Here is a 144,179-nt window from a genome sequence, read left to right as displayed (position 1 = left end):
TGAAATAGGTGGTGGAGATTAAGGAGGGCACCTGTTGTGGTGAGCACCTGGTGTTCTATGGAAATGTTGAATCACTAAGTTATACACCTGAAGCTATTACACTGTATGTTAGCTAACTGGAATTTAAATAAAAACTTAAAAAAAAAAAACATTATAAACTGTATTGAATTACACAGCTCTCACAGATGGCATAATTTTTTTTTTCTTGGTAAGAACTTTTTTAAGACTTTTTATATTTTTCAAATATGTTAACAGTTTCAAGACTATTCAACTACATAAAATAAAGTTAATATATTAGAATGTACATTCGTATTTAGCAAAAAAAAGACTCCCTAAAATAAATATTTTAAGTTGTTTAAAGAAAAACAGGTTCTAGAGTATTTTTTGTGAATTTTCAAAATTCAAAAATAAACACACCTCATAAGCATTGATAAGAAAGCATTGATATGAAAATACATATCAAAGTGTTTTCCCATTGGTGAGATATGTTTTAAAAGTTTGCAGATCTCAATTAGATCTATTTCAAGGCATAAAATTGCAAAACCATTTCCTTTTATTGGTCGTAAAACAGAATTAAAAAAACATTATTCCCTTAAGACTCAAAGCTCATTTAAAGTTGTGTTCCTGAATAACTACCATCTTTTGATTTAGATTAAAGCTCTGGGAAGTCCCAGGCAGGAAATATCAAGTGATCAAGCACATAACTCAGAGTGAGAGAGAAAAGTGATTAAAGAGAAAGAAGGAGAAAAAAGAGTTTTGCTTAATAATTAAAAAAAAAATAACAAAAGGTATTGTCAGAAAACATTAAAATTCTTTTAGAGGCAAACCAAAATCCATCAACAGAAAGAAGTAAAAAGTAATACCCAGAGGAATACTGACTAGTTTGAATCAGTAGGATTTTTCTCTTTAATATGAAAACAGTTTACCCCTTAAATTCCCTGGCTGAGTAAAGAAGCACTATTAAAGAACGGAGACAAAGAGAAGCTAATGCATAGTCTTTGACACCACATTTTTATTCCACATGCTTCGCATTTCCCAAAATGTCTCCTATTGCTAGGAAAGTGTTAGGGCAGTTCTCATAATGGCTTCTGCTTGCATTTTTCATTTTTCTCATTTTGAGCCTCACTTACAGAGGCCTCCCAGGGTCCCACAGAGCACAATCTAGTTTTGTGTTTCTAGATGGATGTTATATTTATAGACGTTTTTATGTCTGCACCTTTCTAAAATATACAGAAAAGTCTGCAAGAGAGACTGAATTTTGCAAACAAAAGACAGGGAGGACTGTGTTTAAAAACTCTGTGTGACAATTGTATGCAAAATGTGCTTGGCTCCATAATAAATATTTTCATGTGTCTCAGTCCTTTTATGATTATGGTGGCTTTTTATTAGTTATTTTCATCTGCTGTGCAAGGAGCTATGGTTTAGTTCTTGAACAACACAAATTATAACTGCTAAGAAAGCAGTATTTTTATTTTACATTTCTCTAGAATTTTTTTTGCCTCCTTTAGGACACAAAACTTATTCGACATTGCTCCTGAACCCAGAAGGTTTTTAGTCTAACTTGGAAGACAATACACAGTAATGATGAGCCATGGCAGTGATAAGAAGGGTACACAAGAGAGTCGTTAGAATACAAGGAGATTAGGAGAGGATTCAGTGATCCCTTGTTTGTTTTTAAAACACATATTAAATATTTCAGGTCTAAATACATGCCGAGAGAATAATAGAACAAAAACCTATGTTTCTTCCTTTCAATTTTGTTAATCCTTAACTTTTTATCTCTTAAATTTAGATCATTCAGAATAAGAATACAATATTACAGATACACATTAAGTCCATTCTTCTGGTGCCAACAATCACTTTTCCTTACTCAGAAGTGACAACTAGGGGCGCGGGATGGCTTAGTCAGTTAAGTGTCAGGCTCAGGTCCTGATCTCAAGGTCCTAAGATCAAGCCCAGCATCCTGCTCAGTTTTGGGAGGGGACTCTGTTTGTCCCTCTCCCTCTCCCCACTTGGGTGCACCCACTCTCTCTCTCAAATAAATAAGTAAAATATTTTTAAAAAAGAGAGAGAAGTGACAACTATCCTAAATTTTGTGTGCACTATCCCAAAGCATGTTTTTGTAGTTTTGCTGTATGGGTATGTATGCACAAAGGCATGCATGCACGTGCACACACACAATGTATGATAGATGGGACACATATATTCACGTGGCTATTCTATGCATAATTGTGTATATATATTTATAAACTGCATAACATGCTATCACACTATATATCTTTCTATAACTTTGTTTTTTCACTTAATCTTTTGTTTAATCCTTATCCATGTCTATTACTATACATAAAGGTCTCAATACTTTCTACTGCTATGTGGTATTCTAAGAGATTATTATACACAATATATTTAGTGATTTTCCATTGGATGTGCATTTGAGTTTTTTTTTCATTTTTCTCTATTAAAAATAAAATTGTAATAAAAATCCTGTGTACATGTCTGAGCTTCTCTTAATTCTAAGGATTAAGCTGAAGTTCTGAGTTCTGTTACATGTGCAGCTAAAATGTTATTCAGTATTGCAAATTGTTTTCCAAAGTGGTTATATCAGTTTATAATTCTATCATTGGTGTGTAAGTTCTAGTTTTTAACAAAAAATATCATCGAAAATAATTAAGGAAACATCCAATTCAAGAATTTAGAGGATAGTAATTAAAAAAAAAGAATTTAGAGAATATATATCATCATAAACTTGAGAAAATAGCAAAGGGAGATAATGAAGAAAAGAGTAGAAGTTGGTAAAATAGAAAGCATGAAAATAATATGCACTGCCTTAATCTTTTGGTGTCAAGTTTTGTATGTCTGTTAGCTAAATATTAATATGCATTATTCAATCAATGTTAATCAACATTATTAGTTAATGGCATTGCATAAGTATTCTATAGCCTTATTTCTCTTTGTCTGATTTGTCTATTAAATATTGAAAGAGTAATTATTAAAATATTTTATTGTTGTGTCATTTTTGCATTCCTCTGTTTTCCTTTAACCAAGATAACAGAAGAAAAACTGGGGGTTAGAAAATAGTACATCCTGTATATGTAGATATATTAACTATAGATATATTAGCTTTATGGGATTCTTTGAAAACATGGGTTATGTAGGTAAAAATTATTCTATGTATAAATATCTGAAAGTGTTATTGTATGTGGGTGTGTGTAATCAAGTAATTGTTTACACCGACATGCATCTACTGCAGTTTTTCTTCACATTGATATAATTTATTTAACCAATTATTTATTTTGGGTTCTTAAACTGCCCTTGACATCTCACAGTGTTAACTAATACCAAAATAAGCAGTCTCTACGGCCAAATATTTGTATAAGAAGTGTTTCTCTAAATTCTAAAAACTTAAAGTACATAATCATGAAAAATTTTAAGATGCTTGATACACATTGCCAAGTTGTCCCTATAAAATGTTGCACCATTTTGTACTTTCACCTAAAAATGTTAAAAATATATGTTTTTCCTACATACCCTCATTAGTACTAAGAAAGTAATTTTGAATCTTTGGCTATATAAGAAGTAAAGATTTGTTTCTCATAGTCATACCATTAAAAATCAATAATATGTAAGTACCTCTTTTTAATTGTTTATTCACCATAACTTGTGTTTTTAATGATTTTTTCATAGTCTATCTTTTTTTGTAATGTGATGATAATTATTTTTCAGTGATTTTTATTTAGTATATTAATCATCATGTAAAATAATCTTCTCATTTTCTCATTTGACTTTTAGTTTATTCTGTTACATAGTGTAGCTTTTAATTGTAATGTTCAACTTCTCAATCTTTTGTGAATTCTTCAATATTTTCCAACCTTCAAAAAACATATACTGTCTCTACTTCCTGCCAGACCGTTCTAGATGTGAAGAAGACAATAAAAAACAAATACAAAAAAGGACTGTCTTCTTGAATCTAACATTCTATTTAATAGTATTTCACCAATATTATACACCATGTCATGACTCATGAATTATAAATAATTCATTATTTTTCTAGCTATTTCCTGGGTTTTGCTTTACTTTTAATTGATTAGAAATTTATTTTCTTACATAGTGTAAAGATATTGTTTAATTTGTTTTTGCAAATCTAAACAATTATTCCCTAATTCTCCATTTGCACAGGATTAAAAATGCCATATGTACCATAAACTAACTCTTAATTGTCCTAGAATCTTTTTTTTTAACTTTCTTTTTTTTTTTTTAATTTTCAGTTAGGTTTTATGGGTCTCCCTTATCTCTCATTTGTTTACATTTGTTCTTTTACAAGATTTGCAGTTACAGTATGTTTCAATGTTCATTTAATTTTATAGCAATTTTCCACGTATTATACTGCAGTCTGTTTATTGAATAATTGAATAAAAGAAGCAGTACACATTTTTAAATGTGGAAAGAGTCGGATTATGAGTAGTAGCCTGGACTATTAGTTGTACGCCCCCAAAAAGGTGAGAGATGAAAAGTTCTTTCAAGCTGTTTTGTATTAAGCTATTTTGAGAACTTCAGCATTTTGCCTAACACCACACTTTGCAATAGGCTTCAGGGAAAACTCTCATTTTAACGTTCTGTTACACTTGCTAATATATTTGCGTCTTAATTTTCTCATGCACAAATGCTCAAGTAGATATTACCGTATCATATGAGTAAAATTTTTTCAACATTTTCACATTAAAAATACAATTCTTCTCAATGAAAATACTTCCAGAATACTTACTATTAAAGCAGCAATAGTCATACCAATATAACTTTTTAAAGACTTTATTCGAGAAAGATAAAAATTAATGATTGACTCACACCATATATTATCATCTTCTATTGCTTTTTCTCAAATATTTTGAAAATAAATTTTTATTTCTTACATTTATAAATCTGTTTTAAGCTACTATGAGGGAAGAGTTCTAATATTAGTATTATAAGTCTCTGATTGCATCAATCAAAGTTCCTAGATAACTGAATGAATCAATGAGCCCAAGCACCTGGGATCTGTTTTTTCTTATGAGGAAAAAAAAATAAAAAATTAATATCTATATCTGGGGCGCCTGGGTGGCACAGCGGTTAAGCGTCTGCCTTCGGCTCAGGGCGTGATCCCGGCATTATGGGATCGAGCCCCACATCAGGCTCCTCCACTATGAGCCTGCTTCTTCCTCTCCCACTCCCCCTGCTTGTGTTCCCTCTCTCGCTGGCTGTCTCTATCTCTGTCAAATAAATAAATAAAATCTTAAAAAAAAAAGAAAAAAATTAATATCTATATCTATATCTATCTGTATCTATATATAGCTTGCTGTTTAGACTCTTCCTAATATTTTCTTTTATCTCTGAAGGCTAAAATGAAATTGCAAGTTCAAAAAAAATGAAAAAAAACTTACCCGTAAGTTCCATTTTGTTTGTCAAGTGGATAAAAAGGGTCTGCTTCTATCTAAATTACCTGAGAAATTTAAAATCAGTAGACCTGACCTCCTGTGGGCTTTTTCCTTATAATTTTTAGTTTCTTTTCTGGTCAAAAATGTTTATGGCAACATTTTTACAAATTCAGTAGTTATAAAAGTGAGCTGGATTCTTGTCCATTTGTTTTACATTTATTTGCTGATTTTGTTTTCTTTCAGGAAAATCACCTGTACTTTTTAATTCAATGATCTTAAATAGGGAAGTTTATGTTTGCTTAAAAGTGTACAGTGATATTTAGAAAAACAATCATAAAGTTGCCATCTACACTTTGTAAAATATCACAATGTATTGATAACGCATAGATGGTATTATATAATTTCTATACCTATGAGAATACTACCATGTGGAAGAAATTTCTACTTTTAATATTCCTACAGATTTTTTATTATATATATTATATATTCCATTTGGAAGTGGGAAGAATGCAGGTCATTCTTTTTCTCAATGATATTATAAAATTATTCCAAATTACTGGAATTATTACTACTAATGTAATCAACAAATTGAGATTAAAGCTATGTGCTATAAACATAGGCCGGTGATGGGTAGTAAGGAGGGCATGTATTGCATGGTGCACTGGATGTTACACGCAAATAATGAATCATGGAACTTTACATCAAAAACTAAGGATATACTGTATGGTGACTAACATAACATAATACAAAATTATTATTAAAAAAATAAACATTGATTTAAGAAAACCAAATATTCTTTACTTTTAGCTGAGGAATAGAAAAAATATCTAAAATTGTTCTAGAGTATATTTATATAAACAGTTTGTTCAAACACATGTTTTAAGATTCTGATTTTGCTTCCTCTCTTCCACATTTTCTTTTAATCTTCTGTCAGTTTAGAGCACTCAAATACCTCTGCTGAGGGATAGAGAGCTCTTAACGTTCCCAAAATAATTAAATAGATTTAGTTAACATACTGTAATTGTGTATCTGGCATTTAAAAAGTAATTTATCTAGCTGGGTGTTCTGGATGGCCATAGCTTCAGTAAGGGCAAAAAGCTGAATACAGGAAGTTGCATTCAGTTAGCAAGTATATTAATATAACTACGAATCCACATGTGGCAATTAGGAAATGAAGGACTGTGTAAGGAGAGCACAAGGTTGGCCTGAGGACAAATCCAGGTTAAATCTGGGACAACCAGAGAGATGAGAAGATGAAAGAAATTCATTTTTTGAACAAGCTGTTTACTTCTTGAGCTGGGACATTTGCCATCATGTTTTTTCCTCCCCTTAATTATACCCTTGCATTGAATTACATCTTCAATCATTTCCTATTCATTTTCGTTCTGAAACGCTTGTACAAGGAAATCTTCTATCAACTACATTCTCCTTCAATGCAATCTAATTTTGTAAAATTACTTTTTGTTATTACAAAGTAATATTTTTATCATGGAATGTCTGGAAACAGTACAACAATAGAAAGAGGAAGACAAATTACTCATACATAATTACTTAATATTTTTTCATATTTTCTTTATGTCTCTTGCTAAATATATTTTTATGGAATTGTGATCATATATACATTTTTGTCTCGTCTTCTCATTTAAAAAACATTAGCTCTTTCTCTGTTTTACAAACTCTTTCTAACAACATTGCAATAATGGATGATATCCAATTGTAGATGACTTATAACTTAGGTAGTCCAATTTGGAGAATATAGAGCATTCTAATTTTCATCCATCCTCTGTTATCGAGATTTTAAATTTCTTATTATCCTTCTCACATTACTACCGTCTCAATTCTTTCTCTTCACTAAAATATCAAATACATTTACTCTTATAATAAATTCCTTGACATCGATTAGAAGATATATATAGATATACATTCTTAACTCTTCTGTTTCTTTCAATCCTTATCTGATCTACCAACAAATTCTTTTGGCTTGATCTGTCTAGAGTCAGACTTTTAGCTTCTGATTAGAATGTAGAAAATTGGAAAGAGCATTACTTTCACCATAAAATAAGAAGAAAAGATCATTAAAAAACCATACTTTTGCTGAGTCTATCAGATAGCTGAGGTCACAGAGTAATCAACTAGCCTGAAATCTAAGGGAAGTTGACTGTCTCCAAGGAATGACCAGACTCTATATACCACTCTCTATTTGGGATAGAGAACAGAAAAAAAAAAAGACTGCCAAACTAAGCGCTCCAGCCAAGTGTAGGCTAGCATGAGAGTATAAAACCTCTGAGTGCCTCAGACATAAAGAAAGATTGCTCCTATTGTCACGTTCTACTTCATGGATCTCATAGTGTGCCCCCCAAAAAAGTGGTTTTGGAGGGAAGAAGGCAGAAAACTAAAGAAAACCTCCTTTTCTGCTGAGGAAAAGGCAGGGAGTTTTGACTGTATTTCTCTTTTATATGGAACAAAATTAATCCTCTGGAGGTGAGGCAGCAAAACCTGTCACCCTTAGGACACAGATAAAGAGCCATTGTATTTAGAGTAAGGGAACAGAAAACAAAAACTCTCTCTTGGGGAAAGGCAAGGAAAGGTCCTGGGTCTGGTAACTATTTCCTATCACTGGGGAGGGAAAAAGAAACAGAAACAGCCACTGTCAACACAGAGAGCCTGCCTAAGATTGAGAATGAACAAGGGCAAAGAGAATGGCCCACATCCCTTACCACAAAGCCAGCGGGAAGAGAGTAGCAAGTACTAGCAGTTTATCTCCAGAGGAGGAGGAAACATGGGATCCACAGGGAAAGATGAACACGAAAGTGGAATACAAATCATGAGAAAAATCCTCCAGGAATCCATGTCACACCCTAAGCACAAAGTAAACTGACAAGAATTTAAAGATATGGTACAACAAAAACCAAACTAAAATTAATTTTACTAGATTGATTTAATTCCTATAATAATGGTTTTGTAGAAGTGGCATGCCTATTTCTAAGCATAAGTATAACTTCTATTTCAATTTTCACTGTCTTACACACAATGACAAACCTCCCATCGCAAACTACAAGACATACCAAAAAGGAAGGGGATGTGTGTGTGTGGGGGGGGGTCAATTGTCAAGAGAAAGAAAGCAACAGAACCCAACTCAAATATGATAGTCTTTTGAAAACACCAGACAGGGAAATTAAAATAGTTACTTAATAGATGGAAAACATGGGCAATATGCATGAATTTCAGCAGTGAGGTGAAAGTTATAAAAAGGGGTCAAATGGAAATGGTAGAAATATGAATAGTTAATATAATTGAAGAATGTCTTTGGCAGACTTGTCAGATTTATCATTGACTACAAAGGTGCATGAGGAAATTTTGAGGTGGGAGAGTGATAGAAGTTTCATTGAGCAGATGGCTACATGTCTGTGCATTTATCAAAACTGAAATTTATACTAAAAAGAGTGAGTTCTATTGAATTTTTAAAAAGTGTGTGTGTGTGTGTATCTTTAAATTCTGACTATTTATTATCTCTGCAGCTACCATCCTTGTCCAAGTCACATACCATCTCTGTCTGGAATATATAAATAACTGGACATTGATGGTCCTGCTGACAAAAAATGAAATGCCAGTTCTAAATTGGGAGTCAACAAGGTATAAGGTGCCTCTTAAATTTGAAAGCATTGTGAGGCACAAATCACAAGATGTCTAGCTTTTCCTCATCAAGTTCAAGAAGAGCTTGCTCTTCTTAAATGTCTCTCAGCAGGAAAAACTTTTACCTCCTTCTCCTTGCTATAATTTTGGGTCATTTTTTGCTACTTCAACCCCCCCCCCATCTCTACTATCTAAATTCTGGATTTTAATTTTTCCTCATTTTTCTCCAAGAGCTGCTTTTACTATTTTCCTTTTCTCATGTAGTCAATGAGTAGGGTAGTGAGAAATAACTTCCATGAAAAATTTAGATTTAACCAAATAAATTATTATTTTTTAATTTGGTATGCCAGAAGCTATCACCGTTAAGTTTATTTCTCTTATGACACAGGCTTGTCTTAAAATATAGGCCCTACTTTTCCTTACAACAATATTACAGAAGACCCTATTTCTATAGAAGGCATTACAGTGTTATTTTCCTGTACTTAAAACACTTTCTTCTTCACTCATTCGGATAAAGTGGTTTATAAATTCAACTTTTCCTTATCACTGTCTTATTTCGTGTTTATTTGGAGTACAAAAACAATCTGAATGCAACTTTTTCTAGAATTAGAAAATCACGGTCAAAATACCTCTTTAAATATAACATTTAATTTGTAAAAAAAAAAAAAAAGAAAAGAAAGACAAGAAAGAAAAAGAAAAGAAAAAAAATAATTCTGGAGACTTTTCTTGCTAAATGACAATGCCATTAAAATTTCCCAGGCGTCCTATTCCTCTTTCATGGATGAAATTTTTCCAAAATAAATACTATTTCCCATGTCAAATCTCTTGCTTTTAGTCATCTGAATTGATGTATACATGTCTCTTGAATTTATTGTTTTTGAATTTATACTTAGGGTCTATCTTTTCTTCTAAAGTACATCTTAACCCCAAATTATCCCACACTAAAGTACCTATCCCAATTGCAATTCTAGAAAGAGTTAGAATATTTTCCTATTCTTTTCATTGTGATTTTCCTCTATCTTTCTCCCTTTTACTTTCTACCATTTTGGATTTTTACTCTCTTTTTGTTTTTATTCTCTTTGAAAGTTTCCATTGAAAACTAATCCTTACCATTTAAAAGGGCTGAAGAGGGGCACCTGTGTGGCTCAACTGGTTAAGCGTCTGCCTTTGACTAAGGTCAGGACGCTGGATTTGCTGATCTAGCAGAGCATTGGGCCCCCTGATCAGTGGGGAGTCTGCTTCTCCCTCTCTCTGCCCCTCCCCCTGCTCCTGCTTTCTCTCTCCCTCACTCTCTGTCTCTCAAATAAATAAAATCTTTAAAAGAGAAATAAATAAACAAACAAACAAATAAATAAAATACATGCATACATACATACATGAATACATAAATGAATAAAAGGGCTGGAGCCAGAAACCTATAAATATATTGTTGAAATAAACTATTTTTCTAAGAATGTTCAACAGTAAAGTAAATCAAACATCTCAGATTTTATTTCTATCAAAATTATAGCTCCACCAATCCACCTTGCTCATTATTATAAATTAGCCTTCCCATTAACAGAGACTTTATATTCAAAGGACTACTCATTTATTATGTATTAAGTTTTGAAAAATATGTATGTAGAACTATAAATTTGGCTATATTATGTCCTTTCTAGAATCTGAGAAGTATTAAGTACTTCATGTTTAATCCATTTAATGTATTATTTTATTATTTATTTAATAATATGTAATATACTAGTTAATTTTAATAAATTGAGTAATGATATAACAATACATTTTATGTATTGTATGTATTTATGTATTGTATGACAATACATTATGTCCTTTCTAGAATCTGAGAAGTATTACGTACTTCATTTTTAATCCATTTACTATATTATTTTATTATTATTTATTTAATGTATGTAATATACTAGTTAATTTTAATAAATTGAGTAATGATATAACAATACATATTAAGTCAACAGAAGAGGTAGAATTTCAAAATTGGACACTTGCTCAATTGAAAATACTTCAATACTTTTCTATTTTCTTTGTTCAAATCTATTTTACCCTATCATCACTTTTGTTAGGGGCACATTTTGTCCTGTCTGTCTAAACAAAAGAAAATCTTTTATTTTAAAAATGAATATCTAAAAGATAGATAAATATCTATCCTGAGTATCTCCTTTATATATACTACAAGATTCTTATAATGAAGCGTTTATTGAAGCATCAATATTATGAAACTTGAACAAGGTTATCTTTGCAACTTCCTTCATTTGCATTGAAGTACAGAAAGTTCCCAAGTATATAAGCAGGTCTGTTGCTAATGTGCTTTTAGTTGGTTGGTAGTACTTATCACATTTTATAGAAAAATAATTTTATGTCATAGTTAGATTTTCATATTAGGTTTCTGTGTGTAACCAGTAATACTTTTGCTCTGCAATTTAGTAGAAAAGAAAGAAGAATTACTATAATATTAGCGAATAAAAACATTTCACTAAAATACTTTGATAAGATGTGGATATTTTCTTTTCCTTGAGTTATGGTGCTTGAAATATGGATATATTTATATGTATATATAATATATTAATGTAATGTATTATATGATTTTTACTTAATTAATGTATTAAATTCAATGTAAAGTGTTTCGAATGCTTGATGGTAGTATTTGACTACTCTGTACTACCTCTGGTATGTTGCAATATAATAAAACAAGCACATTTAGGAAATTCTAAATTAATCTCAAATATAATTAATTGATTAACTTCTAACATAAAATAATTTTAAAATAGCTACTTAATCAAAATAAAATTCAAATTATGGCATTTATAATGAACTTGCAGTTGATGTTACCAATTTCTGGCATTAATTCAGATAAATTTAGTGTTTGATAAATAAATCTGCCACTGAAATAACTATGAGATTTCAGAACGGGCTGGAAACGTAAATGGAGTTTCCAGATTATTAAAAGTGTGCTTTCTTTTTATCAGTTATCTATATATAGTATTTAGCTTTATTCACAGAAATTGTTACTTTTTAGTTAGACGATTATTTTGACAAGTTTTACTATGTACTCAAAGGAATGAAGTAAAAAGAAAAAGAAAAATTTTAAGACTAAATTTGAAGATTTCAGAGGAATATTTGTAAAATATTGGTCTAATGTTTAGTAGTCTCAATTTTTTGTGTTAACTGGAAATCTTGGTCAATTCTTGGTTCAACAAAGTCAGGTATTAAGCAAAAGAGAGAATAATTTTTCCTTAAACACTTTGCAAGAGAAGTGAAATTTAGAATCATTATGCATATGTATTAAATGAATATGTATTAAATACAATGCTGTCTTTAAATAGGAGTTAAGAAGTTAAAATTGTGATAATGTGATATAATCAAGAGAATTTATGTTGCCCTTCCTGGGTTACAGCCCTTCCTAGTAGAGCATTCGCCTCTAAGAATTTAGAATAGGCCGGGTATGGCAGAGGCCATGCTACTAGGAATAGCTACATATAAGAAAAACCTGGTGTCTCATGTGGTGGTTTAGATTAGTTACTAATGCTCACCCAGGGAGCTATGTGAAAGAGTCTTAGTCTATGTCATGTTTCCATGGGAAAGAACATTATGGTAAATTAGAGATATCAGCTCTGAGTGACAGAGAGGAATTTGTGGCACACATACTATGTGTTGCTTTTTCTAGGGTCTACTTTTTTAAAGATTCCAGTATCTTTCTTTATGAGGTTTAGTGAGAGATACACAAGGTTGGAGATATAATGAATTTTCAAGGATTATCTTCAGAAGCAAGGCAAAACAATAATGTCTATATGTGGGTATAGAGACATTGTTCGGGGGGAAAGGAGCTACTGAAGATTTTTGCAGGCAGGGCTGAGGACTAGAACAGAGGAACCCTGAACACATCCTGATCGGTGGAGGTAGTGTAGACTGATGAATCCGCTTACAAGTATGTGTGCCAGTTTCAGCCATTCAGTGCTAAAGATCAAGCTCCCTGAGGGGTTGGTAGATTAAAACAACCATTTAAGCTAGAGATCCTATGGAATACAACTTGATCTGGCCTCAAATGCTAGTTGTTGTAATCTCAGCTAAGATTACCAAAGATCTAAGATCTCAGATGTGGCTTTAGTTATCTGGTTGTTTCCACTTTGGATTGAATGGGGCAAGATAGCCTCGCTTACGCATCTGGCAGTGTGTGCTAGAAGCTTGGGCACTTCAGTTTTCCTCTATGTGCCTTCTTAACCCCTTGTAAGTCAAATTGGATTTCTAACATGCCACTCGTAGAAAATTGTTCCAAAAGGGCTAATGCAGAAACTGCAGAGTGTTCTTAGAGCCTAAACTGCAGAATTCATACTACTGTCACTTCCACCTTATTCTATAGGTCAAATCGATTTCCTAAGTCCAACTGCAATTCAGCGGGTAGAATAGATTCCACCTCTTGATGAGACAAATTACAAAATATTGTGACCACGTTGTAGACCACAAGGACCATCATATTGCTGGCAACAGATGCACAAAAACTTTTTCAAAAATAGTTTTCATGAGACTAAAGTGGAAAATCATTAGTCAAAATCATTTAGTCAAAAACTAAGAAAAACCTAGGAATCCATTTCTTTCTTCTATATGCAAATTTAATTTTAGGATTCATGTCTTATCTTTTCAACCAATACAAGAGTATCTGTCATATAGTGGGTGGGAAATAAATATTTGTTGGGTTAATAATAAATGAATTTGAAATGTGTAACTTTGGTTATGCATTTTTTTTAAGCAGTTTTCTATTATTTTCTATGCCTCAGTCTAAAAAACAACTTTACTATCAAATGCTAGGGAATACATTTGAACTGAGCAGTTTGGGACCTAGATATGGTGATGTTTTAATCAGATGAGCAAGGGAGCCTTATGTGCATTCAATGCATTACCAGTGTTAAAGGCAGTGAACTGCAAATTGGATAACAATTGTTATAGTATACTTGCCATTTTTATAGCAGCACCAACATTAGCATGGAGAAAGTGAAGGCATTTATAGGCCACCTGCATTTCTATGTAGAACTTCGCATAATGATCATGTATTTATGGCCAAGTACATTTTAAACTTAAAGAATTTTTAAATGTGATGCAAGTACTACAAGTATTTCTAATGGGAGTGTTGCCACTTGGAATTCAAATTTCAGGTTCCACTACTACAAACTAAGTAGCTCATTATGCACGGGAAGAATTGTAGGGTTGTATTTACCACCTGGACGGAATAATTACGGATGACAAGAAAAAAAATCAAGTGCACAAATTAATGACCATTTTAAAACTTTTTGAGGAAAATCTAATTAAGTTTCAGGTAACTTTTAAAATATCATTATCAGATAAAATTGTAGCTTCTCAGTCATGATGAAGATTTCGTTGAATGTACCCTCAGTATTTTAAATGTGTTTATCATGTTATCAAGGAAATATATGGGTCTATAAGCTAATTAGAAATATGGTTAATATGAAGTTATGAAAGCATGCATCAATGATTTAAAGAAGTTTAGAAATCAACAAAGCTTAGATAATTGAAAGCACTATACTGTGTAACTCAGCTAATTTGCAGAAAACTTTTTTTTCCAAGTACTCCAATAGAGTGTAATGAAGCGTCCTCAAAATTAAGGCATCATTCACAATATCATGAATTAGTTATAAAATTCATAAGTCTATGATCTTATCTAAACAATATCATTTACCATAGATACTTGTTACTTTATGCAGATTTTCTGTAGTAGATTAGAGTTAATTATTTTTGTACATTTCCTCTGAACAACCACTAGTAACCAACCAAATGAGTTAAGTGACCACATATGCCCCTAGGATTCTGAAGCATTCAGTACAATATTTCTTTGAAGTCTTCTTTCTTATCATCTCAAGGACCACAATTCCTATAATGTACCAAATAAATTCTCTTGCATTCCTCTCAGCAGTAAAAATTGTCATCCTTACCTTCATTTAATTGCAAGCCACTTTCTACCTTTGAAGGACTTCCTTCCACGTCTCTTTTAACTTAAGTCCTGGCCAGACACATGCTCTAATGCTGGTCTCAAAATCGGTTTTCTCTGGAGTCATTTACGATTTAAACTGTATTACTTTGTGGATATTCCAAATATTTTTTGAAACTCATTGTGGTAGAAAGTTTAAAAAATCACCTCATATATGTTCTTAATTTTATTTGCACTTATGTAAGGCATTTATTTCAGAGTAGAGCGCAGACATTATATCTTACAGTCTTTTGTAAATGTTTAACAAATGTAGACTTACTAAATAATGAAACATAAAATGTAGTGTAAATGTAAATATAAAAGTGATGTTTCCTTTAAATGACATTGACAATGAATTAATATGAATTTGTATTCTTATACAAAGTTATACAAAGGAAAGATAGATGATATATAACCGGAGTATTGGTGCTATACATATGAAAGCATTGAATTGAAAAAATAAAGCATGAAAGTAATGACAGTTATTTGATTCTCCACTTGATCCAATCCAGTATGTAGTGCAATATTCTATGGCGTAATTGTATTAAACTACACCAGGAAGGTCATACAGCTCTCTTCTACCCTCCCAAACTGTCCTTTCATTCATACTTTTGCCCTTCATGTACTTTGGCGTATCTGTCCTCACCATAAATTTTAATAGCAAGTAATGGTAAATAGAGCTTACAAAAGCAAATTCATCAAAATGATAAAGTATAAAAGGAATGGGAGAGGTGGTATGGAAAAGATGTAGAGAAGAAAACATAATATTGAAAGAAACTAACAAATGGAAAAAAAAATTTTAATTAATCTTCAGCCATAATGAGGCCCCTTTGAGTTCCTAAAACCGTTGCTTTCTTTTCCTTTTGCTCACATTTCATTGTTCCTTCTTGGTCTGGAGACAAGGTTGTTTCTAAGTTTTCTTGTGGAAGCTAATTCTGTTTACACGATCATTCAGTGAATTTCTTTCGGTTGTCCCCATGGTTTCAGCTTTCTTCTGTGTGGTTAATAGCTGAGCGGATAAGACTAAGTTCCCTTGAGACCAAACACTGGTGTCCTGTGGGAGATGAGAGTATGCACTGCTTCAGCTGTGTTTCAAATGTGTTAAAGATAGACACTGCTGACCGTCTCTGCGATATCTACTTTATCCTTCTGCCACATTTGAATTCCTTTTTCCATTGCAGTTCAATCTCTACCCCATGTGATAATGGGAAGGTGATACCCATTCCTAACCTCTGGGAGACATTCTGATAAGTTGAAGTTAATCCTAGAATCTCATTCCCTTAAGCATTATACTCTTACAGTTGGGTGTTTTACCAAATGTGTACATGCAATGGAAAGTCCATGAGGGACTCTGGGAGTAGTTCCCCCTATTTTTCTCCCTAGACACATACCTGAATATGGCACTGCAATGGCTGCAAATTTCCTCCTACCAGCCTGGCTTAGCCACCCTGTGGAGAAAAGCAGCCCCAGGAGGACGGCAGAAGCGTGAACCTTCATGCTTGCATACTACACTTCCTCTGCATTACTGTTCTGCAAAAGACCACCCTTCTCACTGCTAGATCATTTTGAAAAGGTGATTTTGTTTGAGCAGAGGACATTTTAACAGATATAAATTAATAACCCAATAATTCCAAATCTATACAGTAAATTTGCACATATTTTTCTTTTTCAAATCAGAATGGCAAGAGTCCTCAGGAAACCAATTTTTGAAAATTAGAACACCTTAAACTGTCCTTATTTTTTTGTGATTGCTCCCAAGTAGGTTTTTCACATAATAAATCAACACCCCAGTCTCTCAACTACAGCCACCGCACAGGCTCTTACTCAGGTTTTGTTTCTGCTTGTCCAATTCCTCTTCCCACTAAACTACACTGAGAAGTATCAACATTGGTGATGTCCTCCAGGAAATCAACAATTGCAAACGTTGCCATATTGGAACATTGCCACGTTTTCAATCCTCCAGCTGCATTGCTGTATTTTGTACAGAAGCAAAACTTATTCTCTTCAATTCTGTACCATATTTGGTTTCCTCATTGCCTACTGCAGTTCTGATTCTGCCCAAACTTTTTTCTGTGTGTTCCTGCCTTTAACCCCTCCCTTAATTAGGATTCAAAAGCAAGCCATATAGGGGAACAAAATGCATCACATCACTGTTGTCATGCTCTAACCTTTCTCCTTTCCCTATTAAAAAGGACATGTTTCAGTGTTTCAGGCAGACACCATATGGGGGATAAGGGTGCTGATGCTGGAGATGTTAGAGTAGGCATGAATAGACCCCAGCCAAACGTGCCTTGTTACAGTTAAAAGTTAGAAAAATAATCTTCATGGCTGGGTGTTTTTCTCATTAAAATAGCTATTTACTTTTTCTTGTTTTTGCAAACTGCTTGCATAAGTACCTTAAGGCAATTTCCAAATCTTTCTTGAATTTAATTAAATTTTTAGAACACTCAAAATAGCAACACTTGGGAAGATCATTTCAATTTAGAACACTTTCCCAATTAAAACCTACCCATAGACTCCATGTTTGTAGAGCTAAGATGGTCATGACAACTGAAATATAGTCATTTCACTCAGCCTACTAAATTCCTCTCTCTGAGTCAATTATTGGCATCTCAACCCCATAACAGCTGAGCACCAGAATATTTATGGACTAAATCCAGATGAGAGCATATATTGTCTAATACAACTTGATGGCAAGGACTATGAACTTACTATTTTTAGGGGATATGCAAATAACATAAACGAATGGGCCATGGGGGGTGGCCTGAAACAAAGGCCTACCTAGTGTAGGAAGGCACCTATTCTATCTAAAGGGGGTCGCCACTACTTGTCTCCAGATCATGGCTGCCAGGTAGAACTGTATATTATCACACCTACTGGTTTTTCAAAAGTAGCTGCAATTCTAAGTTTCTATGTAAAATCTTTAGACTTTTCAATATTGGCTACTTTTTAAAAATTATTTCAAAACATTACATGGCAATGCAAATCAACACCACAATTAGATCCTACTTCACACTTACTAGGATAGCTATTATAAAAAAAAATAATAGTGTTGACAAGGATGTGGAGAAATTGGAGCCATTGCACATTGTTAATAGTAACATAAAATGGTACAGCTGCTGTGGAAGACAGTTTGGCAGTTCCCAAAAAAAGTTAACATAGAACTACCATATGATCCAGCAATTCCACTTCTAGGTATATACCCATAAGAATTGAAAACAGGGACTCAAATAGATATTTGTGCACCACTGTTCATAGTGGCATTATTTACAATACACAAAAGGAGGAAAAATTCAAATCTTCAACAGATGAATGGATAAACAGAATGTGGCATATACATACAATGAAGTATTATTCAATCTTAAAAAGGAAAGAAATTTAATACATGATATGTGCAAGAACCATGAAAACTTTATGCTAAATGAAATAATCCAAATACAAAGAGACACATGTTGTATAATTCCACTTATATGAGATATGTAGAATAGTCAAATTCTAGAGACAGAAAGTACTATGGTAGTCTTTAGGAGCTGGGATGGAAGTTTGGGGAAATTATTATTTAATGGGTGGATTCAGTTTGGGATGATAAAGTTTTGAAGATAGTGTTGATGGTTTTACAACAATGTGAGTGTACTTAGTAGCACTGAATAGTACATTTTAAAATTATTAAAATGGTAAACTTTATGTTGTTATGTATATTTTACCATTAAAAACAAACAAACAAGAAACCCTATATGTGCCTAATAAAACACATGTGCAGGTTGGATTTGGTTTAGGGTATGTCCTTTTAGAAACATTTAGAAAATTGCAGTACAAGATTTAACATACAACTAATTTTCTGTGGAAGATTAAACAGTGAAAGAATGAATAAAGGCATAAAGAATCAAACTGTCATATATCAAATATATGGAATGTTTATCAAAGATTTGCTTCTTTTTAAGATATTCAATAAGCATTTATAAAAATTGACTCCCTAATATTATCAGATCTCTAATGAAGCTAGTTAAACTAGTTCAAATCAGACCCGAACTGATTTGGCTCCAACTAAAGACTCCAACTTCTGGTGATGGGCTCAGAGTGTGAAAGGAAGGGGGGGGGGAGCAAAAAACAAAATTAAAAACAAAACAAAAAAACAAGAGGATGGGACTCTAACCACAAAGTAGGGCTGCTGTAGTTGGCACATCACTTCTTTCTGCTTTTTCTGATGACCTGAGACCTGATCCATTAACTTCTAAGGCTAGGGGTTTTCATGGGAAACCCAACAAGTTATGGTCAGAAAGATGTCACTAATACTCTATCTATTGTCAGCTACATCTTTCCAAAGCTGGACTAATCAGTTTATCTCTTCCGCAAATCTGAAATTTGGAATCAGTCACAAGTATTAAATGGTTGAGGCAAAGTCTTATTAAAACTTTGACTTACTTTCAGAATGGCCTGTCTGAATGTAGTGAGAGGGGGAGAGGACAAACAGACTCCTCACTGAATGTGGAGCCCGATGCAGGACTTGATTCCATGACCCTGAGATCATGACCCAAGCCAAAGTCAGACACTTAACCAACTGAGCCACCCAGGTGCCCCATCTGATAGTTTATTTTTGCTTTTATTTCTCTTGCCTCAGGAAACATATCTAGAAAGATATTGTTACAGCCAATGTCAGAGAGATTATTTCCTCTGCTTTCTTCTAGGATTTTTATGGTTTCAGGTTTCACATTTAAGTCCTTAACCCATTTTGAGTTTATTTTTGTGTATGATGCAAGAAAGTGGTCCAGTTTCATTCTTTTCATGTAACTGTCCCAAAACCATTTGTTGAAGAGACTGTTAATTTCCCATTGCACGTTCTTACGTCCTTTGTTAAAGATTAATTGACCATATAACTGCTTTTGTTTCTGGGCTTTTTAACCTGATCCATTGATCTATGTGTCTATTTTTGTCAGTACCATACTATTTCAATTACTACAGATTTGTAGTATTACTTGGAATCTGAAATTGTGATATCTCCAGCTTTATTCTTCTTTTTCAAGATTGTTTGTTTTGGGGGTCTTTTGTGGTTCCATGCAAATTTTAGAATTGTTCTAGTTCTGTGAATAATGTTGTTGGTATTTTGATAGGGATTGCATTAATCTGTAGATTGCTTTGACTGGTATGGTCATTTTAACAATATTTGTTCTTCCAATTCATGAACATGGAATGTCTTTCCATTTCTTTGTGTCATCTTCAATTTCTTTCATCAGTGTTTTATATTTTGCTGAGTACAGTTCTTTCACCTTTTTGGTTAAGTATATTCTTAGGTATTTTATTATTTTTGGCGTAACTGTAAATAGGATTGTTTTCTGAATTTCTGTTTATGTCACTTCATTATTAGTGTCTAGAAATGCAACAGATTTCTTTACATTGATTTTGTATGCTGTGACCTTACTGAATTCATTTATCAGGTCTAGTCATTTTTTGGTGGAGTCTTTAGGGTTTTCTGTATGTAGTATCATGTCATCTGCAGAAAATGAAAGTTTTACTTCTTCCTTAGCAATTTGGATGCTCTTATTCCCTTTTCTTGTCTGATTGCTGTGGCTAGGACTTCCAGTACTATGTTGAATAAAAGTGGTGAGAGTGGACATCCTTGCCTTGTTCCTGATCTTAAGGAGAAAGCTTTCAGTTTTTCTCATTGAATACGATGTTAGCTGTGGATTTTCATGTAATACCTATATCATGTTAAGATTTGTTCTCGCTAAACCTACCTTGTTGAGGGTTTTTATCATGAATGGATGTTGTACTTTGTCAAATGCTTCTTTCTACATCTATTGAAATGATAACATAGTTTTTATTTTTTCTCTTGATGTGATGTATCATGTTTATTGATTTGCAAATATTGAACCACACTTGTATCCTGGAAATAAATTCCACTTGATCATCATGAATGATTTTTTTAACATATTAATGAATTCAGTTTGCTAATACTTTTGTTGAGGATTTTTGCATCTATGTTCATCAGAGATTTGGCCTGTACTTCTCTTTTTTGTAGTGTCTTTATCTGGCTTTGTTATCAGGGTAATTCAGGCCTCATAGAATGAATTTGGAAGTTTCCTTCCTTTTCTATTTTTTGGAATCGTTTAAGGAGAATTGGCATCAACTCTTTAAATGTTTAGAAAAATTCACCTGTGAAGCCCTCTGGGCCTGGACTTTTGTTTTTGGGGGAGTTTTTTGAGTATTGACTCAATTTCATTACTGGTAATCAATCTGTTCAAATTTTCTATTTCTTCCTGATAAAACTTGGCAGGTTATATGTTTCTAGAAATTTATCCATCTCTTCTAGGTTGTCCAATTTGTTGGTGTATAATTTTTCATAATATTCTCTTATATTCCTTTGTATTTCTGTGGTGTTGGTTGTTATTTCTCCTCTTTCGTTTCTGATTTTGTTTATTTGAGTCCTCTCCCTTTATTTGATGAGTCTGGCTAATGTTTTATCATTTTATTGATCTTTTCAAAGAACTGACTCCTGGTTTCATTGATCTGATCTATTGTTGTTGTTGTTTTTAGTTTCTATTTTGTTTATTTCTGCTTTAATCTTTATTATTTCCTTCCTTCTACTGGTTTGGGTTTTTTTGTTGTTTTCTTCTTTTTTTCTATTTCCTATTAGGTATAAGTTTAGGTTGTTTATTTGAGTTTTGATATAACAAAACTGTCTTGTGTTCTTTTTTATCCATCCTATGTCTTTTGATTGGAGCATTTAGTCCATTTATATTCAAAGTTATTATTGATAGGTATATATTTATTGCTATTTTGTTACTTATTTTATGGTTGTTTTTGTAGTTTTTCTCCGATCCTTTCTTCTGTTACTCTGTTCTCTCACAATCAGTTGCCTTTCCTTAGTGATATATTTGAATTCCTTTCTCTTTATTTTTTGCATATCTGTTAGTGTTTTTTGATTTGTGTTTACCATTAGGTTTGTATATAACATCTTCTGTATATAGTGGTCTATAGTAAGTTGATGGTCACTTAAGTTTGAACCCATTCTTTACTTCTCTCCCCCCACACGTTTTACATATATTGTGTCACACTTTTTATTTTGTGAGTCCTTTGGCTGATTTTTCACCGATATACTGATTTTTACTGCTTTTGTGCTTCCTTGCACTTCCTTATGGTCTTTCTTTTCCACTCAGTGAGTTCCCTTTAACCTTACCTGTAGGGCTGGTTTAGTGGTCATGAACTCCTTTAACTCTTGTTTGTCTGGGAAACACTATATCTCCTTCTATTCTGAATGATAGCCTTTCTGGATAGAGTATTCTTGTATGCAGATTTTTTCTTTCAGTACTTTGAATATATTGTGTATATCAATATATAATATATATTGAATATTAGTGGCCTACAGTTTCTGCTGAAAATCTGTGCATAGCCTCATGGGGTTTCCCTTGTATGTAATGACTTTCTTTTCTCTTGCTGTCTTTTTTTTTTTTAGATTATTTATTTGTTTAATTCAAAGAGAGATAGAACACGAGTCAGGAGAGAGGCAGAGGAAGAGGGAGAGGGACAATCAGACTCCCTGCTGAGTGGGGATTCCCAACACAGGGCTTGATTTGATGACCCTTAGATTACGACCTGAGCTGAACTCAGACATTTAACCAACAGAGCCACCCAGCCACCCCTCTTTTGCTGCTTTTAAAATTCTGTCTTTATCATGACTTTTTGCTATTTAATTACTGTATGTCTTGCTGTGGACCTCTTTGGTTTGGTTTTCTTTAGAGATCTCTGTGCCTTCTGGATCTAGATGTCTGTTTCTTTCCCCCAGATTCGGGAAGCTTTTTTTTTTTTTTTTAAAGATTTTATTTATTTATTCAACAGAGATGGAGACAGCCAGCGAGAGAGGGAACACAAGCAGGGGGAGCGGGAGAGAAAGAAGCAGGCTCATAGCGGAAGAGCCTGATGTGGGGCTCGATCCCGTAACGCCGGGATCATGCCCTGAGCCGAAGGCAGACGCTTTAACCGCTGTGCCACCCAGGCGCCCCTCGGGAAGCTTTCATCTATTATTTCTTCAAATGAATTTTCTTTTTCTTTTTCTTCTCTTTCTGGGATTCCTAAATGCAAATGTTATGCTTGATGGTGTCACTGAGTTCCCTAAATCTATTCTTGTTTTGTATAATTTTATTCTCTTACCTGCTCAGCTTGATTACTTTCCATTACTCTGTCCTCCAGGTTGCTGATTCGTTCATCTGTTTCATTCATCTATTTATTCCACAAAGTGTATTTTTAATTTCATTTATGTTGTTCTTGATCTCTGACTAGTTCTTTTTCATCTCATAGTTAAGTGTCTCACTGATGTCCTCCACTCTTTTCTCATATGCAGTAAGTATCTTTATGATCATTACTTTAAATTCTGTCTACATTTCTTGTAGGCACGAACTTATCTACATTACTTATCTACATTTCACTTAAGTCTCTTGCTGTGACTTTGTCCTGTTCTTTCATTTGAAATATATCCCTCTGTCTCCTCATTTTGTCTAATCTCTGAGTCTGTTTCTGTGTGTTAAGAAAGTCAGCGATGTCTCCTGCACTTGAAGGTAATGGTCTTACGAAGAACAGGTCCTGTAGTGCCCTGCAGTGCAGCGCCCCTGTTCACCAGAACTCAGCACTTCAGGGTGTCTCCTACGTGTGTTGTGTGTGCCTACTGTTGTGGCTGAGCTGCTTTTTCTTCAGTCCAGTCATCTGCCATGGCTCTGTTTCCCTGTTGTTGGCAGTGTTTGGTCCCTGTGGTATTAGTGGGCCAGGCTGGGGATACCTTGGGCTTGAGCTGAGTCAAACCAGGTGTTTGCCAGAGATGTAGTAGCACAAACTTCAGGGTGCTTTCCCTGTGTTGTTTCCTGAAAAGCTTTCATTGGCGGGTGGGGCCTGCAGTTAGATCAGTTGTCTGCCTCTAGCCCACTGCTGGGGTCTCTGTCTGACGGGTGTGTATATTTATCTTTCCCTTTATCTGTGGCAGGAGTTACTTTGGGGTGGTGGTGGCCACTGCAGGGGCTACTTCCACACTGCCAGGCCTGTGGCACTGTCCTGTGTAGGCTCTGGCCAAGAGACTATTGGAGAAGGCAGATCCACTGAAGCATAGTGCAGGGGTGCAGTGCAGCCAGGGAGGGATGCTAGCAAGCTTTGTGTGCCCTTGGTTTTTTGCAGAAGGGGCCCTCCCCAGAGTGGTGGATTAGCAGAAGTACAGCACAGGGGAGTGGGGTAAAAGTGCTAGCAAGTTATATAGGGAGTCCTGTAAGTGGCCAGGGTATTTGGGGTAGGGGAGGGAAATGGCACCTGCCAATTCTTTCATTCCTGAATGAGTTCCCCAGGGATTCTTCTCCCTCTGGGACCAGCTCTCAGATTAGTAAATAACTCTCCCTCCTATACGCCCCAGGCACTTTTCAAACTGTTGTTCTGTGCTATATCTCCATGGGCTCTTTGTTGTTCTGTCTCTTTAAGGGCAAGGACTCAGTCTCCTCTAGCCCACCAGCTCTCCTAAAACCAAGCCCACTGATTTGTTAAAATTCCAGGTTTTAAGTCCTACTGGTTATAAAAACTCATAAAATTTGGGCCCTCTGCTTTTCAAAATCAAATGTTAATAGGATTTGTCTTCCCCATGTGGAATCCCTAGTGTGAGGGTTTGTTTCTCTCCCCTCTCCATGCCCATGGCATCCCTCCCTCCTGCAGACAGTCTGCAAGTTCATTTGGTTCCAGACTGCAACTCCATCCTTTCTACCCTCTTTGATGTGGCCTCTTCTCTACATTTAGTCGTAGAATTTATTCTGCTAGTCTTCAGGTTGTTTTCTGTGTTCTTTACACTGATGTGAGGTGTTATTAGTTGTATCCTTGGGAGGAGGTGAGCTTAGGGTTCTCCTACTCCACTATCTTCCCTTTATAGGGGGAAGAGTCCTAACGGCTTATTTTGTGCAGGAATCTTCACGCTAAGCTTCTCCAACATTTAATTCTGATGTGCACTATCAGCTCCCGAGAGAGGTATTTCCTCAAAAATCTTATCCTTGGGGCATTTAGAAGATGATATATTTGAAGAGTAACTACTTCTGTGGAAATTGTAACAGTTTTATATTAGAAAAAGGGATGTTAAGTTGTAAAGAGATGAATGTTAAAAGAACAGGAATATTGGTTAGATGGCAAAGCAATTTTTTATCATTTTTAAATTTTCTGTAGTATGTTTACAAAACTTTATCCAAAAGAAAACAATAAATAAAAATGAATTGCAAGATCCTTTATTACTTATTTTAATATAAAAGTAGGTCAATTACTTAAAATAATCTCTGGATATAACCTTACTTCTGGAAATGGCTGAAAAAAAAATACTAAATAAAACAGTGTTAACTTGTGGTATTTTTTTGTATGTGTGTGTACATGTGTGTGTGAAGGGAAGGAAGGTGATACAGATTTATCCATACATCAGCTAGGAAATGGAAGACATGTGTTTCCCTAATCCTGGCATATTAATTATTTTTATTCCTTCTCTGAAGTAGAACATCTTTGACTTTCACTAAGGACTTCAGTAAACTATAATGAAAATAACTTGGTATTTTTTTAGCATCAAGATAAATAAAATTCAACACGATTTAGTTCTCTCCAGGAGAGAAGACATAGACATTTCATATGTAAGTAGATGCAAAGAGCCATGTGTTCTGAAAGTGAGTGTAAATAGACTGATTCTCAAACTGCTCATGAATTCAAACTCATTATTTGGCAGTCATGCTTTCATATTGTAATAATGACCTAGAATTAGTTTTACCTTTTTGTTTGTGTGTCAATTATAAACCCACTTTGTCTCCGATTGGGGAGGAGGCAAGTCGCTGGAATATGGGACTTATCAAACCAAAAGATACCCCCTTTATAGTCCTTTAGGATAGTTGCAGAAAGGCTGAGGTATCATTCAAACATTGAGATTATTTAATTCATCATTACATTAATGAATCATTACTTAAGTTATTAATCACTTATTTGATTAATTATTAATTAAATAAAATTAACCATTAAAACACATATTAAAATCAAATGGGTTTCTTTTTGAAGTGATGAAAATGTTCCAAAATTGACTACAGTGACAATTGCACATATTTGAGAATATTCTAAAATCCGTTGAATCATATGATGTAAATGAGTGACACTTATCTCAAAATGTGTAGAATATGTGAACTTTATCTCAAAAAAGCTATTTGAAAAAACAACGTGATGACAGGACTGAATCTCAAGAATCATTCCTGGCATTTTGTAAACAGAATAATCTCAACCTTGAGGATAAAGGCACTGCAGCATTAAAACCACTCAGTTTACTCACTACCTTGTTTTCTGAGAAGCTAACTAAAATCACCCACCAAGGGAACATCTGCTCTGATCCTAAACAGTTTTGTCCAAGTTTTTTGGTCTTTATTTGAAACCAAAGAACACTTTTGTGGGTACGTGTAGGCAAAATTTACATAAAACTTTTGTCTTCCAATCATACTAACTTTATTATACTAAGATATAATATTCTTTAAAAATGGCTTCTAATAGAGGTCTTGTTTTATTTTTTTTTTCTAGTGTTTAATTGGCCTATAGCACCATACTTCTCAGATAATTTTTCTCTGGTATCCTATATCTAAAATTCTCCAAACTGTTTCTTATTCTCAGGTATCTCATTTCATGTAAAATCTGCCCATCCAATCATCAGCATACTCAGAAGCACTTGCCCTAAGAGGTTCTTATGTTGTTATCCTTTCTCTGTTGTACTGAATATATCCTATTCTTTTTACCCGTGTTTTGATCATTTTATCAGCCAGCAATTATATTCTTCTATCAGGAGGAATAGAGCCTTTTAGCTCCAGGAAAATGACATTCTAAAATCAAGAAAAATATTTCATGTTTTAAAAATATGAATCATGGGGCGCCTGGGTGGCACAGCAGTTAAGCGTCTGCCTTTGGCTTTGGGCGTGATCCCGGCATTGTGGGATCAAGCCCCACATCAGGCTCCTCCGCTATGAGCCTGCTTCTTCCTCTCCCACTCCCCCTGCTTGTGTTCCCTCTCTCTCTGGCTGTCTCTATCTCTGTTGAATAAATAAATAAAATCTTTAAAAATAAATAAATAAATAAATAAAAATATGAATCATAGTCTTCAGTATTTTGAGAGTCTGAATTTTCAAATACACTTAATAGAAACAGCAGAAAATATGCTGAACTAAGATAAGTATTTCGGTGAGGAGACAGTTTGACTGCTGTAAATCTGCCATTCCATACCCTAAATTTTATGAAATTACTACATAAAATCCTGAATTTTATAGTAATTAAATCAATCAATCTTAAACTCCTTGTCAAAAGTAAATCAGTCTTTAATTATTAATAATTAGGCTTCCAAATTTAGCTGTTTTACAACCTTTAGAAATTAAATCAATCATAGAACAAAATCAATGTATGAATGTACATTTTCAAAAATTATATGATATAACTGTTTTTTCTTAAACAGGCATATTTTGAATATTTGCTAAAATAAGAAAATATAATTTTTTATAGTCTGACCTAGAGTTTTAAATTCACAGAGATGTGTTCTTTGCTGAAAGTAAAATGATTATCTGTCTTGATAATGGCAGTTCTCACCAAAGAAAACTTTGGGTCTCCTAAATCCTAAGGAGTCATGATAAGTCTCGTTCATGGTTCTTCAAAAGATTGAATAAGTTAAGCTTGTTCACCACTAGACTTGATTCGAGTGTTCTAGATCCAGTCTATCTAAGACTCACCCTTTCTTTCTTTGTCTACATTCTTAGGTGGTCTTAGCCTTACATAGGATTCCATGCACACCTAGAAGAGATCCATTCTTTCATTAAAAATGTATTAAGCACTGTGATGGTTTGATTTATGTGTCAACTCGCTAAGAGATGCCCAGGTAGCTGGTAAAACATTATGTCTGCATGTATCTATGAAGAGATTAACATTTGAATGCATAGACTAATAAAAAGATCAAGCTTACCAATGTGATTGGGCATCACCCACTCCACTAAGGGCCTGAATAAAACAAAAATGTGGGGGAAGGGCAAATTGGCTCTCTTTGCTTGAACTGGAAGGTGCTGTGCAGAAAACTTGAGAAAGTATGTGTAATAAAAGAGTTTGTGTTCAAATGAGGAGGATTCCTTCAGCTAGGATGTCAGGGAAGGCATCTCTGAATGAATTAAAAGTGTAAAAAGTAAGTCTAAAAGAAGTATATTCTAGGGAAGAAACAGGAAAAGCCTTGAGGTTTAACTCTTCAGGATAAGGAACTACAGTCAGCCAGAAAATAGTGAGCCAGGCAGAGTTTAGGGAATGAGGGGTGTTATGGGCTGAATGTATCCATCCCTCAAAAATCATATGTTGAAGTCCTGACATCTAGTACTTCAAAATGTAACTGTTTTTGGCAGTAGGGTCATAAAAAGGTAATTAAGTTAAAATGAGGAAGGAAGAAAAGAAAGAAAGACGGAAAGAAAGGGCAAAGCATTAAAAGCAATACCTTCACACATATTTTGTGTGTATGTTTTTGAGACATATCAATTTAATTTTAACTGACCCTAAACTAGGTAATCATCTTTTACTCAGCAGATATTAAGCATTTTAAATTACCATTAGAAAATTATGAACAATTTTTCTTAAATATTATTTCATCTAAACCTTTTTAATACCATTTCTATGGAAATAGATTGTTTACAAACTTGTTTAATAGGCATAAAAAATGCAAAATACAAACTGATGTTTTTTAATATCAGCTTTCATCAATAGGCAAATTTCTCAAAAATTGCATGGAATTGAAATTAATCTATTAAAGAAAATAAAATCACAGTGAACAAGGTGGGCAGACAAAAATTGATTTTATTTCAATACATTGACAACAATAGGAGAGAGTGCACGGATCAAATGTGGGTAACTCACTTTGACCTGAAACAAGGGGCTGGAGGGTTTTTAAGCACTGGGGTGAACCAGGAGAAAAGCACTGGTGGACAGAGGAAGTTAAATGGTGGTAGATCAGTAGGATATTGTTAAGGAGTACATTGAGTTATTCTTGAGTTTGCAAATGTTCTTCTTCGGGATTAGTTCATCTGTGTTTGCTAATTGGAGCTAATGGAAGTTAGGCTACCTTCCCTCTCACAAAGACTAGGAGATAGGGACTTTTCTCCTTGATGAGTACATTTCAAAGGGATGGCTCCTAGGTCCCTGAGGAAGATATTCTTGGGTAATAACACTGGCAACAGGCTGCCAGAAGATTTATATACATTTCAAAAGGGCAGAGAAAGAGTTTACAGTTGGAAGAGTTATAAAGTCAATGCTTTAAGGAAAGGGAGGTTGAGGACCTATAGTCAGTGAGAAACCTGTCTAAAGTTTAGACAAGCTGAGGGGAATATTAAGGCTGTCTGTCAACTAACATGAGTCAGATTAAGCACTTTAATTAAATTTATGATTTGAAAATACTTTTATATTTAATATATCATAGCTGTATAATTTTAGGTTTTGGCATATACTTTACTTAAAATTAGATATATTTCATAATTCTATATACTTCTCAGTTCTTATATAGTTATATTCAGAAGGAAGTATCTTCACATAAGGGATGAATAACCTTCAGAGCTCAGCCTGTTTGCGACCCAAATCTGACATTTAATAGCTGTGTGATTTTAAGTGAATGACTTAGCTCTTTCTTATAAAATAGAGATAAAAATAGCCTCTTTGCACAATCTTTAGCTAGATCTGACAAGATAGTATTGTAAAATATCCAACACAGTGATGAGCATATAGAAGACTGCCATTAAATACTGGTCCCCTCCTCTTAGTACCCATAAAACTGTTGTAAATAAAGCTTAGATTAGAAAATGTAATGGTTTTCTGATAGGGAAAACAGCAGTATTCTCCCCTGTCTCTTTTTCCCTTCAAGCACATCTAATTATATCCTTACAACTGAATGTTGAGAGCAAGGGCCTTGAAGTCATCAGTTTGGGAAATTCCATGCCTTAGTGCACCAGTGACTTTTGTGACCTTAATCGAACCTCTGGGCCAGAGCTTTTCCATTTGTCAAATAGATACAATAATGAAAAACATCTCTCCCCCACAAGGGTGCTTTTAGCATTACTGAAAAAAAAAGAATCATTTTAAAGTACACAAGATGAAAGTACTGCTGTTATTGAATATGTGATGAATTGCTGGTAATACATAGTCTGTGATGTTGTAAGAGTCAGTAGCTTTTAGAAGCAAAGACTCTCTTGAGAGTGTTGGCCAGAAGAAACTGTGTAATGGCAGTTGAATTACCTGTTAAATTGAAAAGAATCATTGAGAAAACTCAGTATCCCTATGGAGAAAGAAGAAACTATTATACTACACCTCAGTGGAATACGTGTAACACTGGAAAGGAAGTTAGATATGATCTCATTTCTTGGCCATATCTATAAAAGGCAAGTGCTCCTAGGGACATGACCAAGATATTTTCTTTTATACAGCAACACATCAGCAAAGTATCTATATTTTAAAAAACAATTTAGTGTTTAGAAAGTCAAGAGCTTTACCCACATTAAGAAATTAACACATACTAATTAATTCATCACATGCATATTTTATGTATTGATAACTTAGGCAATCAATATATTTTAAAATATAGGGGGTGCCTGGGTGGCTCAATCGGTTAAGTGTCTGACTCTTGGTTTTGGCTCTGGTCATGATCCCATGGGTCATGGGATCAAGCCCCGAGCTGGGGCTCTGCACTCAGCTGGGAGTCTGCTTGGGAATCTCTCTCTCCCACAGCCATCCTTCCTGCTTGACCACACACACACGCTATTTCTCTCTCAAATAAATAAATGAATCTTTTAAAAAATGTTTTAAAATATATGCAGCTAATGAATCGTTGAACACTACAACAAAAACTTATGATGTACTATATGTTGGCTAACTGAACATAATTAAAATTAAAAAATAAAAATAAATATATAGATGGTCAAATTAATATTGAATAAAAGCTTCTTAACATTTACAAGATTCCCTTTTTTGTCTAAGATGAAACAAGTTTTGATTAGAAAATTAATGTTTTACTTACTAGAAAAAGAATACAAACTTTATTTGTAACAGGTTATGGTGAAAATACTGAATGCATTAATTATAAGTGCTCTTTAAAAATTTATCATGGTGTCAAAAATTTTAGAAAACTTGAATATTAGTTAAAAATGGTAAGGACAGATTTTAATAAGTAGTAACTCTTTCAACAGGCAAAAGGGTCTAACATGAACTGAACTCAACTTCTATTTGTGTAGAAATAATTTGATGTTCTAACAGGAGAATGAGGGAGTAAAGAGGGGATTGAACAGAAACTCAGCAGAATTAAGTAAGTGAAAAATCACCAAAAATGGGAAGGGGGTTTGGCCCATGTGAAACCTATCTGGGTTTGCAAACTGACATATATCGAAGTTAGGCTCCTACTCTCCACAGAAATTGGGAGACAGGGGCTCTATCTTCAGATGTTGGCTGGAACAAATAGTTAAATTCTTTTGGTAGCCTTGAGTTTTCCCAGGCAGGCACTTTAAGGGGGACTAGGGTCATCTTAGGGATATGATCTTGAGCTTTTAGAAACTATGTTAGTGTTTGTTCAAGTCTTTATAGGCCAAGTTTGAGGCCTAGATGAGAAGAGGGCTTATAGGAGTCTGGCTAAAGTTTGGTCAAGGAGAGAATCTTTGTCAATGGAAACCCTAAAATTGGAATTATAGCCATATACTGTCTGTCTCTAAACTCTGCTAACAGATGATGATTTGGCACTGAATGGCAAAAATTCCTTCATTCTTTCATCAAGTACTTGTTAAGTTCTCCATAAAATACAAAGGTAGGTTTGAGGTGATTTTACCTCTTGATCAAGGGTCTGACGGTCTAGATGAGAGTAAAAGCCAAAAAGAAATAGTTAAAATAAAATACTATAGCTGCTATGGTAGAAGTCTATACAAGGTACAATAAAGCACAAAGGGTGAGAAGTTAACTCTCTCTGGCAGAGAAAGAGAATGATGAATATTAACAAAGGAGGCAATATTGGAGGTGAACTTTAATGAAGAGGTAGATTTTCTTCAGTTCGACAGGGACAGGAAAATGCAGTGCATGCAGAGGAATTAGAATGAGCAAAACTTCAGATATATGAAATTATCCAGCATATCCGAGAAACGCATGTAGAAGAATAGAGTCTATGAATGGGTTGGAGATTCAAAGGAAGAGGAGGCAGCATTTAAGTTAGGCAAAAGGAAGTAAATGGATGGAGGAAAAATATATCATCATGTCATCATACCCACGCTGTACACCAGCGCCCCCCATGGTGCACGGAAAATTCGTAGGAGTGCCGTGGGACAACTTACATTTCAGGAGGAAGTACAGCAACGTCTGTGGAATACCATGCAGTTTACCACTATTGCGTTGTTGGAACCTGCCTATTTAAGAAATTAAACTATTGGATATTTATTTTGCCTGAGGGGTGCTTTGAAGAAAATAACTTAGACATGAAGGGTTCCAAGAGCCAAGAAAGTTTCGGCGATAACCAAAACGCCTTTTAACTTTATCGTGTAAGAAACAGCGAAAACCAGAAGTAGACGGAGGAGAGCAAAATGGGCAAACTTGTATTCGGGGAAGCCCATTCTGACAGCAGTGGGGAGCATTTGTTAAAGAGTTGCCATTTTGGAGGCACAGAGACGATTTAGATATTATCCTAACTAGACAAGAGATACCTAGTGAATGATGGACTCTGTAACTGAAGGAGTACTGCTGTTACTTAGACAAGTGGCTCTTAAGTTCCTTGGTGTTTCTTTGAAATGCTAGAAGTCTTTGGCCACACTCTTGGAATTATGAAATTATCATAATTCCCATAGGCCCTGACAACCACTAGGCCCTGACAACCACTGACTTACTATCTCCATAGTTTTGCCTTTTCCAGAATGTCATATAGTCAGAATCATACAGTATACAGTATGTAGCTTTTTCAAATTGGCTTTTTTTTTCACTTAATAATATACATGTAAGGTTCTTCCATGTATTTTCATTTCTTTTTAATGCTGAATAATATTCCATTGTCTGGGTACATCACAGTTTATTCATCCATTCACTACTGAAGGACATCCTGGTTGCTTCCAAGTTGTGACAATTATGAATAAAGCAGCCATAAATGTCTGTGTGCAGGTTTTTGTGTGGACATAAATTTTCAGCCCCTTTGGGTAAATACCAAGGAGCATGGTTGCTGGATTATATGGTTAAAGTATATTTAGTTTTGTAAAAGAACTGTTAAACTGTCTTCCAAAGCTGTACCATTTTTCATTTTCACGAGCAATGTAGAAGAGTTCTGTTGCTTTATATCCTCATCGACATTTGGAGTTTTCAGTGTTCTGGATTTTGACAACTCTAATAGATGTGTAATGGTATCTCATTTTTGTTTAACTGTATTTTCCTGATGACATATGATGTGGAGTATCTTTTCATATGCTTACTTGCCCTCTGTGTATCTTCTTTGGTGTATATTAAGGTCTTTGGGACCATTTTTTAATGGTTCTCTTTGTTTTCTTACTGTTGAGCTTCAAGAATTCTTCATATATTTTGGATGACAGTCCTTTGTAAGAAATGTCTTTTGTACGTGTTTTCTCCCCATCTGTGACTTATCTTCTCATTCTCTTGAGTAATTATTTATTTTAAGCATCAAGGTATGTATATCTATTTGCAAAGCTCTGTTTGACCTTTGACCTAGGTGAACTGGATAAAAATATTATTAATTTTATTTTAGAAAAAATATTATTATAATTATGGAGAAATATATTAATCAAAACATAAGCTTGACTATTACAGTGAGACAGAGCCAGCAGTAAAAAGGCAGCCTCACTAGCCGCCATGCTTCAGTGTCAGTAGCATAGTCCTTAGGTTTGTGGATGAAAGACACTGAAATTTCTGAGTGCTTTTATTTTTATAAATTCCTCAGGCACTGATTGACATAATAAAATCATGAAATATTGATGTTTAGCTTGGAATGTTAATACATGGACACTGATATACCAGTCTAGTCACCAGAATTATAGTGCCCACCTTCTGGGTCCTTCCTGTATTACATCAAGGTGCTTAGAAAAAAGATTTGAAAAATAAATCAAAGATAATTAGAAGATTTCACAGTGACCATGATATTAGATCTAAGAGAAGTAGTGAGTCATGGGGTATAATTCATTTATGCCATGATAAAGCCTGAATAATTACTGTTGTCTTATATCAAAGTATACCCTTTAAGACTGAGGTGAGTAGGAATGGGGTAAGGTTTACAGTGTACATTGGTGATTGTAAACAAAGGAGAAAAAGTTGCAAATAATCAGAGATAAGAACAAAGTATTTCTTGGAAATACAAGTATTTTAAAATATCTATGTATAGATTAATAGATAGGTACACAGACATTATGAATGAGAACAAGAGAGGCTGAAGCTTGGTCATCTAGTGAATGGAAACTGAACTGAAGAGTCTGGATGTTTTCCTGAAGGTATCAATAGGTTTTACATCCATTTAGTTTTATGACAGGATACAAGTCAAGAAACACAGCAGCTGTAGCATCTTCCCCTCTCTCAACAACTCCCAGGTACATAGGTTCTTTTGTCTATCCCTCCACAGGGTGTTAGGATTGCATGAGTAAGAAGCAAGGTGTGAGGGGGCCACCTTGACACACTGAAGTTTTGAGCTGTATTTTCTACCAATCTTTTATACTGTTCAGATCCATAGGCCCCAAACCAGCTTGCCAACTTGTAGCTCTCCCAACCTAGTCCTGATTTCACCCAACAAACAAATACTATTTCTCATTTTTCTTAGCTCCACTCCTTCCAAGGAAAAAGTGCTGAGGGAAACTAAGGTCATCCTCTGAGAGGTTGAATCGGACCAGACTGATGTTAAATTCCTTCTCACAGTTTCACCCCTATGACCTTGAATCAATATTTTCACAAAACAAATTCCTTAGATGTTCTGTGATATTTTTTCTGACAGGCACATCTCTAAAATTTTATACAGAGGAAAAAGCAAGTTAATGTGCCTGCAACCCCCAAGGGTTGTACTATCTAATAAATACTGGTGTTCTCTTCCTAAAACATGTTGGTCTTGACCAACATGCTTCGTAAGTCTTTTCTTACTTTCTTATCAATTGCACAGATCTCCCTCTCACTCACTATCACTTGTATCTTTTAAAAGTTATTAGAGACATTTATTTTTGTGTTTAGTTTCTCTAAGGCCAAATTTACCATTTTGTCTGGACATTCAGTTTCTGTGGGTTTAATATCAATTGGGGGGTTTTAAACCAGTTTCCCAAAATATCTTTTCATCCTGGGGGTCATCATCGTATACATTTTTTTTCTTTAATTTTTATATATAAGCCCATAACATACTTTATTATATCAAATAACAGTAAATGAGACTTTGAAATAATGCTTAGCATACAAACTGCTTGGTAATATTACACCATATAGCAGTAACTATTGCAGTAATACTTAGCACACCAAATATTTGTTTTTTATTACAGGGTAATTTCTCCATCCTTCCCAACAAAATCATCTCTTACCTCTATAACATATATTTTCTGTGACAGGGATGGTCACTAGAGTGTTCAGTAAATTCAGGATTCCTTCTGGCCTAGGGGACTAGTTACTTATACCTACCTATGAAAGAATAGCTTTTTATTGATACTGATTCCCACTATTAATATAGGGTACAACCCATATACCCAATAAAGAGGACATATTGTTGGTCTTTTATCTGCTCAGTACCCACTAACTATATAGCAAGAAATGATACCTCCTTCTAAATTCCTAGCACATACACAATAAGGGGAATGATGATAACGGCCACATGTTCTAGTGACATCTTGCTATAATTTAGATGGTTCTCAGCATTTCAGTAGTTTTGTCTCCCTGGCTTGGGTTGCTAAAACACCAAGGAATGTTGTGTTTCTTAAACACAGTAGCAATAATCCTCAATAAAGAGCATTTCTTGGGTGAAGATACAGATCCTTCCCAGAGCTGTTGCAAGGCATAATGTCTCAAATGACTACTTCTTTTCCTTTCCCTTCAGGGAACAATAGAGCATCACCAAGTCCTTCTTTCTCCATTCCTAAAAATAGATGGTAGGTTTGCAAAGATAAAAGGTAGGAGATCATTCTCCCCCACTAAGGCAGCATATAGAGTTAGTCCTAGCCTTGTCAGATTAAGCAAAGTGACTGTCTGCTCTAGGATTTCCTTAGTAATAAATATAATCAACTTCAAAGGAATACAGTATCTTAAGCAGTAATGCTCCCTTCAGCTGCAAGGAGGGCAAATGCAATCTTAATCTAAACCATTAGATCAGAAAACCCAAAGAAAAGCTTGTGATGTGCAGAAGACAAAGATTAGTGCCATGGCATTGGTGTCATTTCTGACCCCCTTATTCCTTCCCTAAGGCTATTCTTCTCTCAATACCTCTCATATTCAAATGAAGCACACACTCACTGGGCTTTCTCTCCAGGCTTTCTCATTCTTATCATTCTTAGCATTCTGTCACTCAAAAATGAATGTTTTAATCGCCCATTCCAATTTTCAATGAAGTCACTCCCATGTCACTGGTAGGAATATATGTCCATTCTGTGTTGTGCTTTTTGTCCCATTTTGGTGAACTGGCTATGGTGAAATGTATTTCCTACAAGACATATAAAGGAGACACCAAACACTTATCTATTCCTGAAAAGACCCATTGGAATACCCATTGGAGCTATGAGCAGTATTCTATGTAATCCACTTGTCCATGATATGCTGATCCTTGACCTCATATAATTCCCTTAATGCCATTTTTGGACATTATTTTCTCTTGATGACATTGAGGATAGTCTCTCACCATATTATTGGCTGTTCAGAGTGATAGTAGTATATGCCATTCTTTCAGCCACGATGGTATTGTTTGAGCACCATTTTGCCATCTCATCTCTTATACCCAACTATTTTTCCCCAGGGGCAGACCAGGCCTTGGCTATCCTGTGTCCCTCTGAGCCATAAATAGGTTCTCTTGGTGAACATCTATGAATGGAATTCTCCCTAGGAGTTTCTGTAGGAACGTCTACAATTTTACCCTTTCACACTAGGCTTTTATGTATCTGTTCATCAAGGAACCATTTGTCTGCCTGTCCATGCAGCACAGCCAAGGAGTCTCTATATATTTAGATATTTCCCTGAGGCTAAGAACCAAGTTCTTCATGCACTGTCAAATATACTGCTCTCAACTTAGCCCGCTGTGTATAACTATTGCCTTCTGCAGCTAAGATTTTTACAGACCGCTGTCAGATAGCAGCAGCGTTTTCATAGAGTCCCATCATTCACTATGAGAATTCCCATCAGCAAAGCAGGCTGATGTTTTGCCTCAGCTGGTTTCAGATCTTTGGGCAATAAGTGGGTAGCTCAGGAGTTCCACTGTAGAGGCAGAGATGCTGTCTACTCATGGACACAATGCATTCCCTCAGAGCTGATCTCCTTAGCGTGTTCCCAAATATACCATTTATATTTTAACAGGGAACTTGTATAGCTTCTTCTTTACTGGAGTCTCTTCCTGGTATCACCCATGATGTCATAGATAACTTAAGCCTCAATATAATCTGATGCTCCTAGGTATGAGTGTTATTTTTACTAGAGCCAAATAGTGTGCCAGTACTTGTCTTTCATGTGGGCTGTTCTTAGAAAAAGTGTCAGGGAGATTTTCGTCCAGAAGTCTAACAGTTGCCTATAAGTAGCATTGGAAGGCTTTTGCCAGGGACTTGAGTCTGTGTGTGTTTTAGCAATAGGCTTCTCTAAATACACTGGTTATGTCAGGATTATAAAATCCCAGAGGGACAGCTTGGGTTACACTCTGCTCTGGTCTGCATTCAAACCCATTTCTTTTTCTAGTCTCTTTGTATATTGGGGCCAACAGGATTCCCAAATATGGTGTCCTCTAGAATCCAAACGGCCCTTTGAGGCTTTGTTTCTATTATTAATAAAGACCTGAAGGGAGACAGTTTTCTCTTTATTGTTTGCAAAATCCTCTAGTGGCCCTAGCCCAGATTATTCCTGAACTGGGCCCTGACCCCTTAGCCAGATTATTCAGGCATCTTTGGCTAGTCCTGTTGCAACTACAGCTTTTTAAATTTTCCTTCCCTCCAGTCCCAGCTTCCTTTCTGAGAGGGGAAGTATCATTATATTATCAACTTCATGAATCAACAAACAGGGCGGTAACTGAATCGTGAAGAACATGAGCAACCTTGAAGGAAGACAGTAGAAGTATTTTTAATGGAGTCTCTCCTGTGCTTGACATTTTCAAGATTCTGAGTCTATGATAGCATACCATCACCATTGTCTTCTGAACTTCCTAATAGTTTTTACCATGTCTGGTACAGTAGAAGCTTTGGACTTTCTTCCAGACCAGACAGGGCAAAGGTGGAAAGATTTGGTATTTTAGTAGGACAACTGGTTCAATGACTTCTTTAATCAGGACTGAGATTGCCTGTGCCCTCTGGGAAAGTAGTACAATTTAGTCTTTATCACAGAAGAAAGTTAGGGCAATTGTAAGGGCTCCCTTTTAGCTGATCCATTTAAGACTTGGCAAAGGGCAGATGTCCCCAACATTCAGCTACAGGCCAGTAAGGGCAAAACTTTCCATTCATGCATCACATCCTTTCTAGTTATACATTCAAGCAAAGGGGATACCGCTACTGGATATCTCCTCCTTTACTATGTTTCTAGCTGGAGTTTTATTGGGACCATGATACATCCTATCACAGTATCTCCGTCCCCTTTAGCTTCCTTTTTGGCTTCTTAATATTCTCTTGCTCCCTGGAAATTTATAGTGCATTATATACTAGTATCCACTTAACCCAAAAGTTTTACAAACCTAGGATATATTCGACTTTAACCAAAGCACATGGCCTTAGAGCTTCTACAAAGGGTAGGGCGAAATATCCCAGCCTTTGTGTTAATCCTGTTTGGTTTCTACTGCCTCAACCTACAGAGCACATTTAGCAGCCTCAGTTAGCACTTTTTTTTTTTTTTTATTGTTCCCTAACAGCATCTTTGTATTTAAAATCATCCAGGCTGGGTTAAAGGGAACATGTCTCATGGGATTCATGAGATGCCCGAGAAGGAACAGATTTTCCAACTACTGATAATGAGCTAGTAAATCTTTTGAAAGAATCAATTAAATTTCTTCCCTTTTCATCCTTTGTCTTAACTGCCACCTGATAATGGGTCTATCTGATTCACCCTTTCCTTATTTCTTCAGCAGTCCCCCACCTCACTTTGCCTTTCCTCGACTGTTTTATCAGTATCCCTGGAGACAAATCTATGGAATGTAGCCACCCAGGCATCAAATTCTCATCTCCCTACCCCTTCCCGGTTCTGCTTCCTATATCACAGTGTTTTGACTCGGGGGTCTGAAAGCCAAGCCTTTTTCGGACACCAATGTCTAACACCACAGCTGTGGTTATGGGTATGAATTGGCAATCACACTCAAGAGACATAGGCAGGATTTAACATAAAGCTCTGTTTACTTGGCATTATAGAAGAAAGCCATACATGCTGTAGGTTAGGCAACTTCATCTCCATATCTTGTCTCAGCAGCTACTTAAGTACACAAAAGAGGAGGCTTCATTTGCAGCCTCACCCACGGAGACACACATGACTGTCACAGATGAGAGCCGGGATACATGTGGGTCATGTTGACACATGGAAACCTCAGCCTCTATTTCCCACCAAGCTTTTATACCGTACTACCACATGGGCCCAATGCCAGGTCACAGCTCCCTAACCGGAAGCGGATGTGTATTCCACACACCAATGAGGCAAACAAAATCTTCATTTATCTTTACTGTTTTCAAGGAAACAATGCTATGAGAATTGGAGATCTTCCTGAAACAGGCCTGAAATGCAGGCCTGATAGAAAGCCTTTGTTCACAAAAGTTGTATATGTGTGTGTGTGTATGTGTGTGTGTGTGTCAGTGTGTTATATTTTTCTGTTTCTGTGGTTACACTTAGTTTTCACTTATCATATTCCTTTTATTTAACCTTTTCTAATTTGTGAAATGTAACATCATGCAAAGAAAGAACATAAAGTCTTAATGTGCAATATAATAAATAATATCTATATATAAATACCCATGCAATCACCTCCTAGGTTGAGAAAATGAACACTGTCAGCACCTCAAAAGCCACCAGATCGTCACTTCCCAGATCAACCTTCCTCAGTATTTCCCCACCCCATGCATTTGTTTGACTTTTATGGTAATTACAACCATGTGTTCCTCTACAGTTTTACCACTAGGTGTGTATCACTAAACAATGCAGTTAAGATTTTCCTGTTTTAAATTTTATATAAATTCTGTATGTATTCTTTTGTGTCTTGCCTTTTTTTTTTTGGTAGGCGAGCTCGATATTATCTTTCCAAGATTCAACCATGGTGTGCTGTGCAATGGTACTTTCCTTATTTTTATTGCTATGTTGTATCCTATTATATGAAAATATTATGATTTATTTAATCCAGTCTTTTATTAATGGTCGTTTATGTTATTTTAAGTTGAGGGTAATACAAACAATGCTTCTCTTGTAATATTCTTTGCAATCCTCGAAGGTAGGCATGATTATCTTTGTTTTTCAGACAATGAAAAAGATGGACAGAGAGAAGAAATATAATTTACTCAATATTATTCAGCTGGTAGAACTGGGCTTTAGGCCAGCTATGACTCCAGAGTCCATGTTCTTCATTTCTTCACTAGTCTCTTGCAATAAGAAATATGGGATTACACTAAGATAGTGGCAATTGAGATGAAGAAAATGCTCAGATTCAACCTGTTCTAAGAATGTAGATTCACTATGATTTGGTGATTAACTTGAAGTAGTCGCTGTAGGAGATAGAACAATCAATAATAACATCACCGAGTAAGTATCTGGCTTGAATGGGTAGTTGGTGGTACCATTTATGGGAATGAACACAGAAGACCCGAGTTGAGAAATGGAGAATTTAGTTTGGACTTGTACATACTCCCTTTGGTACTGGCACTACAAACTAGTGATTAATGGTGATAGCTAACGTTTACTGAGAACTTACAGTTTGCCAGGAACTGTTTTAAATTCTCTATCTACATTAACTCATTTGATTCTCACACAAACTATAAGGTAGATCATATTCGTGTGTCCATTTTATAGATGAAGAAGAAGCAAAGAGAGGCTCAGTGGTATCCCAAAGTTATCACATCCCAAAGGATGTGAGTCAAGGTACTCACATGAGCAACTGCTTCTAGAGCTCGTGTTCTTTTTTTTGTTTTTTTTCTTTCTCCTTCTTATTTTTTTAGAGCTCATGTTCTTAAGCACAAAAATAAATCTTTTGATAAAAAGACACAGCCAATAGACAGTTAGTTATACAGATCTGATGGTTGGGCAACAGATCTGGGCTGGAAATACGAATCTAGAAGCTGTCAGTATGTATATGGCAATGGATGCACGGAAATGGATGAATTAGCCCTGAAGGAGTGGGTGGTGTGACCAGAGTCGTGGGCTTCGTATGGAACTCCGTGGGATGTGCGGAAGAAAGAATGACACATTACAGCTGCCCAGAATTAGGAAAAGTGGGTGGGCTTTTATACTCTCATGTCAGTGGTCCTCAGTTGGAGGTGATTTCGCTCCCGCAGGGATGTTTGGCCGTGTCTGGGGATATTCTGACGGTGGGTACTCCTGGTGTCTAAGTGGGTAGAGGCCAGAGATGCTGCTACACAATCTACCGTGCACGGACCAGACCCCCACTGCGAAGAGTTATTCTGTCTAGAATATCACTAATACCAAAGTTGAGAGTCCCTATTCTGCGCAGATCAGCTGCTGGATGTGGGCCCACCTAGGCAGGAGAGTGACGCAGCTGAGAGGTGTTTGCTGACGGCACTTCCAGCGGCTGGGCTAAGTCGTTCATCTCTCTCACTAGGAATGTGCAGGGCATCTCAGCATCTGCCAGGGCTGTGGAAGGCAGATAAGGAAGCCAGCTTTTGACCACCTGCTGGGATCAACAGTGTATCTTTCACACCTTTTTAGTTTCTGTAATTCCAATGCTTTGACATCTTGAAGCCTTACTGACCCTGGAGAGATTACACCTTGCAGGTGCTGGCCAATTCCTAGAGGTTGTAAACGATTAGGCCAGGAGAATCCCTTTCGTATGCAAACCAACCCGTCTGAGTCCTCCCACCCACCATCTTCTTTCACTCTCAGGGACGCTATGTCCCTGCTCTAAACACCCAGAGTTAGGTACTAGACAGAACCTACTGAAATTATTCAGACCAGTCGATCCTAAACCTGCTTGGGCTGCCATGTCTGTTCCTTCCCAAGGAGATCACACGAAAGGCTCTTACCCATGTTTTTCCCTTGTAACCTTTCTTTCCTGAACAACCCTGGTGCTTCCCTGTGTGACCCAGTATGGCATGGCATGCCCCCCATCCTGGGAACTGTGAGTAACAAACTATATTTTCCATGGCACTCATCTCCTTTTCTCTTGGGCTCACAATACTGAATAATCAAACCTACCTTCTAAAACAAGCAAATGATTTGAATGATTGATTTTTTTATATTCAGTTTTATTTATTTCCTTTTTTTTCCTTATCTTTCTTTTTTTAATTGAAATCCTCTCAAAATAATTTGGCTACGTTAAGTTTTAAATTTAAAAATAATTTAAAAATAACTTTGTTTTGGCTGCAGGCTGATTGCTACATTTTTAACTACACCCATGCACATTTTTCCTTTTTAAAAATCTGCTTATTTTTAGGGCGCCTGGGAGGCTCAGCTGGTTAAGCCTCTGCCTTCAACTCAGGTCATGATCCCAGGGTCCTGGGATCGAGCCACAGGGTCCTGGGATCAAGCCCCATGTCCCAGGCTCCCTTCTCAGTCGGAGTCTGCTTCTCCCTCTCCCTCTGCCACCCCCCTCCCACATGTGTGTGTTCTCTCTCTCTCAAATAAATGAACAAAATCTTTTAAAAATGAGTCTGCTTATTTTCCATGATAAAAGAGTTTTCACATATGGTAGTTGACCATAAACATTATAGGTGAATTACTCTAGTGTTATTCACTGTCTGCCTAGTTGCTAATTCATCCCACCTCTTAATTTTAAGCCAAGGAGTTTGTGGACATAAAGCTTCTATCAGATATTTATTAAAGTTTTCTCATTTGTATTGCTTTGTAAACAATCAGTAATCAATCTCCCTTGATCCATGTTAATGAGCCATGTATTGTTTATTTCCAAATAATTAATTTTCAACTTTTGTTATTAATGGCTATTATTACATTCTGATCTAATATCATGGCATGCACAGTTTCAGCTTTTCTGTAATTTATTTAAAATACTTTTCTTGTGGCCTATTAGATGTTCAGTTTTTGTAAATGATCCATTGGCTTTTCGAAGAAAGTGTATGTATGGCATGTTTGAAACATATTTGGAGTCTCTTTTAAATAAATTATAAAATAAAGTATTAAATAGCTTTTATATTTTTACTTTTTTCTACATGGTTCTTCAAACTTGAGAGACGGATCTTCAAAGCTACTTTTTTCTTCTTTTCCAAGTTTTCCTTGTAAAGTTTCATAGGGTAGTTTTTACTTTAAATAGTTTGTAGCTATGTTATTTATCATACAAAGGTATATGCTTTGACTATCTTCTATAATTATAGAGCTAAAATCAATCATTTTTAGTATAAAATGATAGTCATTTTTTTCTGATGGTATGATGACTTGCCTCAAAATCTAACATAACTGATTTTTATGTTATACCCCTTCTTTTGTTTGCCTTACCCAGTATATCTCTGGCAGTTCTTTTTATTTTCACTTTTCTATGGCATATTTCCCATAGCTCTGTCCCTTGGGAATAACATATGATTGGACTTTGTCCTTAGTAGAAGAGTTTGACTCTTCTTTTAAGCCTGTTATGCCCCTGAAAAGCTTGCTTATTTGCCCTTTTAATTCTGACCTTTTTTAATCTGTCTTTATCTTTCTTGTCTAGTTCTTCATGGACTATGATTTTACTATAGTTTTTGCTAGTGCTTTGTAAAACATATATCTTTTTTTTTCATTTAACAGATACATACATTTAAAAATGAATTATAATAAATTTAACAAATAAAATAGTGTTTTGATACTACCTGGGAGCTGTGGATACTAGCATTGTTTTATTTTGCTTCTTTCATCCCTCCTTCACTTCTCTGTTGGATAATATGGGATTGTTATAATCTGGAATTGGAGGCCCAGATTATTATTGTTATTTTTACATTTTGCATAAAAAATTTCAAGAATCACTTATGTATTTTTTTCTCATAATCTATCCATAACATTTAATTCAACATATTGTGTATCACTGTTTGTAATACCTACTACCATGCATTCTTGAGTCTTTTACTCGAACTCATTATTCAGCTTGGATTTACGCATGTGTTTTTTAAATATTTTATTTATTAATCTGAGAAAGAGAGAGAGAGAGCACAAGCTGGGGGAGGGTCAGAGGGAGAGGAAGAAGCAGGGAGCCTGACCTGGGGCTGGATCTCAGGACCCTGGGATCATGACCTGAGCCGAAGGCAGACACTTAACCAACTGAGCCACTCAGACTCTCCTTTATGCATGTTTTTAATATTTTTTTTCAAGAAGAGTCTGTGTTATTGCATTTTTGTTTTTAATTTCTACCTTCCTCTCAATTAATGTCCTTTTCTTATCAATCTATTGCATTTTCACTTCATATTTTATCTTTTAAATCAGAGCCCATGTTTTCTTAAATTGTATTAAGGACACAAAGCAGATGCTTTAAGAAAAAGTGCTTTATATTTCTGAGAGTGAACGCTTTCCAAAAATATGTCCTTGCAGTTTAAATACCATTATACTTCTTTTATGTCGATTTGCTAAAAATACCTACATACTTTTATATCTGCTTTTTCTGGTAAGGAAGAATGTATCCAAACATGGTAGTTTTTCACAAACATTGTGGGTGAATTCGTGGGCCATCTGACTGTATTATAACCTCCCTCAGAGGGATTTTGAGCCACAGAGTTTATGTGTAGAGCCTCTATCAAAATTTCTCATGTTCAGAAGGCATTTATCTTTTATAGATATCTGGTTGTCTTTTGAAAAGGATCATCTGTACCTTAATGATTGAAAATATTATTTTGATCTTGCTAGACAGTGGCAGTAACAGGGCACAGCACACCCTGCTCCATCGCTTCCCATCACAGTCCCTCCCTACTGGTGTTTCCACATCCCTGAAGAGCACAACACCTTCCATGTCTGCCTCTCGCTAGAATAGAATAGTGATCATTTTATTTCCAGAATGAACAGACACAACTACAAATGGGAGAAAGTGGAGGAGTGTGTGGTCTTGTATGCTTTAGAAAGCAGCTGTTTCCTCCACGTTAGAGGAAAACAAGTTTCATGTTGTGACTGGTACAGACATTAAGCTCTGAGGCCAAGTCTACCTGTGGCAGAACAGTGAAGACTGGAATGATCTTTAGGTTTACACATTTGTTATCTGTTACGGTAGTTAATTTTATGTGTCAACCTGACAGGAGATGCCCAGATTTCTGGTTAAACATTATTTCTGAATATGTTTGTCGGCTTGTTTCCAGATGTGATTAGTATTTGAATCTGTGAACTCAGGAGATGGCTCCCCCCAAGTGCGCATCATCCAATCTCTTGGAGGCCTGAGTAGAACAAAAAAGAGGAAAGAGAAATGTGCACCTTTTCTGCTTCACTGCTGGAGCTGGGACATTTCGTCTCACCTTCTTCTACTCCTGGACTGGGATTTAACATCCGTTCCCCTGGCTCTCAGGCTGTCAGACTTAGACTGAATTATACCACTGACTTTTCTGGGTCTCCACCTTGCAGATGGCAGACTGTGAGATTTCTCAGCCTCCATTACAACACAAGCCAATTCCTCACAATAAAGCTGTATCTATGTCGGCTATTTCTTACCCATATACTTCTATCTAAGCTATTGGTTCTGTTTCTCTGGGTAATACATCCCTCAAAAAGTCAAAGTACGTGTCAGCATCACCCACTAATTATAGTTTCTCATTCAGTTTGAAGAAACTTGTAATTTGTGTAGATAATATTGGTTGTATCGATTTGGGGAGTTATGAATGTTTAGGTTTTAATATATTTTATAGATATTATAGTTGGAAGTTGGGAAAGACTTGATCAAGCCCTGCTAACCGAGGTGATTCTGATGCTTGTACTCATCACTTTAAATGTGCAGCACACATCCTTAGCACATTTTAGGTTTCTGTAGTAACAGTTATTCCATAATGCACGTTGCATCATATCATCCAGTGATTTAAAACACAGAGCATTTTTTACCTGGAGGTACCTACCAAGCCTCTGTTCCCCGATCTACCACAGCTGGAGTTTCATAAGCTTCATCCACAGCACTGTGAGTTCTAGGACAAACCTGGCCTAATGTCTCCTAGCCCCACCTTCTGACACTAAGCATTGTCACCTGTGCCACTAGTCTTGCTATAGTTTTGAAAATTTTGCCTTGGTTTCATTCTTACATATGAGTTTTGAAGACAGAGCTCTGCCTTTTCTTCTGTGAATTCAAATCCCTCTCTTGGTTACCTACCCAGTGCTTTAGATCCTCTGGGTTTACTTACTCCTGTAACAAAGTGAGGGGTTGTCGTTCTGCCCTGAAGTTCAAAACCTGCCGCCAGTCTGAGGAGGACAATCAGCTGCTGCCGGGCTGGCTCTGCTTCCCTGCTGCTATTTCTAAACCTGTTGCCCTCAGTAGGCTCCCTCTGATACCACAGGGCTAACATATATTAGCTTTTCAACATTGTACTCTACTTCCTGAAATGCATTTTGCCTAACTCCCGGCAGGAAGTTTTTTTTTTTGTTTTTTTTTTTTTAAGATTTATTTATTTATTTTTGTTTTTTTTTCTTTTGTTTTTTTTTTTATAATTTTTATTTTGTTCTATTAGTCACCATACAGTACATCCCCAGTTTTTGATGCAATGTTCCATGATTCATTATTTGCATATAACACCCAGTGCACCATGCAATACGTGCCCTCCTTAATACCATCCTGGGCCTATCCCAATCCCCCACCCCCGCTCCCCTCTGAAGGCCTCAGTTGAGAGACTGTGGACTCTGGGAAACAAACTGGCAGGAAGTTCTATTTCGCCATTATGGTGAGACCTAGCTGTAGGTCAGCGTTTCTCTGGGATTATTCAAGGCTTATTTCCTAGAACGTACCAAATTCAAAAATGAGAAAATGTCAGGTAAGCAATATCTTCTTATCTTTAAGCTAGCTTGGCATTTGCTTTCCTCTCATTCCAGCCAACCCCACAGCTAACCTATCCCTACTTTAGGTGGTAGCACATGTGAAATACATTTTAAAGCTAACCAATCCTCACCAACTTCACTAGATGACTTGAAACAAGTCACTGTTACCTTTTGCCCAGAATAAACTCGCCTCTAATGTTCTCCTCATGTTTGATGTTTATATCATTTCTCCATGGAGGCAGCCAAGAAGATCCGGTCACTCCCCTGCTCCAAACCCTTCAGGTGCTTACAATTGCTTTAGCACAAGCTCCTAAGTTTTTGCTTTGACTCCTGCCTCCACCTTCAGCTTCTTTCCCAGCTACTCTCCCTCTCTGTCACTATGCTCCAGACACACTAGACTGCTTTCCAGATTTTGAAGATACTATTTATCCTCTCTGCTGTCTGGAACCCTTTCACCCTCACTCTTGTGGACAAATGCTAGCAAATTTATCTTTCAGGCCCCAGCACCTCCTCAAATAGGACTCCATCCAAGAGGCCCTTACTGACCTCCCTATTAGATTACTGCATTAATTAATTAAATTACTGTGTTAATTACTATATATTCTTCGAGAGGACCCTATACTTTTTGTCAGTAGCATTTCCAACTTTTTGAAAATGTATTTGTTTGAATACCTGTCTGATATTTGCTTCCTCTGTTATCCTACAGACTTCATAATGGTGTCGACTGGATACATCACTTCCTGAATAGGGCCTAGCAGTGACCTGTGCAAGTAGATTCTCAAACATACTTGATCAGTGAATTAAAAAAAAAAGAGGTGAACGTGAAACATAAATTAAACATTAGCAATTTATCAACCATACTAAATATTCCTTATTAATAAATTATATGCCCGGTGACAATGCTAGGTATTATATTAAAATGTTAGTCTACAAGGAAGTCTATCAACATTTTCTCTATACAGAAGAAAAGAGGGGATCAAAGGGGGTAGGATATAGTTCAGTGAGAGGAAAAAAAGTGATTTAGTGACAAGTAGTGAGCCAGTGACCAATTCTTTGGACAGGACAAAGCTCTTTGAAACATTGAATTGTTCACATAAATATTTATCTGAGGCTGGAAGAGTTCATACGTTATTTTTATTTTTTTTATACCTGATAGCAAAGTAGATGTAAAAATGTGTTTTTCCCAAAATTCATACAGCAGGTCAGAAAGATAAGTACACATTTCTTAACTTTCATCCCTGAGTTTTACCTGCAAAATGGCTGATACAGCAGGTCCGTGCACCCTCCACGGTCACTCTGTTCTCTGCACCTAATTCTCCTGACATCTGTCTTCCTAACACACTCCAAAGACCCTGCAGAGTTTTGCTTTAGCGGTGCATAGGAACTGGGAAGTCAGCTGCTCTCAGAGAACCAACTCGTGGCCCTCGCGTAGTGTCCCACGCTTGCTTCTCCTTTCCAGATTCTTGCCTCTCGCCCTCTAAGCAGGGACTTAAGAGCAATTAATAATGTAGAAGACTTCTTGACGACGTTGGTAAGGTTTTGGCAGAAATGCATCTTCCTGAGTTTTACCTCAGAAATTTGGATTTGGTCATTCTAAAACAGGGCTAAATATCTGAATTCTTTTTTTTTTTTTTTTAAGATTTTTTATTTATTTATGTGACAGAGAGACAGCCAGAGAGAGAGGGAACACAGCAGGGGAGAGGGAGAGGAAGAAGCAGACTCTCAGCCGGGGAGCCCGATGTGGGACTTGATCCCGGAACGCCGGGATCACGCCCTGAGCCGAAGGCAGACGCTTAACGACTCCGCTACCCAGGCGCCCCTAAATATCTGAATTCTTAAAAAACATTGCAGATATTCGTTATGCTAATGGTCTACAGAAAATAGGTTGAAAAACAACCAGCTGCTATTTCATAATTTTTCATCTGGTCACCTGTTTTCTGAAGTGGTCACGTTCTGTCATTTAAGGTGGCCAAATGTTGTCACTAAAGCATTTGCCTTTGTAGAGGGTCAGACTTCTTTAAAAAGAAAGTGTTTTCTCTAAATTGGCATTCATTAATTCAGTGTTACTTTTGACAACTCATATGCATTTTTAGTTAATGTTTAAAAAAGCTTGAGCTCTTCAATTTTTTTCATTGTATCCAGCTATCAATATAATGAATATAGACAATGTGGATTCAATTTTTAATTTTATGTAATTTTACTTATTCTGCCACTTTGATAGCATAGGTTTCAATGCTTTTCAAGAAGTGAAAAAAGAAATGACTTAATAAACTTTAGGTGAATTTGGCAAGAAAAGTAAACATCCATTAATTAAGTTCTTTAAAATGAAGTTTTAATAGCTCAGATATACAGATAAAATTAGCCTTATGTTACCTTTCCGTTTGACTACCACACTGTGCTGGAGTCCTTCCAAGAATCCCCTTTCCAATCAAAAATGATGATAGAAATGTGATGTTTTACATCAGACACTTGACTAAAATATCTCTACTCGTCAGACTTCTAAGAGTCAAACTGCAGGTGGTCCTGAATTTATTTTAGATGTCTGCTATTTTCCTCCATTTGAAGTCTCTTTCAAGTAAAACAACTTAAAGGAATATCAGGAAGCAATTTATTGGAGATTATGTATTTATTTCAATCAACAGGGAGAATTAACTCAATGGCCGTAATACATCATCTGGATTCAGCTACACTCTGTGTGCTTTCTTTTTTAGATGAAAGACTGAAATTTTCTTTGGTTCATTAAATGTGGTATGGCTTCCTCTCTTTTTAATTAAATTTGAATCCAAATCCATTAGTATTTTTCACATTAAGTACTATTCTTCACTCCAACTCAAGATATACCAGCTTATGTTCTACCTCATAATCCTGTGTTGTCTGGTGTAATTTTTCATGCTTCTAAAAACCCTTATAAATTCTACTACAATTATGCTTCACAAAAGCAAAATTAAACCTATATTTCTTTAGTTATCTATGTCAGAACTGAAGCAGTAAATATTTATTTCCTTCCTTTTAAGATGAAGAAATCAGTATACTTGTGATTCCACATTCCAATTTTTAGTTGTATAATCTGCATGTTTGAAACAATTTACCATAACTTTTAAATATTGTTGATTCTTTCTTTCAGATTTTTTTATGTCATTTGCCCTATTTGATGCCAAATTAAAATTATTTTTGCAACTATAAACAGACAGCCCCCGGCTTACAACAGTTCGATGTACAACTTTTCAAATTTATGATGGTGCAAAAATGAAACATTCAGTAGAAACTATATTTTGAATTTTGAATTTTGATCTTTTTCCAGGCTAGCGACATATGACTCTCTCATGATGCTGGGCAGTAGCAACAAACCACAGAACCCAGTCAGCCACATGATCATGAGGGTAAACAGCCAATGTACTTACAACCATTTTGCACCCATACAACTATTCTGTTTCTCCCTTTCAGTACAGCATTCAATAAGTTACATGAGATATTCAACACTTTATAAAAGCGTTTGATGTGTTTGGTGATTTCACCCAACTATAAACTAATGTAAGTGTTCTGAGAACACTTAAGTTAGGCTAGGCTAAGCTATGATGTTTGGTAGGTTAGGTATATTATGCATTTTCAATTCATGATACTTTCAACTTAGGATGTGTTTATTGGGATACAACCCCATCTAAAGTCGAGGAAGACCTGTTTTCAGTATTTTAATGATCACAGACGAAATTAAATAGACTGATTCTTATTCATTTAAATTAAATGTTTTTTCTTAAATTTAAATAGGAATAAAAGGTCATTGTTTAAAAGAAGACTACCAAAAACTGTAACAATGAAACGAAAATTTTATGTAATCCAGACAAAAATATCTTTGTGTTTTTCTTTTCAGAACTTTTTATCCATATACACAAAAAGTTTTCTATAGGTACCTATAGCATTTCACTCTCCTTGTTACATAGCCTGCTTTTCACTTGGCAGTAGATCATGGATATCTTTCCACATCACTGTATATCTTTATACATCATATGGATGTGTTTATGTGAATAAACAATTTGTATAACATTTCAAGTTAAAGTATAATGTGCAGCTATATAAATGTATCTTTCAATTTATAATCAATGATTTTATGGACATTTAGATTGCTATTATAAACAGCACTGTGATGAATGTCCTTATTTTTACATATTGGTTCAGTTAGTTTCTGTAGATCTATTTCTGGAGGAAAAATGGCGGGATCACTTTAAGTTTTTGCAAACACTAGAGTGTTTGCAATTGGCTGAACTAACAGTGTGCGAGTTTCTGCCTTATCTACACTCTTTTATTTTTAAAGGTTTATTTATTTGAGAGAGAATGAAGAGGAGGAGGGACAGAGAGAGAGGGAGAGAGAGAATCATCAAGCAGACTCCCCAACGAGCATGGAGCTGGACATGAGTCTCAATCCCAAGACCCTGAGATCATGACCAGAGCTGAAATCTAGAGTTGGAAGCTTAACCGACAGAATCACTCAGGTGCCCCCCCTTATCTACATTCTTAATATTATATGACATCATTAAGTTTTTTTTATCTTTTTCTATCCGAAAACAATTTTTAAAATTCAGGTCTAATTTGTATTTCATGGACTATATGTGAAAATAAATCAGGACTGGCTACATAAATTGCAGGATCCCATGTAAAATGAAAGTTCAGGGCCGTTTTTTCAAAATTATTAAGGATTTCAAGAGTATGACAACAGAGTATTACACTAAGCATGGGCCTTTTATAAGCTTGTGGCTCTGTTGACTCTAAAAGTTTCACACTCAGGAAACTAACCCCAGGCTTAGCTTTTCAAATGCATATAAGCCCTTTTAATTTAATTTCTGACTCCTGTTTTTGAGTGGCTTTCACCCAGTTTTAAAAATTCAATATATCTTTTTATTGATTTGTACAAACTTTTTATATACCTTATGCCTAAATTACTAAAACATTATCTACTTTTTCTTATGTTTTATGAGGTTTTTTGTTTGTACTTACATTATGTTTAAATATTTAATCTTATAATGTTTTTTACTTGGGATCAGATCTTAACTGCATTTTCTTTTAATCAAACTGGTTATTCATTTGACCTAATATCATTTATCTTGTAATCTATATTTTCCCCAGTGATTAGAAATGCCACATTTTTCATGCATCAGTAAGAATGTAGGATCAATTTCTAGATTCTCTATTCAGTTTCATTGATCTGAGTGATCTTTCCCCAAATATACTCTATTTTAACTATTATAGTTCTATGATTCTATTCATTCTTCTTCCTTCAGAATTTTTCTGGTGATTTTCTTACCGGTTAATTTTCTAACTTATGTTTTTGAATTGTTTCATCAAGTTAGGACAATTCTTGAGATTTTGATTGCCAAAACAATGAATATGTTGATCCAGCTGGGAAAATCAATATCTTAAACATTAACTTTTATGCCAAAAAAACAAGGTATGAACCTCCATTTATCCAAGTCTTTGTTCATGTATCTCAGTAAAATATAGCTTTCTTCATATAGGTCCTGCACATTCTTAGGTTTATTTTGCTTTTATATTTTATCTTTTCAAAGGATAAAAATGCTGTTAGTTTTGTATATTAATTTTGCTAGTGGTCACTGTGCTGTTTGCTTCTTATGATCTATTTTTCCCCCACACTGTTGTGTGTCAGAGGACAAAGTCCACTGGGTACTGAATCAATCAGTTTCCCTGTGTTCTATTCTGGCTTTCAGTTGAAATCATAAGGAAAGAATACCTTTTAATACTTTGTCGGCCTAGACAGAATATCATTTATAATTTGCAGATAAGTTACTTACATGCTACAAGAAGTTGGTTGAATTCTTCTTAAGTCTTCTTCCATTTACTGGGCCTCATTTGATCATTTACACAGAACTTAAGTTTAAGGGATTGGCAGAGTGTAAGGTTTTATTACCTATGTCAGTATTTAGCTGCCTGAAGAGAGTGAGAACTATACTCTCAGATCACAAAAGCCAAATAGTTTTTATTTTTAAAATTAATTTATCAGGTACTGTGTCCACCACGTATTGCAAGAATGTATATTATAGATTATAATATATAATAATCTATATATTATAGATTGTTCTTCTACTTTGTTGTGAACCTGCCACATTTGTAAGAATTTAGAAGAGAGATTTAGAAGAGATTAAACAACAACAACAACAACTCTCTGATAGCTTTGTCTTTGTTGTGGGGATGCATATTTTCTCTGCACTTTCACCTACATTAATGGAATTTGGTCTTTTAAACAATTTGGATGTACCCTCACATCCAGGCTTTACACATCCATCATCTAATTTTATACCTTGCTATTAGTCAACTTCCAGAAGACAAAAGCATGACAAAAAGTTTCCCTCTGGGTACTTTTCTATCTAGATACCTTTAACTGTCTGAGTTCAATCGTCTCATAATTGACATGTAGCGGGGAGTGAAGCCTCTATTATAGCACATATCTTCAGCCCAAATTCCTTGAAACTAAGAGATATTAATGATTGTTACAAGATTTGAACTTAGTATTTTGATTATCATTTCATCTTATTTTTTTGCTTCAATCCATGTGAATTCTTTTGATAGTATAAGACACTTTTATTTTTATCTCCTTTGACCAATTAATAAGACATGCTATTTTAGTAAATTTCCAAATATTGAACTATAATTCCACTATGGAGAAAAATTAAATGTATTACAGTATATTATTTTTTAATGCACTACTAATTTCTTTTTGTGAAGTTATTTATATGAAGGTATAATTGACATATAACATTATATTAGTTTCAGGTGTACAACATAATAGTTTGATATTTGTATATATTGCAAAATGATCACCACGGAAAGTCCAGTTTAACATCCATCACCATACATAGTTACTCATTTTTTTTTTTGTAACGAGACCTTTCAAGATCCATTCTCCTAGCTACTTTAAAATATGCAATACAGTATTATTGGCTATAGTCACCATGCTCTATATTATATCCCTATGCTTTCTCATTTTATAACTTAAATTTGTACCTTTTGACCCCCTGAACCCCTTTCCCCCACCTACCTCAGGCAACCACCAATCTTTGTTCTATATCCATAACCTCAGGTTTTGTTTTTTGATTCTGTTTTTATTTTTTGTTTGTTTAGATTCCACATATAAGTGAGATCATATGGTATATATCTTTTTCTGAGACAGACACTTTAAAACAAATTTTGTTTCTCGGGAAAGGAGGCTTTTTTTTTTCAAGAACAATTTTTATTATTGGATTTTACTCCTTTTATTAAAACAAACTATTACTTTTAATTTTCTTCATTCTGTTTTCTTATTCTTTAAGGTAGAGAGGTCATTTATGGCCTGAAATTTGTCTAAGTAGCACATGGGAGAATACATTTTGGTATCTTTATTGTACACTTAATATATTTTTCAGAATATATTTTTTTAAGATTTTAAACTAGAAAGACAGCATAAATTTAGTAACCCAGCATTCTAAAAAGAATTGGAAGGATGCTAAGACATGGGCAGGCCTAGTGGGATAATTTAATCTGTGCATAATTTTCTTTCTATAATTTATGAGGCTGCTATTCCTGGGACCAGCTTTCTGTGTCTCCCTTTCCATTTGCCCCAGTCTTAAATCTACAGATATGGTGTATCTCGTTGCCTCTCCTGTGTTACTATCCAATCATTGGAAAGAATCATAATAGATCAGGGAGAAAACCACCACCTACTGGCTTCCTCCTTGAGCAGCTTACACTTTCATATGTCTCCCATTGCAGATAATTCAGAATGCTGCTGATGAGAGCAAGTAAAGGGATTTTAGATATGTGCTCCCTGCTTATTTTATGCTGTGCCATTGCCTTTATCCTTCTCTGCTGGAAATTGTGAATGCCAGAATCTCCTAAATTTATTTTCTGTAATGTTACGCTACAATCTCAGGAAGGAGAAGCAATGAGTCCTTGATGTGTTTCCAGATAAATTAACTCAGTTTGAGGTATATTGATTAGTCATGGCTCATAAGACTACACAGGCTTTTCACCATTTTTTGTTTCTTTGATCATTTTGTTATTAATTACTAGGTAACTGAGAATGTTGTTTTGCTAGATATACCAGTACTCGGGGGAACTACTTGTCTAGAAGTCATCACCAATAGCTTCTCATTCACAAACTTAAATTCTCATCAAATTGTGTTTGTCTAGAGTCCTTAATGGAGCTTTTACCCACCTGAGTTCAGGTTTACTGTGCTTTCACCTAAAAATAAATATGGATCTTCCCTAATGTTTCATCTTCAGTTCTTCTCTCTTTTTCTCTATGTTTTCTATATACAATTTCATCAAGTTTTGTCGCTTTAGTTATCTCTACTTGTGGATCACTCCCAGATCTTAGTACCTACATTCACATTTTCTGTAAACTGGCTTAACCATCCAGATGAATACCTGCTCCTGCCTTGGATATTATGATGATGACTTTAAGTCAAAGCAACATGTCCAAATCTGAGTGCATCATTTTCTACCTTCCCAAATCTATTTCTCTACTTGTTCATTCATCTGCTTATTTATATATTCAGTCATTGTTGTCTTTATCGAATACTTTCTTTGTGTAGCATTCTGTTGCTGAGTGTATACTGATGAGGATGGTAGACAAGGTCTCTTCTCTGAGGGACTTGAAACAGAATTAAGGGACATGCATGCCCACAAGTTAGCAGAAAAACATGAGATGGCATGATAAGTGCCAAGTAATGATGAGCTTGTGATAAGATGAAAGAACAAAGGGGTCACCTAATCCTGACTTGATGTCAGGAAAAGGTTTTTTTTAAAGGAAATAACATCTAAGTTGAATGCTGAAGCTTGAGTAGTAATTTAGCCCTGTAAAGGGGAGGAGGAGAGAGTATTATAGGCTGAAAGAACAGTAAGTATGAAAGTAAAAAAGACCGTGGCACACATCAAACCTAGGAATAGAAAAAAGTTTATTATAGCTGGAGTACAGGTGGTATAGAGTAGTGAGTTTTGAGACAGGAAAGGCAATCAACAGCCAAATTCCTTACGGCTCTTTAAGTTGTTTAGAAAGAGTCTACTTCCTGAGAAACAGAGAAAGTATTGAAGTTTATAAGGAAGGGAGTTATATGATCACGTTTGAATTTTAGAAAGAACATTTGACTGTGGTGTGGAGGTTGCATTGAAAGGCCAAAGGCAGGGGAAAGATCAATTAGAATCAAATGAGAGGTGATGAAATTTTTGATTAAAGTAGTCACATTAGAGATGGAGAAAGCTGAGAGATTTAAAATATATTTTGAAAGACTTGGCAATTTATTTGATTGAGACCCTAGAGGAAAAAAGAGACAAAGATTTCTGGCTTGAGTAAGGGGTTGGATAAAGATATCTTTGTGGGTATTTTTTTTTTTTTTGTCATGACACAAATCAATTCTGACACTCACAGGGTGTTTTACAATTCAGTTAAATTCTGATACTAACTACCATGCGGGTAGCATCAGACTCCACAGTTTTAAAGGCTCAGTCTACAAGACCGCTCTCACTTCAGATGTCAGTTGCAAGTTTTGAGTCACAAGGTTATCTGCAGTTCTGTTCCACTAAGCTAAAAAGTCCTGCTAAGCTGGTAAGGGTTCCTACAATCCCCCCTTCCATTGTTCAGGTCTGATAATTTGTTAGAATAACTCACAAGGCAGAGGAAAATACCTTACTTACTGTTTTATTATAATGGATACAACTCAGGAACAGCCAAATGGAAGAGATGCATAAGATAAGGTGTGGAGGAGGGGATGTGGAGCTTCCAAGCCCTCTTTGAGTGCATCTACCTCCCAGCACCATGGTGTGTTCATCAACCCAGTAGCTCTCCAAACACTGTTGATTAGGGGATTTTATGGGAGTTTCATCCAAGTCATCTCATAGAACAAACGATGCTCCTATAACCCTTATCATTGAGGCGATTTCAGGGGTTCTAGGAGCTGTATGCTGGGGACTGGGAACAAATACCAAATATTTCTTTTTTTATTATACTGCAACCTTCTGTGGAGAAATGGAGCAGAAGGAGAGGAGGAGGTTAAGGAGGAAAACTTGTGTTCAATCTTGGACGTGTTGCATTTGAGTTTCCTAAAGTATTTATAAGCATAAATAGTCAAAAAGAAGTCAATGGGTCTGGAGTTTAGGAGAAAAATCTGAACTAGAAACTTTGCTATGATGATTCTTAGGATACTGATGATTATGAAAGCCAGGAAACTGAACGGAGGTTGCCCCCAGTGAGTACATTGCATGAGAAAAGAGAGGACCCAGACAGAAGAGAGTCTATTTGAGGGCTCAACCAAGAAATAGAAGCCTACAAAGGAGATTATAGGGTCATCAAAAAAGTAATAGGAATCATCACAGGACTAAGCTAACATTTTGAGCACGTGTATGCACTGAGCATTAAGTGCAGTGCACTTTGCATTAATTGCCTTATGTAACACTGGAGAGTGTGGAGTCAAGAAAATCAGAAGAAAGTGTTCAAGATAGATGGGGCTGACCATAGAGCTGAATGTAGCCAAGAAATCAAATATGGTAGAGGCTAAAAATTTTTTTATTATATTTAGTGCAAGGAAATCACTGGAGACCTTGAAAAAGCAATTCCTAAGGAGTATTGGGAGCAGTAACCATCATACAGAAGGTTCAGGAAGTAATGGGAGGTGAGGAAATGTTTCTCATGAGTATTTCTAACAGTTCCACTATTCTATGTATCCAGAATATAAAACGTGGAGTCATCTTTGATTCTATTCTCTCATTTGTCTTCTGATGTTAATTCTATGCACAATGACTCTTGCTTCTTTCTCGCTTCTCCTTCTCATTGCTTTTAATAGGACCACTCTTGTTCAATCCTTGCCTTATATTCTCATACCCCTGCTTCAGTTCCTGTTTATGGAAAAGCATACAATACGTATTATTTCAGCCAATCCAAACACTGCTTGTTTGATTAAATTTCCCTAATGATCTCATACTCAAGCGATCTACTTGTCTCTGAACTCTTATAACACTTCATTGGTACTCTTTATAATGCTAATGACTCTCTGCCTTGTGTATGACCACCCACATTAATGTCTTACCACCCTTTCTACACCATTAATTTCATTAGGGAAGAAATTATATTTCTTTTTACATTATACATAGTTCTCAAAATAGAACACCTAAGTACTTATTTTTGTTCTGCATAATTTTGAGTTACTGGAACTTCATGAAATTTTACCTAGGTCTTTTGAATATTTTCCCTTCCAAAAAGTGATGATAATATTATCTGTTCTCCCTACTTAACATTATAGGATAGTTTTCAGATTAAAAAAAAAAAAAGTATTTGAAAATGTAGAATTATAAATCACTAAAATATGAAACAATTTAATATTTGCCTTGTTATTACCATTGCAGGAGTAGTGTTATTAGTGATAATACTAAAATGATCATTTTATACCAAGAATATTTAGATATGCCACAGATCAGCCAATTACTAGTTTAAAGGTTAATTTCTTCAATTCAGAGCATATAACACCTGTGGTGAAGTGTCTGCCAATATATTTTGATGAATAATTCAAGGAACATAGAGACTGTTTCTTTCCCTAGGTGTTTATATTCGGGGATGTAGCGATTTACATCAAGTGTCTTGAGGGCAGGTGATCAATTTATTACTTTTTTACTTTTTTCAGTGCAAAATTAATGTGTGCTTATTGTATATATGCAAACTAGTCTTAAATGTGAACATGGAAACTGAAACCTCAATTCCCAGAAATAACCAGTTAAAAGTGTTTGGTATATTTATTTCTAGAAACTTGTTCTACATGAACACATATTTATTTTTTGTTGTTGTCGATGTTGTTCTCCCTCTGTCTCTGTCTCTCTCTTTCCTCACCTCTGTGGTTGTATGTATATAAATATACATATAAATATATGCATATATATACACACACAAAATATATATATACATATATATATATGTATATATATATATAATATACTTATAAATATTGTGGTAGGTGAAATAATGGGCCCCTGAAGATGTCTACACCCTATTCCCCAGAAACTGTGACTATGTTACCTTACATGACAAGAGTGTACATGCAATTAAGGTTAAGTATCTTGAGATGGGGAGATTATACTGATTATTTACTTGGACCCACTACAATCTCATGAGTCCTTAAAAGTAGAAGAGGAAAGCGGAAGAGTGGGTCAGATGAATGTGACATGAGAAGGACTTGACCTGCCTTTGCTGGCTTTGACAGTGGAGGAAGGGTGTCATGAGCCAAAAAATGCAACGAATCAAGAAACTGGAACCTGTCCTTAGTTTACAGCCAACAGAAAAATGCAGACCTCAAGTCATTTAACTGTAAGACACTGAATTCTGCCAACAATTGAATAAGCAAAGAAACTAAATCACCCTTAGAGGTTTCAGTAAGGAAGGCAGTCTTGCTGATACCTTGACTTTACCTTAAGAAGACCCAAGTCTGACTTCCAACCTAAAGAACTATGAAAAAATAAAGCCGTGTTGTTTAAGCCACTAATTTAGGTAATTTGATAGGATAGTGGTAGAAAACTATACAGACATAAATATATTTCTATAGCTATCTACATAGCTTTGCAACTTCATTTCTCTTAAAAATATATACATGGACATATTTTTGTGCTACATTTACTTACAAATGGGTGTAATTTGCAGGAGAAACTGCTACAAATAACTCATACAAAGAATAAACTTTACCAGGTGTACCCAAATTGCCTTTTGGAAAGGTTCTCTCAACTAATATTTCCACCAGTAATGTATAAGAGTGTCCATATTCTCTGTCCTTGCCTGAACTGGATATTATCAGTCATTTTAACACCATGGCCTTTGTCTTTTGCAGGACTGAAAATTGCTTTTGTGACCATTAAGTGCCATTATTTTTTCTTTGTCTGAATCTCACATGGATTCCAATGTGACATATTAAAAGCCCACACATGATTTTATAAGACTGGTCTCTTAGCCTAGTATATTTTCTTAGTGTCTATGAGGAATTGGCAGTATAAAATTCATTATTAACTCAGAAAATATTTAGACAATTTTGAATAAAAGGCCCATACTCCTGAGTCCCAAAGCTTTGTGCTCGGACTTAACTGAAGGGTGGATAACTGTCTACATTCAATCAGATACTTTATGTACCTCAGGTGATGATATTAGCAGCACTTACCTGGATTCTAATGCCATTCTCCAGTCTCTTCCTACCACCACAACCCTTTCCATCCCAAGTTATGAGAGTATTAGTTCCTAAATAACTTAAATAAAAGACACAGGATGTGTCTTGGGACATTTTCTGAATCCACAACAGCTTATATGCAGTGAGATTAAGGTAAGTCTTTAATCGATGGGGGATTCATAAGAAAATAGAATAGTTCAGACAAAGCATAGATATACTTTATCAGAGAAGATTTTCATGAGGAACCTATATCAAATTATACTTGCTTAGGGAGGTTGGGAAGATGGCAGAGTAGGAGGACCCTAAATTCACCTTGCCCCATGGATACAACTAGATAATACTCACATCAGTATAAATAATCCAGAAAATGACCTGAAGACTGGGAGACCAAACTATACAACTAAAGGTAGAGAAGAGGCCATGTCAAAGAAGATAGGAAGTGTGAAGACACTGTTTGAGAGTGAAGAAGACCGTGGCTGTTTGTGGTGGGTAGGGAGCCACCCCACAGGATGTGGAGAAGGGCAGGAAAACAGACTATCAAACTAATTAATTAATTAATTAATTAATTTAAAAAGCAGAGTTCTCAACCTTAAAGACAGCATGACAAGTAGCCTGCAGGGATATAGCTTGGAAGCAGCACTTTGGAAAATGCCAGGGCCAGAGGGGAGGGATGTTATTTACCCATCTCAGAGCTTGGTCTGGAGAGGCAGGGATCAAGGGAAGACTCTCCAGGAACAAAGGAACTGGCAGGTACCCTTTCCATCCCTGACCTCCCAGCATGAACACATAGCCACCTGCAAGAACCGGTGTAGATTCCACGCTTATTAATACCTAACTTGCTTATACTACGCCCCCACCGAAACCTTACTTCAGTGGGTCCATCCTTCCCAGCCATGCTTGCCTCAATTCTGGCAATGTGGGCACCATTCCCTAGAATACTGGTACAGACCTCACCAGCACCTCATCTTCCAACCTGCGCATTTTGTGGGGCAGGGGGCCCAGTGAAGCAGGGCTGGATCCTGGGACTCTGGGATCATGACCTGAGCCCAAGGCAGATGCTGAACCGACTGAACCACCCAGGTGCCCCAAAGTTAAGTGTGGAGTTCTCCTTAGATTTTTGTTGTGTTTTGAAATATTTCAACTTTATTTAACATTTTAAATGACTATACAAACTCACTTTTATATAATGCACAGTACTAAAAAAGTACAAAATGTTTGCCATACATATGGTTATGAAACGCAATACCTACAATGGTTGTGTCATTAACCCAACTAAGCACTTTCGTTTATTTCACTTTTTCTGAAAGCTTGTTGGACATTACAGCTGCTGTACATCTTCTTTCACCTACTCTCTTCTGAACTGGTTCAAGTTGCTCAGCCATGTCCAGCAACTATCCACTAGAAGGTTGTGAAAAATCTCCGTGAGTGCAACAGTCCTAGCCAGACAACTTGGGGAGCAGGAGGTGGCAGATGTGAGTCCATGCATCTCATATTTTTTAAGTATGTTAAACATATATCCTTAGTTTTCTCTATTATAAAATATTTTCATATGCTCCAAAATATGAAATGCATATAACTACCATCCATGACTAAAATTTAGTCATATGTGCCTGAATCTTCAATCTTTTTTCTTGTTTCTTTGAACAGTTTTCAGTAGCTCTTCTAAAACAGTCTGTGTCTAATGGGTTATTGCTGTTATTAATTGTATTGTTGCGTTTGTTGTTTGGCTTCAAATTCTGTTTGTTTTTGACACTTAAAAGTATTCTTTTTCCCTCTCTTTTTCTCTGCTCTGTTATATATTAAAACTAAATAGTTTGGAATTACATTTTACCCAGCGTTTCTATGTGTGTGGGAAGGGGGCTATCTACGTTGGTTAATTCACCCAGCATTGTGTTCACCAGAAACTTGATATTTAAAGTAAGTTGATGTGAAAAATTAGAACTTTTCATTTACTCTTCATACTGACATCTCAGGCTAAATTGACAGAAAAATAGAGTATATTCTGCTCTGGCAACTCAGTTCTTAATTCTGGCTGTAAAGTCACAGAGAATTTTTAAGGAGGTCAAATACTTCTCTCTAAAAACTTGGAAAGAAAATTAGAAACATATTTGTTTATTTTTAGTGCTTTCTTATAGAAGAGGTATTATAGTATTTTCTGTAGCTCCGTAGAAAGAGCTAGGATCGATTTATGGAAGGGATAGGCTTAGTTTTGGCTTAGTTTGAGGGATACTTTGCAGCAAGTTTTCCTAAGTTTGTGGGCATCAGTTGCCTATTCTTGGCTGTTTCAAGCCATCTATAGTAACCGTGTGTTTGGACTGTTGTAGAAGAGATTGTTCTAAGAGGAATGCTGTCCCGCTGAACTTTAATATCCTTCACATTCTAAAATCCTATGAGTTGTCATAACTCCAACAAAGTCCCAGTAGATGCAAGCCTGATGTAATCTAGGGGGAGCCAATGAGCCCAAGCCAGGTACCTACAGCCAGAATTTTTGGAACTACAGAGCTGCCCACAGTAAGAGCTGGAGGGAAAAGAAATCTCAGGCTTGTAGACAAAGATACCCCAGGGAGAACTAGGAAGATAAACATCATCTGGGGAACTTGAACATATGTAGGAGACAGTCAAAACTGAACCGGAAAGTTTGGAGAAAAATTCGGGGGAAGTCAATAAATTCTGTTTCTTGGTAAACCCAATCAAAAATTACCTTATCTTGTTTTTTTAAATGGACTAAATATCATTTACACTCACTTGAAAAATAGTTTTTGAAGTCAATATTTTCTCATTCTTTTGATATTTTCTTCTATACTTTTCCTGAACAAGTTGTACAAAATAGAAACATTAATGTTGCAAAATAAAGATATTTCATACCTTGAAACAAGTCCTAAACATATAAAAGCAGTTAAAATATATGTGTAAAACTGTATTTCTGGGAGCACATTATATTTTGCTAATGAACCATAAAATATTAAGAGAGCGTTTAGAGAATATATGTGTATTTCTTTTCTCTGCTATGGAATCATAAATGGTAATTTGGTAAGTTCTGCTTTTATTGTTGCATTTTTTTATTCTAAAAGATGATTAAAATCGTACTCAAAGAATTTATTTTGAAAGAAGCAGGAACATAAAAATGTTACCACCAAGTTATCACACACATGAAAAAACAGGCATACACATACACACAGTGTGTTATTCCTTATTTAGTCAATAAAGAATGAATTTCTGGCCACTAGATACCTTCAATTAAAGGAACATATTTGAAGACTTGCTATATGAAAGGCATTGAGCTAGGTGCTATAAAAATATAAAGATGAATGAAGGAAAGCCCGCCTTACAGGAACACAAACTCGTGAAAATACAGACATCTACAAATATAATTGAAGTAGCCCATACGGTGGTAAGTGGATAATTAATGTAAACCACACAGTGTGTATCTCTGTGTCTTCTAGGTAGCAAGCTCCTAAAGACGGACATTTCTTCTGAACTGATGTATTCTCACAGTAGTCACCCCCCCAAAAATTGTGAATAAATGCATAATCAAAACCAATTATCATAAAACCAACATACTGAGCAATCTCAACAAAACAAAACAGCCAAAACAACCAGAATAAGATTTGATGAATGAAAACCCCAGGTTAGTGTGATTAATTTTAACTCTGTGCATATATTTGAAAGGCAATTCTCTCACATCCAAAAAACCATTTTAATGTCCACAATAAAAGGAAGATTAAATGGTACATCTACCGTTTTTCTTCTCACACACTATTTTTAGACCAACCTGGGTATCTTGTAATGTAACATTTACTGAATCCCTACTGTTCTTTATTTATTCAACACATTTCTTCAGCACCATTATTAGTTTCCTTTAGTTGCTGGAACCAATTAGTACAAACTTGGTAGCTTAAAAAAACATTCATTTATTTTCTTACAGTTCTGGAATTCCGAAGGCTGAAGTCAGTTTCCCTGGGCTGAAATCAAGGTGTTGGCTTGGCTGGTCGCTCTCCCTTTGAAGACTTAGGGGGAGAATTTGGGTTTTTGCCTTTTCTAGCTTCCGGAGCTGCATTTCTTTCCTTCCTTTCCTTGCAGCCCCTTCCCTGATCTTCAAAGCTGGCAGCATAGCATTTTGCGTCAGCAGCCACATTGCCTTCTCTGTCAAATTTTCTTTTCTCTGCCTCTGATTAGGGCACTTGTGATGGTAGTTAGGGCCCACGCAGGCAATCTTCCTCTCAAAATACTTAACCACATCTGCAAAGTCTCTTTTGCCATGTAAAGTAACATTCACGTTTTCAGAGGATTTGGAGCTCGTTCTCTTTGGAGACCATTACTCATCCTACTACAGGCACCTACTACATGCTGAATATAGCAGACCCAGCAGTGAATTAGACATCTTTGTATCTGTGCTTATGGATCTTGACATTATGGGAGGTAGAAAAGATGTACAAGGCACAGACCTGCTTTTTAATTGGGTTCTTTAATAGAGGGATATTTTATCAGAGAATAAGTGCATGTTCTTTTACTCTTTTAGCAAGAGAAATTGCCAGCTACTTCTTAGAATAAGCAGGCACAGAAAATCACCTTGCAGCACTCACTGTTGAGAAAAATTACTTGTGTTCTCTCTTATATAAATAGAGGATGAGTGGGCTCATCTATCTTAAGCAATAACAGGCCTTTTTTTTTTTTTTCTTTAGTAAAGTTTGCAAACTGCTCCCTTTTTTTTTTTAACGTCAGGAGATGTTGGTTTTATGACAGAAGAATGGTTAGGTCAGTTTGATTAAGGAATCTATGTTATCCTATAAAGAAAACAACAACAACAACAACTTAATGCCTTAGAAAATAACTCCGTAAAATCTGAAGTAGACTTAGGTATTACAACGTTTGAGGGTTGGCTAATTAGGGTATAAAATTAATACTTGATCACAATACATGAAACTTCCTTCCCCCAAAACACTGACAGGCTTTGTATCAACCTGTGGAGTAGTTGCCCCACTCAGGAAGTGCTCTATCCTTCTGCTGGCCCTGCTTTAACTAAAGACAACCGTCTGTCTCAACTGCCACATGGAACAGGGTCTTGCCAAGAGAGTTGGTCCATACCCAGTCATCAGTGAGTTCAATCTAGCAGCACCAATTAGCCAGAGGTGAATGTTCTGCCACCTCTGTGTGGGACGGTAATGACACTGGAACGCTCTCCCATCTCCATCACTTGCAGTGCCATAACCTGGCCAGGTGCTTCAATCAGAAATGAAAAGAGCTTTGGTCAAAGGGGCTTGGCCTATTTAGTTGGTTTCTCAGTCTGCTTAGGGCCAAAATACAAAATATGATAACCAGATGATTTATAAACATCAAGCATTTATTTCTCCTAGTTCTGGAGGCTAGACGTTCAAGATTAGGGTGCCAGCATGGTCAGGAGAAAGCCCTCTTTTGGGTCATAGATTTCTTATTCTTTTTTTTTTTTTTTTAAAGATTTTATTTATTTATTCAACAGAGATAGAGACAGCCAGCGAGAGAGGGAACACAAGCAGGGGGAGTGGGAGAGGAAGAAGCAGGCTCATAGCGGAAGAGCCTGATGTGGGGCTCGATCCCGGATCACCGGGATCACGCCCTGAGCCGAAGGCAGACGCTTAACCGCTGTGCCACCCAGGCGCCCCATAGATTTCTTATTCTATCCTCAAATGGCAGAAGAGGGCCAGGGTCTCTCTGGATCCTCTTTTCTAAAGGCACTATACCCATTCATGAGGGCTTTGCTTTCACGACCTAATCACCTCAAAAGTCCCCACCTCCAAAATTCTCCACCTCCTGGTACCATCACTGGAGGAGTTTGGTTCCAACATATTTTGAAGGGATGCAAACATTGAGACCATAGCAGTTGAGAATTACCTACACTGAGTTTAATACTAGGGTGTGAGTCAATCCTAAATCAGCTTCTACTAATGAGTGAAAAAGGCACCTTAGCCCCTGTGGCCACTACAAGGTCAGGGAATTTACACAGCTCTAAGTTAGAGACATGACCTGCCAATGCCAGTTTTCTCTTTGACCTGTGTCATGATTCATGAGTTTATGTAAGATAGAGTTAGATTGTATTCTTTGTTGTCAAGACTGGTAGGTACTCAAGATCTCTGGGTACACCTGGTGAAAAATTAGAGCAGTAGGGTGATGAGTAAGAGTTTAGATCTCTGAATTATCTGCTGCTATCAGCTGGTAGAGGCTTTGGTGTTATATTCAGGGGATTTCTTGGAAGTTATATTCTTTGCATTCCAATTGATGTCAAGAGATAGCCTAGTTACACCTTAATAAAGCAAAATATGATGTAAAGAATGGTATGACAATTTAATTAATGAAGAAATTATTGCTGTGTTTCATAGTACTGCCTATAATGTAATAGTGAGTAATGTATGTATGTAATAATAATTACGTTGTATGTAGTACAATGGCATTAGAGAAGGAAGACTTGACATGGATATAGAAGCATAGTGTAGTAGATAATTGAACTTTAGTTTTGAGATTTACTGCATTTGTTTGTTTGTTGGCTATTTAGAATCCAAAAATCCTGGTTTTGGAGGAATACCATAGTGTGTGTCTTGTGCCTGACTTCCCATTTAGGAAGTCAAAAGGACCAACTTCCATTTCAAAGAAGCTAAGGAGATACAGACATATAAACTAGACTTAGCTAATCAAATTTTTCCAACCAAAGATTTGAATCTTGAAGAAGTAAGGCAAACAATGCAGGCAGAATGAAGAAATTCTTCATGCTGGTGTCAAAAACACTGAGAGTTCAGTGCACACTTGAAAGTATCAGTGCCTTAATTTGTGTAGTTGCATGAGGTTGTGATCCCAATTGTCCAGCTCTTCTGGGTTCCTGCCCATTGCCTAATTTACTAGGCTTCACCTTCCTGTTATATTCTGTAACCTTTCACATGAGGTCTATTTGTGCTTTAGTGTACCAGATTCAGTTTCTATTGCTTGCAAAAAAGAACTCTGACTAACATGAGTGGAGAGGATATGGACAGGAACTGAGAAGGCATGTCAGATGAGTGGAGTGATGAACAAAGGTATGAAATGACATAATATGTCTAGGAGATTCTAATGAAACTACAGGGACTGGAGGGGGAAAAAAAGTATTCAGGTGATAGACAGTAAGGACAGTTCTAGGACTAGAGCAAACAGTACATATCAGAAAGTAGGATTAAATAATAATGAGTAAGTAACTTCTTAGTCTTTTATTCTTTTATCCCCTGAATAAATTATTTGTTGCATTCTTGTTATGTGTCAACAACTTTTGTTGGTTCTGGACACATAAAAAGGGCAAAATCCATGCTGTCAAGGAGACACCAATCTTTTACAGTGCAGTAGGGGATTTCAGGATACAAATTCCTTTCTTGCTTCAGTTTAAACATTTAGATAACTCTCTCTCTAGAGTCAATTATTGCCACCAATTTATCAATTTTAAAAATTGACGGAAATAGAAATTCTAAAGTATTATTTCTGGTATCATAGAATCCTAGTAAATCAAAGTAAGAGAGTATCAGTCCTAAGGGCCTCGGTTTTTTTTTTTCCTGCATTTTTTGAAATAATCATTATTCCCTACTCTAATATGTTTATGGGAGTTATTATTCTAGTAAATATTCTGATATTGAATGAAATAAAGGGTATTTTATTTTATAAATATATCACTTCATCCTTCTTAAAAACTGTTTGATTATGCCTGCCAGCATAAATAAGTTAGGGTAAATAGATTTTCATTGCACGACTTTTTCTACCCATCAGATTGAGTGCAAAACAATATTTGTAAATTGGATTGGGATTGCAGCTAATGCCCCATCCTATAATTCTGACTGTTCTGTCGGTCCCTTGCTAATGGCAAGGAAATGTTGAAATATCACTTATAGAGACAATGTTGTTGTCATTGTTTTTTTTTCCACATCACTTTTTTTTTTTCAAAGTGTTTTTGTGTGGATTACTTAATTATTGGGAGGTATTTGAACAATGTTTTGTTGTAATGTTCACATATATTTTTACATACTAAATCTTGACATTTTTCAAATATAGGATGGCTATAATTTCTGCCAAATTCAATTGTCTATTTTTCATATGTATTTTAACTAAAAACTAGCACCCGAGGAATATGCCATTCATCTAATAGATGGATTCCCAGAAGGAAAAAAGTGAGAACTGCATATAAATTGATTTTGTGTAGTAAGTAGACATTTTAAATGTGTTGCATCAGGGTGGTCACTGAGATCCCAAAGGAAAAAAGAAATGATCCAAACAGGGAAGAAGGGGGAAAAATACAAATTTTGCCTATCAAATTCTTTTTGAGAACTGTTCTAATGCACTAAACTAATAGTAGCCTTTGGCTTCTCCTAATTACCATTTATTATTATAATTGTCTCTACCCCACAAGATCCTTGGGGTTGATCTTGTCTTGCTACTAGCAAAATAGCATCCATTTCTTTTTGGCATTAGCAATAAAGATACTTCTTATTTCCCAGGCTTGTGCATAAATTAATAAATAAAGTCAAACCCATTCCAATCAAAATCCAAATAGGGTTTTTTATGAATCTTGGCTGATTCATCCTCAAGTTTATATGAAAAAGCAAACAGCCAAAAGTAGTTAAGGCAATTTTAGAGAAGAATCATAAGAAAGAGGGACTCACTAAATTTTTCAATATGTAGAGTTGAGTGCATATAACCAACAAGAGAGAAGTATTTAAACTTTAAAAATATGTAAGGATTATCTAAAAACCAATTTCTAAAAGCAATAAAGCCTATAACATACCCATTATTTTATTTATATTTTTCTGTTTCTAAAAATATTTCGTAATTATGCTTTAGAACTTTTAGAAAATAAAAGAGAATATCTTATGGTCTTAGGTTGGGAAGACTCTTGTAAACAAGAAAGCAAAATGCATGAAATCATAATGTAAAATTTTGTTAAATTTGACTAGCAATACTTAAAACATACAGCTTTTGGTTATCAAAAGATACCATTGAAAGTTAAAGGACAATCCATAAACGAGAGAAGCTATTTGAAACACATATAACCAATAAGAGAGAAGTATTTAAACTTGAAAAATACATCAAGATGATCTACAAATTAATTTCCAAAAGCAAGGAGCCTATAAAAAGTGAGTTAAAATTGAGAACAGGCATTTCACAGAAACCCAAATAGCCACTAAGCATTTATAAAGATGCACAACCTCATTGGCAAGGGGGTTAGTGTAGATTGAAAGAGCAAATTAAAAGTTGCTATTGCCAGGCAAAAATTTTAAAATCTAACAATAACAGGTGTTATGGTGATGTGCTAGCCTAGTCTGTGTGAAATGTATTTGTGTATAGATGAATCTCAAAACCCAAATGTGTAGTGAAAAAAAAAAAGAAGTTGGAGAGGAGGGCTCCTGGGTGGCTCCTTCGTTAAGTGTCTGCCTTTAGCTCAGGGCGTGATCCCAGTGTTCTGGCATGGAGCCCCACGTCGGGCTCCTCTGCTGAGAGCCTGCTTCTTCCTCTTCCACTCCCCCTGCTTGTGTTCCCTCTCTCGCTGGCTGTCTCTCTGTCAATTAAATAAATAAAATCTTAAAAAAAAAAAAAAAGTTGGAGTGGAAAATGCTGTATGGTTCGTTATAAAAAATACAACACCAGAATAACTTATATTTTTAGGGAATCATACATATATAACTATGTTCAAAATGCAAGGAAATAAGTAATACAAAATTTAGCATAATGGTTATTTCTGTCTGGGAGCAAGAACGGAGAGGGCTTTTGAGAAGGCTTAAAAAATACTAGTGTTCTGCATCTTCAGCTCTGTAGTGGATACCAGGGTATTCTTTTTATTATTCTTTAAAACGTGCACATATCATTCATATATGCGTATTTCACAACTAAAATTCCTGTTAAAAATCCAATGTGATTTTAAGGTCAGCCCTTACAAAATTGTTCGCGTCAGCAAGTTCTAGACTGTGAGCCAGGATTTCCTTGTTACTATGTAACAAAACAAAATAAAGAATTCTCTTGGCTTCTCAGGCTGATGTAAGATGGAAACCTTCAGCTGTAACCCCTATTTCGAAAGTTCTTGTTCTTTACACCTGTCTCATTGTTGTCAATTATTTCTATACTCCACTACAAATGTGATTTTATACAAAACATTTGCAAATTAAATGTCATCTTTATCTGTTTACTTAAGGCCTGCAGGAAAACTTCCAGTTTTCTTTTTTTACAGATAAAATTATTCGTTAAAGAGTTTGAAAACAACCGGTGTACCCGAGTTAGAGTAACTTTCTCCCATCAAAACCAGCTGTCTTCCCTTAGTGAGAGCTTTCCAGAGGAACCTCAGAACAGTTTTTAAGACAGGGGTGGGTCATCTCCAATTGAGAGAGGGAGGACGGGAGTCCAGCCAGAGTCGGGGCTCGGCCCCTTTTCTCCACCCGCACCGGACACCCGGAAAAGCTCTCCCTCCCCTCCTTCATCCAAGCCCTTTCCGAAGCTCACAGGTCAGGGGAGCCGGTTCGGGGAAATCCAGCGCCCCGCTCCCTCCGAGAGCCCGGCGTCAGGCCCCGCCCCTCGGGGGCTGCAAGAACTCTCTGCGCGCGCCTTTTGGGAGGCGGGGCTGGATGGCCTCGCCGCGGGGAGGCCGCGGACTGTCTGCGTCCGCTCTCCTTCTTCTCTCAGCCCCCGCGGCTCTGGCTGGAGCATCTGTTTGTGGCCGGATTCCCAGACCCTGGTGAGTAGCTGGAGGATTCAGGGCTCCTCAGACGCGCTTGCGGCGAGTACGGGACCCACCCCCACTCCCAGCGCCTGCGCATCTGTCCGCCAGCCAATGTGCTAGCAGCTTCTGGCCTTTGACCCCGCGCCTCTCGGGCTGGCGAGAGGCGTCGAGCTGCGGTTTTCCGACCCCGGGCTACCTCACTGTCTCTCTTAGCTCTTCTTTGTGTCTGGGTTAGTTTTATTGCCTGCTTTTTACAGACCCTGTCGGCTTTGTGTGGGCCGCTTCTTTGGAGCGGAACCTCCCGTCGTCGCCTTGGTTTTCCCTCCTCTCCCCAGCAAGTTGGGAATTCCGGGAGTGACGGAGGCTGTTCAATGCCTGCCCTGTTTGTATCCAAACTGCAGCTGCGCCTCGAGCCTGCGGGGAGAGGGGGAGGATCGAGGCCTACTGCGCTCGGGGTGTCGCAGGAGGGTCGCGGCCGCCTGCTTCCTGGCGGCTTGGGGCCTCTGGCGAGGAGAGCAGGAATGGCGAAGCCACCCCCAGAGATGGTTTTTTCATTCATTTGTCAACACGTTTGGCTCTATCAGCGTAGACTGTTACTGTTTGCTAAGTTTCAGGATGCAGCTATGCCAGACTAATAATGTCTTTTTCCATTTTCCACAGGAGCAAATTTAAATTCAGGCACTTTTAATTTTCGTTTTATTATTGTAAGACCCTATGGTTAAATGTTAAGAGAAAACGTGAAAGTATTTAAAGATGAATAAAACAAGGGAGGATCAAATCGGACTTTAAAAGAGACAAACAGGACAGGAACGGGTTGTTTGTGCTATGTTAGATAGTAGTTTGAAGGAAAAATACAAAATGTAGGTTTGGTAATACTGTCACATTACAGATTATTTTCATGATAATGTGTGATTTCCTTCTTACTGAGCTTTATGTAAACTCAGAAGAATGGTGGGGTGCGGTGACTCTTGTAGACTTTCAGGCTCTGTGCATAAAACATTAACCGACCTGTTTCTGGTAGTCACGTGATGAATAATAAGTATAGGATCAGAAAATAAACTGTCCTCAGATTAAAGTTGAGCTGCAGTTTATTAGTAAGTAACAGATAATCATTGTTTTCTAAGCCCATACTATTTAAATGAAAACATGACTACATGTCAGCGATTTTCATCTGTCACAAAAAACAAAAAAACCTCTAAACCTGATTTGTGTAGTCCGTTGGAGAAGGTGGAATAGAAGGCAAGAGCTTGAGTGCTAGAGCCAAATTTGCTCTGCTTGCTGGTGCTCAACCTCAGAGTGTTACTTAGCCCTTCACTAAGCCCACTGAAAACTTACCATTTGCTTTGTACCTCTATTACACCTGTCATCTGTAAAATGGTGTTAAAAAGTTTTACTTTTTAAAATGGAAGGATAAGATTATGCGTAACTGAATTTCTATAACCTATGGTTATAGGTTATAAGTGTTTACACTAAAACCACCTGGGCAAGGAAGCCTCCGTATAGAAACTGATTTTGAAAGTTCCAGGTGTGTCTTCTGTTATTAGTTGTTTATCTGTAATGGCTTCTTAGAAAACTAGAAAACAATACTAAAAGAAAAACACCAGGAGTCTGTATAATTTAATAGGTAATTAAAAGGTGAAATCTTTTTGGCCTAACTGGATTGACAGCAAATACTTTCTGGAATAAGTTGATGTCACAATGCTCTGGATCTCTTAGAACTCTAAGTCAAAACCTAGCATTTCGAAGATGAAAAGCATAAAACACAAAAGTAGAAACCATAAGAGTTTCAAGAGAACCTATTAGGTATAACTTCCGTGTATTATTATGTAATGTTAGCTGCTCTTTGAAGAAAACAGGTCTTCAATAGCTAATACCTTGAGTAGATTCCTAATTTGGGAACCCATAGATCTGCAGTTAACTTGTAATTTTATTTTCTCAGGTGACTTCTGAAACTTCTTTCTTTTGTTGAAGCCAAATAAATAGTTCCTCCATTCCTTTCTTCCTAGGTCATTAGACCTGTTAGCATCTCAAGGGTCATCGTGGTTTTGCTATCTTGAACATAATTTTTGTTAAAATGAATTCTTAATTATTGGATGTTTCTTCCCATATGTTTAATGTAGATTATAAAAAGGTCAACCATCTGTATAGTTAGTAGAATCTATTTATACACGTACTGCCGTAATATATTCTAATGTCAAAAACAAAAAGACCTGAAATTAAATTGTTTAAGCTGAACACTTAATGGTCACTATGTGTAAGATATGTGGGGCTCTTCTGCAGATAAATAAATATGAGGACTCCATTTTTTTATCTCAAGAAGCAATCTAGTAGTGGATACATACACATAAGTAAATAGCATAATGCAATACATAAAGAAATGCCACTTTAATAAGTAGGCAATGCTGTAACAATAGAATGTATGAGAAAATGAGTACTTTTCACTCTGGAATCATTAGGGAAGGTATCAAGAAGAGGTAGCATTTTAGCTTTGTTTTGAAGGATGAGTAGCATTTTAAAAGTTAGCCATGTAGAGAATAGACATTTAGAGAAAATTAACTATGTTATTAATTGCTTGCCAGATGCCCATCTTTAATAATCATCATAAATACTCATTTAGTGTTAATCTAAACAGGAAATGATTCCAAAAGTTTTATAATAACTCATGCTCAAAAATCTGTGAATGAGGTAATAACTCATTGCATAGATGAGAAAAGCAGAAAGATGAGGTCATTTGAAAGGTGAAATAGATTTAAAAGGCACAGCTGGAGATTATTTGCCTTTAATTACAGTGCTCAGCCTTTAGGTTGAGGTGACTTACGGTTAATTGAGATGTGGCTGTTAGGATAGAGCCAGTGAACCTATAATGATAAATGAACATTTTAAGTGAGTGAATTAAGTAATATAAAAAAAGAGGGACCAACTTTGTCAGAAAACACAACAGATAATTTTTTTTTTAAGAGTTAAACATGGCTGATTTGGGCTTTGGTTTTTAGATTGCAAGGCCAATATTCTGTTCTATATCCTGACTCTTCCACACACTTCACCACTCAGTCTCTCAAAAAGCAAGGTCTTACTAGTTTCTAAATCTTGTAGTCATTACTGCTGTCCTGTGACTTCGCAATGTTCATTACTGTTATTTCCTAAACTTTTCTTAAGTATTTTCTAAGTTTAGAAGTTAGAGTAGGAGAATATCACTATATTTTATCACCTAGAGGTAATCATTTTACATGTTTAAGTGTTTTTTTTTTCCTTTGTCTATCTTTAATGTAGTTGAGATCCTATTGTATCCATAATTCTTTTTTCTACTCATGACTTGTCAAATTTCTTACTGTCTTTAAGGGAAGGATTTGTTTTTAATCATGATAATTTGGAATTTTCAGGACAAGAGATGATAGAGGCAGACCAGAATTGTTGTATCATCTCTTTGAAGTTCTTCTCTGTAGGGCTGCCATATTCCATACATTAGAATTTCACTCCCTGGAGTCTTGTATTGCAGAGCTTGAAGGATGGTATGAGTTGGCCTTCCCAGAAATAAGTATTAGGTTACCAGCTTATGTCCTCCAGTTTGCTTGCTTGCTTGCTTTTTTTTAAATTTTCAAATACAGTACAAACAACTCAGTTCCTGTGTATTTTTCCTGTATATTCACCAAATGGTAATATGTTACTATATTTGCTTTATCATCATACATCTGTACACACTTGTTTTACCTTGCATATAATTATATACATGTAATAAGTATGTGTGTGCATAGGTATATATGCATATGTGTATGTATGTGTATCTAATATATTGTCGATGTTTCCTCATGTTTAGATCCAAGTTAAATTTTGACAGAAATACCATAGCAGTGATTCTGTTTCTTCGTTAGGGCATCCTTGAAGTTTATTTTGATCACTTGTTTAAGGTGTGTCTGCTAGGTTTTGCACTGACTGTTGTTCCCTTTGTAGTTAATTAGGGGTCTTTTGGGGAGATTCTTTGCCAATATTTGGAGATCTTGTTTCTCATCAAACTTTTATTTCCTCTTTTAATATCCGTTGATGATTTTTTTGCCTTGTATGGTTGTTATGGTAGTTGCCAAATGGTGATATTTCATTATTCCATCTAAATTTATTTATTTATTTATTTAAAGATTTTATTTATTTATTTGACAGATAGAGACAGCCAGCGAGAGAGCGAACACAAGCAGGGGGAGTGGTAGAGGAAGAAGCAGTCTCACAGCAGAGGAGCCTGATGTGGGGCTCGATCCCATGCCGGTATCACGCCCTGAGCCGAAGGCAGACGCTTAACCGCTGTGCCACCCAGGTGCCCCTCCATCTAAATTTATTAGTTGGCATTCTAATATGAGTCTTCCTTATTCCTTTTATTTTTGCATTTAAAACAACAGTATGAAAAAATATCCTTATGGATTCATGAATTCTTATTTTAATACCTGTCATTTACTACTCCTTATTTTGATGCTGAAATTGTCCACGATTTAGCAAGTGGTTGCCCCTTCAGGCTGGCTCCTGTGTCCAATGGACATGTTCCCAACATGAGTACTTCTTACTTTCTGGTAAGATGATCAAGGCTTATTTTGTACTTTCCCAGCCACAGTCTGGGAATCAACATTTCTCCAAGTAACCTGGTACTTCTAAGTAGAGAAGGATATTTAAAAGCCAAAATCTTGGCATCAGATGTGTTAATTGCTGCTGGGATTTCTTTGGTTCTAGACTCTGTCAGTGTACAGAACTAGGAAATAATGTGAATATATTAACATGTATACACACAAACACACCCCTATTTACTGGTAAAAGCCACACATTCATACAGATACTGCTAATTACAATCTGACAACACAAGTTTCATTCCAGTCTCCCGCTTTATACATAACTCACTTTTTTGTCCATTCAAAACCTGGGCCCCAGTTTCCAGCATACATTATTTGCTTATGTGTAGAATACCCATTAAGAATTGCAGGACGCTTGGGTGGCTCAGTTGGTTAAGGCTCTGCCTTCGGCCCAGATCACGATCCCAGGATTCTGGGATCGAGTCCCTTGTCGGGCTCCTTGCTCATCAGGAAGTCTGCTTCTCCCTCTGCCTGCCACTCCCCCTGCTTGTGCTCTCTCTCTGACAAACAAAATCTTAAAAAAAAAAAAAAAAAAAAAAAAAAAAAAATTGCTAATGTGTGCCATTGCGAAAACAGCTTACTAACTGGAATTTAACATTTAATATTTGTTTTTTTAGAGTATGTGAAATATGACATGGCTCAAAAAGCCAAAACTGTAAAAAGGTAAAGAGTCCTTTCTTCAACCATTCTACCCATTCTCCTCCCCCCACATTCTCTGTCCTGTTTGTCCTTACCCCCATACATAATCAACCTCTTTAAGATTCTTGTTTATTCTTCCTGTGTTTCTTTTGTGCACTTGAGAAAAATGTATATTTTCTTATTTGCATTTTCCTTTTTTCACTTAGCAGTATATCCAGAAAATCAATTTATATCATTTCAAAGAGCTCTTCTTCATCAGCTAAACACCCCAGTATTTTACAATTACAGTGCCGTATATGGATTTGTGTGCTATTTATGTGATTGTGTACTTTTAAGGTAATTTCCATGAAGTAGGACTTCTGAGTCCAAAGATAAATGGATTTGTAATTTTGTTAGCTGTTGCCAAATTCACAAAACGGCTGTTGTACCACTTTGTATTCAGCTAGCAATGTTTGGAAGTGCTTGTTATCCCATCGTCTTGCCAACAGGATGTATTTTTGTTTTTGTTTTGTTAGTTTCATAGATAAGAAATGATTCCATTACGTAGTTTTATTTTGCATTATTTTAAAGATTTATTTTAGAGGGGGAACGGGCAGAGAGAATCTCAAGCAGGCTCCATCTCACAACCTTGAGATTAGCACCTGAACCAAAATCAAGAGTTGAATGCTTAACAGATTGAGCCACCCAGGAGCCCCTTTAACTTGCAATTTTTAGAATTTTGAGTGAGGTAGAAGGTCTTGCCAATATTTTCACTGTTTGTCAGTTGTTAATAGTGTTTTCTGATATGCATATTTTAAAATTTATGTAGTTTGTCTTTTCATTTATTGCATCTGAATTTTGAGTCATTGTTCTAAAGCCTTCCATTACACTCAGGTCATAAGGGAATTGAGGTGGAATTCCTTAATCACTTAAATGGCTTTGAGCCTTACAACATGCATTATTGTTTGAGAGATTGTGGAGGGAATAGGGAGAGTTGTTTAAAACCCCTGATTCAGAGTAGCAGAGACGCTAAGAACCTAAGTAGAAAATAGAAAGTGGCAGGATCTTGATAAAACCTATGGCTTTAATTTCAGTACCCATGCTTGTAAGGGAATAGGATTAATCAGAAATAGTTCAAATATTTACAAGGACTTAAAGCCAGTTTTGAAGATTTCACTCTGATTAGATTAAGATAATATTCCTCTACCATAGCAGTCCTCAAGAAACAAACCTCAGTTTTCTCTGGAGGAAAGTCATATATAGAGTTTCATTGTCTCTAAAAATTTTCATTACAATGACGGGCATTCAATTAAAAAAAAATTTATCCAGCATACAAAAGTGACTGTCCAGTTATAGAGAGAGAACAAAACAAAAACAACAGAAACAGGCAATAGAAGCAGAATCCTTAAGATGCAGTTCAGGTTAGTAGAGGTGGACTTTAAGTAAATGGAATTAACATGTTAGAGGAATTAGAAGATGGAAAATTTTAGCAGAGAACTGATGTCTTTGAAAAGAGTCAAATGAAAATGCTAAGAGTAAAATTATAACATTAAATCACAGCTGAAGAGAAGTAGGAAACTGGAAGAGTACAGAAGTCCTCAGACTGAGGCATGGAGAGAAGAGGGAAATCTTAAAAATGTTTAAAAAACAGGATATAAAATTCTAACATGAGTAATGTATTCCAAAATGAGAAATGAACAAGAAAGGAATCATGGAGCAAAAGCAATATTTGAAGAGATTGTGGTCAAGAATTTTAAAAAGCTAAGGAAAGATATCAACCCACAGACTGAGGAAGCACACTGGACATAAAGCAGGATAAATACTAAGAAAACCATATTCCATAGCAAAACTGTTGAAAACCAAAGATGAGAAAAAGAAAATATCCTTAAAGTCTTTAAAAAATCAAGGAAAAGAGCCACAAAACAATAGTTGAGTTTTCAACAGAAACAAAGGCAGAAGATAATGGGTTGTGCTGAAAGAAAATTGCCAATATAGAAGTCTATAGATGCATGTTATAGTAAAGGTAAAATATATTTTCAAACAAACTGATATGGAATTTATCAGCAGCAGGCTGATACTAAAAGCCTTACTAAAGGGAATAATTTCTTCACCATAAGGAAAATTGTTTTGAATAGAAGTAGGGGGATGCAGGAGAAAGTTCATGAAGAGCAAAGGAAAGGGTAAATGCAATGAATGTTGACTGTGTAAAACAGTATCCCATCTGGTAGGGATTAAGATTTGTGTAAAAAGTAAAATACACCAAAACAGGAGCACAAAGTTGGGTCAGGGATAAAGGAGTTAAAGTCTTCTAAGTGTGCTTTTGTTGAGACACAGTAAATTTCTGATTCATCCTGGATTTTGACACATAAGAATGCATGCTGTAATCATAAAGTAATAAAAATAATAGCAAAGACTATGTAAATGTAGAATTAACAAATAGGGAAAAATAAAAAGGTAAGAGAAAAATGGAGCTCGAAAAGGAGACCAAAAGGAAAAGCAAGGGTAAAAAGTCGATTTAAATATCTGTATTTGCAGAACTGTAACTGTGCTGCATACTACAATTACTGGACAGAGACTATCAGATTAGATTAAAAATAGCAACAATAAGGGGTGCCTGGATGGCTCATTCGGGTAAGTGTCTACCTTCTGCTCAGGTCATGATCCATCCTGGGAACAAGCCCCATAATAGGCTCCCTGCTCAGAGCCTGTTTCACCCTCTCTTTCCCACTTATGCTCTCTCTCACTATCTCTGTCACTATCTCTTCTCTCAGATAAATTAAAAAAATCTTTAAAAAAAAAAAACAACAGTAATAAAACAATGTTATTTCAACAAATCTAAGGTGACAGTAAAATGATGAAAATGATACTGTTCCAAATAAAATCCATTGCAGCTGTATTAATATTGGAGTAGAATGTAAGACAACCCATCAGTGGAGAAGAAAAGGATGTTTCATTGTGAAATAAGATTTAGTACTTAAGGAAAATAGTTGCAAATTTGTACATAGCATTAAAATTATATAATGCAAACTATAGATATAAATACGGTAGTGGGGGATTTTTAACATACAGATGAGTGAGGATATGAAAAATATTACAAAATGGTTAGCATATTTGGTTTGGTAGACACATGTAGATACCTGTAACCCTTAGCTGTTTAACATGTATTCTTTGAAGTGTATATGGGACACTTAACAGAACTGGTCATAGGTTAAGCCTTAAAGCAAGTCTCGACATATTTCAAAGGACTGAAATCATATAGGGGAAGTTTTCAGTGGATTCACACTAAATCAATAACAAAAAACTAGAAAGTCTCCCAAATATAATATGTTTATAAATAGTCATCAGAGGAGAAATAATGGAAATTTGAATATATTATGAACTAAGTGGTCATGAAAATGCAGGGGTGCAGAACTCCTACTGCTAAAGATGTGATGGCAACAGCAGTGGTGTAGTGTTTGAAACATTTTGAAATCCTAAAAAGACCATTAGGTAGTAAAAACCAAACAGATAACTTGTAACAAAACTGAAATGACAAATTATCCCCATGGACCCCAAGGTGAGTGGAAGGGGACAGCTCACCAACAGCTATAAAACTTGTGTTCTAACTCGGTTTGTACTGAAGGAAGGAGAGGAAAGCAATAGTGCATCTGCTTCAACTGATAACAGGGACCTTTCTAAATATTTGAAAGAAGGACAGCCCAGCCTGAGAATAATTAGCTGCAAGGGGGAAGGGGAACTTTGAAGTCTGTCTGAAGAGGCTAGAGCATCTTGGTTTTCAGGACAGAACCCCATATGGAAGAGTAACTTCTGGAATTTCAAATTGAGCAGAATAATAAAACAGAAGCCAAGGAAATAAAAACATCCAGATAAATGTGGGAATGGAGAAAAACCCAGCTGATCTCAGAAGAACTTCAAGGCCATAGTAAGATTTCACAAAAACAACAGAAGTTCTCTAGAGCATGAAGCTAGAAAAATTATCATGATAAAACACTTCTAAAAATTGAGAATTATTTCATGTACTATTTAGTAACAGAAAAAAGATCAAATTCCATACAAAGTCATAGGCAAATAAGTGAACATACTTGTAAATGCTAAGGGCATGCCAGAGAGCCATGTTCACAAAATATGACAACTGTAACCTAATATTTAAATAGAAATAAGTTATGAGATATGAATGAATAAGCAAATTAAAACTATAAAAAGTCAGAAATGAGGTAATTATTTCATAAATGACTTCAAGATAGACACACCAGACCAGGCCTTATGAGAAAGAGGGTAAAGAAACTTAGAAAATGCAGCTGAAAAAATTGAGCAAAATTCAACAAAATTAATAGAATTTTCTATAGAAGAAAAAGCAGTGAAACAGAACAAATACTAAAATTGGAAACATTTGCTTACAATAAAAGTTGATGCCAATAGGTTAGTTAATTTCTTAATGGAAAGATAAGGGAGTTCCTGTAGGATTGTTTCTTTTTTCCCTATGAAGTACTGTTGACCCTTGAGCACTGGAGGTTAGGGGTACTGACTCCTGTGCAGTTGGAAATCTGCATATAACTTTTGACTCTGGGAAATTGAACAACTAATTACCCACTGTTGACTAGAAGCCTTACTGATAGCAAACAGTTCATTAACATATGTTTTGTATGTCGTACACATTATATCTGTGTTCTTATGTTAAAGTAAGCTAGAGTAAATAAATGGTATTAAAATAATAAGAGAAAATGCATTTTAATACTGTATCATATTTATCGAAACAAATCCACATATAAATGAATCTGCACAGTTCAAACCCACAGTGTTGAAGGGTCAACTGTGTAAGACATAGCTATCTGAAGATAATGAAGTTGGTGACATAGCAGTAGGTTTGATGAAAAATTAAAATGAAATTCTGAGGTTAGAAGAGTGAACATACTAGAGTATGGTAACAGGATAGTTAAGTGGTCTTGAGTGTTCATTTGAAATTTATGGTCATGAATTCATAGTGAAAAGTTAGCATGGTTGCATGGTTTTGTCCAGTATAGTTTTGTAGTTCTGAATCAAGGCAAGACACACATCATTTATTTGAAGTTTTACTAAGTATGTATCAAGAAAGGAGAGAAGTGAGGAATTAAAATGTTGGATTATGGATGATAAACTGTGTCACAGTGGATAGGACATCTCAGTAAGGTCAAGGAATTGCCAGAATGAGCCTATCAAACTAGAGGAGCTCAAAGCACAAAAGGTTATGTTTGGAAAATGGAAAAAAAAAAAAAAAGATTTTTGGAGTGGTAAATGATTTAAAAGACAGGATCAAGAGTAGGAGTATGATACCTGAGTTGGTGAAGCAGGGGTGGAAGAGCAGATCTCTAGAAGTGAGGCAAAGAATTGGGAGGCTAACTACTGGATGGATCATCCGTGTTGGTAGAGTCATTAAAAACAGTAATGTGGGGAGAGAGTAAATTAAAATTATCATGAATGGGAGATTATTAGATTGAGAAAGTGGTGAAATTTGATGTCTTGAATATTTTCTACAACAGCTCCATCCTTCTAATCTGTAGTCTCATGATGCAAATATTTTGTTTACAAGTCTTCAGTGGTCCCCTATTTACCAGAAAAGTCCTCTTTCTTTGGTACAGGATTGTTCCAGCGTGGCACTACAGCTTTATTTTTCCTCCTCATCTTGTTTTCTTGGCTGCAGCCTGCAGAGGCCTTTTTGTTTCACAATGTGTCTTTCATGTCCAGTAAATATATCTTTAGGCACACTTCCTCTAACACTATGGCCATTCTCTTTCTCCTTTCCTTTTCCACCAGCCTATGCATATTGTACTCATTCTTCTAAGATCTTATTTTTTTTCCTGAAGCATTGTCTTCAACTCCTTAATTTACATAAGGCATTTTATTGCTTTATATATGCTTTTCCCTTCTCTATTGACACTTTTCTTCTTTGAATTACAGTTGCTTGCTCATGTGTCTTCTGCCTTCCCCATGGACTCTAAGCACCTTGAACATAAGAACTATGTCTTACTAATCTATCTAATCAGTCTCATGTGGCACTTAGCATACTAGTTTTTATACAACTGAGTTTCTCAATTAAACTGAGTTATACATCTTTTTAGTTTTCTAGACTTTTGATATTTCAACCAAATGAAATACATTTTTGTTCAAAACAACAGTAGGGACTTAACTGTTTCTCATCTTAAAGTCAACTATGTCTACTTTCATAATGCTTGTTTTAGTTTATGTGTAATGTTATCGATTGGTTACATGATATACTTTAATGAGTCTGGTTTGTTGGTGTGGTGACAATGTATCCATTTAATAATAAATTATAATAACTTTGGGGGGGTCCCTAAATTCCTATTAGGAACACTAGAGAAAGGGTTGCTTTTTATTTCTGAAGTTTAAGAAGGAGAATACTTGGCATGAAAACATTTTCATCAAACCAGTAGATTAATACAGTTGTAAAACAAAATTCTCCAAACCTATCTACCTACTCTTTTCCATTTTCATGGTGTGTGTTGTGGTTTTTTTTTTGTTTGTTTGTTTGTTTTTTTTTTTTGAGAATGGAAGAACTGATGTGGAGGAATGCAGGGGTGGGAAAGAGGTAAGACACCAAGTAAGGTGTCAGAGAAGGTTTAGTAATGTTGTTTCCCAATATTTTTATATATTTTATGTATATCTGATTATATATAATTATACATATTTATAGCATATCTAAGGATATGTAAAGCATACATAATCTGTAGATTATGCATATTGATAATGTGTGTGTGTATATATATATATGTATGTAATTTATTTGGATATACCATATCTACTTAAATAAAATTTTGGAACTGGCAAAACAAAATCAAGATTGGTTAGGTATGTTATGTTTTGGAAAACTGTAAAGAAAGGTGAGGGGATGCTAAATACAAAAGTCAAATTGTCCTTCTTGAGCAAGGAGAATGGGCAGGGCTGGTGATTGACAAGGGGCACAAAAAATGGAAATGGGCAATTAAGCTGGCAATTTCCTTTTTGATTGTTTATGTGTTTCAACCTAGACATATGTTTTTTATATTAATCTTTAGGTGTAATCTATTTCACAGTTAAACAAGGTTAACTTTGAGAGGAATCTGTGATTTTAGTCTTAAAAGAAATATGCTTGCTCGTCTCAGTAATTCTTGCAAATATGCATAATGAAAATAGCAATTTGTAGAGAGTATTTGTGTGTGTGTGTGTGTGTGTGTGTGTGAGAGAGACAGAATTGCTGGCTAGATTAAGTTTTATTTATCTGTCTTTTCTATCAGGGTTACTTTGTTGTAACTTAATTCTCTAGAATAACAACAGCATAGTTTATTATAAAAAAGTCATATCTTATAAAGTCAATGTCAATTTCCCCCAAATACTTTCTAATAAGGAATTTGTACATAAAGACATTTTATTCATATGTATGTATATATACCTATGTATATACACACACACTACACATATATGTCTATACATGTTATTGAAACATAAAAATATAAATATACCATTTTAGAAGTTATAAGTCCATGTTTATAACCTTTGTTCAATAAGATGTTCAAAGTTATAAAGTAATATATTTTTAAATTAGGAACCCCTCACTCGTGATCATTGTTTTTTCATTTATCTCATTTTCATTTCAGAAATGTCATAAAAATGTATGATTACTCCCTTCTTGTGCCATCATTATTTTAGTCAAAAAAAAAAAAAAGGTTTGTTGAAAATCCATTTAATGACTAGGCTTTTACTCTATTCATAAGTATTTCCTTTTTTAAACTATGAGCCTTTAATTTTACATTTTGAAAATTTTAGTCCACTCACATAGAATACTCCCTTCTTATATTCAGCAAACACAAAATCTGTTCAAATGATGCAAAATACTTCCTTAAATAATATTCCTAAGATGTTTATCTGACAAAATATAATTGTGATATTTCCAAATAAATACTGCCATTTAGTCTAGCCATATATAGATTTTGTAGACATCAGTATTTGATAATACAACTAATGTATTGCACTTTTAAAACTTTTCAATGTCATGAACTTTGGATTTTAGTTTTCATTTCGAATACATTGGGAAATTTTGTCAATACCATTTACTAATTACCATTTTTCAATAAATTACAGCTAAACATTTACCATTTTGGAGTTTAAAGTATGTCATCATGGCAAAGTTTCGAAGAAGGACTTGCATCATTTTGTCATTTTTTATTCTATTTATTTTCTCCCTGATGATGGGTTTAAAAATGCTGAGACCAAATAAAGCTACTTTCGGAGATCCTTTTGGACTTGAACTTCTTCCAGTACTTCATCAACAAACTCGCTTAGGGAAAAGCTTTGATTCCCAAAACAATGACAAAGTCAACAGTGAAACAAATAACAAGAATTTAAAAAGTGTTGAAATCACTATGAAACCTTCCAAAGCCTCTGAACCTTACCTGGAGGAGCTGCAACCTCTGAATTATTATTTACATGTATTCTATTACAGTTGGTATGGAAATCCACAATTTGATGGTAAATACATACATTGGAACCATCCAATCCTGAAGCACTGGGACCCCAGACTAACCAAGAATTATCCACAAGGGAAACACATTCCCCCGGATGACATTGGCTCCAGCTTTTACCCTGAGTTGGGAATTTACAGCTCTCGGGATCCTTCTGTCATTGAAACTCACATGAAACAAATGTACTCAGCTTCAATTGGTAATTATTTTTGTGTGTTTAGATATGTGATTGTGTATGTGTGTCTGTGTGTGTGTAAATGTAGAGCATTTAAGTTACTAAGTACTCTTCACATTGTTATTATAATTTTAAACTTAGAAACTCCAAACTAAGCTGTATGTGTGTACTTAAATGTCCAGGAAACCACCTTTTAATACTACTTTAAAATACATTGTTTAATTTCGAATTTTTGGAAGATTTCTGGGTATATTTTTATTGATTTCTAATTTTTAATATTCTTTCTGAATTGTATTAAATTATGATTTACATAAGATACAATGAGTTCTCCCACTCGAAGTATACAGCTCAATGATGTTTCTCTAAGGTATACACCTATTTAAATATTACCCCAACATGAAGTAAATTATTCTATAGCCCAGAAATTTTTGTCATGCTTCCCTTGTGCCACCCGCATATTCTTCCCCAGGAAACTGTGAATCTGATTTCTCTCACTGTAGAATAGTTGTGAATGTTCTCTTACTGTGTGAATATAGAATCATCTAGCATTTGTGTTTAAAATATTATTCATTTTAAAATATTTTCACTTAAATTCAATTAACATAGTGTATTATTTGTTTCAGAGGTAGAGTTAAGTGATTCATCAGTCTTCTATAACACCTAGTGCTCATTACATCCTGTGCCCTCCTTAATGTCCATCACCAAGTTACCCCATCCTCCATCCCTTTCCCCTCCAGCAACCCTCAGTTTGTTTCCTATGATTAAGAGTCTCTTCTCCTATGCTCCTTTGTTTTGTTTTTTAAATTCCACATGAGTGAAATCATGAGTCTTTCTCTGATTGACTTATTTTGCTTAGCATAATACCCTCTGGTTCCATCCATGTCTTCCAAATGGCAAGAATTCATTTTTTTCATGGCTGAGTAGTAGTTCATTTTGTGTGTGTGTGTGTGTGTGTGTGTATACATACCACATCTTTATCCATTCATCTGTCGATGGACATCTGGGCTCTTTCCATAGTTTGCTATTGTGGACATTGCTGCTATAAACTTTGGGGTATAGGTGCCCCTTTGGATCACTGCATTTGTATTGTTGGGGTAAATACCTAGCAGTGTGATTGCTGGATTTGTAGGGTAGCTCTATTTTCAACTTTTTGAGGAACCTCCCTACTCTCTTTGGCTGTACCTGCTTGCATTCCCACCAACAGTGTGTGAGGATTCCCCTTTCTCCACATCCTTGCCAGCCTTGGTCATTTCCTGATATGTTAATTTTAGCCATTCTGACTAGTGTGAAGTGGTATCTCATTGTGGTTTTTCATTTGTATTTCCCTGTTACCAAGTGATGATGAGCATTTTTTCATGTATCTGTTGGCCATTTGTATGTCTTCTTCGGAGAAATGTCTGTTCATGTCTTCTGCCCATTTCTTGATTGGATTATTTGTTCTTTGGGAGTTGAGTTTGATAAATTCTTTATAGATTTTGGATAATATCCCTTTATCTGATAAGACATTTGCAAATATCTTCTTCCATTCTGTTGTCTTTTGGTTTTGTTGACTGTTTCCTTTGCTGTGCAAAAGCTTTTTATCTTGATGAAATCCCAGTAGTTCATTTTTGCCTTTGTTTCCCTTGCCTTTGGAGATGTGTGTACAAGAAGCTGCCGCGGCCAAAGTCAAAGAAGCTGCTGCCTGTGTTCTCCTTTAGGATTTTGATGGATTCCTGTCTCATGTTTAGATCTTTCATCCACTGTGAGTCTACTTTTGTGTATGGGGTAAGGAAATGGTCCATTTTCATTCTTCTGCATGTGGCTGTCCAATTTTCCCAGCACCATTTGTTGAAGAGACTTTTTTTTCCATTGAATATTCTTTCCTGCTTTGTGTAAGATTAGTTGACCATATTGTTGAGGGTCCATTTCTGGGTTCTCTCTTCTGTTCCATTGATCTATGATTCTGTTTTTGTGCCAGTACCATACGGTCTTGATGATTATAGCTTTGTAATACAGCTTGAAATCCAGAATTGTGATGCCACTAGCTTTGGTTTTCATTTTCAACATTTATTTGGCTACTAGGGGTCTTTTCAGGTTCCAAACAAATTTTAGGATTGTTTTTTACAACTCTGTGAAAAATTTTGATGGTATTTTGATAGGGATTGCATTGAATGTGTAGATAGCTCTGGCTAGCATAGACATTTTAACAATACTTGTTAGAATCCATGAGCATGGAATGTTTTTCCAATTCTTTGTGTCTTCCTCAGTTTCTTTCATGAGTGTTCTGAGTATAGATCCTTTGCCTCTTTGGTTAGGCTTATTCCTAGGTATCTTATGGTTTTGGGTGCAGTTGTAAATGGGATTGACTCCTTAATTTCTCTTTCTTCTAGAAGTGCAACTTAATTTCTCTAGAAATGCAACTGATTTCTGTGTTTTGATTTTATATCCTGACACTTTACTGAATTCCTATATGAGTTCTAGAAGTTTTGGGGTGGGGTCTTTTGGGTTTTCCACATAGAGTATCATGTCATCTGCAGACGATTCGGATGCCTTTTATTTCTTTTTGTTGTCTGATTTCTGAGGCTAGGTCTCCTAATACTATGTTGAACAACAGTGGTGAGAATGGGCATCCCCATTGTGTTCCTGACTTTAGGGGAAAAGCTCTCAGGTTTTCCCCATTGAGAATGATAATTCACTGTGGGCTTTTTGTATATGGCTTTTGTGATATTGAGGTATGTTACCTCTATCCCTACACTGCAGAGAGTTTTAATCAAGAAAGGATGCTGGGGGCACCTGGGTTTCAGTCAATTAAGCAGCTGCCTTTGGCTCTGGTCATGATCTCAGGTTCCTGGGATTGAGCCCCAAGTCGGCTTTCTGCTCAGTGAGTAGCCTGCTTCTCCCTCTCCCTCTGCCACTGCTTGTTCTCCCTGTCTCTCAAATAAATAAAATCTTTAAAAAAAATAGGATTCTGTACTTTGTCAAATACTTTTTCTGCATCTATTGAGAGGATCATATGGTTCTTGGCCTTTTATTAATGCAGTGTATCACATTGGTTTGAGGATGTTGAACCACCTTTGCAGCCCATGAATAAGTCCCACTTGGTTATGGTGAATACTCCTTTTAATGTATTGCTGGGTTCTGTTGGTTATTATCTTGGTGAGAATTTTTGCGTCTATGTTTATCAGAGATATTGGTCTATAATTCTTGTTTGTTGATGGGCTCTTTGTCTGGCTTTGGGATCAAGGTAATGCTGGCCTCATAGAACGAGTTTGGAAGTTTTCCTTCCATTTGTATTTTTTAACAGCTTCAGAAGTATAGGTATTAATTCTTTTTTAAATGTTTGGTAGAATTCCCCTGGGAAGCTATCTGGTCCTGGGCTCTTGTGTGTTGGGAGATTTTTGATTATTGCTTCAATTTCCTTGCTGGTTTGGGTCTGTTCAGGTTTTCTGTTTCTTTCTGGTTCAGTTTGGTAGTTTTGGTCTCTAGGCATGCATCCATTTCTTCCAGATTGCCTAATTTGTTGGTACATAGTTGCTCGTAATATGTTCTTATACTTGTTTGTATTTCTTCAATGTTGGTTGTGATACTCTCCTTTTTCATTGATGATTTTATTTATTTGGGTCCTTTCTCTTTTTGATCAGTCTGGGCAGGGGTTGATAAATCCTATTAATTCTTTCAAAGAACCAGCTACTGGTTTTGTTGATCTGTTCTGTTCTTTTGGTTTCTATTTCATTAATTTCTGCTCTAATTTTATTTCTCTTCTGCTGGATTTAGGCTTTATTTGCTGTTCTTTCTCCAGCTCCTTTAGTTGGAATGTTAGGTTGTGTATTTGAGACCTTTCTTGTTTCTTGAGAAAGGCTTGTACTTCTATGTACTTCTCTCTTAGGACTGTCTTTGCTGCCTCCCAGAGGTTTTGAACAGTTGTGTTTTCATTTTCATTTGTTTCCATGAATTTTTTTAAATTCTTTTATTTCCTGGTTGACCCATTCATTCTTTAGTAGGATGCTCTTTAGCCTCCATGTATTTGAGTTTTTTCCAAATTTCCTCTTGTGAAATCAAATTTAAAGCATTTTGGTCTGAAAATATGCAGTGAATGATCCCAATCATTTAGTACCAGTTGAGACCTGATTTGTGACCCAATATGTGATCTATTCTGGAGAGTGTTTCGTGTTCACTTGAGAAGAATATGTATGCTGTTGCTTTAAGATGGAATGTTCTGAATATACCTGTGAAGTCCATCTATTCTAGTGTGTCATTCAAAGCCCTTGTTTCCTTGTTAATCTTCTGCTTAGGTAATCTCTCCATTGCATTGAATGGGGTTAAAAACCCTTATTATTATTATTATTATTTTTGTTACTGGTTTATATAATTTTATTAGTTTTTTTTGTTGTTATTGATTGGTTTATTTAATTGGCTGTTCCCAAGTTAGGGGCATAAATATTTATAATTGTTAGATTGTCTTGTTGGATAGACCCTTTAATCATGATATAGTGACCTTTCATCTCTTATTACAGTCTTTGGTTTAAAATCTAATTTGTCTGGTGTAAGGATTGCCACCCGAGCTTTCTTTTGATGTCCATTAGCATGATAACTTATTTTCCACCCCCTCACTTTCAATCTGAAGGTGTCTTTGGGTCTGAAATGAGTCTCTTGCAGGCAGCATATTGATGGGTCTTGCTTTTTTATCTACTCTAATACCCAGTGTTCTTTCAATTGGGATATTTAGGCCATTTTTATTCAGAGTAACTACTAAAAGATATGAATTTAGTGCCACTGTGTTACCTGTAAATCACTATTTCTGTGTATTGTCCCTGTTCCTTTCTGGTTACCTTTGGGCTCTCTCTTTGCTTAAAGGATCCCCTTTAATATTTCTTGCAGGACTGGTTTAGTGATCACAAGCTGTTTTAGTTTCTTTTTGTCCTGGAAGCTCTTTCTCTCTCCTATTCTGAATGACAGCCTTTCTGGATAAAGTATTATTGGCTGCATATTTTTCTCATTTAGAACCCTTAATATATCATGCTATACCTTTCTGGCCTTCCAGGTCTCTGTGGATCGGTCTGCTGTCAGTCTGATGTTTCTATCCTTGCAGGTTACATACCTCTTGTCCTGAACTGTTTTCAGGATTTTCTCATTGTCTCTGAGATTTGCAAGTTTCACTATTTATATTTTAGGTTGTTGACCTACTTTTTTTTTTTTTTTTTGAGGGGGTTTCCTCTGTGCTTCCTAGACTTGAATGTCTCTTTCCTTCCCCAGATTAAGGATGTTCTCCGCTATAATTTGCTCCAGTATGTCTTCTGCCCCACCCCTTCTTCTGGGATCCCAATTATTCTAATATTGTTTCACTTCATGATATCATTTATCTCTCGAATTCCCCCCTCATGATCCGGTGGCTTATCTCTTTTTCTCAGCTTCTTTATTCTCCATCATTGGGTCTTCTATATCACTAATTTTCTCTTCTGACTCAGGCTCTGATCCCAGCAGTTAGAGCCTCAGGTTTTTTAAAAAATTTTATTTATTTGAGAGAGAGAACAGAAGGAGGTGGAGGGGCAGAGGGAGAGGGAGAAGCAGGCTCCCCGCTGAACAGGGAGCCAGATGTAACACTTGATCCCAGGACACTGGGATCATGACATGAGCTGAAGGCAGACGCTCAACTAACTGAGACACCCAGGTGCCCCAAGCCTCAATTTTTTATTGCATCTCATTATAGCCTTTATTTTTTCAACTTGATTAGATTTTAGTACTTTTATTTCTTCAGAAATGGATTCTCTAGTGCCTCCTGTGCTTTTTTCAAGCTCAGATAGTATCTTTATAATCAGAATAATGATTCTGATCTTTCCATCATCTTACTTGCATCTAAAGTGATTAGGTCCCTCATATTCAGTATTGCCTCTTGTTCTCTTTTTCGAGAGGTTTTTCTGTCTTGTCATTCTGTCCAGAGAAGAATAGATGAATGAGAGAACAAAATAGTAAAATAGCAACAACGACCCCAGAGAAGTATACACTAAACAATTCAGAAGAGACCAGAAATCAACAAGGAAAATATACACATGAACAAAACAAAGCAATACACTAGATAGACTAAATCCGGCATGTATTTTGGTCTGTTTATTAGAAAACTAGGTCCCAAAACTCTATAGAAAGAAAAACCTGTATATACAAAAACAAAATTAAATACATTGGAAGGATAGAATGTAACTGTAAAAATGAAAATTAAAAGAGACATAAAAAATATAATCAGAACAGAAAGAGCAATACACTCGATTCTGGGTGTATTTTGGTCTGTTTGTTAGAAGAAATTATATCCCAAAATTGTAAAGCAAGAAAAACTTACGTGTATACAAAAATAAAATTATAATGAATGGAGAAAATGTGGCTGTAAAAATGAAAATTAAAAAAGACTTAGTTGATAAGAAATTAGTTGAAAAGGAAAAAAATTAAAATTGAAAGACTAAAGAATGATGAGAAAAATACTGTTTATACTATTTTCCTCTAGTTCTGGAGTTTTGCAGTTCTTTGTGATTGGTAAACTTGGTCTTAACTAGATGTTCTTGCTGATTTTTTGGGGTAGGGTCCTGTTGTGCTGATTCCCAGGTGTCTTTGCCCCAGGTGAAGCTGCACTGACTTTGCCAGGGGGCCGGACTCAGTGTAAGTGGCTTTGGATTGTCCTATGTGGCTTTTGTTCCCTGAAGGCTTTCTGTGTTGCTCTAGAGGATACAAATAAAATTGGCTGTGTCCTGATCTCCAGAGCTGAAAGATAGCAGAGCCCCACTCCTCAGTGCACCCTCAGGGAAAAGGAGTCAATCACTTTTATCTATCTCCCTGGTTTCCACTTACACTCTATTCTCACCCAGCCTTGTGTCCAAGTGTTTTGATCTCAGGCACACTGCCATCCTGTTTGGGGTCTCCAAATCCTGCAGACTCTATAGCATGCACCTATGCTGCCCCTCCCAGGGGAAGCAAAAGGGTCTTGCCATGAGTCTGCCACTTCCTGGGCCTTGATGGGAGAGTGGTTGCCCTGCTGACTGTGCTGTTTGTGGTTTATGGGAACACCGAGCTGAAAGCCCACTCCTGGACTCACTGATTGCAGCCTGCATCCTTGCTGTTATGCCCAGGAACTCTGCTGCACTCAGGCACACCTGTTCTTTCTGTGATCCCGGCAATCCTGAGACCACACTGCCCCACCTAGGATTCCACCCCTCTTCTCCACCTGAGCGCCTTTCAGGCGGGGATGTCCCTCACTGGAGAAGACTGCTGGAAGTTCCAATTTTACACTCTGTCGCTATATCACTTTCCGGTAGTTGGCTTTCGCAGTGTCCCTCCCCCATGGTTTATCTTCCAACATATGGCCTTAGATTCACTTCTCCACACCTCCTACCTTGGCAAAAGTGGTCCCTTTTCTATTTGTAGAATTGTAGCAATTCTTTTCTTAGATCTCCGGTTGAGTTTGTGGGTATTCAGAATGATTTGATAGCTAACTATATGAATTCCAGGGAGCAGACAAAACTAGGGTCCCCTACTCCTTTACTATCTTCCCTGGTCCCCCACCATCTGCTATAGGAATTTTCATAGTGATTGTGTTGGATATGTAAATGGCTTTAATAATGCAGACTAAAAAAAAATTTTTTTAAAAGAGAGGGGAGAGGGAAAAGCAGACTCCCTGCTGAGCAGGGAGACTGACATGGGGCTCGATCCCAGGACCTGAGATCATGACCTGAGCCAAAGGCAGATGCTTAACCAACTGAGCCACCCAGACACCCCAATAACATGGACGTTCTAACAATATTAACTCATCAAATCCTTGACCTGGGCTATCCTTCCATTTATTTATATTATCTTCAGTTTCCTTTAGCAAATTCTTGTAGTTTTCATAGATCTTTCACTTGATGAAATTTATTCCTAGGTATTTTATTATTTTTGATGCCATTGTGAATGGGAGTTTTCTTTTTTTTTTTTTCAGATGCTTTATTAAGGTTAGTGTATGGCAAACAACTAATTTCTGTGTTTTGATTTTATATCCTGCAACTTTATTGTATTCATTGATTAGACCCAACAGTTTATTTCAGTCTTTGGGATTTTCAACATATAAGGTCATATCCTCTGCAATAGCAACAATTTTAATTCTTCTTTTCCTATTTACTTTTTCCTTATCCTGCCTGACTGTACCAGGTAGGACCTCCAGTACTATGTTGAGTAAGAGTGGTGACAGTGGGCCCCTTTGTATTATTCTTGAGCTTAGAGGAAAAACTTTGTTTCTCTTCATTGAGTATAATGTTACCTATGGGTTTGTTGTATATTACTTTTATTATGTTGAAGTATGTTCTTTCTATACTCAATCTGTTGGGGGATTTTATCATGAAAGAACGTTGTATTTTTCAAATGTCTCTTTTTTTTTTTTTTTTTTTGCATCTTTTGAGATGATCATATGCTTTCTATTTTTCATTCTGTTATTCTGGTGTATCACATTTATTGCTTTATATATGTTGAACCATCCTTGAACCCTAGGGATATCTTCTACTTGGTCATGGTGTATAATCCTTTCAGTGAATTGTTGTATTTCGTTTGCTAATATTTTGTTTAGAATTGTTGCATTTTTGTCCATCAGGGATATTGGTCTCTAGTTTTTTATTCTTGTAGGGTCCTTATCTGGTATTACTTACCTCATATAGTAACTTTGGAAGTGTTTCCTTCTCCCCAGCTTCTTGGAAAAGTTTGAGAATTGGCTTTAATTCTTCTTTAAATGTTCACTATAATTCATCAGGGAAGCCATCTGGTCTGCATATTTCTGTGTTGGGAGGCTTTTGATTATTGATTCATTCTCTTTACATGTTATCATTTTGTTCAGACTCTGTATTCCTGGTTCAGTCTTGGAAGATTATAGGATTGTAGGAAATTATTCATTTCTTCTATATTATATAATTTGCTCGCATATACTTGCTATAGTATATAGTATATATACTATATATACTATAAAGAGACTTTATAGTAGTCTCTTACGAGCCTATGTATTTCTGTAGTCAATTGCAATTTCTCCTCGTCCATTTCTGATTTTATTTATTTGAGTTTTCTCTCTTATTAGTACTCTCGCTGAAGTGTTGTCAAATTTATCTTTCCAAAAAACCAGCTCTTTGTTGACTTTTTCTATTGGTTTTTCTGGTCTCTTACTCAGTTTTCTTTTTTCCAACTCTGATACTTATTATTTCCTTCCTTCTGCTAACTCTGAGCTTTGTTTTGTTCTTTTACTTCTTTGAGGTGTAAAGTTACATTTATTTGCAATCTTTCTCATTTCTTAATATATGCATATATTGCTATGAACTTCTAGAAATGTTTTGCAGCATCCCATTTGTTTGAAATTTCTTTTTTAGTCTATTGTTTCACTTATTGGTTGTTCAGGAGTTTGTTTAGTTTCCATGTATTTGTAAATTTTCTAGCTATTTTGATATATAGCTAACCCTACTTTTTGGTTTCCACTTACATAGATTATCTTTTTATCCCTTCACTTTGAGTCTTCTATACATCCTTAAAGCTGAAATGGATCTCTTACTGGCACCACATAGTTGGATCTTGTTTTTTATCTACTTCTCTACTGTGTGCCTTTGATTGGTAAATTCAATTCATTTATATTTAGGGCAGTTATTAATATGTAAGGACTTACTACTGCCATCTTATTAATTGCTTTTTGGTTTTATTTTCCCTGTTTCTGCTACCTTTATAAATTTGTTATTTTCCGTGGTGGTATGTCAGTTCCCCCCTCCTCTCTTTTTTTTTTTTTTCTTTTGGTTTGTGTTTTGTAGCTCTGCTCTAGGTTTTGGTCTTGTGGTTACTATTGGGCTTACATACAACATCTTATAAAACCATCCATTTTAGGCTGAGAACAGCTTGTTTCTGCTGCCTATAAAGTCTCCGTCCTTTTACTTCTCCCTTTTATACTACTGACCTTACAGTTTATCTACTTTTTGTTATGTATTTAACTTAGAGTGGCTGTAGTTATTTTTCCAACTTTCTGTGTTAACCTTTGTATTATAGTTAATAAATACATCATCCTAATATAGTTAGTGTTTTCTGTGTGGACTGTATAATTTTCACTTTACCAGTGTGTTGTGTACTTTCATATGTTTTTATGAGGCTGATAAGCCTGTTTTCATTTCAGCTTAAAGAACTACTTTCAGTATTTCTTGCAAGACAGATCTGGTGGTGGTAAGCTCTTTCAGATTTTGTGTGTTTGTGAAAGCCTTTACTTGTTCTTCACATCTGAGGGATAACTGTTGGATAAAGTATTTTTGGCTGGCTGTTTCTATCTTTCAGCTCTTTGAATATATATCATTCCACTCTTCACTGACATGTAGAGTTTCTGCAGAGAAATCCACTGATAGCCTAATGGTGTTTCCTTGTAGGTTACTTTCCTTTTTATTTTTTTTCCTATGTCTTTTCTTGTTGCCTTTAATTTCTTTTCTCAGTGTTTTGTACTTTTCATTGTACAAGCCTGTCACCTCCATAGTTAATTCCTAACTATTTTATTCTTTTTGATGCTATTGTATTGGAATTGTTTTTGCAATATCCTTTTCAGATCATTTGTTGTTAGTATAGAAATGAAACTGATTTTCCCATGTTTCCTTTGTATCTTGCTACTTTGCAGAAGTTATTATTTTTTTTTTTTTCCTTTTTGGTAGAACCTTGAGAGTTTTCCAAATATAAAGTCATTTCATTTGCAAACAGATAATTTTACTTCTTTCTTTCCAACTTGTATGTCTTTTCCTTTCCTAAGTGTTCTGGCTAGATCCTTTAGCACTGTTTTTTGTTTTTATGTTATGCTTTTCTTTTTCTCCAAATTTTTATTTAAATTCTAGTTATTTGACATATACTGTAATATCAGTTTCAGGAGTAGAATTTAGTGATTTATCACTTACATCCAACACCTAGTGTTCACCACAACATGTGCCCTTCTTAATACCTGTCCTTTAGCCCATCCCCTGCCTATCTCCCTGTATCGATCCTGTTTTTTCTCTATCAAGAGTCTCTCCTTTCCCCCCATTCCTTTATGTTCATCTGTTTTGTTCCTTAAATTCCATATATGAGTGAAATTATACGGTATATGTTTTTTTCTTTTCTTTTTTTTTTTAAGATTTTATTTATTTGACAGAGATAGAGACAGCCAGCGAGAGAGGGAACACAAGCAGGGGGGAGTGGGAGAGGAAGAAGCAGGCTCATAGCAGAGGAGCCTGATGTGGGGCTCGATCCCATAACGCCGGGATCACGCCCTGAGCCGAAGGCAGACGCTTAACCGCTGTGCCACCCAGGCGCCCCCGGTATATGTTTTTTTCTGACTGACTTATTTCATTTAGCATAATACACTCTAGCTCCATCCACATCATTGCAAATGGCAAACTTGCTTGCTTTCTTCCTTTCTTCCTTCCCTTTCTTCCCCTTCTTTCTTCCCCTTCTTCCTTCTCCTTTCTTTTTCTTTCTTTCTTTCTTTCCTTCCTTTCTTTCTTTCCTTATTTCCTCTTCTTTTTTCTTTCTTTCCTTTCCTTTCCTTTTTCCTTTCCTTTTTCTTTTCCTTTCCTTTCTTTTCTTCCCAGCTTGCCTGCCTTGCCTTCCTTTCTGTCCTTTTTTTTCTTTTCTTTCTTTCCTTTTCTTTCTCTTTCTGTTTTGATGGCTGAGTAGTTCCAGTGTTATGTTAAATGGAAGTGGTAAAAGTGGCCATCCTGCCTTGGTGTTGATTCTCTAGGAAAAACTTTGAATATCACTGTTGGCTATTCACTGTGTGTTTTTTTTTATTTGTTTTTTGTCTTTTTTATGTATATATAGCTTTTGTTGTGGTAATTTCCTGTTGGTGTTTTGATGGAGTTTGCACTGAGTCTGTAGATTGCTTTGGTTAATATGGACATTTCAACAGTATTCTTCCAAACCATGAGCATGGAACATCTTTCCCTTTATTTGTGTCCTCTTTAATTTTTTTCATCAGTTTTTTATAGTTTCAGAGTACAGGTTTTTCACCTCCTGGTTACATTTATTCTTAAGTGTTTTATCATTTTTGGTGTTATTGTAAACAAAATTGTTTTTTAAATTTCTCTTTCTGCTACTTTGTCATTAATATATAGATTGCAACAGATTTCTGTATATTAATCTTGTATCTTGCAACTTTACTGAATTCACTTATTCTTAGTAATCACCTCATATGCAAATAGTGATAGTTTTACTTCTTGCCAATTTTAATACCTTTTATTTCTTGTCTGATTACTGCAGCTAGGACTTCATACCATATTGAATAAAAATGGTGAAGGTGGACATACTTGCTTCATTCCCGATAGTGGAAAAACTTTGAGTTTTTCACCATTGAGTGGGATGTTAACTGTGTGTTTTTAATACATGGCCATTATTAGGTTTTGTTACCTCTAAATCCACTTTGTTGAGAGTTTATCATGAATGGGTGTATTATTATGTCATTTGTTATTTCTGCCTCTATTGAGCTGATCATATGGTTTTTATCCTTTCTCTTAACGTGATATATCACTCTGATTGTTTTGTGCATATTGAAACACCCTTGCATCCCTAGAATAAATCCTACTTGATTGTGGTGAATGATACTTTTCATATATTGTTTAATTCTGTTTGCTGGTATTTTGTTGAGGATTTTGCATCTGTGTTCATCAGAAATAATGGCCTCCAGTTTTCTTTCTGTGGGTTGTCTTTGTCTAGTTTTGGTATCAGGATAATGCTGGCCTCATAGAATGAAATTGGACTTTTTATTTCTTCTGTTTTGGGGAATAGTTTGAAAAGAATAAATTTTAACTCTTCCTTAAATATTTGGTAGGATTCACCTGTGAATCCATTGGGTTTGGACAGTTTTTTTGTTTTGTTTTGTTTTGTTTTAATAGAGTGCGAGTTGTGGGATGGGCAGAAGGAGAGGAGGAATCTTAAGCAGGCTCCGTGCCCAGAGCAGAACCCAAGTGGGGCTTGATCTCATGACCCTGAGATCATGACCTCTGCCAAAATCAAGTTGGACGCTTAACTGACTGAGCCATCCAGAGCCCCTTGTCCCAATTTTTTGGGATGTGGTTTTTCATTATATTCTCTTATAAATCTTTACATTTCTGTAGTGTTGGTGGTTATTTTGCCTTCATTTCTGTTTTCATTTATTTGAGTCCTCTCTTTTTTGGATTTGAGTCTGGCTAAAACTTTATCAATTTTGTTTATCTTTTCAAGGAACCAGTTTCTGGTTTCATTGATCTTTTTCTTCTGTTTTTTTGTTTGTTTTTGTTTTTGTCTCTATTTCTGCTCTGAATTTTATCATTTCCTTCCTTCTATTGTCTTTGGCTATGTTTGTTCTTTTTCTAGCTCTTTTTGGTGTGGGTTTGGTTATTTGAGATTTTTCTTGTTCTTGAGATAGGCCTGTATTGCCATAAACTTCTTAGAACTGCTTTTTCTGTGTTCCAAAGATTTTAACTGGTGTATTTTCATTTTCATTTGTCTCCGTGTATTTTTTTATTTCCTCTTTGATTTCATCATTGACTCATTCACTGTTCAGTAGCATGTTGTTTAGCTTCATGTATTTATGTTCATTCCAGATTTTTCTGTTGTAATTGATTTCTAGTTTCATACTATTCTGGTCGAAAGATGCTATATATGATCTTCTTAAATTTATTGAGACTGATTTTCTGTGCTATTTCTTGGAGAATGTTGCATGTGCATTTGAAAAGAACATGTATACTTCTGTTTTCGGATAGAATGTTCTTTATATATCTGTTAATTCCCATCTGGTTTAACGTGTCATTCAGAGTTATGTTTTCCTCATTGATTTTCTGTCTGGATTATCGATCCATTGATATAAGTATGGTGTTAAAGACCTCTACTATTACTGTAATACTGTCAATTTCTCCATTTCTGTCTATTAATGTTTGCTTTATATATTTAGGTGTTTCTGTTTTGGGTGTATAGATATTTACAGTCATTATATCTTCTTGTTGGATTGATCCCTTTATCATTATGTAATGCCCTTCTTTGTTTCTTGCTACAGTCTTTGTTTTAAAGTTTATTTTCTCTCATTAGTATTGGTACCACAGCTTGCTTGCTTTTTTTTTTTTTTTTTTTTTTTTTCCCTTTTCTTTTTGGATAGTGTATGTTTTTCCAGCTCTACTTCACTTTCAGTGTGTGTGTATCTTTAGGTCTGAAGTGAATCTCTTGTGAGCAGAATATAAAGGGGTCTTGTTCTGTTATCCATTCAGTAGCCCTGTGTCTTTTGATTTAGTCCATTTACATTTAAATTATTGGTAGGTATGTACTTATTGCCATTTTGTTAATTGTTTTTTTTGCTGCTGTTGTTTAGTTTTTCTCTGTATCTTCTCTTAATTTGGTTTGATGGTTTTCTTTAGTGTTATGCTTGGATTCTGTGTGTGTGTGTGTGTGTGTGTATGTGTGTATCCATTATAGGTTTTTGATTTGTGGTTTCCATTAGTGCATATATAACGCATACTAGTCTATGTTAATGGTTACTTACATTCAAACACATTCTGAAAGCAATAAATTTTTATTCCACCTTTGTTTTATACATATTTTGTCATATATCTTTTTATTTTGTGTATGCCTTGAATGATTTTTGTAAATATAACTGATTTTATTGCTTTTGTGTCTTAACCTCCATACTGGCTTTGTAAGTGACTCATCTATTACCTTTACTATATGTGTGCTTTTACCTGTGAAATTTTCTCTTTAATAATTTTCCTACCTGTAATTATGTCCTCTTCTTTTGATTTGAAAAATTCCATTTATCATGTAAGGCTGGTTTAGTGGTGATGAACTCCTTTAACTTTTGTTTGGAAAACTACTTCTTGTTCTATTCTGAATGATAACCTTGCTGGGTCTTCTTGGTTGCAAGTTTGTTTGTTTTTCCCTTTCATCCCTTTGAATATATCATGCCACTTTCTTTTGGCCTTCACAGTTTTGTTTTAAGATTTTATTTATTTATTTGACAGAGACAGTGAGAGGGAACACAAGCAAGGGAAGTGTGAGAGGGAGAAGCAAGCTTCCTGCTGAGCAGGGAGCCCAAGGCAGGGCTCGATCCCAGGACCCTGGGATCATGACCTGAGCCGAAGACAGACACTTAACGGCTGAGCCACCCAGGTCCCCCGTGGCCTACACATTTTCTGATGAGAAATCAGCTGATGGCCTTATGGAGTTTCCTTTGTATGTAACTGTTTACTTTTCCTCTTGCTGATTTTAAAATTCTCTCTTTATCATTACTTTTTGCCATTTTACTTATTATGTGTCATAGTGTGGACCTTGGGTTCATCTTGTTGGGGGCTGTTTCCTTCCCCACATTAGAGAAGTTTTCAGCTTTATTTTTTCAAGTAAATTTTCTCACTTCTCTCTTTCCTTTTTCTGTTATCTCAATAATGGGGATGTTATTACACTTGGTGATTAGTTTCCTTAACCCATTCTTATTTTTTTATTACTCTATTTTCTTTTTGCTTTCGGCTTAGTTTCCTTCCCATTGCCCTGCCTTCCAGATCACTGATCTGTTCTTCTGCATCCTCTAATTTGTTGTTCCCTCTAAAATATATATATAATCTCAGCAGTTGAGTTCTTTATCTCTGGTTCTTTTTTTTTTCTTTAAGATTTTATTTTTTTATTTATTTTCACGGAGAGAGAGCACACAAGTAGGGGGAGTGAGAGAGGGAGAAGCAGGCTCCCCACCAAGCAAGGAGCCTGGTGTGGGACTTGATCCCAGGACCCTGGGATTATGACCTTAGCCAAAGGCAGATGCCCAACTGACTGAGCCACCCAGACATCCCTGGTTTTTTTTTTTTTTTTTTAAATACATTTCTGTGTTGAAGATCTGAGTTCATCCACTCTTGTCAAATCCAGTGACTATCTTTATGACCATTAATTGAATTGAATTCTCTATCAGGTATATTTGCTTATCTTTCATTGAACTCTTTTGATGTGATTCTGTCTTGTTCTTTCATTTGGGACATATTTCTCCAGCTTCTCATTTTGTCTAATTCTCTGTTTGTGTCCATATATTAGGGAGGTCAATTATGTCTCCTGGTCTTAAAAGCATTGTCTTCTGTAGAAGATGTCCTGTGGTACCTTGTCAATCCCCCCTTTGTCACCAGAAACAGGTGCTCCTGGAGCGTCTCCTCTGCATGCTGTGTGTGCTCTAATGTGGCTGAACTGTATTTAATCATATATTCCTTGTCTAATTGTTTCAGCATCTGTTTCATATCAGAGTCTGCCTCTGTTGACTGTTTTGCCTCTTGACAGTTATTTTTTTTTTCTTTTTTTATATGCCTTACACTTTGTTCAACATTGTTGAACATGGGTTATCTTGTGTAGTGATAATAGTGTTTATGTCTGGAACTGTGCTTGCCTTTCTGCTAAATGTTTAGTTTGAAGTAATGTTTGATATTTTGGAAAGAAACGGTGAGTTACATATATATAAGGGAAGCTATCATAAGCTCTGTTTAGTTAATTTACTTGCCATTATCTTTTCATTATCATCTTTGTAATTACTTTTGGGGGTCTTATTCTATGTAAGGCATTCTCTATACTTCTTAAAACACACTTTTAGGCAATGAGATGAACTTATCCGCATTTTACAAATGGAAACTTAAGTAAAATTAAAGATAAAACCTATCAAATAATGGAATGGGAACTTGATTCTCCAGGTCCTGTCTGATTTCATATCTTCTGTTCTTAACTATTACCCTGTTCAGAGTCATCCTTTGACAAGAAAGAAGAAAGAAAGAAAGAGAGAAAGAGAGAAAGAAAGAGAAAGAAAGAAAGAAAGAGGAAAGGGAAGAAGGGAAGAAAGAAAAAGGAAAGGGAAGAATGAAAGAAGGGAAGAAAGAAAGAAGGGAGGGAGGGAGGGGAAAAGAAAAGATTGGCTATCACATATATTGAAGTCCCTGTGATATGTGCTATGGAGGGACAACATGGTCAATGTGACGTCTGCATTTCATAAAATCATGTTAGGACAACACGATTAATGTGACATCTGCATTTCATAAAATGGCTCAGTCAGTTAAGTTTCTGACTCTTGGTTTCAATTCAGGTCGTGATCTCATGGGTCATGAGATCGAGCCCCTTGTTGGTCTCTGACCTTCTCCCTCTGCCCTTCCCCCCACTTGTGCATGCTGCCTTGAGTTCTCTAAAGTAAACAAATAAATCTTTTAAAAAAATAATAAAATGAAATGCTAATATTCTAAGAATAGACCTCAAAGAATATCCTTTTTCACTACACAATTGAAATACTAGAAATATGTAGTAATTTTATTAATGATACTTAGTTTATGTGTGTTAGAGAAACCTCTGGTTGCTGTGATGATTCATAACCATTGCAAGTGGTCCAACCCTCCTCATGAGGAGGACCATCAATGTCTTGTTTCCCAGGCCATTACTTATTCAGAACTCATGAGTGAGATAGTCCAAAAGATACTGTACAAAGATAAATTAGATTGTGGAGCACAGTATAGAGATAGAATTAGACATTTGGAAATGATAATTTGATACAATAAAAAGCTGAAAGAAGGTAATAATGTGGAACAAAGAACATTCTCGTCAAGCCTTAGAGTATAACTAGGAATAAGGAGGATAAGGAGGAAGAAAAATCAGTAGACAAGAATGAAAAGTTTAGGGTATTAGGATAATCAACAATCTAGCAATTCTGTCCAATAGAACTTTCTGTGATAATGAAAATGTTCTGTATCTGTGTTGTTCAATACAGAAGAAATACTGGTCACCTTAAAGCTAGAGAATTTCCCAAGCATTGTCAACCTGGGACTTAATTCACTGGTTTTGATGGTTGGTTTATTTCTGTCAGTTACGTTTTGGGAAAACTGACTTTCTTGCTCATTTACTTCTCCTCATGTTTTTGCCTCAATTTGGACAGGTAATTCCTTACTCTCCAGCTCTTTGGCTTTAAGAAGTTTTTTGTAATCCATATTTTATTTAACAATTTTTTTCATGGAAATGTTAGCCTGTGTAACCTAATCTATTAGAAACAGGAATCTTCTCTTTTGAATTTCATGGAAGAGTGCTATGCTTACGATTTTCCTAGGCTTCATGACATAATCTTTCTTTTATATGTTCCTCCTCTACTATTTTGTTTCAACTTTGTGGGTTTTTTTTTTTTAATTTTTTGCAGGATTCATAAATTTCATGTTGAGAATTTTTTTTACTGTGACTCTCCATTGGTACTGTTCTTTTTAGAAGCTAAGCTAGTAGGTAACTTAGATGTTTGATCAGTTGTTTCCAGATACTTTTCTTACTAGCACTTTTCTCTATATAATAGACTCCCTTCATCGCTAGCCATAAGCTTCCCTAAAGCACCTCATGTATTATAGATTATTTTTTCTACCTCTTGTGTTCTCATTGCTATTCTTATTTTCAGAGTGGATAGAGAACATAGACATCTTTTTTTTCCTGTAAACTTTAAATGAAACTTCTGTTTTGTTTCTCTGGATAGGGCTGCTCTGTACATGACAGGTCTATAAAGTTTAAATCTTATAATTTAGTTCTCTGCCCGTTTCTAACCTTGCAGTTCCTTTATTTCCACATGCTTCTCTTTCGGTACCATTGTATTTCTCTCCATGCCTTAAAGAGTGTGTTGGTTGATTTAGAAATAAGCAGCATTTTCCTAATAGCCTCTCATTTTTTTTATATAATAGGGTTTGAATTAGTTGATTTCAAATATTCCTTCAAAGTCAGTGATTTTTTTTCTTTTGCAGGCTTATGTTTCTAAAACTTATTTTGTAATGTATCATTTTGAAAGTAAGTAAGTACTACAGGGAGAAACTGTAATCTTTTTTCTCGAATCTTCATAATTGCCCCAAATTAGTAGCATCCATGGTATCTCCAGTAGGTGAATGGATAAAATGTGGTACATCCATGCAATGAGTTATCATGCAACAGTAAAAAGAATGATCTATAAATCCACAAAAAGACATAAATGAACCTTAATTGTGTCTTGCTAAGTGTAAGAAGCCAGTCTGAAAAACTTACTGTCATGATTCCACCTATGTAGCATTGTGGAAAAGACAAAACAATAGAAATACTGAAAAGATCAATTATTATCCAGGGGAGTGAGGGAGGAGGGATGAATAGTTGGATGTCAGATGGTTTTGAGGTCTGTAAAACTATTCTACATGATACTGTAATGGTGGGTACATATGTTTTTGTCAGAAGTGATACAACTGTACACCACAAAGAGTGAACCCTAATGTATATTGTGGGCTTTGGTTAATAATGATGTATCAATATTGGTTCATCATGTGCAACAAACATGCCACATTAATGCAGCGTATTAACAAGAACCATATGTGGGTTGGGGAAGGGCTGTGTAAGAAGAGAATATATGGAAACTACTTTCTGTGCAATTTTTCTGTAAACCCAATCTGGAAAGTAAAACCTATTAACTAAATACATTCATACTTGATAAAGAGTTCATAAATGTGGCTATACAAAGTAATTAAGTAACCGTAGGTAGTATCTAAGTAAAGTAAGTAAAGTAACAAAACGACAACCTATATGAGAATGTGTTTCTTTTCTGTAAACAATTTGGTCTTATTCTGCCTTATTTTTTTTTTTTTATTTTATTTTTTTTAGAATACCTCTAGTCACTCCTGTTTCTGTATTTATTTTTCTTTCTGCTCTTTTCTGTTAGGTGTACTAGCCCTATCTTGGTACCCACCTGGTACAAATGATGAGAATGGAGAAAATACTGATGACTTGGTACCGACTATTTTGGATAAAGCTCATAAATATAATCTGAAGGTATTTAACTTTATTTTTTTTGAGATATCATTGACATATAACATATTAGTTTCAGGTGTTCAACATAATGATTTAGTGTGTTTATTTTGTGAAATGATAATCATAGTAAGTCTAGTTAACATCACACAATTACAAATTATTTTGTGTGTTAAGAATTTATAAGATGTATTCTTTTAGTGGCTTTCAAATGTATCATACAATGTTAACTATAGTCACTATACTGTACATTATATGCCTAGGTCTTTTTTTATTTTATGACTAGAAATTTGTACTTTTTAACCATCTTTACCCATTTCACCCCCTCCTCAGACAACCATGCATATGTTATCTGTATCTATGAGTTTTTTTTTTTTAATTACACACTTAAGTGAGATCATAGGATATTTGTCTTTGTCTGACAGACTTATTTCAGATAGCATAATGTCCTCAAGGTCCATGTTGTAGCAAATAGCGAGATTTCCTTCTTTTTGTGGCAGAATAATACTTGCCTTGTATACATACCACATTTTCTCTATCCATCCACCCATTAATGGACATTTAGGTTACATCCATTCCTTGGCTATTGTAAATACAGGCACACCTCATTTTGTTGGGCTTAGATTTTGTGCTTTGCAGATACTACATTTTTTAAAAAATTGAAGTTTTGTGGCAACCCTGCATATAGCAAATATATTAGCACTATTTTTCCAACAGCATTTGCTTCATGTTCTGCGTCACATTTTGGTAATTCTCACAATATTTCAAACTTGTTCATTATATTTGTTAAGGTGATCTGTGATGAGTGATTAAGACTTGCTGAAAGATCAAATGATGGCTAGCTTTGTTTTAGCAATAAACTATCTTTTAATTAAGACACATATATCGCTTCTTAGACGTAATGCTATTGCAAACTTAACAGACTACAGTGTAGTATAAGCTGAACTTTTTTATACACTAGGAAACCAAAAAAATCATTTGACTCACTTTTTTGCAGTATTTATTTTGATGGTCTGGAACTGAACTTGTAATGTCTCTGAGGTTTGCTTATAATTGTGCAGTAAGCATCAGTATTTTTTTCAAACTTGTTTTTGTTTCCTTTGGATAAATACCAGAAAGGGAATTGCCGGATCATATGGTAGTTTTGTTTTTAATTTTTTAGAGTACTTCCATAGTGTTTTCTATAGTGGCCCCATTAATTAATATTCCCACCAACTGCACAAGGGTTCCCTTTTCTTCCCATCCTCTCCAACACTTGTTATTTCTTAAAGATTGATTTATTTTAGAGAAAGAGGGCATGTGTGTGCCTGAGTGGGGCTAGGAGCAGAGGGAGAGAAAGGGAGAGTATCTCAAGCAGACTCCACATTGAGCACAGAGCCTGATGCAGTACTCGATCCCACGACCCTGAGATCATGACCTGGCCAAAACCAAGAGGTGGATGCTCAACTGACTGAGGCACCCACATGCTCCCAAAACTGGTTATTTCTTGTCTTTTTAAGATAATAGCCGTACTATTGTGAGGTGTTGTGAGGCGTATCTCATTGTGGTTTGATTTGCATTTCCCTGATAATTAGTGAGGATGAGCATCTTTTCAGGTACCTGTTGGCCATCTGGATATCTTCTTAGGAAAAATATTCAGAACTTCTGCCCGTTTTTAAATTGGATTGTATGCTTTTTTTAAATTGACTTTGGATATTAACTTCTTATCAAATATATGATATGCAAATATTTTCTCCCATTTGTTAGGTTGCCTTTCACTTTGCTGCACAGAAACTTTTTAGTTTGATGTAGTCCCACTTGTTTATTTTTGTTTTTGTTGCCTTTGCTTTATGGTTTCAAATCCAAAAAATCATCACTAAGACCTTTGTGAAGGAGCTTATCACCTGTGTTGTCTTCCAAAAGTTTTATACTTTCTAGGTTTATGTTTTAAGATTTTAATCCATTTTGAGTTAGTTTTGTGTATGGTGTAATTTAGTGGTTCAGTTTCTTTTCTTTTCTTTTTTTTTGCATGTAGCTGTCCAGTTTCCCAACATGATTTATTGAAGAGACTGGCCTTTCCTCATTGTGTATTCTTGTCTCTACTGTTGAAGATTAATTGACGATATCTGCTTGGGTTTTTCTGGCAGGGGAAGGAGTCTTTCTGTTCTGTGTGTTCCATTGATCTGTGTCTGGTTTTGGTTTTTTTTCTTTGTGTTTTTGCCAATACCATACTGTTTGGATTACTGTAGCTTTTGTAATATAATTTGAAATTAGAGACCTTGATGCTTCCAGGTTTGTTTTTCACAAGATTGCTTTGGTTCTGTCTTGTTCCATACAAATTTTAGAATGAGTTGTTCCATTTCTGTTGAAAATGACATTGGAATATTAATAGGGATTGTATTGAATTTATACATTGCTTCGTGTAGTATGGACTTTTTTTTTGTTAAGATTTTATTTGAGGGATAGAGTGAGCAAGAGAGCGAGACCACACAAGCAGGGGCAGAGGGGGAGGAAGAAGCAGACTCCCCGCTGAGCAGGGAGCCCAAGCCTGGGCTGGATCCCAGGACTCTGGGATCATGACCTGAGCCAAAGGCAGACGTTTAACCAACTGAGCCACCCAGGTGTCCCTAGTATGGACATTTTAACAATATTAGTTCTTTTAGTTTATGAGCATGGCATATCTTTCCATTTGTGTTTTCTTCACTGTGTTTTCATTAGTGTCTTATACTTGTCAGTGTCCAGATCTTTCACCTTCTTGGTAAAATTTATTCTTTGGTATTTTATTATTTTTGATGAAGTTGTAAATGGGATTTTCTTTATTTCTCTGTTAGCTCATTATTAATGAATAGAAATACCAACAATTTCATATACTGATTTTATATCCTGCGACTTTACTAAATTTTGTATTCTGCAACTTTACTAAATTAAAATAAAACAATAGTTTATTCTAACAGTTTTTTGATGAAGTTTTAGAGTTTTCTATGTCATATGTCATCTGTAAAAATTACAGTTTTGTTTCTTCCTTTCTAATTTGCATTCCTTATATTTCTTTTTCTTGCACTGTTGCTCTGCCTGGGAATCCCAATACTATGTTGAATAAAAGTGGTGAGAGTGGGCATCCTTATGTTGTTCGTGATCTTAGAGGAAAATACATTCAGTATTTCTCCATTGGGTATGATGTTAACTGGGGGGCTTGTCATATACAGCCTTTGCTACGTTGAGGTACATTTCCTCTGTACCCACTTTGTTGAGAGTTTTACCGTAAATGGATGTTGAATTTTGTTGAATGCTTTTTTTTCTCCATCTATTGAGATGATATGCTTTTTATTCTTAATGTGTTTCACATTGACTGATTTGCTGATCTTAAACCATTCTTGTGTTCCTGGAATAAATCCCATTTAATCATGGTATATATGATCTTTTTAATGTATTGTTGAATTCAGTTTATTAATATTTTATTGAAGATTTTGGCTTCTCTGTCCCTCATGATTGTGGGTTGCTGCACTGATAGTGGAGTTTATGGTTTTATTGTGCCTCAACCTGTCCTTTCCATTTCAACATGGGTTTTTTTCTTGTTAGCCTGATATATAGAAGTAACTCAGCTACTTTTTGGATTTCTTACAGAGGAAATTATTTTGTAGATTTGGTATGTCCATGGGAGGAGGTGAGTTAAGGATCCTTCTATGTCACCTTCTGAAGATAGTTCATTTTATTATCAAGCTGCTCATAAGTTAATTCTTTTGGACATAAGGATATTAGTTTTTGGAATAGTTATTTTTATAAAAATGTGAAAATATGAATGAGAATCTTTTCTAATACTGTATTTTTTCATAAAAAGTTTCTATCATGAATTCCAAAACTTGGGTACATTATAATTTATTAAAGATCTCTTACTATTTCATATACGTGTGTTACATTCATTTATTTATTGTTTACTTAGTGGGAAAGGATTGAAATGTTCTTTTATGAAGGTAATATAGTAATTAGATTTACATGTTTAAATATCTTAGATGTCAAAGAGGTACCAAAAGCAAGTGGTATTAACCATGTGAATTTAAGTATTTATAAAGTAATTGGAAAACAAACTGCCACTCAAAAATTTGTCAAAATCTGATATTTACTTAAGCCGGATTTAACACATATACCATCCCCAACACACATATATATCTATCTATGTACATATAAGATGCAGGTGAAAGTCTGAGGACAGCTTTAAGACCAAGTATATTCTTCTTTTTTTTTTTTTTTTTAATTTTATTTATTTGTCAGAGAGAGCAAGCACAAGCAGGGGGAACAGAAAGCAGAGAGAGAAGCAGGCTCCCTGCTGAGCAAAGAGCCTGATGTGGGACTCGATCCCAGGACACTGGGATCATGACCTGAGCCGAAGGCAGACGTTTGACCAACTGAACCACCCAGGTGTCCCAGACCATATATATTCTACCCATATATTAAAGTGTGTTAGAAATGGGGAAAATTTTTCACAGTGTAAGGTTTTATTTCTTTTGGAAATTAATGAATCATGGAATCAAATAGAAATGATGATTAGAAGGATTTCAGTAGCCCTGCAAAGGAAAATTTTATACTAAATAGCAAGAGTATAAGCATTGCTTTTATCCACAGATACTTTTCAAAAATTGGTTATGTAGTAGGTGGCAACATTAATCATAATAAATTCATAAGAACTATAACCATAGATTCCGCATTCTTTGGGCATATTCAGTATAACTAAACAACAGTTAAGGCCAAATGAAACATTTAAAAGGAATCAAATTTTAAAAATTTTAATTGTAAAATTCTAATTAAAATAACACTTGAAAAATCAAGAGTGAAATTTAAGATGATATAAAAATAAATAGCACTGAGAAAATTTCTGCATTAATTAAGACTAGTGGGATAGCGATAATAAACTAAAAGGGGGAGGAGGAATTAATAAGGATGAAGTAAGCAATTAAATAGAATACAAAACCTTCAAATCAGTAGCCTGGATAAATCCATCATTTTTTTTCACTTACAAAATAGAAAAGTCACTCATGAGATTAAAAAAGGAAAAAGAGGAAATATATCAAAAATTAAAAGGGAATATACCCATAGATGCAGAAGAGATTTTAGGTTTTATATCACCATATTTAAAATGTATAAGAAATAGGACATTTTCTTAGAAAATACAAATAAAATTCATTTATGTGCAGAAAGGAGTTTAAATAATCTGAATTGACTTGTATCCTAGAAAAAAGTTCTGAAAGTTTATTGAACATATCTTCCCAGAACATCAGATTCACCTGACACTTCTAGTCAGCCTTTGAGAAAAAACAGATCCTTATGTTACTGAAATATGATGGAAAGCTTATTCATTGTCTATTGCTACATGACAGATTACCCTAAATTCTGTAGTGTAAAGCAACAAGCCAGTATTATCTCACCCATTGTCTGAAAATTGAGAATCTGGAAGTGGCTTAACCTGATGGGTCTGGTCAGGCTTTCCCAAGAGGTTATAGTCCGTCTTTTTACTGGTGCTGCAGTTAATCTGAAGGCTGTAGGATCCTTCCAAGCTTTCTCATGTAAGGGTTAACAGGCCTCCGTTCCTGTCTGCTATTGGAATGGGAGTTTTGGTGCTTTTAAGCCTCTCCACAGAGCTACCTGAGTCTCCTTAAGACATGGCAGCTAGTTTCCCCATAGTGAATGAGAGAGTCCACTGGAGAAGCTGAAGTGTTTTCTTGACCTAATCTTAGAAGTGACTATCACCTTTGCCCTATTCTGTTGGTTTATCTACTGGATAAACCAACCAAACAAGTATAGCATGAGGAAGATTTAAAGACGGGGGCCCCTGGTGGCTTAGTCAGTTAAGCGTCTGCCTTCAGCTAGGGTCATGATCTCATGGTCCTGGGTTCGAGCCCCGAGTCAGTCTCCCTGCTCAGGGGGGAGTCTGTCTGCCCTTCCCTCCCTATTCATGCACTCTCTCTCTCTCTTTCTCAAATAAATAAATTAAAAATCTTAAAAGATTTATAGACTGATCTTACTAATGAAAATATGTGCAAAATTTCTAAAGAAGTGCTTATTAGCAAGAATCTAAGAATGGTTTCAAGAGTATGAAATCTGAATCCAAATCTTTGCATTCAGTCCCAGGTCAACCACTTATAAGAACTATGTAACTCTTATGCCTGAGTTTTCTCATTTCTCAAATGGAGGAAGTATTTTGTACTTTACAGAGCGGTTATGAAGATTACATGAGGCAATATATGAAAAATACTCAGTGTCTGGCACACAGTAAGCACTATATTAAGTAAATAAAACTTAATTGATTATTTGCTGGAGATAAAATATCATCTTAACAGGTACTGAAATTTCAAGGAAATTAAAATTCATTAGTCTATTAATGTTAGTTCTATAACTTGATAGATGAGGTATTTTACTAACCTATATCAAACACCGTCTTTTTTCTTTTAAGATTTTATTTATTTATTAGAGCATGAGCAGGGGGAGAAGCAGACTCCTCGCTGAGCGGGGAGCTGGATGGCTAGATCCCAAGACTCTGAGATCATGACGTGAGCCAAAGGCAGATGCTTAACCGATTAAATCACCCACGCGCCCCTCAAACACCATCCTTAATGGAAAAACAGTGGTATCGTGCTTGTTAAACCAAGATCAATAAAGAATCCCCTCTGTCATCAGTATTATTTAATATTGTTATAGAGATTCTTTTTAACATTTCATTTATTTGACACAGAGAGCGAGAGAGAGAGAGAGCCAGAGAGAGAGAGAGAGAGAGCATACAGATGCAGTGGGGAGAGGCAGAGGAGAAGCAGACTCCCTGCTGAGCAAGGAGCCCAATGCAGGGCTGGATTCCATGACCCTGAGATCATGACCCAAGCTGAAGGCAGATGCTTAACCAACTGAGCCACCCAGGCACCCTGTTATAGAGATTCTGAACAAATCACTTTAACTAAAAAATACAAAAAGAAAAAAAATGTTCTAAGTAAAATTACCATTCTTTGCAAATGGAAAATACCTATGAAACTCATGAGAAGTATCTAAAAACTTGTATGTAATGAGTACAGTAAGGTGGTTGAAACCAATGAATATGAGTCAATAGGAATCCTATATTAACGGGAAAAAATGTACACTGAAAATAGTATAGAAGTAGATATACAAAGAAGTCTTTGGCATTTTATGAAAGCATATAAGACTTGCATAAATGGAAAAACATGAATTTAATGTGAAGATTCAAAATTGCCATGTGGCCATTCTTTTCGATCATTTGTATTTTATATATATATTTTAAAGATTTTATCCACTCGTTAGAGAGTGAGCATGCGAGCATGAGTGATGGGGAAGGAGCAAAGGGAGAGGGAGAAGCAGGCTCCTTGCTGAGCAGGAAGCCCGATTTGGGGCTCCATCCCAAGACCCCAAGATCATGACCTGAGCCGAAGGCAGATGTTTAACCTAGGTGGCTCAGCCCCTATATTTTATATTTTAATATAATTTATAAATTTAATGTAATCCCAGTGAAAAATTCTGATGAGATTTTAAATGCAGAATTTAACCACCTAATCCTAAAGTTTATAAATAAGTTAGAAAAAAGTAAGACTTTTAGGGGCACCTGAGTGACTCGGTTACGCGGCTGACTTTGACTTGGGTTATGATCTCAGGGTCATCCTGAGCTTGAGGGCTCTGGGCTCAGTGGAATTCTGCTTTTCCCTCTCCCTTTGCCCCTCTCCTGCTCATGCTCCCTGCATGCGCTCTCTAAAAAATAGTTTTTTAAGATTTTATTTATTTACTTGACAGAGTGAGAGGGAGAAGCAGACTAATGTGAGACTTGATCCTAGGACACTGGGATCATGACCTGAGCTGAAGGCAGAAGGTTGACCAACTGAGCCACTCAAGCAGCTTTGTAAAAAAAAAATTTTTTAAGATTTTATTTAAAATATAAGATCTTAAAAAAAGACTTTAAAAAATGTTAATGAAGGGAAAACTTGTTTTTCCAAATAATGAAATGTACTGTAAAATGACAGATATTAGGAGTATGGCATTAGCGTTAGTATACAGAAAGAGATCAATGAAACATAATCCAGAAACAAAGCACTTTATATGAGATTTGAGTATATAATTCAAGAATTGTTTAGAATGAAGTGTAAAAGGAATGTTTATTAATAATGTGGTCTTCATAATACTGGTTTAGTTTTTTTGCATTATCCGTTCTGTTCTTGTCCTTAAGCAATAATTTTCACGTCTAATAATTCTTAGATTGCTCATTTTTATTACTGTTTTTTAAGGTAGTATGCTAGCAAATCTTAATGAAAATGTGAATCAGAGTATCTTTTCACTAGTGGCTATTTATTCTGAATTCTCAGGTTGTTACCACTCTTAAAAATCACTGAGGGTTTTTATTTGCTCTGAAATGTCTTGAAGTTCATATATCCTAATGGAAGACAGGCTGGTTTGTCCAGTACAGGTAAACCAAGTGAGGTGTTTAAGAGATGATGTGAAATATTTATTTCCAAATAAAGATCTGAAAAATTAGTTTTAATACCTCTTGCAGCTTAAGGATTCAGTAACTTATCAGGGGGTAGAACTAGAACTCTAGGGAAACAGGAGCAGCTTAAATAGGCAATAGGCAAGTTCTTTTTTTTTTTTTTTTTTTTTTCCTTCCCCATTCCTGTCCATAAAGCTGCCTTTTTCTACTTTATAATCCTAAAGCTCTTAAGGCAGCAGCATCTCCTAAATTAGCTGACTGGAAAGAGCTGTCATTTGCCATGTCTGCCAGTACCATTCAGTAAGCTCTCATTGGCATTTGAAATCTGCAAATACACAGACCTTGCAAATTCTGGCACCAGGTCTGAAACTGGATAAGTCATATGATTTATGTTCCACAAAACAGGTCCAAAGGCCACTCTTCTGTCCATGTAATTATAGGTACTGTAATCCTGGGAGATGAGAGGGAAGAGGCCTTCACAACTCAAGAAAGCTGGCTTTTTAGTATGTACTTTCAGGAGTTTAAAGGTAAAATGAGGATGTTCTGATGCATGAGGATAGGTTTGGTTTTCTCCTGTTTAGGAGAGTTTGGCAAAGATATCTGATTGCTAACATACTTGGTCTCTCTGTGCTTCAGCTTTTGTGTCTAATGATCAGAAACATTTGGAGCCAGACAGGCTAATATTTTACAAAATGTTTAGGATATTTCTTGGCCCTGTGTCTGGGGAGCAAGCAACTATGCAGTGCTTACAAAAATAGACCAGGAACCATGAGAATGGAGTTATCTCAGTTCTGGTATTTTGTGTTAGTTACTTCATCTTGGATTATCTTCCTCATTCACAAAATGACAGGATGAAACCATAAGATGGTTTTATTTATTGGATTTTTGTGTGATTTCTGTAGTGTTGTTGAGCAGGTATTTCTTATAATTAGTGTTTTTATCCTGTTTTTGTAAAGAATGGAAACTTTGCCTGCTAATACAAAGAAAAGATGATGCTTAAGTAATGACTGTAACTTTCTAAAATTAAAGTTCTAAGGCAATGATAGAAGAAATGAATAATATTGTGAGTTCTGTGCTAATAAACTGGGACCTACAATGTGCATAACTTATCACACCTGAAACTTTGAGTAAAATAAGTGAGTTTATTAGTAACACCTCTTTTTGTCCTTGCTAATTTTCAGCACAAGGAAATAATCTCCCCTTTTCTACAGTTTGGTTGGTACAGAGTTGCTTAGCCCCCCTTCCTGCCAAAAAAGCAGCCCTTCAAATTAGCAATTTTATTTTTAAAATATTCTAATAGTTTTTTTTTAAATATTCGAATAGTTTTAATGTATTAATTCTATTCAGTCTTCATTGGATAGAACTAATCATTCTTTCCTTGGGTTTTAAACTCTTCCCTATTTTTTGAAGTGAAAATGTTTTTCTTTTATTTTCATTCTTTTTTTTGGTTTAGGGATAGAGAGTTTGTTAAGAAATGAGTTTGTCTCACAGTTAAGCTTTTGTCATAGCTTTGATAGTTTTGATTACATAATGGTTTAACTAGTATTAGTCATTAAGTACTTTGTAATTGCAATTTTTATTTATTAACTTCAACCGGGTCATTTTAGGTGAGGGCTTTTAAGTCAAACAGATGAGCAAGAATAACAAAAATGTTTGACACTTTAGTTCTTTGTTTTGCTTTATCTTTAGCAAATGTGGACTAATTAATTCTTGGGGGCAGAGTAAATGCGTAAAGCAAAATATAAATTGAGTTTTTTTCAAAGAGATTTAGATATCTGCTCTTTGATATATTTGTTAGCATATTCATTGAAACAAGGGCTGTTGTAACATCTTTTAACTATAATAAAAATCAGAGCTGGATCTTTTCCACTGTATCTTTGCCATCCTCCTATATCTTTAAGAACACAGCAGTGAGGGGCTCTCCTTGGTGGCTCAGTAGGTTCAGCATCAGACTCTTGATTTTGGCTCAGGTCATCATCTCAGGGTCTTGAGATGGAGCCTCCTGTGGGGCTCCCCGCTTAGTGGGGAGTCTGCTGCTCTCCTTTCTCTTCCCCTACCGCCCTGCCCCTTCCCTCCCGTTTGAATGCTCTAAAATAAATAAACTTTAAAAAAAAAAGAGCACAGTAGTAAAATAGTGTTTGCACATTTTGGTAGATCGTATCATTGTTTAGTCAGTATTCCTTTGTCCCTTCTGCTCCATGGAAAAGAGTGAGTGTATCTCCTGACCCATTGATGTTGGCCTAGGCCTCATGGCTGGCTTTGGCAAGATGTGAAAAAAACATAATATATACCATATCTAAGCATAAACACTGTATGTGCTTCCATGGTTGTATTCCTTTTCTCTTCTGTGAGAACAGCTTGCCCCCGGTGCTCTTTCTTCTTAGGACCCAGAATGATAGGCACATGGAGCAGATCTGAACCTGATCCATAGTCGGGAGCAGAGCCATCATAGCCAGTCTATCTAACTATGTGCAACAAATGTTTGTCTTTGAAAGCCACTCAGATTGTGGGTTGTTAATTGTATAACATCATCACATCACAATCTGACTGAGAAAACCATCCATCTAGGTAAAAGAAAATCAGGAGGATCCTGTGAAAGAACCAACTTAGCCACTGATGGTCTTGCATTTTAATAAATTTAGTATTTTAAAATAGCAGGTGTTTTTCTATTTGATATATAAATCACATTTCTCATACTGTTGGTATTCCACATCTAGTTTTGTTGTTTTATCTATTAGGGGTCTTCTGTGGTTTCAAACAAATTTGAGGATTGTTTTTTCTATTTCTGTGAAAAATTACATTGGATTTGGATAGGGATTGCATTGAATCTATAGACTGCTTTGGGTAGCATGAACATTTTACTATTATCTCTTGCAACTGTGAACACGAGATGTCTTTCCATTTGTTTATGTTGTCTTCAGTTTCTTTTAGCAAAGTTATGTAGTTTTCATTATACAGATCTTTTACTTAAATTTATTCGTCTGTATTTATTGTTTTTGATGCTTTTGTTAATGAGATTTTTTTTTAAAGATTTTATTTGAGAGAGAGGAGAGAGAGCACGAGCAGAGGGGAGGAGCAGAGGGAGAGGGAGAAGCAGTTCCCTGCTGAGCAGGGATCCAGCCTTGGGGCTCATCCCAGAACCTAGGATCATGACCTGAGCGGAAGGCAGACCCTTAACCAACTGAACCACCCAGGTGCCCTGAGATATTTTTTTGTTTGTTTCCTTTTCAAATGTACGTTAGTGTAGAGAATGCAACTGATTTCTGTGTATTGGTTTTAATTTGTGCAGCTTTACCGAATTCACTGATTAGATCCAATACTTTGAGTCTTCAGGATTTTTAATATATAAGGTCCTATCATCTGCAAATAATGACAGTTTTACTTATTCTTCTCCTATTCAGATACTTATATATCTTTGTCTTGCCTGATTGCTCTAGCTAGGACTTGCATGGACTCTATTGAATAAGAGTGGTAACGTGAGCATACTTGTCTTTTTCCTAATCTTAGAGGAAATTTTTCAGTTTTTCCCTGACTGTAATGTGGGTGTGTTGTATTTTGCCTTTATTATCATTAGGTATGTTCTTTCTGTGTCATATATGTTGAAAGTTTTATCGTGAAAGGATATCTTTTTAAATGCCTTTTCTGCATCTGTTGAGATGATCATCTTATGATTTTTATCTTTCATTCTATTAAAGTGATGTATCTCATTGATTTAAGTATGTTGAACCATTCTTAATTCCCAGGGATAAATCCCACTTGATCATGGTATATAATTCCTTTAAAGAGTTCTTGAATTCAGTTTGTTAATAGTTGAAAATTTTTGCCTCTCTTTTCATAGCATCTATAGTTTTCCATCAATCATTATCTAGCTTTGGCATCACAGTAATGCTGGCCTCACAGAATGAGGTTAGAAGTGTTCCCTCGTTCTCTAGTTTGTGGAAAAATTGAAAAGTATTGGCATTAATTCCTCTTTAAATATTTGGTAGAATTGCCCAGTTAAGATATCTGTTCATGGGGTTTCGATTGTCAGTAAGTTTCTGATAATGATTCAGTCTACTTACATGTTACTGTTCAGACTTCTATTTCTGTGTCTCTAGGAAATTATCCTTAGGTTATCTAATTTGTTGGCATATAATTATCCATAGTTGTCTCTTATTATCCTATTTATTTTGGTAGTGTCTCTTGTAATTTCTTTTTATTTGAGTCTCCTGTCTCAGATTTTCAGTCTTGCTTAAGAGTTGTAAATTCTGTTAATCTTTCCAAAAAACCAGCTCTTAGTTTCATTGATCTTTTCTATTGCTTTTCTGGTCTCCATTTACTTTTGCTATGACCTTTATTATTTCTTTCCTTCTGCTAACTCTGGGCTTAGTTCTTTTTCTAGTTCCTTGAGGTGTAAAGTTAAGGCTGTTTATTTACCATCTTTCTCATTTCTTAATATGTGCATGCGTCACTATAAATTTCTGTCTTAGAACTAGTTTTGCAGCAGTCCATTGATTTTTGGTATGTTGTGTTTCCATTTTCATTTGTTTTGAGATATTCTTTGATTTCCTTTTTCTTTAACTGGGTATAATTGACGTGTAGCATTATATTAGTTTCAGGTGTACAATGTAAAGACTTTATATATATTTAGGAATGATCACCACAATAAGTTTAGTTAATATCTGTTCAGTAGGTTGCCTCAGTTTGCTTGCGATAAAAAGTTTTAAGATATATTCTCTTAGCAACTTTCAAATGTGCAGTAGAGTATTAGGAACTGTAGTGGCCATGCTGTACATTACATCCCCATGACTGTTTTTTTTATAACTGGAAATTTTGTGCATCTTGAACACCTTTGCCCACATCCCTAAACCTCCTACCCTCTGCCTTTGTATCTGTGAGCTTGGTTTGTTCCACATTTAAGTGAGATCATACAGCATTTCTCTTTCTCTGTCTGACTTATTTTACTTAGTATAAATCCCTCAAGGTTTACCCATGTTGTCATAAATGGCAAGATTTTATTCATTCTTTATTATGGCTGAATAATATTCCAGAGTGTATGTGTGTGTGTGTGCGCGTGTATCACTATATATACACATACATACTGCTACTTCTTTACCCATTCATCCTTCAGTGGACATTTAGTTTGTTCTGTTGTCTTGGCTATTATAAATAATGCAGCTTAATAATTTGTTGATGATTTTTGCATCTGCGTTCATCATGCATATTGGCCTGTAATTTTCTTTTCTTGTGGCATCCTTGTCTAGTTTGGGTATCAGGGTAATGCTAACCTTGTAAAATGAGTTTGGAAGAGTTCGCTCCTCTTTTGTTTTTTGGAAAGTAAAGATTGATATTAATTCTTTGAATATTTGGTAGAATTCACCAATGCAGCATTCTGTCCCTGGACTTTTGTTTATTAGAAGTTTTTGATTACTGGGGCGCCTGGGTGGCACAGCAGTTAAGCGCCTGCCTTCGGCTCAGGGCGTGATCCCGGCGTTATGGGATCGAGCCCACATCGGGCTCCTCCGTTATGAGCCTGCTTCTTCCTCTCCCACTCCCCCTGCTTGTGGTCCCTCTCTCGCTGGCTGTCTCTATCTCTGTCGAATAAATAAATAAAATCTTAAAAAAAAAAAAAAGTTTTTGATTACTGACTCAATCTCCTTACCAGTAATAGGTTTGTTCAGATTTTCTCTTTCTTCATGATGCAGTCTCAGAAAGTTGTGTGTTTCTAGAAACTTATCCATATCTTCTAGGTTTGTCCATTTGTTGGCATATATTTGTTCATTGTAGTTTTTATGATCCTTTGTATTTCTATGGTTCATTTGTAACATCTCTTATTTCTGATTTTGTTTGTTTTATTGGTTAGACTAGTTAAAGGTTTGACAATTTTGTTTATATTTTCAAAGAAACCGCTCTCGGTTTCTTCTTTATTACCATTTTAGTCTCTCCTTCCCAATAAAACTCCAAACTTCATTTTCTCCTTCCTTCCTTATAACTTTGGGCTCTGTTCTTTTTTTTTTCTAGTTCTTTGACATGTAGAGTTAGGTTGTTCATTTGATATTTTTTTTCTTATTTCTGGAAGTAGGCATTTATTGCTATGAACTCCCCTCTTAAGTTTTTGTATTTTTAATCTATTTTCATTATCTCAAGGAATATTTAAATTTCTCTTTTAATTTCTTCATTGATATATTGGTTGTTCAGTACCATGCTGTTTAATCTCCACATGTTTGTGAATTTCCCAGTTTTCTTATAATTGTTTCCTGGTTTCATCAAGCATCTTATCTGACCACATGGTAATTGATTTCAATATTACTTAATTTGTTAATACTTGTTTTGTGGCATAACATATAACCTATCCTGGAGAATGACTATGCACTTTAAGAAGGTGCAGTCCGTTGCTTTGAATGAAATTTTCTGTAAATATGTTAAGTTCATCTGTTCTGACATGTTAAGGCCTTTAATTCCTTTTATTCTCTGAATGATTTATCCATTGACGTAGTAGGTATTTAAGTCTCCTACTATTATTGTATTCCTTTTTCTCCCTTCAGGTGTTTTAACATTTGCTTTATATATTTAGGTGGTCCTATGTTGAGTGCATAAATATTTGCAAATGCTATATCTTCTTATTGGATTGACCCCTTTATCATTATGGAATTCCCCTTTTTATCTCTTAGGCTTTTAAAACAAAGACTATCATATTTTGGGGGTGCCTGGGTGGCTCAGTCATTGAGCGTCTGCCTTCGGCTCAGGGCATGATCCTGGAGCTCTGGGATCCAGCCCCACGTGGGGCTCCTCCGCTGGGAGCCTGCCTCTTCCTCTCCCACTCCCCCGGCTTGTGTTCCCTCTCTCGTTGGCTATCTCTCTCTGTCAAATGAATAAATAAAATCTTTAAAAAAGAAAAAAATAAAAGCCTATTTTGTGGTATAGACATACCATAAGTAATGTGATAGTATGTATTTCTTGCTGTTTTGTTAGTTGTTTTCTGGCTGCTTTTTGGTTCCTCTGTTTCTTTTGTCTTCTTTTGCTCTCAAATGTTTATGATATCACATTTTACATCTTTCTATTGTGTGTATCCCGTAATTATTGTAGTTATTTTTACTACTTTTGTTTAACCTTCATGCTAGCTTTGTGATTCACTACCCTCGCTATATATTTACCTTTACTAGTGAAATTCATACTTTCACAAGTTGTTACTATTTAGCACCCTTTCTTTTCTACCTAAAACAGTCCCTTTAATGTCTCTTGTAGGACAGGTTTGTGGTGATGAACTCCTTTGGCTTTTGCTTCTGTGGAAAACTATCTCTTCTGAATTGTGAATGATAACTTTGCCAGGTGGAGTGTTCTTGGTTGTGACCCTTTCTTCTGGCCTGCTTAGGTTTTTCTGAACTTGTATATTTTCTAGTTCAGCTATTTTGTTCTCTAGCATTGATTTCCATTTGATACTTTGTTTCCTACCCCTTTCTTGATGTTCTCACTTTTTTTTATCCATTCTTCAGAGTGTTGTGGACATATTTATGATCATTAATTTCAACTCTCTATCAATCAGGTAACTTACTATCTCTATTTCACTAACACAAACTCTGTTAGATGAAACAGCCACCTCTGCCAGCCTTGAATGGTTGGTCTTGTGCAGGAGATGAACTTTAACATTCAACCCTGCCCTAGCTTTTGGTTGTCTAACAGATCCCTGTAGTTGGGGTGTTCCGATACCAGTTAGTTACCCAAAGCAGGGGAGGGCCTCAGTCAGCATCTAGATTCAGGCTGATCAGAGCCATCATCACCATCAGAGGCAGGTGATCTGGAGATGTTGTCTGAGTGGCAGTTGTGAAAACTGGGGCTCCAGGCAAGTTTATAAGCTGCTTTTTGGGAGATTCCACAAGCTGTAGTGAGGCAGAGGGAAGGCACAAAGATAGCATCCCCTGTCTTATGTTCTCTGAGAGCACTTCTGTAGGCTCTAGCTGGGTGCCAAACCTGAAGCCTGCCCCTAAGGCTGAAGCTCCAGGGCAAGCAAGTCAGCCTTTTTGACAGCATGGGACTGTGTTTCAGTCTACTGTCCATGTGGTGTCCCACCAAGAACTGTTGGGAACTCAGGCTCTGCTGCTAGAGAGCCAGGCAATCAAGGGTTATCCTTTGGATTGCAGCCGCAAAAATCAGGGCACCAGACACATGTAAGACCTTCCCTCTAAGACATGCTGAGCCTCTGGAGTGCAGCAGAGGGAGAACGAGAGATAGTACCCGCCCTCTGAAGGCTCAGGAAAGGTTTATAGTCAGCCCTTCATTGTGTGTTTAATTAGAAGCCTGCCTCTCAGATTGCAGCTATGATGATAAGCTAATAGGCCTCTTTCACAAAAAGACTGAGCTCCTAGTTCTCTTACCTCTTGGTGTGCCCTATGGTGGTAGCTGTTTAAGAACTCTTTCTCTGTTGGTTACAGTCCTGTGGGATTTGTGAGCATAAACTCCACTGACCACCAGAGCCAGGTGATATAGAAGTGTCCCCCAGAAGCAGCTGTAAAGATCAAGGAACCAGCCAAAAATATTATAACAAGTTCCTTTCTTAAAGATAATGGCAAACTCAAGCAAGGCAGATGGAGAGTGTGAATATCTATAAATGTGCCAAACCAGAAGCCTCAGGTCAAACCCTCAGGTCAGAGCCCCTGGACCAGCAAATAGTCCTATTTCTCAGATTGGGAGTGGGTTTGTGGTCTGCTATCTGTACTCTGCCCTGGGAGTGTTAGTCTGCTAAACTGCCTCTGATTGTTACAGGCCTGTCCCGGACCCAGGAACACAAGCCCCTCATTCTCTAGAGCTAGGTGATAAAGGGGTGTTTTCTGAGTGGCAGTACAAAAACTGGGTCACCAGGCATAAAAACCAGGATACCAGGCATGGATAAAAGCTCTTCTCCAGGAGAAGCTGTTGCTCTAGAGCACAACTGAGAGAGATTAGGAAGATGGCACTCACCAGCCTTCTTCCCCAGGAAGTTTTCCTGCAGGCCCCCGCCCCTCACACCAATGCTTTAACATTAGCAAATGAGTTTCCTTCGAATAAAGTCTGGGCACCTGCAGAGGACTGCTTCTGTGCCAGCCCTGGGGCAGGTGAGTCTGCACGTGAGCCTTTTCAGAGCCATTTTCAGTTTACCGTAGACCCATCAATCTGGTAGGTGTAAACCCTCCAGGTCTTCAAAGCCAGATGTTTTGGAATCTCATCTCTCAGGTGCCAGTCTTAAACATTAGGATGCCCAATGTGGGTTCAAACACTTTCTCAGGGAGAGGCTCCAACTTTGAATCCCTATCCAATTATGGGTCCGTGGTGGGGGTTTATGGTGAGATTGTGTCTCAGCCTTTCCTACCAATTTTGTTGTGGTTTTCCCCTTGTTTACCAGATGTGAAGAGTCCACTCTGCCAAGTTTTAGGTTTTTTCCAGAGGAAATTGTTCCATCGGTAGCTATAGATTCAATGTGTCCCTGTGAGGTGAGCTGTAGGATCTTCCTATGTCACTATTGGAGCTTTTTTTTTCTTTTCCTACTAGAGTTATATTTATTTCAACAAAATTAAGTAAAACTACAAAGAAAAATATTTGGCACAGAGGCACAATTTTATAAAGAGGAAAGTTAGCAATAATTGATGTAAGTATAATAAATTATATCTGTTGATATTTGGGGGGAAAGTATTACCAGAAGAAACACACAATTACAGCATCATTGCCACAGCACGTGAAAATGTTCCCATAAAAAAATTAATGATTTTCACTTGAACACTTAATTTTTCAGCCCTCTTTGAATTTATATTCCGAAATTTGATGTTATATTGCAGTTTCTGCTTGCATGGAGTAGCTTTCCCATCCCTGCAAGTCTCCTATGCATCCTTAAAACTGAAGTGTATTTCCTATTGGCACCCAATAGTTGGGTCTTATTTTTTTGTCCAGCTGGCCAGTGTGCCTTTTGATAAATTCATTCCACTTCCATTTAAAGTAATTATTAGTATTTAAAGACTTACTAATACCCTCTTAGTTGCTTTCTGGTTTTGTATTTCCATTATTTCTTTTTCCCTCTCTTTCCAGGCAGGAATCTTTGTAAATTGGCTATTTTTCCTGGTGGTATGCTCTGTTTCCCCCTTCTTTGTCGATCTGCTGTAGGTTTTTGTCTCGTAGTTACCAGGGGTCTTACATAAAATATCTTAAAGTTGTTCTCAGCCTGAAATGGTTTTATCTCTGATTGCCTAGAAGGCCTCTCTTTTATATTGATGTTGCAATTTATATCTTTTTTTGAGTTTAATTAACAACTTGTTGCTGTAGTTATTTTTCCTGCTTTTCCTTTAACTTTTATACTGTAGTTGAAGAGCTGACACACCATCCTAATTTAGAGTTTGTTGTTTTTTTTTTTTAAGATTTTATTTATTTATTTGACAGACAGCGAGAGAGGGAACACAGGCAGGGAGAGTGGGAGAGGAAGAAGCAGGCTCCCAAGGAGGAACCTGATGCGGGGCTCGATCCCAGAACGCCAGGATCACGCCCTTAGCCAAAGGCAGATGCTTAATGACTGAGCCACCCAGGCGCACCTAGAGTTAGTTTTCTAAGTCTGAAAGGAATATTTTTACTTTTGCCTAGTGTGTTGTGTACTTTTGTATGTTTTCATGAGGCTGGTCAGCCTGTTGTCGTTTTAGATTAAAGATGCCCTTATCGCATTGCTTGCAAGGCCCGTCTAGTGGTGGTGAACTTTTTCAGATTTAGTTGATCTGGGAAAGCCTTTATTTCTTCCTTTATCTAAAGGAAAACTTTGCCAGATTAAGTATTGTTGGCTGACAGTTTTATATTTTTCAACACTTCAAATATGTCATTACACTCTACTGCCTTGTAGAGGTTCTGCAGAGAAATCCGATAGTGTAACGGGAATTTCTGTATAGGTTACATTTTTTTTTTCTTAACGTAGATGCCTTTAAAATTCTTTATTGATTTATGACAATTTATGTCTTATACAAGGTCATTTTGAAATAAAAGGGTAATCTATGGGGTGCCTCGGTGGCTCAGTTGGTTAAGCATCTGCCTTCGGCTCAGGTCATGATCCCAGGGTCCTGGGATTAAGTCCCATATTGGGCTCCTTGCTCAGCGGGGAGCCTGCTTCTCCCTCTCTTGCTCTTCCTGCTTGTGCACTCGCTCTGTCAAAAAAATTTTTTTTTTTTAAAGGGTAATCTGAGTTCAGTAGACAAGTCTTTTCTCAAGCTTTATTTAAAAACAAAACAAACTCTCTGCCCCCTTCTCCATCTCTTCTCCTGAAATCCTGATTATCCATAAAAAAGACAAATATCAGAATAATAATAAGCCCACTCATGTAGGCTTTCTTCACTTTTTTAACTCTGAGTTCCCTCTTCCAAATTCTTACCTCCATGTCAGTTATTCTTTCTTTCATGTGATCTGTATATGCTGTTACATTCTTCATCTCATTTACTGAATTTTCAGCTCCGGAATTTGGAAAGAACTCTGTTTGTATTTTTAATTCCTGATTTGATTTGTCTTTCTGAATTTTCTTGTAACTTGAGTTTCCTCATTACGGCTGTTTTAAATTCTTTTTTAGTGATGAGGTATTTCCTTAATTTTTCGTAACCCTTGTAGATATTCACTGGTACCTTTGCGTTTGAAGTAGTACATACCTCTTCAATTCTGCTTATTGCCTTCAGCAGATAGGGTATTATGTTCCATAGTATTATCTTTTTCCTCTGTGTTTATGAAGGTGCATCTGCTCAAGTCTTGTCCCTTCTTTGTGGCAGTTTTTTTTAAAGCTTTTATGTCTTCTCTGGTTCTTATAATTTACCAGGCCAGAAGCCTTTTTTTTTTTGGTTTTTAGCATGTAGTGGTTTCTGAGCATGCTCTGTCTACCGGAGACTGCTCTCACAGTGGCACATGGAATCCTGTACAAGGCACTAATGGCATGAGGGAGGTGTGGGTTTAGCACTGGGGGTGCACTCACAGACCTGATAGGATGATCCCAGGAGTAGTACCCCCTGATAAGCACAACGCCTTTTCCACCATTTGAAATTCTTACCTGTTGCTTTCCCAATATCCTCCCAACTTCCAGTTATAGATCTCCTACCTTGGTACTCCAGGTGCCTAGGGATAGAATGGCTTTCTCCAGTTGCCATAACTAGGAACTCACTGCTTTCCTGTTCCCCTGCAGGAGAGGTCACAGCCATCAGATAAATTAGCACCCTTCAGTGTTTCATTGGGCAGAGGGTTGGTGCCAGGAATGTTTCTCTTGTGTGGCCAAACTTTTTTTTTTTCCCCTTTAAAATGGTGTGCTAGAGTCTGCCTTAGGGAAGGCTAGACTTAGGCAGGTTCTGTCTCTCATACTATTCCAGGCTGCACTCACCCGATTTTTGTCCTGTAGGGGCAAGAAGGGTCTAGGCAGTTTGGCTGGCTCCTCTGGTTCCCCAGCCCATACAGAGGTCCCTTCCTGGGTGCTCTGGTGGGTGAAACTCCTGCCAGGTTCCTTGGAGTAAGGTTGAAAGGTCTAAAAACACCCATGAGGGTGCTTTTATTCATGTATGAATGTCTGATCCTTTGATTTTTGGGAGGGGGGATAAATAAGAGGAACATTTCATTGCTGACCTCACTCTCCAGGATCATCAGATGTTCACTTTAGAAAGTTTACTTTGGCTGCAGGTTGGAGAAGAGCTGGAAAAGTCAAAAGTGTAGAACTATGAAATGAGGGAACATTTATGACTCTTCCTAATCTGAAGCTAACACAAACATTTTATATATAGTATTCTATCATTTGTAAAGTTACTTTAATATTGGTCTAATAGGTTTTCCCAATAAAAGAGAAATATTAACTATATTACATCATTAAACCTTTACAAAGTGATTTTAATTGTTTGAAATACATGAGGGAAAATGAAAATATTGTATATAACGGCTTTTTTTGATCTGTACTTTACAAAAGAAGGAAAGGATGCCATTTATATTTTGACATAGGCTATTTGCTTAAATAGGGTACCCTTTATATATAAAATGGAAGCTTAGAAAATTCAACATTCCATTTAAAGGGAGAATTACCCAAGGTAACATTATATAAGAACATGAAAATACCTATACCCTTGCCATTCTGCTTTCACTTGAAGTTAAAAAGCTACTAAAAACTGTGACTGTCCTAGCAATACTTACAATATACAGAATTGAATTTGACTTTACTTTGTTATTGATAAAACTTCCTTTTAATAAAATGAGATTTCATTAATATACAAAGTAGGGAATATTTTCACTAAATGCTGTCTGACTTTGAAATTCTATGACATGTAGTAAAATCCATTTTATTATTCATAGTATTCATATTTATTCATTTTACTTTAATTGGTTAATAGAAAACAAAAACATTTTAAAGATTTATTTATTTTAGAAAGAACATGGGAGGGAGGGGCACAGGGAGAGAGACATTCCCAAGCAGACTCACTCCACACTGAGCAGCAGGCCTGATGCCAACACCGTGAGATCATGACCTGAGCTGAAAACAAGAGTGGGATGCTCAGTCAGCTGTGCCACCCAGGTGCCCCCGAAACAAAACATTTCATATTGCAGTAGCACAGAAGTTTCTAATTCCATACATGCTTCGTAGAGACTAAACCCTTAAATTAGAATAATATTAAGATGCTTAGTAGATTGTCATAAAGATGGTTACTGGTAAGTCAGTTAAGGTTAGTAATAAAAGTGAAAATTCTATTTGATTTACAGATCTAAGTGACGTTCTACACTACTAGCCAGAAGTGTCCTACAAAATGGTTTTACTAGCCCTAATCAGTTTTTCTTGATTTATATATAACATTTTTTAAACTAAAAATCTTCTAAGCACAGTATTTAAAAAATACTTTTGGTTAATCCTTTCTACAGTTATGGTAGAGATCTTTAAACCATATCAATAACAAGCATTCATAGTACTAGTGGTATTGCTTGCTTTTCCAGTAATTTTGTGATAAATTCTTTGAGTAATAGTACACATTAAATGTAGATTAGTTTGTGAAATGGTGTTTTAATGATAGAGGACTTTGTCATTTAAAGAAGTTACTTGCTTTTGGGGTGCTTGCGTTAACTCAGTTAAGCTTCTGACTCTTGATTTCTGCTCAGGTCATGATCTCAGGGCAGTGAGATCCAGCCCCTAGGCAGCCTCCATGCTCAGCGAGGAGTCTGCTTGAGATTCTCTCCCTCTGCTGCTCCCCCCACTGGCACCGTGCTCACTCTCAAATCTTACAAAAAAAAAAAAAAAAAATTTGTTGATTCTATTTAAATGCCAACTTGTCACACCTGGGAAAAGAATCCAGCTTTTTCTGGACCATGTTCTTTTTAAAGAAACATGTCTGGATGTAGAATATATCCCTATTTATTCTTTATAAGAAATAAACATGTAGGAAGAAGTATTGCATAGTGGTCGAACATTTGAGTTCTGAATTCAGATTGCCTATTTTGCCTCCAGCAGTCTGCCTTACTTGGTAACTACCTTAGGGAGTTGTAAGAACAGGTAAGAAGTATAAACTGTTGAGCGTGTTGATTTCACAGTAACAACGCTGACTAAGAGCTTTCTCTGCTAGAAATCTGTTAATGTTCAATAATAAGTTTTCATCTTAAATTAAGGTTTTAAATTTGTTATGAAATATACTTTATTTTTACATAATTTTTTTCTCTAATCATTTGTTTTAGGTCACTTTTCACATCGAACCATATAGCAATCGAGATGATCAAAACATGTACAAAAATGTCAAGTATATTATAGACAAGTGAGTTTCTTCTAATTATTGCTTTACGATCCAATGATAACTGTTATAAGAGTACATTTAAATTATATTTGTGATTTGAATGACTTAAATTTTGTAATGAATCATTTTAAGGAACATTTCTAAAATTCCTTATGATTCACTTTCTGTATAGATTATTTACTGTATTATTTATGATTTTTCGGCTGACATTTTAAATTGGTATTCTGTAAATCATGAATGCAGAGTTTTGTCTTTTAAAAAGAAGGCTCAAATTATGAAATGTGAACTGCTTTTATATCTGTGGACCCACATCCAATATTTTCATTTATATTTAGTCTGATTACAAAGAAAAAATACAGCTTCATTATGTTCAAGAATTTTACTGGTAAGAACCCGTGACAGATACTGTACTCTTGTCAGCAACAGTGAGACATTTATCACTGATAGCATTTGACATATTCATATGGAAAATGGGCTTTTTATGGTGTTGGTCATCATTTGTAAACCTCAGTATAAGGTAATTTCTTGTTAGTGATGTATCCAATATCTCATTTTTCCAGTCTGCAAAATTGAAGATGCATTCTTAACTATTACCTTTAATATAACTGATTTCCCAAAGAAAGTGAACGATGTGATTAAATTGCACTGATTACCTTCATTTTCAATATAGAAACAGTTATTGTCTATGGAAAATGCAGATACTCACTTCACTTTTACATATTTTTGTATTCTAGATATGGAAATCATCCGGCCTTTTATAGGTACAAGACTAAGACCGGCAATGCTCTTCCTATGTTTTATATCTATGATTCCTATATCACAAAGCCTGAAAAATGGGCCAATTTGTTAACCACCGCAGGGTCTCAGAGCATCCGCAATTCTCCTTATGATGGACTGTTTATTGCACTTCTAGTAGAAAGCAAACATAGATATGATATTCTTCAAGGTGGTTTTGATGGAATTTACACATATTTCGCCACAAATGGCTTTACTTATGGCTCATCATATGAGAATTGGGCAAGGCTAAAATTTTTTTGTGACCAGTTCAACCTACTGTTTATCCCAAGTGTGGGCCCAGGATATATAGATACCAGCATCCGCCCATGGAACGCTCAGAACACTCGGAACCGGATCAGCGGGAAGTACTATGAAACTGCCCTGGGTGCTGCACTCCATGCCCACCCCAGTGTGATTTCTATCACCTCTTTCAATGAGTGGCATGAAGGAACTCAGATAGAGAAAGCTATTCCCAAAAGAACCAGTAATACAATGTATCTGGATTACCGGCCTCATAAACCAAGTCTTTATCTAGAACTAACTCGCAAGTGGTCTGAAAAATACAGTAAGGAAAGAGCAACTTATGCATTAGATCAGAAGTTGCCTCTTTCTTAAACAACTATAGAAATCACCTCATTTCAATACGTACCTTTTAAGTATATACTGATGGGCAGTTATCCCCATAATAAAAAGAATTTGTACTTTTTAAAAAATGGTAATATCATTGCCATCCTTCACAATGCTGCACTGACAAAATACCTGAGAGAAAAATTGTGCAAATAACATTCCTTGTGGCATAAGTTGAATTTCTGACTGAAATTCTACTTTGCTAATTTTTATTCCACACAAAAATGTTTATGTTACATAGAGAATTAGTGCACAGTTAAAAACTTCTTGTATTCTGGGCCTAAAGAAATAGATTGTGTGTATTTGGTGTGTCTAGTGAAGAAAATAAGACCTAAAAGATAGTGTACATGTTTCATTTAGATTTTTTTCTGATGATTCAGTCATCCAGAGTCCCTTCACTAATACAATGAAGCCTCCGATAAAAATTCTTAAGGAAAATAAAATAATAACTTAAGCCTTACTGTGAATCACATTGTGTTAGGAAGGCCTGCTTTCTACAGCACAATATGCATCATCTTTTGAGGATTTTTTGGTTACTTAACAGCATGCTGGGTATTTGCATGTCTAATGTGTCTGTTTTACAATGCTGAATTCCAGATTTTAGAAGCTATGGAAAGTTCTTTCATACTTCTGTATAAAGAAAACATAGTTGGTTCACAATTATTATGAAGATAGAATGCCCAAAATATCAGTTTTTGGATAACCTGTCAATCTTTAACTTGTTATTCTATTCATGTTTTTAAAATTTAATGTTAATCAGAGACCAACTGTTAGTATCAACTTTTTGCTTTCTATCATTGGATTTCCTTCTTAATATTTTTAAGCTATTTTTACCAAAATAGAGAAAATTTACCTAGCATTTTAGGAACATGGAGATGCAAATTCTTTTATATCTTAAATCCATTCCTGAAGTTTAACTTGTAAATTGAACATTTAATGTTGGCAATAATCTTGTTTAAAAGACAATAGATAGCATTTTTACATGGAGATATATCAAATTCAATACTTGTGATCACTTGTTTGTCATATTGTGACAAATTAATCCACCTGTATGCTAAAAATGACTCTCTTTATAATAGAGTATATGTTATCCTTCAGTTCTTATAGTTAAGTAGAACTATAAAATATATATATGCTATTACAAGATTATTATTTCTTAGATACCTAATTTACTAAAGAGAAGCAATACTAAACAATACATATAAATTTTCAGGTTTTAGAGAGATTCATTCAGAAATAAACAGAATTTGTCATAAAATAGCCCATCAGGTGATGAAATTTATTTTGGCCAGTGATTTTGAAGTAAAATACCTTTTCTTGTGAAAAGAGGCATGATTAATGTTTAACTTAAGAATTTACCATTTTGCAGAGAATGATCAGGCCATGAGAAATTAGAACAATAGTAGTAATCTACTTTCTGGAGGCAATTACGAGAATAAATCACTATAATGGTATAACCAAGCCTCTTCATAGGAACGTTCATACAGTTATAACCTGTGGATTTTTTTTTTTCTTATATCCAGTTAGCCACTATATGTTATCATAGGGATAAACTCTTAAGTGTGTCATGCCTAATAATCACTTATACCGTATTTTATTAAATTTAGAGAAATTACTACAGAGGAATTTTTGTCATTGTTTGTACTGTATATTTGAACCTACCGTGACAGAAAATTTTATGAAATAGTTCTGAAATTAAAAACAAGGTCAACAAATCCTCCATGCGAATACTACCACTTTCTGTCTTGCTCCAGCTGCAGACCTAGATAACCTACCACAGCACTCTTTACCTCGGATTTGTTGTGGTTCCCAACACAGTACTCCAACCAGCCAGTAAAGGTCAGATTTCAAAGTAAGATAAAACAGATTTGTTCTTAAGAATGTTTGGAATCTGGTCTCATAATGGTTTAAGAATTTATATGAAAATCCTGTGTCTTTTTGCCTGTTTTAAAAAACAATTAGGAGGAATTATCTCTAATTTCATTATTCTTAGGAACGCTCTTAAAATCTTCCTCAGGTACTCATTACAGCTGCCTTTATCATTTGACTTATAACACAGTTTAGATCATTATGATCACAAGTAAAGGCAAAGAACTGATTGCCTAATTTAAACTATCTAGGTGTGAATTCAATAACCTAAAATAACTGTTAAACAGTGTAATGTATGCAGTGCATGAATCACAGCTCTTATGGTTTAATCAGTCTGTTTTGACTGTATAGAAAACAACCTTTGTTTTATTGTTCCCCTTAAGGACTAATATTGTCAAAAACTGCTGTTATTAATGTTTTAAGTTGTATGTTAACTTTTTTCTGTTTTAAAAGACTATTTTGTTATATGGAGTAATTAACTTTAATAAAAGCATACGTGAAATAGTGTGTCTTAGGTATAAAAATGTGTCCCTTTCTATTTATGAGATATTTAATTTCTGATTAACAGATGAAAAGTAGTATTCATTCAGCACTTAGTCTGTATCTTTAACTGTATATACATATTTAAGTCTGTGAATTTGTTAAACAAACACACACACAAAAAAAAGGTTTTCGGGGGGCGTGGGGGCAGAGATGTTCTCTTATTTTTTTATTCTTTGGGTATAATCATGTTAGCTGTAACTCTTTTGGGAAATCTTACCCTAACAAGTTTATAACCGTGCAGTTTTTCAAACTGATCAGTTAAACATGATGACTGTTCCTGAACTCTATAGTGCCTACAGAAACCGTTCTTAAAAGTCTGTATCTAAATTTTGAATTAAGTTTGAACACCCTCGTGTCCCATAGTATAGAAGCAATACTTTATTTATGACCAGCAAAATTCCAGTTATTTTTATATCTATAATTTTAAAATGACAAATGGACCTAGCCACAAGCAAAAAAGTTTTTTGGCTCAGATAAAATTTTATACTGACTTTGTTGCTATATGTCCACATAAAGTCTAAATGTTATTGTATGCTTCCTATAAGATTATCATTCTTGAGAATTCAAGCGCTACATTGGCTTAATTACAGAGACTCGTAGTCCAATCAAAGAACTTAGTAGTATTGCTATTATATTTCATCAATGAAGAACATTTTTGCAATGTGATTAGTTTTTGTTACATAATTTATGATCTCAAAAGAAAAAACAACTAGTAAGTAAATGGTCACAGGTCTAAAATTTAGTGAGGTTAAAACATAGAACTATTTTGTATGTTCTGGACTTCATTTAAAAGCATCTTATATATTTTAACTTTCTCAACTTATATTAAAAAAGTAACCATGAATTTAATCATAAACTTAAAGAGGATTTCAGAAAATACCCCATGAAATATTTCATGACATAAGGCAATAGTGTACTATGGTTAGATAATTCTATATATAATTTAACCTATGGTATATGATTGTATCATCATGCTTTGTTTTTGACTTTTTGAAAGAATTGGTTAATCTGAGCAAAGATTGTGGTAAACAACATGAAATAAAGTGACCCTCTTTAGCTATTCAATTACATTTAAAATAGATAATTATGTTCATGCATAAAAGTGAGTCAGTTTTACAAAAGCCGTTATGAAAACACTATTAATTTGATAATGTCTAATGTAATGTGATCTTTACCCTGATTTTGAAACTATCAAGTACAAGAAAGAAAAATATTTAGAAGAAATTATAATAAATGCTTAACAAGGCTTAGAAATTTATATATTTAAACACAGTCACCTAAGGATAGTATGTCAGAATGTTTTTTGGGTGTAGCAAGTTTGTCTTTATTGAATGCTGCCATTCTATGTATTGTTTTTTAATTACTTAGATTCCTTAGCCATGTGGCAGTGTATTAAGCCATTAATACTAAAATAGAGCAGTCTAATCTCTGGCTTTATGTAAAAAGTTAACTTCAAGGCTGCTAAATTCTTACTTGAAAATTTGGTGTTATATTTAAAGTACATTAATTATTGAAAGTTGTGCTCTTGACTTTTTAGCTGTCTTGTAAAAAAAAAAATGTTGACAATCATTTTATGAATAGTAGCTGAGCTCAAATTCTATATTTCCTCATTAGTATTATGTATTCTTAGCTAAAGACTTCATATAATCCCCAAATAAAATACTCTTTTAATGTATAATATTTTATTTCATTGTTTCATTGTTTTATTTTTACTAGAGTCATTCTTTATAGAGAGTGTAGGTAATGTTTCCTTTATTTAAAATGTGTACTGTCTTTGAAAGATGGGATTTTAAAAAGAATTTATAATGCTAGCATATATGGTTGACTACATATTTGGTATTGAGCTTCTGAGTAGTTAATATAAGATGTGGGTTTGTTTTTTTGTTTTTTGTTTTGTTTTGTTTTTTTGCCAGGAAAGAAGTACCTCCTTCCTCTACAAGGTAAATTTTACCTTGTCATCACAATTTAAAATAAAAGGTAAAGCATAGGGAATATACTCAATGGTACTGTAATAGTGTTGTATGCTGACAGATGGTAACTACACTTAATGGTGAGCACAGCATAACATATAGAGTTGTTGAGTCACTATGTTGGACACCTAAAACTAATGTAACGTGTATCAACTATACAAACACACACACATACACACTTAAAAAAAGTAAATTTCTCAAATTGGCATTATACCTATGGTAAAAAATGTAAAAACCTACAGGAAACTGTCCGGTAATGTACTGTAAATAAATGCAACAGGTTTAAGACCCGAGAGAGTCCTAGGAACTGTGGACCACTTTCACTTAAAAGGAGTAATTGCCAATCAGCTCTGTCAATTCATTTTGTAGTTATGGGTCACTAAAACGAAGTATGTATGCCCATGTATGTATAAATTTTTCGAATTACAACATGCTGGCAAATACCAGAAAAGATTTTTAAAATATTTGCTGGTTCGGGTCACTAATTTGTGACCTCTGATAAGAATATGAAATTATTGAGAACATTTTTCATAATATTACACTCGGGGATTTCATATGAGTAGTTATTCTGATGATTATTGGATAAATTCTAAGTATATAGCAAAACTCAATGAAAGTGAATCCATGAAGGTTCTAATTATATAACTTTTCCCAGATCTTACGGAAGATCAGAAATAAAGCACCCCAACAATGAGGTACATAACTCAGCCAGGACCAATATGCCAAGACCAAATTTCATTTATTATTTATCCTAATTTGGCATTTGAATAGCTGATTTGAATTAATTTTGTTTACTGAGAGGGACCTGGAATGCTTTTATTCTTTTGCTTTTAGATATGGATCCATGTTTGGAGCCTGGAAAGTAAATAGAAAACACTGCCTTTCATTATAGCCCCACACTTCTGTAACCTATTCTCGGCCTTTTTAATGCCTGCTATTCAACCTTTCTTTCTTACTCTCAACTTACCTGCCTTTCTAATCTTTGTTTCAAAGAGGATATTAGTGATCTGTTAGAATATATAACATGTGACAAAATGTCTCAGTTGAAGTGGAACAAGAATAGGAATACACATTGAACCCAGCTTTAAAAGGAAAACAGTATAATGGTAAATACACTGCTATACTGGTGATCACAAATTTAAGCTGAGTAGCCAATATGAAAAAACATCTAATCATCTACATATTATGCAATGTCCATAGAGTAAGATACAAATTTCTCAAGAAAAGTATAGCTGTCTTATGGATGTCCACTCTTACCACATTTATTCAAATTAGTACTGAAAGTCCTAGCCACAACAATCAGACAAGAAATAAAAGGCATCTATAAAACTATTTATAGATGACATGATACAAAACACAGAAAACCTATAGGCTCTCCTAAAAAAAAATTAGAAATAAGTGAATTCAGTAAAGGTGCAGGATACAAACTTAATATATAGAAATCTGTTATCTTTCTATGTGCTAATGATAAGAAAGAAATTAAAACAATCCCATTTAAACTGTATTAAAAAAAAATACCTCAGAATAAAACTTAACCAAAGAGGTGAAAGATCTGTATTCTGAAAACTCTAAAATACTGATGAAAGAAATTGAAGATAACACAAATGGAAAGATATGCCATACTCATGGATTGGAATAATATTGCTAATGTGTCCATACTACCCAAAGCAATCTACAGATTCAATGCAATTTCTATCAAAATGCCAACAGCATTTTTCACAGAACTAGAATAATACTAGGAAATATATGGGACCACAAAAGACTCCAAATAGCAAAATCAATCTTGAAAGAAGAACAAAACCTTCCCAGATTTCAAAATATACTACCAAGGTGTAGTAATCAAGACAGTACAGCACTGGCACAAAAACAGACACATAGATCAATGGAACAGAATAGAGAGCTCAGCTATAAACCCACACTTATATGGCCAACTAATTATGACAAAGGCAAGAATACAATGGAAAAAAGTCTCTTCAATAAATGGTGCTGGGGAAACTGGACCACTTACACAATACACAAAAGTAAAATGGATTAAAGACCTAATTATGAGACCTAAAACCATTAAACTCCTAGAAGAAAATAGGCAGTAATCTCTTTGACCTCAACTCTAGCAAAATATTTGTGGATATGTCTCCTCAAGCAAGGGAAATGACAAAATTGAACTATTGGACTATACCAAAATAAAAAGCTTTTGCACAGAAGAAACCAGCAAAATGAAGTGGCAGCCTACTGAATGGGAGAAGGTATTTGCAAACAATATATCCAATAAGGGGTTAATATCCAAAATATATAATGAACTTATACAACTCAACATCAGTAAAACAAATCTGATTAAAAAATGGGCTGAGGACATGAATAGACATTTTCCCAAAGAAGATATACAGATGACCAGCACATGAAAAGATGCTCAACATCACTAATCATTAGTAAATGCTAACCAAAACCACAATGAGATATCATCACCTTATACCTATCAGAATGGCTAGAATAAAAAAAAAGTGTTGGCAAGGATGCAAAGAAAAAAGGAACCCTCATGCACTTGGTGGGAATGTAAATTGGTACAGCCATTGAGGGAGTTTTGTAAAAAAAAATTGAAACATCGTATGATCCAGTAATTTCACTACTAGATATTTACCCATAGGAATGAAAACACAAAGTTGAAAAGATATTTGCATCCCTGTTTATTCGGCATCATTTACAGTACCCAAGGAAGCAACCAAAGTGTCCCTCTATAGATGAATGAGTAAAGAAGATGTGGTAAATATATAAAAGTAGTATTACTCAGCCATAGAAAGAATGAGATCTTGCCATTTGCAACAACATGGATGGACATACAGGGTATTATGCTAAGTGAAGTAAGTCAGACAGAGAAGGACAAATACCATATGGTTTCACTTATATGTGGAATTTAAAAAACAAAAAAGAACAAGTAAAGCAGAAACAGACACATAAATAAAACTGGTGGTTGCCAGAAGGGAGAGGAGTGGGGGAATGAGCAAAATGGGTAAAGGGGAGTGGGTTGGAGAGACAGGTTTCCAGTTATAGAAAAGAAATCACAGGGATGAAAGGTACAGCCCAGGGAATATAGTCAGTGGTATTATAATAGTGTTGTATGGTGGAAGAGGGTAGCTATACTTGTGAAACTAGCATGATGTCAAATCACTATGTTGTACACCTGAAACTAATGTAGCATGTGTCAACTATTATATCTGTCTTAGTATTCAGAGAAGAATTTCTTTTTGAGGGTTCACAGAGGATACTGTAAAGAACAATGTCTTTATCAACACCCTTATTTCATAAGGCTTTTTCTTGTAAATATCTTTACAATATGTGATTGCAGTATCATACTAAAGCACAATCACTAAAAGCATTTATTTATCCATCCACCCACCCACTCATCCATCCATCCATTTATCTCAAAAAGTGAGTAGTCCATGTATCTTTCAAGCAATTCTTCCCACAGTTTTTTGAATATTCACTAATATTTCTTGAATTTTTGCCAGAGTGTAATGGTGAAGGAGATTATGCATGAAGAAGACACTAGCTTCCTGATTTCAAAATACTTAAAAGTTTTTAACAAAGCATTATGTTTTAGGTGATGCAGTTTACATTTTTTGATCCCTCGTACCCAGTCAGCTACATACATAACAGATTTCCTATAAATAACCTAAATGAAAGGCTGAGTCAAACATACATTAGTTCCAGAAGGGAAAATGAAATTATGTAGCTCACAACTTTATACAGAAAAATTTTTACATTTGCTGAATTGGTAGTACATTAGCCATAGATCACCATTCATTTACAAAGAAGGAGACCAAAATGTTTACTGATAACTCATCTACCTGGTTTCCCTATCTTTAAAATGAAGGCACTGGGTTGGAAATAGCTAAGATTGTTATTTAGAACTATTACTATTTTTATGTTATCAATAGCATCAAAACCAAAACAAAAAAAAAATGAAAAAGTCTGCATTTCTACAAACATAAAAACTATCTGAAAAAGAGGATTTGATAAAATCATACAAACTTTAAAATTAACATCTGTCAAAGAGGAGAGTTAAGATGGCTGAGGAATAGGGGACCCCTTTTTCAGCCGTCCCCTGAGTCGAGTTGGATAGGTACCAGACCAGCTTGAACATCCATGGAATCACCTGAGACGCAGGAAGATACATCTGGATCTCTACAAATGAACATCTCCAGCGCTGAATATTGAGGTACGAATCAGGGAGCCGTGAAACCGGGCACACATATCGGAAGATAAACAGAAGGGGGAGGGAGCCGCCGCGTTCAGGCGCCGGGAAGCGGTAGCCACCTGCACAGGGGAGCAGGCGGACCCGTGGACCGGCTCCTGGCTCCTGCGAGAGAGCAAACTGAGACCGTGAGCTAGGGAACGAGCGCGACCAGACTGAAAACTGGAGCTCCGGTGTGCTCACTGGAACCAGACTGAGACTGGGAGCTCCGGGAGCGCGTGGGGGCAGCTGGCGGCTGGCGGTGTTAGAAACACAAAGGACAGAGATGCGCCGGCCCTGGAAGTGAGGGCTAGGACACCGGGTGTGGGGCTCACATCCCCAGACTCTGCAGGGTTGAGCAGCACCAACAGAAAGAGAGTTAAAGTAACCAGAACACCAGTGGAGAACGGTCAGCGATCCCTCTGTTCGGAGACAGAGGCTGAGATTCGGCCACTGCTGCTCTGACTCTCAGAAGAGGCACAGCAAACCACCAGGGAAAGCCACCAGAGAACAAAAGCCTGGAAAGACCGGCTCACAGTGTGCCCATCCCCATACCCCTTCTCAGGGGACACGGAGACTCTACCCAAACAGGGTTGCCTGAGTATCAGCACGGCAGGCCCCTCCCCCAGATGGCAGGCTGAAAAACCAAGAAGCCCACATCCCTAAGGTCCCTATAAAACAAGGGTGCATAGCCTGGGTCCCAGTCAATAATTTGGGCTCTGGACAACCCTGCAACCTCTCCTCATCAGAATGACAAGAAGGAGAAATCTGCCCCCCAGCAAAGAAAAGACAATGAGTCTGTGACCTATGCCACAGAACTAATCGATATGGATATAACCAAATTATCAGAAATGGAATTCAGAGTAACAATGGTCAAGATGTTGTGTAGACTTGAAAAAAGTATTAACGAAAATGTTAATGAGAATATAGAATCTCTTAAGGGTGGAAATGAGAGCGAATCTGGCAGAAATTAAAAATTCTATGAGCCAAATGCAGTCAAAACTAGCTCTGATGGCCAGGGTGAATGAGGCAGAAGAACGTATCAGCGAATTGGAGGATGGGTTAATAGAAGAAAAAGCTAAAATAGAATCTGGACTCAAAAAAATCCACGCTTACGAATGTAGGTTACAGAAGATTCCTGACTCAATGAAACGTTCAAATGTCAGAATCATCAGCATCCCCGAGGGGGTGGAGAAAAACAGAGGTCTAGAAGAGATGTTTGAACAAATTGTAACTGAAAACTTCCCTAATCTAGCAAGGGAAACAAACATTCGTGTCCAGGAGGCAGAGAGGACCCCTCCCAAGCTCAACCACGACAAACCTACACCACGTCATGTCACAGTGCAATTCGCAAATATTAGATCCAAGGATACAGTATTGAAAGCTGCCAGGGCAAAGAAATTTCTCACGTACCAAGGCAAAGGTATCAGAATTACGTCAGACCTATCTACACAGACCTGGAATGAGAGAAAGGGGGGGGGCATTTTTAAAGCTCTTTCAGAGAGAAACATGCAGCCAAGGATCCTTTATCCAGCAAGGCTGTCATTCAGAATTGATGGAGAAATACAGACCTTCCAGAATCACCAGTCATTGACCAATTTCGTAACCATGAAACCAGCCATACAGGAGATATTAAGGGGGGTTCTATAAAAGTAAAAAGGCCCCAAGAGTGATACAGAACAGAAAGTCACAATCTATAGAAACAAAGACTTTACAGGCAACATGGCATCATTAAAATCATATCACTCAATAATCAGTCTCAATGTAAATGGCCTAAATGCTCCCATAAAGCGCCACAGGGTTGCAGATTGGATAAAAAGACATGACCCATCCATTTGCTGTCTACGAGAGACTCATTTTGAACCTAAAGATACATTCAGACTGAAAGTAAAGGGATGGAATACCATCTTTCACGCCAATGAACCTCAAAAGAAGCTGGGGTAGCAATTCTCATATCAAACAGATTGGATTTTAAACTAAAGACTATAGTGAGAGACACAGAAGGGCACTATATTATTCCTAAAGGATGTATCCAACAAGTGGATATGACAATTATAAATATCTATGCCCCCAACAGGGGAGCTGCAAGATACACAAGCCAACTCTTAACCACAATAAAGAGACATATAGATAAAAATACACTAATAGTAGGAGACCTCAACACTCCACTATCAGCAATAGACAGATCACCTAAGCAAGAAATCAGCAAAGAAACAAGAGCTTTGAATGCCATACTCAAGGAGTTGGACCTCATAGATATATATATATAGAACACTACACCCCAGAACCAAAGAATACTCATTCTATTCTAATGCCCATGGAACATTCTCAAGAATAGACCATGTTCTGGGTCACAAAACAGGTCTCAACCGATACCAAAGGACTGGAATTATTCCCTGCATATTCTCAGACCACAATGCCCTGAAATTGGAACTCAACCACAAGGAAAAATTTGGAAGAAACTCAAACACTTGGAGACTAAGAACCATCCTGCTCAGGAATGACTCGATAAACCAGGAAATCAAAAATCAATTTAAACAATTTATGGAGACCAACGAGAATGAAAACACAACGATCCAAAACCTATGGGATACTGCAAAGGCAGTCCTAAGGGGGAAATACATAGCCATCCAAGCCTCACTCAAAAGAATAGAAAAATCTAAAATGCAGTTTTTATATTCTCACCTCAAGAAGCTGGAACAGCAACAGAGGGACAGGCCTAATTCACGCACGAGGAAGCAGTTGACCAAGATTAGAGCAGAAATCAATGAATTAGAAACCAGGAGTACAGTAGAGCAGATCAACAGAACTAGAAGCTGATTCATTGAGAGAATCAATAAAATGGACAGACCACTGGCAAGACTTGTCCAAAAGAATAGAGAAAGAACCCAAATTAATAAAATTATGAATGAAAAAGGAGAGGTCACAACCAACACAATGAAATAGGAACGATTATTAGAAACTTTTATCAACAGCTATATGCCAATAAACTAAGCAATCTGGAAGAGATGGAGGACTTCCTGGAAACCTATAAACTATCAAGACTGAAACAGGAAGAAATTGATTTTGTAAACAGGCCAATTAATTATGAAGAGATTGAGTCAGTGACAAACAACCTTCCAAATAACAAAACTCCAGGCCCAGATGGTTTTCCTGGGGAATTCTACCAAACATTCAAAGAAGAAATAATACCTATTCTCCTAATGCTATTTCAAAAAATAGAAACAGAAGGAAAGCTAACAAACTCATTCTATAAGGCCAATATTACCTTGATCCCAAAACCAGGCAAAGACCCCATCAAAAAGGAGAATTACAGTCTGATTTCCCTAATGAATATGGATGCCAAAATCCTCAACAAGCTCCTGGCTAATAGAATCCAACAGTACATTAAAAGGATTATCCACCATGACCAAGTGGGATTCATCCCTGGGATGCAAGTGCGGTTCAACATTTGCAAATCGATCAGCGTGATACATCATATCCAAGAAAAGACTCAGGAACTATATGATCTTCTCAACTGATGCAGAAAAAGCATTTGACAAAATACAGCACCCTTTCCTGATTAAAACCCTTCAGAGTGTAGCATAGAGGGTACATTCCTCAATCTCATAAAAAACACCTATGAAAAGCCTACAGCAAATATCATTCTCAATGGGGAAAAGCTGGAAGCCTTTCCCTTAAGATCAGGAACATGACAAGGATGCCCACTCTCGCCACTATTATTCAACATAGTACTAGAAGTCCTTGCAACAGCAATCAGACAAAAAAAGGGATAAAAGGTATCCAAATCAGCAAAGAAGAAGTAAAAATGTCTCTCTTCGCAGACGACATGATACTCTATATGGAAAACCCAAAAGAATCCACGCCCAAACTATTGGAAGTTATAGAGCAATTCAGTAATGTGGCGGGATACAAAATCAATGCTCAGAAATCAGTTGCATTTCTATACACGAGACTGAAGAAAGAGAAATTAGGGAATCCATCCGATTTACAATATCACCAAAAACCATATGTTTCTTGGAATATACTTAACCAGAGACGTAAAGGACCTATATTCTAGAAACTATAAATCACTCTTGAAAGACATTGAGGAAGACACAAAAAGATGGAAAAATATTCCATGCTCATGGTTAAAATGTCCATGCTACCCAAAGCAATCTACACTTTCAATGCTATCCCAATCAAAATACTGATGACATTTTTCAAAGAACTGGAATAACAGTCCTTAAATTTGTATGGAATCAGAAAAGGTCCCGAATCGCCAAGGAACTGTTGAAAAGGAAAAACAAAGCTGGGGGCATCACAATGCCGGATTTCGAGCTGTACTACAAAGCTGTGATCACAAAGACAGCATGGTACTGGCACAAAAACAGACACATAAACCAATGGAACAGAATAGAGTACCCAGAAATGGACCCTCGGCTCTTTGGGCAACTAATCTTTGACAAAGCAGGAAAAAACATCCGGTGGAAAAAAAGAGAGTCTCTTCAATAAATGGTGCTGGGAAAATCGGACAGCTACATGCAAAAGAATGAAACTTGACCACTCTCTCACACCATACACAAAGATATACTCCAAATGGATGAAAGACCTCGATGTGAGACAGGAATCCATCAAAATCCTAGAGGAGAACATAGGCAACAACCTCTACGACATCAGCCAAAGCAACATTTTTCATGACACATCTCCAAAGGCAAGAGAAACAAAAGATAAAATGAACATGTGGGACTTCATCAAGATAAAAAGCTTCTGCACAGCCAAGGAAACAGTCAAAAAATATAAGAGGCAGCCCACGGAATGGGAGAAGATATTTGCAAATGATGCTACAGTTAAAAGACTGGTATCCAAGATCTACAAAGAACTTCTCAAACTCAATACACGAGAAACAAATAAATCATAAAATGGGCAGAAGATATGAACAGACACTTTTCCAATGAGGACATACAAATGGCCAACAGACACATGAAAAAATATTCAAAATCATTAGCCATCAGGGATATTCAAATCAAAACCACACTAAGATACCACCTTATGCCAGTTAGAATGGCAAAAATTAACAAGGCAGGAAACAGCAATTGCTGGAGGAGATGTGGAGAAAAGGGATCCCTCCTACATTGTTGGTGGGAATGCAGTTTGGTGCAGCCGCTCTGGAAAACAGTGTGGAGGTCCCTTAAAAAGTTAAAAATTGAGCTACCCTATGACCCAGCCATTGCACTACTGGGTATTTACTCCAAAGATACAGATGTAGTGAAGAGAAGGGCCATATGCACCCCAATGTTCATAGCATCATTGTCCACAATAGCTAAATCGTGGAAGGAACCGTGATGCCCTTCAACAGATGACTGGATTACGAAGCTGTGGTCCATATATACAATGGAATATTACTCAGCTATCAGAAAGAATGAGTTCTCAACATTTCCTGCAACATGCTAAGTGAAGGGGGAAGAGATAATGCTAAGAGATAATGCTAAGTGAAATAAGTCAAGCAGAGAAAATTATATATGATTTCTCTCATCTATGGAACATAAGAACTAGGAAGATCAGTAGGGGAAGAAAGGGATAAAGAAAGGGGGTAATCAGAAGGGGGAATGAAGCATGAGAGACTATGGACTATGAGAAACAAACTGAGGGCTTCAGCGGGGAGGGGCGTGGGGGAATGGGATAGATTGGTGATGGGTAGTAAGGAGGGCACGTATTGCATGGTACACTGGGTGTTATATACAACTAATGAATCATTAAACTTTGCATCAGAAACCAGGGGCGTACTGTATGGTGACTAACATAATATAATAAAAAAACATTAAAAAAAGAAAGAGTCCCTCACTCAACTGACCAAGCAACCGAGGTGCCCCTGGGTCTTGCGTTTTTATGCTTTCAATCGCTATGTTTTGATTAGGATGTTTAGTGAATTCAGATTTAATTTAATTATTGATATTAGTTATACATTTTTCATTTCGCTATTTGTTTTCTATCTTCTCCTTCTTGATTGTCTCCTTTTATGTTAAATAAATGTTCTTAGTATGCTAAAAAAAAAAAAGAATTTGTGGTCCATGTATACAATGGAATATTACTCAGCTATCAAAAAGAACGATTTCTCAACATTTGCTGCAACATGGATGGCACTGGAGGAGATAATGCTAAGTGAAATAAGTCAAGCAGAGAAAGACAATTATCATATGGTTTCTCTCATCTATGGAACATAAGAACTAGGAGATCGTTAGGGGAAGAAAGAGATAATGA

General features: G+C 35.8%; 1 protein-coding gene and 1 long non-coding RNA gene across 5 annotated transcripts; both read left to right on the top strand.

Moving 5' to 3' along the window:
• Positions 1 to 51,606: 51,606 nt before the first annotated feature.
• LOC130543560 (uncharacterized) lies at positions 51,607 to 61,930 on the top strand. The gene is made up of 3 exons (XR_008959003.1): positions 51,607 to 51,770; positions 57,843 to 57,935; positions 61,769 to 61,930. It is a non-coding gene; the product is annotated as an uncharacterized LOC130543560 (long non-coding RNA).
• An 8,991-nt stretch (positions 61,931 to 70,921) lies between these two features.
• Positions 70,922 to 131,722, top strand: MANEA (mannosidase endo-alpha). 4 transcript variants are annotated; one of them, XM_048226019.2, is made up of 6 exons: positions 71,207 to 71,381; positions 75,304 to 75,454; positions 84,489 to 85,067; positions 104,683 to 104,792; positions 127,870 to 127,946; positions 128,660 to 131,722. In XM_048226019.2, the coding sequence occupies exons 3-6, from the start codon at positions 84,527 to 84,529 to the stop codon at positions 129,315 to 129,317; spliced, it is 1,386 nt and encodes a 461-aa protein (XP_048081976.1). In that variant the 5' UTR covers positions 71,207 to 71,381; positions 75,304 to 75,454; positions 84,489 to 84,526; the 3' UTR covers positions 129,318 to 131,722. The 4 variants fall into 4 exon arrangements, with proteins under 4 accessions (XP_026367574.2, XP_048081976.1, XP_026367575.2 ...); XM_026511789.4 differs by lacking the exons at positions 71,207 to 71,381; positions 75,304 to 75,454 and adding an exon at positions 70,922 to 71,166; XM_026511790.4 differs by lacking the exon at positions 75,304 to 75,454.
• Positions 131,723 to 144,179: the final 12,457 nt, after the last annotated feature.

Source organism: Ursus arctos, unplaced genomic scaffold, assembly GCF_023065955.2.
Source record: "Ursus arctos isolate Adak ecotype North America unplaced genomic scaffold, UrsArc2.0 scaffold_13, whole genome shotgun sequence".
NCBI lineage: Eukaryota > Metazoa > Chordata > Mammalia > Carnivora > Ursidae > Ursus > Ursus arctos.
This window is presented reverse-complemented; position numbering and strand designations above follow the sequence as displayed.

Bases quoted from the DNA above. Each gene is read 5' to 3' on its own strand.
- MANEA (XM_026511789.4), top strand. From the start codon at position 84,527: ATGGCAAAGTTTCGAAGAAGGACTTGCATCATTTTGTCATTTTTTATT. The intron at 85,068-104,682 runs GTAATTATTTTT...CTTTTCTGTTAG, and splicing joins AATGTACTCAGCTTCAATTG to GTGTACTAGCCCTATCTTGG. The intron at 127,947-128,659 runs GTGAGTTTCTTC...TTTGTATTCTAG, and splicing joins GTCAAGTATATTATAGACAA to ATATGGAAATCATCCGGCCT.